Here is a 121,896-nt window from a genome sequence, read left to right as displayed (position 1 = left end):
TTACGCCCCGCCTTTTGACAGCGGGGCATAAAAAAAATGACCGTCTGAACAGAACATCGTAAGACCCATTCAAATGAATGGACAGATGTTTGCCGACGCTATTGAGGCGCATTTTCGGACGTAATTCGGGGCTAAAACGGCCGAATTACGTCCGTAAATAGTGTGTGTGAACATACCCTTAGGCATCATTTACACAAGCGTAATATACGTGCGTGCGACGCGCGTGGTTTTCACGCGTGTCGTACGCACCTATATTAGGCTATGGGGCCGTGCAGACAGTGCGTGAGTTTTGCGCAGCGCGAGTGCGTTGTGTAAAACTCACGACATGCCATTTCTTTGTGCGCATCACGCACCCATTTTTGCAACAGCGGTCAAACTCTGAATGTAAACAGAAAAGCACCACGTGCTTTTCTGTTTACAAACATTCAAACGAAGTGTCATAATGATGGCGGCTGCGCATCATATACTGATGACACACACAGCTGTTAAGTGCCTTTTGCGCACGCAAAACGCCGCATTTTTTGCGTGCGCAAAACGCACACGCTTGTGTAAATCAGGCCTAAAGCTGTATTCACATGATGCTTGGGCACACTACCAGGGCTTGTCTGCGCGTGAGAATACACCGTAAGGCCTTATTCAGACGAACGGGTCCGTTTTGCATCCGCAAAAAACGGACACGTTTGTCATGCGTTGCAGATCCGTGTGGCATCAGTTGTTGTTGTCAGTGTTTGTGCACATTTCTTAAAAATTGTCTTATGAATCACGTACAGCACACGGATGTGTGTCTGTGTTCTGTCCGTGATTTTCACGCACCCATGGACTTCAATGAGTGCGTGATGCGCAAAAAACCCACAACAGGACATGCAGTTTCACGCAACAGACACACGATACGTGAAAAACATTACATGTCTGAATGGCCCCATTGAATTGCATAGGTCCTTGTGACGGCCGTTGTTTTAACGGCCGTCACACGGACTAGGCCTTATGCACTTGAACTTTGAATACGTCCGTGTGAAGGCCGTTAAAACAACGGTCGTCACCAGGGGTGTTGCTAGCACCGGAGCCCAAGCCCCAGATCTTTGGCCCGGATCCCCAGGCAACTGCTGCTACAGGGGCCTGAGCCACGGCCCCCTGCACCGCGTCTATAAAAATGTACTATAGTAACTGGGGCCCATGTCATAAAATACACGGGCCCCTGTTACTCTAGTAATACCACTATACTTACCCTCCTTCCCGAGCACAGCGGAAGTCCTGACGTCTTTTCACGTCATGACGTCATGGTTGTGCGCTATGCATAACATCACAACGCTGGGTAGTGTCGGGACATCCACTGCACCCCTGATCCGAAGAGGAGGGTAAGTGTAACATTACTGTCTGCTGGGGCCCTGTATCTAAGCCTAATATGTGGTAGGCTTAGGTACAGGGTCCAACAGACTGTATCACACATGGGCCCTGTATCTAAGCCTAAGGGCGGATTCAGACGAACATGAGCGTTTAGCGTGCGCACAAAACGCTGCGTTTTGCGCGCGTGGCAGCAGCGTGTCCGCTCCGTGTGTCCTGTTCATATGGATGCGCGGCTGCGTGCTTTTCGCGCAGCCGACATCATTATGACACTCCGTTTGGATGTTTGTAAACAGAAAAGCAAGTGGTGCTTTTCTGTTTACATTCATTCTTTTACTGCTGTTGCGCGAATAACGCTTGTCCCACGGAAGTGCTTGCGCGGGGCATGCGTGATTTTCACGCACCCATTGAATTCAATGGGTGCGTGATGCGCGAAAAATGCCGACATATAGAACATGTCGTGAGTTTTACTCAGCGGACTCGCTGCGCAAAACTCACTGACAGTCTGCACTGCCCCATAGACTTGCATAGGTCCGTGCGACCCGCGTGAAAACGACGTGGGCTGCACGGATGCAAATCACGTTCATGTGAATCCCACCTAACACATTGTAGGCTTGGATACAGAGGCCCAGCAGACAGTGATCATATACAGTATAACATGTGGTAGGCTTAGATACAGGGCCCATGTGTGATCCTGTCTGATGGGCGTTGTAGCGAAGCCTACCACATAATAGGCTTAGATACAGGGCCCCAGCAGACAGTAATCTAATACAGTATAAGATTACGGTCTGCTGGGGCCCTGTATCTAAGCCTACCTTGTGGTAGACTTAGATACATGGTCTATCAGACAGTATCACACGTGGGCCTACCACATGTATTACTAATGAGTTTTTTTGTGTTTGTGCTTTTTACAGGTTTGGTTGTTGGACTAAGTCGGATTAGAGGACTACTTCGATGACGACTTTTTTTTATTTTCCATAAAATGGTTAACTATAGTGGCGTGGGATTTTTTGATTTCAATAAAATATGTCTTCTATGTCTTTGTATTTTCTTTTAAACTTCATTACTACCGCCTTAGGCCCCATGCACAGGAACGTAAAAAAAACGCCCGTAATTACAGGCCGTAATTACGGCACGTTTTTACGGGCCCATGGACTTCTAGTGGCCACGGGTACCTCCCCGTATGCTTACGGGAAGGTGCCCGTGCCGTTGAAAAATATAGAACATGTCATATTTCAGCCCGTAATTACGGCACGGGCAGGCCCATAGAAGTCTATGGGGCTCCCGTAATTACGGGTGACTACGTGTGTGCACCCGTAATTACGGGAGCGTTGCTAGGCGACATCAGTAAATAGTCACTGTCCAGGGTGCTGAAAGAGTTAAACGATCGGCAGTAACTCTTCCAGCACCCTGGACAGAAACTACCGATCACAATATAGATCAACCTGTAAAAAAATAAAAATAAAAAGACGTTCATACTTACCCAGAACTACGCTTCTTCCTCCAGTCCGGCCTCCTGGGATGACGTTTCAGCCCATGTGACCGCTGCAGCCAATCACAGGCTGCAGCGGTCACATGGACTGCCGCGTCATCCAGGGAGGTCGGGCTGGATGTAGAGAGGGACGCGTCACCAAGACTACGGCCGGGTAAGTATAAATTTCTTTTACTTTTTCTGCGGAAAGGGCTATCCCTTCTCTCTATCCTGCACTGATAGAGAGAAGGGCTGCAGTGCAATTTTGCAGCGAAAACGTGCCCGTAAATACTGGTGCAATACGGGTCGAATACGTGTGACCAAGGACCCGAATTTACGGGAGGACAAAAATACGTTCGCGTGCATGAGGCCTTAGTAATGGCTGCTGGCTGATTGACTTCTGGAATTCACTGAAGTGATATATGAGTAAAATGTATACATTTTATTTCATAACTCTCTAAAAACAGGGGTATAGTCACCACTGTGAAAAGCCCCACCGTGTGTATTAAAAACGTATTAAACACATACTCCAATTCCTGGTTCGTTTGTGAACCCTCTCTGACTGGGTATACTTGAAAGATGCAAATATGGGATCAACGTTTCAACATTGGTGTAACAGTGGATTAGACCCTAAAACACACAAGAGCCTGCAGTTACCGCTCCTAAATCTCCTGGTGCTAAGGTACACAACAGTGCCACTGTCCCCTACGCTATGATCCCTCACTAACCTGACCCTACACGTTTCTATACATATCATCAGGGGTCTGTAACTTGGTTATTCTGGCTAGGATGCCAGCGATATTGATTCATTAGCAGATATTCTGCTGTACAACACGGAAGCGTGCACGCATAGATGTCAGCGGCACGCTTCACTCGGGACTCAGAGTTGATATAACTAATACTCCTCCCCCGGGCCTCGGCAGCGCACTTCGAAACAGCCAATCACACTAGCCCACCTCATTCGTGACGCCTGACCATGTGACTCCCGGCCGTCAGCTGACGTACCCGGAAGTAACATCGACAACATCAGACAAACGCGCAGGCGCAGTGGGAGGCTGAAAGCGCATCTCCTTACTGCACATAAGCCCATTCTCATCGAGGATGGAGTGTAATAATAGCAAAATAGGGTAGATATTGCGGATCAGCTCAAAACCGCAACTCAGCTGCCATAGATAAAGCACCTTCTCTGTAAATACACTTGGTATGGATAAATAAGCGATATTTATTTTTGCCACACTTTAGAATTTAAAACACTTCTCTTGAAAGGAAAGACTATACCTGTTAGCAATAAATGGTGTACTACAAGTAACTGTATTGTAACCAGGAATGACAGCCACACACATACTTTAACAACCATAAATAGTAACATTGAGATGTGTATTTAAATGAAACAGGTATAGTTTGTTTGCTCATTTAGACCTTCAGGCTGTACACAAACCAGTCTATAAATCCACTGGGCCTCTTTACGCAGAATAAGATTGTCCCAGTCCCCTCCCCGTTTTGGAGGACGTACCAGTTCAATCGCCTGGAATTTTAAGCATTCTGCTCTGCCTTGATGTTTTGCATGTACATGTTTGGATATGGGAGTATCTCTTTCATTTGTAACATCTCCAACATGTTCTCTAATCCGGCACCGAAACTGCCGCACCGTTTTGACCACATAATTCAGTGGGCATGGACATGTTATCAAATAAACCACCCCTGCTGTTTTGCAATTGACAAAGTCTCGAATATCATACTCGACCTTGGTGGTAACACTTTTGAATTTTCTCCCATTCTGGATAAAGTCACAAGCCTTACAACTGCCACATCTATGTGTGCCTGGTATCTGCCTATCCAGCCAGGTTCCTTTTTGTGTTATAGGGTCAAAGCAGCTGTGCATCACCCTATCTCTGATGTTATTGCCTCTACGGAACGTGACTGAAGGCCATTGTGTAATCTGATCCACCAAGTCCACATCTGCACTAAGGATACGCCAGTATCTTTTTAATATTTGCATGATCTCAGATTGTTTGGAGTCATAAGTACCTATAAGTCTCGTAACCCTTTCCTCTTTACGTTGTCTAGGGACTAAAAGACTCTGCCTGTCTGCATCCCTCGCTCCCTCATAGGCCTTTCTAATTACCCCCTTCGGGAAGCCTCTATCCTTCAATCTACTTGTGAGATACTGTGCCTGTATCTCAAAATCATCCATCGAGCTACAGTTCTGGCGTACTCTCATGAATTGGCCTCTGGGGATACCTTGTTTGAGGGGATAAGGGTGACAACTATTCCATTGTAAAAAGCTGTTAGTTGCTGTCTCCTTTCGGTGTACTTTAGTACGTATTGTGCCTTCCTTAGTTTTCATAATCTTTAGATCTAGAAAAGATAATTCCTCTATTCCACATGGACTTGGCTGTGAGGCAGTGGAATATTTTTTAAAATCTCGAGGCACTCAATATGTGGCTCACAACCAGCTTGTGTTGCAATTATTACATTTTGTGTTAGAAAGGAATGTATTCATCTTTGAGGACCGCATTTTTCATCAGCAACGTGGCACAGCAATGGGGAGTCCTACTGCTCCCACCTATGCAAATTTATATCTTGGCTGGTGGGAAGAGACAGTAGTGTTTGGGGATAAATTTGCAAAGTGGACTTTATCAATAGGCATCTGGATTAGATACATTGATGACGTGTTGTTGCTTTGGAATTCCACAGTGGAGGAATTCAATGCTTTTGTGGCAGCCCTTAATGAAAATAATCTAGGGCTGATGTTTACATATGAAATCAGTGATCAGGAATTATCTTTTCTAGATCTAAAGATTATGAAATCTAAGGAAGGCACAATATGGACTAAAGTACACCGGAAAAACTTTTTTAAATTGACCTGCCGGTCGGTTTTTTTAGTCCGCAGTATGACAATTCTTTCTTTTTTGTTGTGGGTTTTCCCCATTGAATACAATGTGGAGGTAAAATTCGCAACAAAATAGCAAATATTAAAATTTTTACAGTGGAAAAGCTGCGATTCCGCTGCAAAAATCGCAACAAAACCTTATACTTACCCAGATCTCTATACTTCTCTGTCCAGGCCGGCCTCCTGCAGCCAATCACAGGCTGCAGCAAACGAATTACCATGACAAGGGAGACCGGGGTAAGTATAGGCTTGTTTTTTTCCTTAAAGGTATGTGCACACGATAGCAGGCATTTACGTCTGAAAAGACAGACTGTTTTCAGGAGAAAACAGCTGCCTCGTTTCAGTCGTAAATGCTCCTCCTCGCATTTTGCGAGGCTTCTCTGACAGCCGTAAATTTTGAGCTGCTCTTCGAGTTCAATGAAGAACGCCTCAAATTACGTCTGAAAAAAGTGTCCTGCACTTCTTTTGACGAGACTGTATTTTTACGCGTCGTCGTTTGACAGCTGTCAAACGATGACGCGTAAATGACAGGTTGTCTGCACAGTACGTCGGCAAACCCATTCAAATGAATGGAAAGATGTTTGCCGACGTATTGTAGCCCTATTTTCAGACGTAAAACGAGGCATAATACGCCTCGTTTACGTCTGAAAATAGGTTGTGTGAACCCAGCCTTACTGATGTCTTCCGCAGTGGACATTCAGCCCGAAAAACGACACCACAATTTGGTGCGGTTTTTCAGACAGAATTCCATACGGGCTCCAGGGCGGATACACTGTGTAGTTTTACACAGCGTATCCGCCCTGTGTGAACCTGGCCTAACACTTCTATAAACAACAATTTTATTAATCTAAGTAATACATTTCTTGGTTATATCTATTTATAGTCATGTTGCTTAGCCAAATTGCTATTAGGAGCAGTTTAAGTATATTTATAACATACAAGCTTATTTTATTGTAATATAAGATATATCACAAGCATAAGCTAGCTGCAAAATGTTGCCACTTGCTATACAATCAAAATTGAAAATATGGTCTGCAAATTCATTAAATTTCACTAGACAAGATTTTTTAAATAAAGAAGCCGCCTTCTCTAACTCCTGGTGATCACTTGTTCCTGCTGGGGGCAGTGTCAGACTATACATTTCTCTGCAGTGCCTACTGAAGGGGAAATGTAGAATTACATGCCGTTCATTCAAATCTAAAGCAGTCTATAAAATGCATTAATGCACTGGGTCTGCAAAACCGGGTACTGCTCTTAAAGAGCAGCTGTATGTTCTGGTTCATAGAGGGGGGTCCCATATAGGGGTCCCTCCTCTATGACATCCAAATATGGACAGCACTACCCCTTTAAGTATATGTGAGTATGATGCCTGTAAATACACTGCAAGGTAATCCCTTAGAATCCCATCTGGGGGCGTGGCCTAGCAGCAGATGTAAGCAGACGTGTGTGGCTGGAGCTCCCGCTGTGCCCATCCTGAAAATCACGTTTATCCCTAACTTACCCGGGTAATACTTACCGATTTGAGGGCTGTGAAGCTGGAGGAGACGGTACCGATCGGCTCGGCTGTAATGACCCGCTCAAAGAAGCAAAAAACACCGCCGGCGAGTCCGGGGCCGGGAATCCAAGATGGCGCTGGGGAGAAAGACTGCCGGAGCAGACACATGCGCTCTGAAGCAGCAGACAGGCTGGAGAGATTTGCACGAACACCCCGTGCGAGCAGTTCGGCAGCAGGCAGGACGCCTGGGGCTAGAAGTGGAAAGACAGGCAGCCCGGCTTATGGCTCACGATACTCTGTGCTGGGGGAGGACACGGTGAGTGAAGAGGAGGAAGAGCTGGGTGGTCAGCGGCAGGAAAGACATAATGATGGTGGCAGAACGCATCACAGGAAAGAAAAGGTGCAGGAGCCGTCCCTCATGGACATACTTGCAGAAGTGAAGCAGAACTCCTCAATTCTATCCATGCTGACTGGGCAGGTGGGAGGCCTGAAGGAGGACATTTTACTTTTGAGAAATGATTTACAGAAAGTGGCCGAACGTACAACAGTTATTGAGGGGAGAGTGTCTGAGGTCGAAGATGTTATTCCAGAGCTCCGACGTGATGTACAGTCACATTCATTGGCGGTGGTGGCCCTGCAGGCTAAGGCGGATGATTTAGAGAATTGGCTACGCAAAAATAACGTGCGCCTGGTTGGAGTGCCAGAAGAAGTGGAAGGCACTAACTCTGATGAGTTCTTTGAAAAATGGCTGCTGGAACAGTTTGGCCTGGTGGAATTGTCTCCTTTATATGCTGTCGAGAGGGCACACAGAGTACCCACCAGACCGGGACCGCCGGGGAGACCCCCGAGACCGGTACTAGTGAAGCTGCTGCATTATAAGGATAGAGATCGGATATTGCAGAAGGCAAGGGAGCGGCAAGATATCTCCATTATAGTGTCCTTTTTTCCGGATTTCTCTGCGGAAGTGTAGAAAAAGCGGTTGCAATACTGGGATGTTAAAAAAACGTCTGAGAGACCTGAACATTCAATATTCTATGATGTATCCGGCTAAATTGCGAGTAGTTGCGTTTGGGACTGCTTCATTCTTTGAGACCCCTAGGGAGGCTGCCAGATGGTTGGACTGCAACGAGAGTCGACTGCGGAGACCGGCTGGAGAGGAGGATGCGTGAAAGCCCGCGTAGGCGGTGAAGTTCGGAGCCATGCTGTCTTTTGCGGGACTGTAGTATCCTACATTATGTTCTGCTGTTTTCATGTGTGCGAGCACCCTTAAAGAGGCTCTGTCACCAGATTTTGCAACCCCTATCTGCTATTGCAGCAGATAGGCGCTGCAATGTAGATTACAGTAACGTTTTTATTTTTAAAAAACGAGCATTTTTGGCCAAGTTATGACCATTTTCGTATTTATGCAAATGAGGCTTGCAAAAGTACAACTGGGCGTGTTGAAAAGTAAAAGTACAACTGGGCGTGTATTATGTGCGTACATCGGGGCGTGTTTACTACTTTTACTAGCTGGGCGTTGTGTATAGAAGTATCATCCACTTCTCTTCACAACGCCCAGCTTCTGGCAGTGCAGACACAGCCGTGTTCTCAAGAGATCACGCTGTGACGTCACTCACAGGTCCTGCATCGTGTCGGACGAGCGAGGACACATCGGCACCAGAGGCTACAGATGATTCTGCAGCAGCATCGGCGTTTGCAGGTAAGTCGATGTAGCTACTTACCTGCAAACGCTGATGCTGCTGCAGAATCAACTGTAGCCTCTGGTGCCGACACGATGCAGGACCTGTGAGTGACGTCACAGATCTGCACTGCCAGAAGCTGGGCGTTCTGAAGAGAAGTGGATGATACTTCTCATCAGAATGCCCAGCTAGTAAAAGAAGTAAACACGCCCAGATGTAAGACACATAATACACGCCCAGTTGTACTTTTACTTTTCAACACGCCCAGTTGTACTTTTGCAAGCCTCATTTGCATAAATACGAAAATGGTCATAACTTGGCCAAAAATGCTCGTTTTTAAAAAATAAAAACGTTACTGTAATCTACATTGCAGCGCCTATCTGCTGCAATAGCAGATAGGGGTTGCAAAATCTGGTGACAGAGCCTCTTTAACTCGTGCTCAGCAGGGTGATATCCTTTAAAAAGCTGCCGTACTTGATGGAAATGGTATTATGGGATAACTTCTGGGTGACTAATGTTTCTGTAATAGATGCTGATTGTTTGGGATTGTTTATCACTTATACATAGCAGTGGGAGTCACCACTTATTGAAAGTGGTGAGAAAGTTACATGGTCAGGTTGCAGGTGCCTTTAAGGCATGTCACACGTTCACACTCAGGTGTGCTTCTGTTGGATAGGAAGGACAGTACATGTCGCTCTGACCCTTTTCGGAGGGGAGGTTTTGTTTGGGGGGAAGGGGTAGGGGGTGCACAGCTCAGTATCTCGGTTGAAGTAGTCTGGCTTAGTGGCAGATTTCTCTATGCTATGATGCCCGATGGGGTCGGTTAAATGTTTATCCTGGAATGTCCGGGGAATACGGGAACCTAGGAAACGCCAGGCGATTTTCGACTGTGTTAAACAACAAAGTGCCCTGATTGTGGGGTTGCAAGAAACGCATTTGACTAAAGATTCGGTGTCCTTGCTACATAGAGTGTGGATCGCACATGGGTTTCACTCCTTCCATACGACTTATTCTAGGGGGGGTGGGTCTGCTGATACATAGGAGTCTTCCCTTTGTTTGTCACTCTTCTTTCTCTGATGGGGAGGAGGGGAGGTATGTGGGAGTGCATTGCACCATATATCATTGGGAATGCATTTTAGTGGTACTGTACATCCCTCCTCCTTATTCTAGCACTGTACATAAAAAAGTTACGGAAAAACTTTCCATGTGGCCTGAGGTACCGTTACTCCTGATGGGGGACTTTAATGAGGTGATATCTGAGGGGCTGGATAGATTTCATAGGGGAGGGGGGGACGACAAGGAGTGGAGATGACAGCATTTGGGAGGTTAATTGTGGAAATGGGATTACAGGATGTTTGGAGGGATAAACACCCAGGGGTGCGCCAGTACTCATGTGCCTCGTCCACGTTTCAGTCTCTTTCTCGTATCGATTTGATTGTATGCTCAGCTTCAGCAGTGCCGTATGTTGCGCAAATAGAATATTTACAGAGGGCGCTGTCGGACCACTCTCCTGTGGGTGTGACGTTGGAAGTGGGTGAGCGGCCTGTCAGGAGTTTTGGAAATTGGAAGCTGAATGCGTTTTGGTTGAAATTGCTGGATGGCAAGGAGATACGAGACCTGATAAGGGAATATTTCAATTTTAATGCTGAGTCGATATCGCAAGGGGTTTTATGGGACGCCATGAAGGCATGGCTGAGAGGAGTCTTCATTCAGTATATTAAACGGATAAAAACTAAGTCTCAGCAATTGGGGGACAGTCTGAGGGAACGGGTGGCAGAAACAGAAGGGAGACACATGGAAGTGGAAGTAGTCACTGGGTTGAGGCTCAGACGCTGTTGAAAAGTCACCAATTAGTGACGGCTGATAATAAACGACTATTTCTTAAGCAGAAATACTGTGAAGAAGGGGAGAATGCTGGGAGGTTACTTGCTAGGATGGCACAGCCACAAAGGGGTAATAACTTCATTCATGGCCTGAGGGGGGAGGGTGGAGACAGATACGGGGCAAATTTTGCAAGTGTTTAAACAGTTCTATACTGACCTTTATACCTCAAGAGCGCATTACACTATACAGCAACTGGAGGATTATCTGGGACACATTCGTATGCCTACCTTGGGCCCTGAGGCCAGAGAAAGCTTGGAGACACCTATTTCCCTGGAGGAGTTGGAAAGCGCGATAGGGGATATGGCGAATGAGAAAGCTCCGGGTCCAGATGGTCTGCCTGGGGAAATTTATAAGGAGTATGGGATGAAATTAGCTCCACAATTTCTAACCACTTTGCTGGACAGCTTTGAAAGAGGCAAATTACCGGACTCCCTATACGAAGCAACGATAGTGGTACTACCTAAGGAGGGGAAAGATAGCCAATTGCCGGAATCCTACAGACCGATCTATCTGCTGACGTCGGATGTTAAGATTTTGTCTAAGGTTTTAGCGCTACGGTTAAATAAGGTGGTACAGCAGGTTGTGCATGAAGACCAATCGGGGTTCATGCCATCCAAATCAACAGCTGTGAATCTTAGGAGGTTATTCCTTAATCTTCAGGCAGTACCGGACGTCCCTGGGGGGAGAGCTGTGCTAACGTTAGATGCCGCGAAAGCGTTCGACTGTGTAGAATGGGGGTATTTATGGAAGGTTCTGGGGAAGATGAGTTTTGGCCCTAACTTTGTGAAATGGGTGAAGTTGCTGTACGTGGCCCCTACGGCCCGCATACGGGTGAATGGAGCACTGTCTGGAAAGTTTTCGTTGGCTAGGGGAACGCGCCAGGTGTGCCCACTATCACCTTTGCTGTTTGCTCCGGCGGTGGAGCCATTAGCGTGTCTCATACGACAGGAGGAGCGCATACAAGGCTTGCAATATGGGGAATTGGAGGAAAAAATCTCTCTATATGCGGATGATATTTTGATATATCTGACAGACACTGAAAACACTCTGGCGGTAGTACTGGACACAAATCAAAAGTTTTGGCATATTTTCGGGATTAAATATTAACTGGAACAAGTCCGCTCTTATGCCACTTAACCCGGTCAATATTGTGGACACTGGAGTGGGACCCCAGGTTCCAGTAGTAACAGAGTTTACATACTTCGGGTTTAAGGTGACGTCTCGGGTTCACGACTATATGACCTTAAATGTTTTGCCACTACTGCCCAAGGTTAAAAATAAGGTGGAGACCTGGAATAGACTCACTCTCTCTGCTCTGGGGAGGACCAACCTAATCAAGATGATTTTTATGCCCCAAATACTGTAAATTCTCCATAATTCCCCAGTATGGATACCCAAACACTGGTTTAGACGAATGCATAATCTCTTTAGGGATCTGGTCTGGAAAAAAGGGGTTCCAAGAATAAAATTGGAGAAATTGCAATTGCCAAAAGATGAAGGGGGTGTTGCTTTGTCGAATGCTTGGATATATTATTTGGCTGCTCAGAGCCAATATTTTAAAGGATGGGAGGATGCAGAGAAATGGGGATCTATTGCACGCTTATTGTCATACATGGGGGGGGGAGGTCTTAACCCGCTGGAGGGGCTGGAAGCGCATACCTACAAGAGATTGGCGAGTACTAAACCAACATTGCTCCTGATACACAAAGTCTGGTGGCAATGCAAACAGATCTTAGGTATAGGAATGTGTACTAAATATACTCCCATATGGCATTATCCGGTTCTGTGGGAATTGTATCAATTGGAGGGCATGCAAAAACGGGAAACGGCAGGGGTTGGGCGACTACATCACCTGTATAATGATACCATACTACGGTCCTTTCAACAGTTGAAAGACCAATTCCAACTGGAACACAGCATGTTCTATCAATACTTACAAATACGTCATGCCCTACAGGCGCAGGCGCCTGTGGTGGATCTGACGGTATGTGCTCTAGGGGTCTTAGACTATGTGGTTAGGGCGGACACGTCTAAAGGTCTGATCTCGATGGCATACAAGAGCTTGTTATAAAAAAAACACCTGGGAGATCCGATGGAGCTGGTGAGGGTGAAATGGGAACGGGATATTGGTCCCTTGCCCAAAGAGGAGTGGGAGGAGATATTCGCGTCATCGTGCCATCTTTCTCGCAGTCTGGCGCAGAGGAGATCCCAACTTTTCTTGATACATCGAGTGTACCGCACCCCGTGGGTGTTAAAACAGATGGGTCTCAGACCAGATGCTAAATGTCCTAGGTGTACGGAGGAGAAGGCGGACATATATCATATGTTCTGGACATGTGGGGCCTTGCGGACCTTATGGGGGGAGATATTGGAACTGATAAAACAGGTATATGGTCTGGCATTGGCGGCAGACCCCAAGGTCTTGCTGCTGGGGTGGGTGGGAGAATTGGAGTGTGCAGGATGGAAGGTCTGGCAATTGCAAAAATTTTATATCAGACTAGGAAGTGTATTGCTAAACATTGGCTGGACGCGGAACCACCCATGCAGAGGGAAATTGTGGGAATGCTAAATCATAACATTCTGATATAATAATATTTGCGAAAAAGGGGCAATGAGAAGAAATTTGATAAGCAGTGGGGCAGATGGTAGGCCTGTCCTGGGGTGGTGTCCTCTGAACTGAGCAAAATATGGATGCAAGTCCTCGAAGGGAACAGCAATGGTCACTTTCAGAGCAGATGGGGGGTGAGGAGGGAAATTGCTAATGGAACGGTTTTCTTTTATGTATCAAGTGTTACTGTTAGAGATACTGTTGGGGGCTGTGCTGGGGTTGGGGGGGGAGGAGATGTTGGGTTTTTTCTTTCTGTCATGCTGGAATTATTGTATATGATGTTGATACAAATGATGTATGACGGTCAATGTCTTATTGTTCGTGTTAATAAAATTGGATTGATTTAAAAAAAAAAAAAAAAAGAATCCCATCTGGGGTGTACAAAGGCAACACAAAAAATTGTGTGGACCCATTGTTCTCCAGCCCGACAGGACATCTTCCTCATGGCCTTCCTATCAGCGAAGCAAAATTTGTGACTGTAGGAGACAAGGGGCCCTTTGAGCAGCATCTTTACCTAGCTGTAACTTTAAGAAAAATAATATCATGCAGTACTAATGGGCATATACTTTTCATCATTTAGGAGTAGAGGGGGTGCAGTTAGGTGGTGTTCGCTCTGTACAGGCCTCTTAAACATTCCCATACATAGCCTAAGAAAATGTCCCTCTATATTTACATTTGCATTGGAGGCTCATGCGCATGCAGCTCTAATCCTCCAGTCTAAACAATAGAAATCACAATGGAACCAATTATAAGTCAGTTGGGCACCGGGAGTATCCATTGTACAACAAAACCAGCACTGCATTGTGGCCTCCGTTATAAACTGAAGCCACGACGCAGATGTGACAGATATCAGAAAGGAGATGGGCCCTTTTGCCCTAAGGGGGCCCCTGTGCAGCTAAGCATGGTACACAGGCAAAATGTCCACACCTGAGATCCCTATAATAGACCATCGGGCATATTAATCAACCCTTGTTTTCTACAAAGTTGAAAATAAAACCAGCAAACGAGAAGAACAAATATGTGAAGTTTAATAGAAAAATAGCGGACAATTTATAGTTATAAAATATTACTCTGTACAGACATACCATATTTTTCGACCTATAAGTCGCAGTTTTTAGCAGGAATAAATCTTTCTAAAAAGTCCCTATGTCTTATAGTCGGCAGTCATGGGGACCCACACTGACCGCTTCTTACTTTACCCCTTACCGACCCATAATGTGCTGGCACATCATGGAGCGGGGAGGGGATGATGTTTGGAGCAGGCTCACGCGCTGAGCCCGCTCCATATACTGCAGGTGTCAGCTGTGTTTTACAGCTGACACGCTGCTCTAACAGCCAGGAACAGCAATGGCACTGTTCTTGGCCGTTTAACTAGTTAAATGCTGCGGTCAATAGTGACCACGGCATTCTTCCCATGGAGGGCATTTATGATATATCCACAGGATATGTCATAAATGTTAGATTAATTCGGGTCACACCTCTGGGACCTGTACCTATCTCTAGAACGGGGCCCCCTAAACCCCGTTCTAGCTTACTCTGCTCCGCTGTCTCTCGGCCACTTCCTGGTAAGGTGGTCGGGAATTACGGAAACAGCCGAGTGTTCGATGAGCTACGCTATTTCCGTAACTCCCATAAAAAAGTGAATGGGAGTTACAAAAACAGCGTAGCACCGCGAGCTACGCTGTTCCGGAACTTGGTAGCTACGAAAACCGCATACATGGTCGAGTTACGGAAACTCGCCGAGCTACACTGTTTCAGTAACTCCCATAGAACTGAATAGTACTTACGGAAACAGTAGCTCGCATGCTACGCTGCTTCTGTAACGGCCATTCACTACTATGGGAGTTACGGAAACAGCGTAGCTCAGCGAGTTACACGGTTTCCGTAACTCATCCACGTATTGAAGTGTATTGTACCTAATGATCGCTGGTTTAAGTCCCCTAGGGGAACTAATAAAATGTGTAAAAAAAGAAGTTAGATGAATTTTCAGGAGTGTAAAAAAATATTAAAAGTTTTAAAAAAAACAAAAAACCTTTTCCCATTTTTCCCCAAGCACAATGTAAAAAAAATAAATAAAATTGGTATCACTGCGTCCGTAAAAGTCCGAACTATTACAAGATAGCACGGTGAACGGCGTAAAAACAAAAAATTGAAAGCCCCAGAATCGCTGTTTTGTGGTCACCATAATGCTAAAAAGAATTTAAAAAAATTTGTACGTACCAAAAAATTGTGCAAATAAAAACTACAGCTTGTCCCGCAAAAAATAAGCCCCCACACCGTCCAAATGATGATATAAAAATTACAGCTCTCAGAATGTGGTGAAACCGAACAAATTATTTTTTTAAACCAATCGTTTTTTCTCTCTCTAAAAGTAGCAAAATATGATCTTTTTTCCCTATTTTCTGTTGTCTAAAACCTGGGTGCGTCTTATAGTCCGAAAAATTTGGTAATTAGTGAAAACTTCTAGCAGCACTGATCATAGGAATGTTAATGCATAACTTCAGGAGGTCTTATGTTTGAACAGCAGGTTTCTGGAAATCAGCTTGAGGTTCTGTTTGATCTCCCAGTGTTCCAAAGAAGGAGGAAGGTATGGTGAAATTTTCTTTTTGTTAAAATCCTATAGGAGGCAAAAAATACCATCAAATATATTACTATACCAGAAGAGAGGGTTATTTGTTAACTACTGCTCAATTCAGGTGATTTTGACAGTATCAGGTGACCTTTTTCATGACTAAGTGAGATGAGACTATCCCCAGCAACTCTACACTGGTGATCTGAAAGTTAGGCCTAATTCACACATCCGTAATGCAGCTACATTTTAGCTTCTGTATTCAAGACACGGCTTTACCACAGATGGAATGACCCAAACTAACCGCAGCATAGATACCTAGTTCAGGTCATTAGACACGTGATCGGGCTAGGACTTGCAGCCACATTATGGCAGTTTCAATGAGACTTAAAGCGGCTCTGTCACCAGATTTTGCAACCCCTATTTCCTATTGCAGCAGATCGGCGCTGCAATGTAGATTACAGTAACGTTTTTTTTTTTTTTTTAAACGAGCATTTTTGGCCAAGTTATCACCATTTTTATATTTATGCAAATGAGGCTTTCTAAAGTACAACTGTGCGTGTTTAAAGTTAAAGTACAACTGGGCGTGTATTGTGTATGTACATCTGGGCGTTTTTACTTCTTTTACTAGCTGGGCATTGTGAATAGAAGTGTATGATGCTGACGAATCAGCATCATCCACTTCTCTTCACAACGCCCAGCTTCTGGCAGTGCACAGACACACAGCGTGTCCTCGAGAGATCACGCTGTGACGTCACTTCCTGCCCCAGGTCCTGCATCGTGTCGGACGAGCGACGACACATCGGCACCAGAGGCTACAGTTGATTCTGCAGCAGCATCAGCATTTGCAGGTAAGTAGCTACATCGACTTACCTGCAAACGCCGATGCTGCTGCAGAATCAAATGTAGCCTCTGGTGCCGATGTGTCCTCGCTCGTCCGACATGATGCAGGACCTGGGGCAGGAAGTGAGTGACGACACAGCGTGATCTCTCGAGAACACGCTGTGTGTCTGTGCACTGCCAGAAGCTGGGTGTTAACGAAGAGAAGTGGATGATGATGATTCGTCAGCATCATACACTTCCATTCACAACGCCCAGCTAGTAAAACAAGTAAAAACGCCCAGATGTACACACACAATACACGCCCAGTTGTACTTTAACCACGCCCAGTTGTACTTTAGAAAGCCTCATTTGCATAAATATAAAAATGGTCATAACTTGGCCAAAAATGCTCGTTTAAAAAAAAACTTTACTGTAATCTACATTGCAGCGCCGATCTGCTGCAATAGGAGATAGGGGTTGCAAAATCTGGTGACAGAGCCTCTTTAATATAGTGAGACATTAAAAACTAACAACAGACCCTGACAATAGTGTAAGAGCCCTTTTACACTGGTCAATTATCGGGCAAACAAGCGTTCTTAATATTTGCCCTGTGTACACAGGGCAACGATCAGCCAATGAAAGAGCCAATGAAAAAACAATAATGTGTACCACGCCTCATATTTAGTCATATGTGACTGTACAATTCATAATAATTGTGTATATATTATTATTTTATGGGCGTCTCACCTCTTTCATGCTCTTTTGTCTGGTCCTCAGAATTTCTAATTGCAGCTCATCAAAATTGGACTTTAACCAACTGTGGGCTTCCTGAAGACTAACTGTGATCTGTGAGTGAATAAAGGTAGGTGGTCTTAGACTGGGTTCACAAATCATGATCAAAATGCTGCAAGAAGAAAAAAAAAGAAAAAAAAAACGCATCTTGACCACGATGTGGGAACCCAGCCTAAGGCTAGATAGGTCTGGGGGTCATCAAAATGTTCTCACAGTAGCAATATTAAAAAGGGAAAACATTTCCTACTGTAATTGTTCAGTAGGGAATCTTTTCAGCACTGCTTAGAAACAAAAAGCATGAGTTGCTGGTGGCCATGGCAGTCATTGCTGCTCTCGCAGAGATTGTGTTGTCACTCTGAATAGAACGTGTTTAAATGTGTTACCAGCACTTCCATGCCCGGTTGGCAGGGAGGGAAAACGGTCAGGTAGATTTCTTTTAATAATATGGTTGTGGAGAGGCCAGCAGAGGAACTTTTTGATAACACCCCCCCCCCCCCCCCCACTGGAGTTTTGTAAATTAAATATGAAGACGCATTATATATTTAATAGAAAAAAAAATAGATTTTTGTACTCTATATAAAATCTGCTTCCTGTTGTATTCATTGGGGGACACTGCACCATGGGTAAAGGCCCTTGCCACTAGGAGGTTGACACTAGCTAGGAAGTGGTCCAGGGAAGCCATAACCTTCCCACAGACACGGGCTTAATTAGTTTCTACAGAAGCAGCAGGAGAAAACCAAAAACAAACAACATATCCCAGAAGAAAACCAACCAAACAATAAAAGCGGAAACTCATAGCGGAGAATTGGATTCAGCCTTCTCCCCCAAAGGTTCAGGAGTTTGAGGATAGAGTGAACCAGTTGATCATTAATGATATTTCTTGAGAGGAGCATCTGCCAGGTTTGACAAACTGTGGTTGCCATCGTTAAATACTGATGGGTTGGCAAGTGCCGGATTGCTAGGGGGTGGGGCTGTTGGCATTCGGAGGTAAATCAATTCTTGAATATTTGATTTGGGTTTGTGTCTATGGGATAATACTTACTTGGGTGGAGAGTGGGTTATGACATCCTCTGCTACGGATGTGTGTATGGCGTGTAGATTATATCTGCTAGCGGAAGTAAAACATATGTTCGTGCCCTGCTTGGAAAATGTTCTATATAACAAATGTATAGGTTAATTTCCCTTTATGGTGTATGGTCGACCGTTCGTGGGTGGAGGGGGGGGGGGGGTTGTGTCTGTCGGGGTAGAGTGTCCTATTTCTGGTTTGTTGCTGTAATTGTTGAAAATGTGCAATAAAAAGTATTTGATTAAAAAAAACAAAAAACAATAAAGTGGGATCTGTGTCCCCCAATGACTACAAGCTGAAAAAGACTTTACAGTGACTAAACAAAATCCATTTTTCTTTTTTATATCACTAAGGGAGAAAGCACAATGGGACATTCTAAAGCAGTCCCAGAGGTTGGGAATAAAACGAAGGAAAAAAGCACAGCTGCCTGCAGGACCTTGCGACCGACTGGCATCAGAGGAAACCCAAAAAATTAATCTGGGAAAATGTTGGTTAAGGTGTGCACCGAAGCCCAGGCAGCCGGCCCGAGCTTGATGCCTGGAGGCACCAACAGCTCTAGCAGAATGGGCAGTGAACAGAAGGTATGAAACTTTACTCTTGGATCAATAGGCTTTCTAAATCAATGCGTAATAGTAGCCGTGGATGCTGCCAGTTCCTTGCGTGGCTCTACAGGAATGGCAAAACAGAATCGGAGCGCCAAAATGCCTCAGTCGCAGCCAAATAGATAGATATAGATACAGATTGCTCTCATCACGCAAAGGCAATGCAAAACCCGTTCACATTTGGTATGCCCCCTTCACCCAGATGTATTCCATCCACTTTACCACTCAAATTTTCCAACTTAGTAAGACTACAGCCCAGTTGTCCACTCCTGATATGTGGACCGCTGGTACATGGCACACTGCCTATAGAAGAATCCGAGAGGGCTCCCATGGAGCCGCTTGACTCCTGGTGCTAACCTGGTGGTTCACATAGGCAACCGCCGTGGAGTTTTCGGTCTGGATCCTTGCCGGGTGACCCTGGAGAAGGAGCATCTAATGGGAGGGAACCAGAAAGATTGTGCTAAATTCCAGTAGGGTGATCTGCCCTGAACCGTGTGCATGCCAATGAACAAACCCAACCCAGACAGGCTAGCATCCGTAGAGATTACAAACCACTTAAGGGGGAAGAAAAGACCGCCCCAGCGTGATGGACGGTAAGGTCTCCCACCAGCACAACTCCTGACGTATCCAAGAGGGCAGGAGATTCAACTTGTCTAGAGAGGTCTGAGACTTGTCCCATAGTGAAAGGATTGCCCCCTGGAGGGGCCTGTAGTTGAATTGCACATATAGGAGTACCTCAAAGCTCAACGTGCCAAGCACCCGCATACAGAAGCGGGTGAAAGAGGGAGTGTACCAGCAAAGGAGGGCTCATTCTGCCTGAAGAGTCTTGATTTTGTCTTCCGGGAGTTGGACCATTACAGACCTGGTGTAAAAGCTCATTCCAAGACACTCCATATTCTGAGATGGAACCAGGGAACATTATTCCTCGTTGATGATCCAACTGGACATGTGAACAAGCTTCTATGTAATGTGGAGACTAAATATGGTCATGTTTTGAAGGGAGCCTTCACCAGAAGTCGACAGAAAGAACCTTCCTGGGGAAAAGGTTGAGAAATCGGTCTTGAAACCTGTGAGAACAAAGAGAAGGCTGTGCACGGTGTGGGCGGTTCTGAGGTAGCAGAGTCCTTGTACTGTTAACAGCCTCAAAAATAATCTCATCCAGACGTGTTCTAAAATGTCTGCCACCTTCAAAAGTAAGGCCAACGAGGGCTTTTTAGGAAGCCTGGTCTGCCACCCAAGTTTTCAGCCAAATAGAACGCTGGATCGCAATCAAATTAGCCAATCCATGGGCATTAAAATCTGGCTGATTCGAGGGGAGCCTCAAACAGGAACTTTGAAGCATGAATTACCTTTGAAGCATACCTTGCTGCGTCATCCCCTAAGATGTTAGCCCCTTCTCACACATACAGATGCAAAGGCTGGGCGCAGGGCAGAACCTGCAGCCACAAATGTAGACTTGGCCTAGGAATCTAACTTCTTGTCAAGAGGGTCACTGAGTGATGCCACATGTGACTGTGGAATGGTGATGTACTTAAACAGCCGTATCCACAGGAAAAATCGACTATTGAGAAATCAAGCCCAAATCAAAGGAAATATAGAATTAATGTGTTGATAGCATAGCCTTTGACGCAGTGAGAGCTGTAAGGGTGCCTCTTCCTGACAAGAGGTGATGGGATCATCCTTTACATGAAAGGTGTCCCTGGCAGCAAGTATAAACACCTGCATGCCAGCTGTCATTTGTGAGTCCTGCTCCGATTCTGAATCAGGGAATTCATTAGAGAAAGGCGACTAATCCTGGTTGGAAGTAACGTCACCATGGACTCTAATAGGGGATTCGTGAAGGGAACCTGAAGAGGAAAGGGACTCGTCCCTAGTATGTCTGTGGATCTAACACAAGAGGTAGATGGTGTGTTATCCTTGGGAGAGGAAGGAGGGGCATTGAAACACTTGCCTCTCAAGGCAGCAACTGAACTCAAAGACTCAACCAAGGTATGGGACATTCTAGATCAAAGAACCCTGTGGGCAGAAAGGGGCAAGCTGGCCGTAAGTAAACTTTTTATTACATCCGCCACATTTATAGTGGGTAAAACTACGGCCCCTATGCCGGCTGCATGGTGGAATCCTCCTAAGACAAAGACATGTGACAAGGGAGAGGAGAAAAACAGACAACTAACCGAGGTCAGAATGATGTCCCTCGGGGAAGCTGTACCTTAAAAAAAAAAAAAACAAAACAAAAAAAACCCCGGAAAATCAGCCCTAAGGCTGGCTTACAAGACCCCAGGTGATGTGTCCACTGACAGAAGCCTGAAAAGGCTGAAGATGACTGAAGAAAACAATGGAGTAGTAAAGATCCTGGAGTAGCAGCTAAAGGTGATCACGGCGTTGGAAATTGTGCCAGTACCTGGTGTCTAGTTGAAGGAATGACGCACTCGTTCCATAACCGCTAAAGAAGGTGATGCCTATCATGTACAAAAACGCTGCAATGCTAATATAGACACAATTGTCCCCAGAGCGGTGGAGGTTATAGGTGCAGCGTTATTTCCCCAACCCAAACTACCATTCCGGGACTGCAGTGTCCCAATAAAGATATATCCATCTAGATAGGGGTACCCCCATCTATCCTGTATGTACCAGGTAGGGAAAATCCAGGGGGATGGGGGGGCATGGGATTGGGGGCAGATTTTCATACTCACGCCTGGTGTGGTCTTCTTGATGGCACAGGGTCACCTCTTCAGGAACCTCGCACGTTCAACAGGAGTTTTTCAGTACTCATCGTAAAATCCTTTGCTCATCCAGTTCATTGGGGGACACAGACCGTGGGTATATGCTGTTGCCACTGGGAAGCTTGACGATAAGAAATAAAGTGGCTACTCCTACAGGATTTAACCTTGCCTACAGACACTGCTTCTACTGCTTGCAGATAGACTGAATAGTTCAGATACAAGGTACGAGAGGTATGTCAAACACAGGAGGAGAATCCCTCAAACTCAAAACCAGGAACAAAAAAACCTTGAAAACACAATGGATGAGAGATGTGTCTCCCAATGAACTGGACTAAAAAAATATTTTACGGTGAGTACTCAAAAAATCCTGTTTTCTTGTTCGTTACATTGGGGGACACAGACCGTGGGATGTCCTAGAGCAGTCCCCAGGGGTGGGAACAAAACACAGGACATGGTCAGCTATTTCACAGAAGCCTGCAAGACCTTGCAACCTAGGGAAGTGTCTGCAGATGCAAAGGTGTGCACTTGGTAGAATTTGACAAAAACATGCAAAGAGGACCACGTGGCCGCCTAGCACAACTTAAGGGCAGAGGCCTGATGATGCACAGCCCAGGAAGATCCAAATCACTCTAGTAGAATGGGCCATAACCTGGAGAGGGAAACCTTAACCCGAACCCAATTATCCTCGAGAACAATCGAATCCAGCGAGCAATGGTGGCCTTGGAGGCTGCCAAACCTTCCTGGGACCCTCTGGGAGAATGAACAGGGAATCTGACCTCGGGAAGGAAGCAGTAACAGAAAGGTAAATCCGCAAGGCGCAGACAACATCCATGTTGTGTAGGGAACGATCCCTTGGATGACTGGGAAATGAACAAAAAGACGGCAAAACAATATCCTTATTCATGTGAAAAGCCGAAATAACCTTAGGCAAAAAAGAAGGCCTGTGCGGTGCACCATCTTGTCTTGATGAAGAGTCAGAAATGGAGAACGGCAAGAGAGCTGCCAACTCAGAAACCCTCCCAATGGAGGTCACCGCAATAAAAAAACAACAATTCCCAGAACAGAAAACGGAGAGAAATGTCTCGCAAGGGTTCAAAGGGAGCTGTCTGTAAGACATCTAAAAACAAGTTGAGATCCCAAGAGGGAATCGGAGGACCGCATGAGCCACACCCTGCAGAATATAGTCTTGACATCAGCTTTAGATGCCAACAGGCGACCGAACAAGATGCAAAGTACAAACACCTGTCTCTTTAGGTAGCAGAGTGGCAAACTTTGATCCAATAAAAAGAAAAAGAGAGGCAGCACTTCCAAATTAAATGTAAGCTTTATTCACCCAATGCGACGTTTCAGTCCAACAGGACTTTTCACAGGCAAAGGTCCTGTTGGACTGAAACGTCGCATTGGGTGTATAAAGCTCACATTTATTTTGGAAGTGCTGCCTCTCTTTTTCTTTTTTGTGCTTATACTTGGCGACTTTGGACCTGGTCCTAGCTTGAGGTGTGCACCCATATTGCTTCCATCCAGTGCGGTGATTCCTTGTGATTTTGTAAACCTTGATCCAGACCAAACTGCAAAAAAGAAAAATAATTCTGGACAGAAAAAATGCAAGGGGGGGGAAGCCTGCCATCCTCACATTAACTAAGGTAGGCCTTAAAAGGTACGATGGGAAATGCGGGCTGAAGAAGGTTTCCTAGCCTTAATCATAGTGAGAATAACACTCTTCGAAAGACCACGGGCCTATATATCAGCAGCCTCGACAACCACGCTGTTAAACGTAGCCACCTTGGTGGAAGAGAGGTCCCTGAGAGGGGTGGTCAGGACCGTGAGGCAAGGGCCACAGGACGTCAGCAAACAGGGAAACGACGGTCTGCATACCAACAACGGCGCAGCCGATATGGGGCTACCAGAATAGCCACAATTCCTTTTGCCTTGAGAGCCGTCAGGGGAGCAACGGCAGGAGAGACAGAGGAGGATAGACGTACAGGAGACTGAAGTCGTACCACTGCGCAACGGGAGCTTCCACGGCGTAGGCCTCCTGATCTCGTGCTCGGGAACTGAAGCAGGGGACCTGGCGATCGAATCTGGAGGCCATCAGGTCCATGTCCAGGGACCCCACTTGAGACATTTGGTTGAAAACCTCCTGGTGAAGAGACCACTCCTAGGGATCCACCTTTTTGTGTCGGAGAAAGTCTGCGGCCCAGTTGTCGATCCCAGGAATGTGTACTGCCGTCAGAGCCGGAACGTGAGCTTCCGAGCAGGCCAGAGTGTTCACGGCCTCGGCCATCACTGCCACGCTGCGAGTGCCGCTCTGGTGATTTAGATAAGCCGCGGCATTGTCCATTTGAATCTGGACCGGGTGCCCTGACAGTGACTATGTCCAGTGCAGCGGGCACAGGAAAATGGCTCTCAATTCCAAAAGGTTGATTGCAAGGGAAGATACCGGAGCCATGAGGTTCCGAAAAGTGCCTCTTCATCCTTTGAGACTGGCATCCGTGGAGAGGGTCAGCCAGTTCAGTGGAAAGAAGTCCCCGGGGAATGGCCGGAGAGGTGATCCACCACGAAGCAAGTGACAGACTGTGGGGAGAATGAACTTAAGATCCAGAGAATCCAAGGATCAGATCCACCAGGAGAGTATTGTCCGTTGAAGAGGGCACGTGTGGAACTGTGCAAAGGGAAGTGTCTCGATCGAGGCCACCATGGTCCCGAGAACCCGCATGCAGAGGCTGAGTGAAGTCGTAACCGCTGTCTGCAAGGAACGAGTCCCATCCTGACTTATCGATATATGCTCTGAAAGAAGGTAAACCTTTGCAGAGTGTCGAAGGCGACCCCCAAGTATACAATCTGCTGGGACGGAGACAGGCAAGATTTGGAGCGGTTGACAATCCGAAGAGCAGTCTTGTTATCCTCCCTGGAGGGGAACTTGATCAGAATGTAGCCCAGGTACAGGGAGACAGACACACCGCCTGGTGCAAAGGATTTTCTATCACAATGGAGAGAACCTTCGTAAAGACTTTCGGGGCCGTGGCCAGACCGAAGCGAAAGGCCAAGAATTGTTACTGAAGGGACAGTACTGCAAAGCGCTGGTGAGTTTGACAAATAGGAATGTGCAGATACGCGTACTTTATGTTCACTGAGAAAAGAAATTCCCCCTGTTTCATGAAAACAAAGACAGAGTTCGTAATTTCGAATGGACTCTGTCCGAACGTGTGGTCCTTGAGGTCCTGGATGGGCTGCACCGAGCCGTCCTTTTTGGGGGCAATAAAAAGGTTGGAATAGAACCCCTGGAACCTTTGGTTCGAGGGTACCGAAATGATAGCTCCTTGAAGTAGCACAGTCGATTGCGCGAAAAAAAGTTGTCACCCTTGGGGGGGGGGGACGACTGTGGAACAGCAGACTGAAAGATATTGCTCTGGAGGGAGGTTGGCAAATTTGATTTTGTATCCTGAGGATACCATCTCCTAAACCTAGGCGTCCAAAATGTGAGCGAGCCAGACGTCCTTGAAGTGCAGAAGCCTGCCCCCCACCCAAGATAAATCTAGTGGGGGCGCACCTTCAGGTGGAAGAGGCCCTTCCAGGCTCCAACCTAAGCATGTAGGGGCTGGGATTGCCAGGAGGGGCGAGCCTTGAAGGAAGGTTTGGCCTTCTGATCCGGGTGAGATTGTGGCCTGGAGTAACAATCATTATCCTCTCAGCGCTTTTTCTCTATCTCCCAGATGAGTGACCAGCAGGAGCAACCACTCCGTGTTAAAGCCTTTACTAAAGGACACTTGTGGTGAAGTGTTAGAGGTGCTCTTTGTGCTGGTTGGTGACAGAGCAGCTGAGCCTCTTGTCCTCACATGCAGGTTGGGCATCGGTGTATTTCCAATATGACACCATGCGCCCACCAAGGAGAGGACACAGGTGTCAAACCTGTGTCCCATCTTCTTGCTTGATGAAAAAAATAAAAAAATCTTTGGTAGGGTCTGCCTCCTTCGACACTAAAAGCATGTTCAGATCCGCACCTTATACATGTCGCACATCTCGCTTTATTACAGTAACACACACATTGCATGAAATACAATTTAAGGCCCTGTTCACACAGAGTTTTTTGCCGCGGTCTTTGATGCGGAAACCGCGGCAAAAAAACAGCTGAAAACAACTCCCATTGATTTCAATGGAAGGCGGAGGCGTTTTTTTCCTGGGATTAAAAATAAAAAACCGCGTCGCTCAATGGCCACTGCCGAAAAACGCAGCGAAAGGAGCGGCAAACGGCGTGCAGGCAGGTCAAAATCTGCTTAAAAATTAGAGACAGAATTTTGAGGCAGATTTTTCTGCCTGCGAAAAACTCAGTGTGAACAGGGCCTAACAATTCTCTATCCAAATAGGTTATCTCATCTGTTTTTACTTACCCTATAAAGCATGAAGACATTTTGGTGGTAGGAAATAACGAAATTTGCATAAGACAAACGATATCACAAATGTATGCAGCATTCATTACATCCTATGAAGACTTCAGAAATCAAGAGACATAAATAGACATATACATCGTGCAAGATCTAATCAAGTCAAGAAAGTCTTACTTGTTCAGACTCTTCACTAGCATCTCTTAGAATGAGCTCTGTGCCGGACTTCACTTCTTGTAGCTTATGAACTCTGTATTCCAGTTCCTAATAAGAAGACAGAAGGTCATGTAAACCATGGGGTAGATCGCATGCCTTAGATTTCATACAAGCATAAGGTTGTTTTAAGGTGATTTGGGTCGCACACTCCTTACAGCCCAAAAATTCTGATCCATAATTTACCTTACACCTCTGCTCCAGACTCTGTCTAGATGTCCAAATTTACTGCCTGAAGTAGAACGATTAAAATATTGTTTAATTGATAAATCTTTAAAAATGAGCTATCCTAGCCCTCATTACAATAGAACAGGCTTCAGATAAGGTGGTCAGTAATTAGGAGAGGAATACTAGTGTGATGATGTTATTCCAACCACCAAGCAAAACCTCTCCTCTTATAGTATATTGCACTGACACACCTCACTGAAATAGGGGATAATCCAACGCGTTTCCGTGCCACTAATACAGGTGACACATCATCAGGGATTATCAAATCAGTTTATTTATCGTTTCATCTATTACTGCCGTTGAGCACAGTTGTGTGCTAAGATGAACCTCACGGCGCGTGTACGACTCTAATGCATTGGCGGCCACGGAAACGCGTTGGATTATCCCCTATTTCAGTGAGGTGTGTCAGTGCAATATACTATAAGAGGAGAGGTTTTGCTTGGTGGTTGGAATAACATCATCACACTAGTATTCCTCTCCTAATTACTGACCACCTTATCTGAAGCCTGTTCTATTGTAATGAGGGCTAGGATAGCTCATTTTTAAAGATTTATCAATTAAACAATATTTTAATCGTTCTACTTCAGGCAGTAAATTTGAATAATTAACGGAACGTAACAACCTTATCATTGTGCACATTCTGTCTAGATGTCACCTCTTCCTCCAACTGGCTCTGTAGGGTGGATTCTTTTGGATCTTGTGATGTGGCTGCATTAATCTTTTTGCGCACGCTGTCGGCTTCATTCATACACGCTGGAATGTGCTTGCACTAAAGAAGAAACAGAAACTTGCCGTTGGTCCACTGTATCTAGTTACACATTTGGACAAGATGTCTGTTTAACCCTTTATTAACTCAAACATTGCACCCACTTTTACCTGTTTGTTATTGTTCTTCTCATAAGATTCCTTAATGTTGTTATTCATGTGTTCCAGCTCAGCCTCTAAATCCTGAAAAGTCATCACATACACAAGGATTTTAAGTTCACCACTAAACACATTATCAATACTTGAAAGTCCAAAATGTTCAAATATAAAAGTTTTCAAATCTCAGGCCAACCGACATTTAAAAAGGAAAGGAAAGATTCAACTAGAAAAAAATCTAACATTTTGTGGCTATAACTGTGGCGACATATGGTAACAGACTACAAATAAACTCTGTATTCTGATCCCGCATTCATATTGCCATGTATCTGTCCCCTACTTTTTGCTAAGCCATTAAAGGCTTTGTACAAATTGAACAAATTTTTTATTTTTTTAATAGAACAAGGTTTAAGGTGATTTTGAGCATCTTTTAAACCCTTGGCTACGCAGCCATTTTTCACTTCACCGTCTTCCAAGAGCTGTAACTTTTATATTTTTCTGTCAATGGAGTGGTAGTTTCTATTGGCACTATTTAAAGTACCATATAATCTACTGGGAAACTGAAAATAAATTCTTTGTGGGGTGGAGTTGGGAAAAAACGTCAATTCCTCCATTTTATTATTTTTTGGTTTCGTTTTTACTTTTTCACTTTGCGCTAAACATGACAACTTACCTTTATTCTGCTGGTCAATACGATCATGATAAACGCATCCCAGAGAATGACCAGAGCGTTCCCTGCACAAGCCAGAGGTTGGAGAAACCACTTGCATGGCTCTCATACCACAATAGGAGCTTGGTTGACTTCGAGAACACTGCTGAACTGTAGGTCCCCTTGATAGGTCAGGCATGCTACCACAGTAGCATTGTCAGACTGGATAGGATTGGACAGAGCGGCCATGGGAAATGGTTGGAGAAGAGAGACCACATTGGAATGCATGACATACCACCAAAGTGAGAATGGGATTTTCCAGCAAGGCTGGATAACAATCCCAGAAGGACAGAATCACCAGAAAAAAATGGGGGAGTGTGGCTTCGAGTGGGAGATGCTGTAGTGAATCCGCAGATCAAGAGGTATCTGTCTGTATGTAGAGAGCAGCGAGTGTCTAAAATGATTTGAAGGCTGTCCCAGATTGTGGAAAAGGGGTGTGGTCCCTGTCTGGTATGACCGAGGTCCTCCTGTACTGAAGAACTGCCATGACCGTGGCGGGCACCTTCAGCTCGATCATTATTCTCAGTGGCTCCATCCAAAATCGTCAAACCCTTACAAAAAACGATTTGAGGCTTTTTAGATCCAGGTAGGGGCAGCCAGACCAGTTGTTCTTGGGGACCACAAAATACTGGAGTACAGTACCCCGAAAACTTGTCTCCTGAAGAACAGAGGCGACTAGAAATGGCAAGGAGGAACGGACTGAAAGAGGCAGTCTGGGGGAATGTAAACGAGGTGGTCTGGTGCATGGAAACAAATGCCATTTTGTAGCCCAAAGGGACCTCGTTATAGACCCATAAATCTGAGAGAAGGAGCCAGCCCACCACTAGAACAAGTCTGAATGAGGGCTAACCTTCATGCAGAGATGTTTCCTGTAAAATCTGTTTTAGAGGGTCGAGGCCATGGGTACCAGGAATGGCGTAGCTAGAAGCCTGGTTTTCGCTTTATGTTTTAATTAGCCGGTATTCCCCATAGAATTTTGTCTGGAAAAATGCCCATAGCAGTAGTACCGAGAATAATACTTTTATTTGGTTTTTTTGGGATAAAAGGAGTGTTACCATTTATTCTGGGCCAAGTGAGAGCTCTGATGCCTGATGCAGTCTGGGCCAAAGAAATAGGAGTCAGCCAAGAGGAGACCCGTAAAAAAGAGCTTGAAAACTGGATCAACTGCCCAAACATTGCACCGGCTGCGCTCTGTGGTGTAGTGTAACACTAAAAAAGTGTGCCCATGGTCAGAAAAGCCTCACTGGGGAGCTTTCCTGCAAAGGAAAAAAAAACTGATTTCTCCAATTTACGCTGGGGGCTTCAGACAAGATGCCCTTGCGATTCCCATGAGGAAGCATCTGCCATAGGAATAGTGGACAGGCTAGAGAGAACTTCGCGAAAGACCAAATGGGTAGGAAAAACGTATGATTCTCCGAAGATCGCCACTCTACTAGAGTTTGATGCCCAGGGCCCTGATCTGGAGTGTCTCCAGAAGTACAGTGATAAAGCTATCCACCATTGCACACATTGTGGAACTCTGTTGCACATCTAAGTCTAGCAGGGTCTAGCAATAGCACATTACTTTGCCCATAGAAGGGGGTAATGTGTCTGCCTGATGCATAGCCATATCTGTTAAAGGGTCTATCAATAGCACAATTACTCCACTTATAGAAGGGAGTAATGTGGCTGCCCAGAGCTCACAATGAATGCATAGCCATGTCAGTTATAGGGCCTAGTAATAGCAAAGTTAGTCTGCCTATAGAAGGGGGTAATGTGTCTGAATGTCTCTGATGCATAGTTAAATCAGTTACAGGGTCTAACGTTAGGAGAAATTAAGCATTACGTTGTGCACATTGAATTCAGTGGGCTGTCTGTGCTAGGTTCTCCGAAGCAAGAGAAGCTCTAATTGATAGCGGTCAATCTATAAACCCTGAATTCCCTTGCAAATGGGTTTTCTAGACAACCACTTAATAGCTTTCAGCGCTTTCAGCTTTTACTTTAACAGCTAGTGGGGAACTTAAGGGTTTAGTTTAGGCTAAGACATCTGCAATGCTGGGCGTGACTTCTGTAAAGCATAGTAGACCAGAAGAGTCTAATAATAACATGATAAATAGCATATGAGAGCCAAGAACGAGCATCAAGACAAGAGAATGTATTGGAGTGGATCTTTTCATTTTGCAGCTATTCTGCTGGCTACATTTATGGTTCTATTTTTCCATGCATTTTCATAGACAGTCCATATTAAATAAAAATATAACTCACTTGTATTCTTTCACTTTGCCTTCTGACTCCTTTGCTCTCTATGTAAGACTGATGCTGTGTTTTCAGGCTGCGAATAAGGTCTTGTTGGTGTAAAGTCTCTTTCTCAACCATAGACTCTCTGTTTCTCAATTCTCTGTTTCTTCGTGAAAGTTCTGTTAATTTTGAGGTAACAGAGTCTAATGCTTCCCTCAGCTGTAAGGTATATCACAGAATAAAGGCAAAGATTAGATCACCTCTCAATGATAATGATTTGTTTGGAACGAGAATACATCTGCCAGCATGCTCTGATGTTTTGCAGCATCATGGATACTCTGGTCTCTACATTGATCACTCATAATCAGACTTTAATCTGCCAAATACGGACTACACAAATACATTATTTCCTTACATGGATCAAAATCAGTGTGCAAAAAAAAAAAAAAAAAGGATCTTTTGGTACTTGCCATAAAATATCTCTCTCGCAGTAGTTTATTGGGGGACACAGGAACCATGGGGTATATTGCCCTGCCACTTGGAGGCTGACACGAAGAAAAAAGTTAGCTCCTCTTCCGCAGGATATATCCCACCTACTGGCACTGAACAAATCCGTTTTGAACTTCGTGTCAGTAGGAGGCGGAAACAGAGCCAGCTCTTTTTCTACCTCATTTTTTTCTTTCACTTTTGTTCGCTGATGAATGGCCAAAAAAAGGAACAGGTCAGTTCAGCTGTCCTGTTACCTAAGGCGGAGATATCCCCACGAGATTGTCCCCTGCCCGCCCAGATTGGGTATAACCTGCGTAGGAGGAGATAACTTTTTTCTTATTGTCAGCCTCCTAGTAGCAGGACAATATACCCCATGGTTCCTGTGTTCCCCAATGATACGAACAAGAGACCATTTTAAACTTTGAGTCCAGAATAGTAAGAGAAAACCCGTTCCCATCAGGACGCAGACGGGTCAAAGAATGCTGCAGAAGGAGTGTGCATTAAATAGTGATAGCCCCTCCCACTAGTCTTGAGGGGAGTGGCGGACTAAGTGCTCAAAGGTGTGCGATAAATGTGTGTCAGTGTAGTGCTAGGGTGTGAATGGATGGTAAAAAATAAATATGTATGTATGAAAGTGTCAGAACTGTGTAATAATGTAATAAAAATAAATAAATAAAATAAATGTGATGAATAGGGGTCAGTGCTGTGAATAGTACATGGGGTGTCAGTACTATGTGTAGTACGTGGAGGGATAATGTGCTGGTCGTCAGGCATGGCATATCATGCCGAATAACAGCCTATTTGTAACGCCGCCAGTGTTAGCTAAAGCGGGCTGCTCTGCATTCCAAACCAAACGCCAGCACATCATGCCCTCCCAGCATATAAGACCCGGCTGCGTCCTGAAAAAAAGTGTAGTATACGTAGTAAGAAATATCCATGAAACATGGGGTATTAGTTGTTATTTTGGCCAAAATACGCAAAGCTCGCAACCCAACGTCAAGGGTCCCCAGTGCCTTGCGAGTCCCTAACCAGAACTTTTCGTTCCTAATTTAAAAACACAAACAGAAAAAATGGGACATAAATATCAAAACAACAACATCCCTCCACGTACTACACATAGTACTGACACCCCATGTACTATTCACAGCACTGACCCCTATTCATCACATTTATTTTATTTATTTATTTTTATTACATTATTACACAGTTCTGACACTTTCATACATACATATTTATTTTTTACCATCCATTCACACCCTAGCACTACACTGACACACATTTATCGCACACCTTTGAGCACTTAGTCCGCCACTCCCCTCAAGACTAGTGGGAGGGGCTATCACTATTTAATGCACACTCCTTCTGCAGCATTCTTTGACCCGTCTGCGTCCTGATGGGAACGGGTTTTCACCCACCCACCTACCTAGTGAGTATGGCCTTTTTTGTGGTTTTGATATTTATGTCCCATTTTTTCTGTTTCAGAATAGTAAGAGGACCTGGACTTATCCTACTTAGTCTTAGAAGTACAATTATAACAATGGCCTTAGCGTGTCTTTTAGAGAAGTATATCTGAATCATTATGCGAGCATGTTCTATTTGCTGACCTGCAATTACTTGTTGTATGAGCCATGCTTTGAATAACTGAAAAGAATCTAAAAAAATGGATTTAAGAAGGAGAAGAAAATACTATCTGACATGGGAGTCCTAGCTATTCTGAAATAAACAGGATACCTCTGTAACCTCCTTTGTGGTTGCTTTCTTTGCTTCCTTTTTCTCCACCTGGTGCTGCTTCTTTAGGGATACAAGTTGCTCCTCAAATAACTGTTCTTTTATTCTGTAATCTTCCTTAGCTTGTGTCCTGAAGACAAAACATGACATTCTTAGTGAACTCTTTGTATATATATATATATATATATATATATATATATAGATCATGAATATTTTTCTGTAGGATTACAGTGATATTACTGGTTCAGAAGCAATTGCTTTTCTTGTAATTCTTTGTTTTGTAGCTCTTCTTTTAGTTCATGGACATGATTCTGTAAAGTAGAGTTTCTTTGCAAAGTCTGGTCTAATGCACGTGCAAGCTTTCGGTTATCCTCTCGAGCAACTTCAATGAATTTCTGCAGTGGTTCTATCTGTTTATAAAAATAAAACAGAGGATATAGCAATCTCCCATGATAAAGAATTCATTAAAAAGACCTTGAATTCATGTTACCTCTCCACGTTGTTGGCACTCTGCAGTATGTAGCCTAGTGTTGCATTCTAAAAGCTCAGCCTTTAGTTTCTCAATGTGCTTCTGGCTCCGAACCCTAAGAGGAGGCATAGAGCCCAACATACATAAATAAGATATAGAGAAAAACAAGGACAATAGAAAGTTGAGAAAAAAAAACAAAAAAGATTACATTTTTTTTTTAATGGATAAAGTTACTCTGAGAAAGGAATAAAACAAGGCTATAAATCTGCATCATTCTATAATTTAGATACGGAATTGTTTGTTATTTAATACTTAGGTCAAGCAATATAGACCAATTTAATTTGATTCATATGTATAAGACACATATGAAGAGAAGCGGTTCTGTGTAAGGAACAATGTGACCTTGTAGTAGGTGTATTTTTCACTGTTGGTAATCAGTGATGACGTGGCATTTCTACTTTGTTGCTTTGGTACTAGGCTTCTCAGGAAAAAAAAAAGTTATAGTATTATACAAAGTTAATTAATAAGGAAACTTATATATGATACACAAGGTTTACAATATGTAATTATATACAATCCTGGAAAAACAGCAAGCGGAGAACAAATTTCCTTGTTTTAATCCGTTGGGTAAAAATAAAATTCAATATATGGGACCTTTCATAATATGATTTATTATGCTGGAATGCAACCTTTGTCCACGGCTGCACATATTGCTATTTGCAAAGTTCCAATACAATAAAATGACTGGGCCCAACAGTGACAAGTCCAATATGATTCCAGTAGCATGCTGACTAGTCTATAGCGGACGGTGGAGTGGATTATTCCGGTCAGATCACATGATTGGCCCTAAAGGCACTGCATTCCAAGATTTAAGCCTCCATCAAACCACCTGGGATTGCAGAAGAGTATTAGGATTTTATGACAGACCTTTATTTTAAAGGGCACCTGTCATCAGGACAGGACCCACCTGACTACAGTTATCTTTTGGATGCCTGTAAAAAAACACAGTAGCATGTAAATAAATACTAACTGCACTAACTCTCAATACGCGTCTTTACCTGTCTTTTTGTAATGTTAACAAGTCATTATCTCTTCGTCCCAATTCTGTCTGCAGTGTTTCTAGGTCTTTCTGGAACTTGGCATGAGAGGACAAGACATTTTGTAAAGTGTTAGACATCCTGGTCCTCTCCTCACATACCTCAGACAGTTGCTGTTGAAGTGCTGCTTTCTACAGTAGAAGTCAAAATAAAACAGAAGAAATGTTATAGGAAAACACTGGCCATAATTAGTTAGCTATACAGCTATTGTTCATCTAAAACTCCATTGTCACTCACAGTATTCCCCCCCGTCTCCTCTAAAGTGTAAATCTGCTGCTTGAGTCTTTTCTCTTCTTTGACAGCTTCATCTCTTGCCTGAACCGTTAATGCAAGCGCTTCCTCTTTACAACGTAATAAGTGTTCAGTCTGTTAATAATATAACACAATGTTAAAGTAAATAATTACATATATGCTTTTAATAGTAGTAACTGGTTGAAAAGGTCATGAGATATGTTCTGTCCTTAAAAGAACATTGTATAAATTAAGGTAAGAGCCACAAACAAGAGTTTCTTCTTCGTATTACCGTGTTTCCCCGATAGTAAGACACCCCCGATTGTAAGACGTATCGGGGGTTTCAGGGGGGTCGGCTAATATAAGCCGTACCCCGAAAGTAAGACATATGTCTTACTTTCGGGGAAACACGGGGGTATTGCCGCCTCCTGCCCACTTCCGCGCCGCCCCCCTCTCCATACGTCACCGCGCCGAAATACGGTAATGCAGGATAAAAGTTAAAGAAATTCATACTTACCCGGCCGTTGTCTTGGTGACGCGTCCCTCTCTTCACATCCAGCCCGACATCCCTGGATGACGCGGCAGTCCATGTGACCGCTGCAGCCTGTGATTGACCTGTGATTGGCTGCAGCGGTCACATGGCCTGAAACGTCATCCAGGGATGTCAGGCCGGATGTCGAGAGGGACGCGTCACCAAGGCAACGGCCGGCAGACCGGACTGGAGGAAGCAGGAAGTTCTTGGTAAGTATGAACGTCTTTTCTTTTTTTTCCAATATAAGACATACCCCGAAAGTAAGACATAGTGGGGCTTTTGGGGATAAAAAGAAAGTAAGACACTGTCTTACTTTCGGGGAAACACGGTATTAGGGGACACAGGTACACTCCTCCTATACAGGACGTAAGCAGCCTACAGCCATTGCCCTGTTGGTGAGTATGAACCCCTCTTTTCTTTCTATCACTGACAGTCAGCCCTCACCGAAAAAAAATCACTAAAACCACCCTACTTTTGACTCTAGCAACCAGAAAAGACAATCGCTGCTGCAGCTCTTCTTCCTGTACCACAAGGATAGTTTTTCTTCTCCAAATACTGGTCGGTTCTCTCCATTCTCTGAGGGCTGGCACTAACTCACTTTCCCCTTGGGTATATTTTTCCATCGATTCTCATTATGTCAGAAACCAGAAAGGAGGGCTCCCACATACAGGGTCACCCTCCTTGGTCACCCATTTTGCCTGCAAGCACAACATTTTCCACTGGTCAGGTTGAGCCCACTTGCGCGACCATCGCACCACCCGCAGGCTGCACAGAAACCTCCCACCGCCCAGGGTTTTACTGTTCCACCACCGGAATTGGCCCTCTCCCTGTCCAAGTTTGTTGCAGAGCTTACCAGGATTTTTGAATCTATGGTTACAAGTATGGGGCACCTCTCTATTAATCTGGTTACCTCTGGTCCTTCGACCACCACTCTAAACCTGCCCCTTTCCTATCTGAGAGCGTGGTCCCTTAATGTGATGCAGGCTGTCCGCATGTATCTTTCCGTTACGTCTTCCTACCGGCAATCGGACTTCCTCTTTGCCATCTTGGACAGTTGATGTAAGGGGCTGTTCGCCTTCAAGCCAACCATAGCTAGTTTGATCTGCTGAGCCATTTATAAAGCATAATCATCAAAAAAGCGGGAAGTACACCCTTACAACTCACTCTACCTGGGAGGTTGGAGCTTACTGGGTAGTGCGTCATCAGGCTTTGGCGCAGCAAATTTGCAAACCTGCAACCTTGTCTTCCATTTACACAATCTCTAGATTTTACATCGGCAGATGCTAGTCTTGGTTGCACGGTGCCGTAGGCGGCGATGGCTCAACCGTTCCCTTACTTCAATTTTTTTTTCTCTTTGTATTTTTAACCACCCCAGCTTTCTCCACTTGTTTTTTTCTGAGGTTTAGGTTGCCCATTTGGCGGTTCTACGGTTTCAGATTTTTTTTTTTACATTTGTTCCTTTTTGTTTTTCCTACTGCTAGGTACAAACTGATTAGCTCAGTGTCTGTAATCTTGGTATAGCCTGCAGAGGACGACACAGTTTTTGTTGGTGTCAGCCTGGTAGTGGCAGGGTCTATACCCATGGTTTTTGTGTAACCCAATGAAAAAAAACAAAAAAAAATAAATAAATAGAAGATTCTGAAAAAAAAAAAAGATTTTATGGGGAGTCAAAAAAAACAAAAAACATACATATCATTTATATCATTGGGGGCACTTCAAGGGTATAGGCCCTTGCCACTAGGTATAAAAAAGTCTTGGCTTTGCCCAGGAAGGCAATAGCTGCAGCCTAGGCAACCCCCTGCAAGTGTCAGGAAACCCGGCAGTTCTCTGCACTGAAATTTCCCTCACCGCCGGTCAAACTAACTTCTATTTCTGCATCTGCACTGCCAGTAACCCCACTATATATGTGCAAGGTTACTGAAGAGATGACCTTGCCCGCACCCAGAGATTACAAAGGGTGTGTATGAAAATGTCCCCCAAACACCACCTGGATTCACCCCCACCTCTACTACTCTATAGGGTTTTTTTTTACCCTCTGATACTCTATAGAGAGTATTCTCTGAATGGGAAATTACTCCCTATCTAGGGGGACATGAAGTCCCTATCTTAAGGAGAAGGGGACTATGAAGCGATCCTTCTGCAGCATTCTTTGACCCGTCTGCGTCCTGATGGGAACGGGTTTTCACCCATCCACCTACCTAGTAAGTATGGCCTTTTTGGTGGTTTTGATGATATCTATGTCCCATTTTTTCTGTTTGTGTTTTTAAATTAGGAACGTAAAGTTCTGGTTAGGGACTCGCAAGGCACTGGGGACCCTTGACGTTGGGTTGCGAGCTTTGCGTATTTTGGCCAAAATAACAACTAATACCCCATGTTTCATGGATATTTCTTACTACGTATACTACACATTTTTTCAGGACGCAGCCGGGTCTTATATGCTGGGAGGGCATGATGTGCTGGCGTTTGGTTTGGAATGCAGAGCAGCCCGCTTTAGCTAACACTAGCGGCGTTACAAATAGGCTGTTATTCGGCAAGTTACGCCATGCCTGACGACCAGCACATTATCCCTCCACGTATTACACATAGTACTGACACCCCATGTACTATTCACAGCACTGACCCCTATTCATCACATTTATTTATTTATTTTTATTACATTATTACACAGTTCTGACACTTTCATACATACATATTTATTTTTTACCATCCATTCACACCCTAGCACTACACTGACACTCATTTATCGCACACCTTTGAGCACTTAGTTCGCCACTCCCCTCAAGACTAGTGGGAGGGGCTATCACTATTTAATGCACCCTCCTTCTGCAGCATTCTTTGACCCGTCTGCGTCCTGATGGGAACGGGTTTTCACCCACCCACCTACCTAGTAAGTATGGCCTTTTTGGTGGTTTTATATATGTGCAAGGTTACTGAAGAGATGACCTTGCCCGCACCCAGAGATTACAAAGGGTGTGTATGAAAATGTCCCCCAAACACCACCTGGATTCACCCCCACCTCTACTACTCTATACGGTTTTTTTTTACCCTCTGATACTCTATAGAGAGTATTCTCTGAATGGGAAATTACTCCCTATCTAGGGGGACATGTTTTATTGGGATATGAAGTCCCTATCTTAAGGAGAAGGAGACTATGAAGCGATCCTTCATACCTGGGGAATGTTGCATGTTATACACATCTCCACCGCTTATGGTGCCATTTTTCTGTTACTCATAGCGGTGAAGGAACGAGTACTGCACCATTTCATGCCATACTCATTGCTTGTCCCATCAGTGCTGCAGGCCAGATCTGCTACTCCAGTCCCCGGCTTGCATTAGCGATATGCTTCAATCCTCGGCCACTCACGCAACGCCCTCTAGTGTCTCTCCTCATCTGCCAAGCTTATCTCGCTTCTCAGGTTATATGCGCTAAATCTTTTGAGGCTTCTCTCAAGCATCAATGCACATGAGTCAGCTAATTTAATTGCCATTTGACATTCTAATTGGCTGTAGTCCTGGGCAGTCGATCAGGCTTCCAAAGAAAGCTTCCTTTGTTGGCCTAACTTATGTTAGTAGCAGGCTTTTTGGTAAACGTCTGGATGAGATTTCTGAAGGTTTCCTCCAAACAGGACAATCTTTACAATATCCACATGACTCTGGACACGTTGAAAAGGTTCGGCGGAAACTTTAAGAGGAAGAATCCTCTCTGGTCCCATCTCAATACATGGAGTTTCTGGGAATGCCATTCAAAACCAGATCTACAGGGGTCCATCTCGTGGGAGACTAGATCAAGACTTTTTGGACAGAAGTGGCCCTCCTTCATCGGAACATTCCCTCCATCTGCTGCTGCATGCTGGTGCTGGAAATTTAGGTACGATTTAAGGGTCAGTTCTCTACTCTGTCCATATTTTTTCCAGCAGGTTTGGCCCTTTGCTCCTAAGTGAAGACTTTAATTCAAGGGGTGGCTCATGCGGTCCCTGCATTCAGACATCCCGCTGAGTCTTGGATCTCAATTTGGTCCTGGGGGCTCTTCAGGATGCTCCGTTTAAATCATTAAGGAATGTTTCGCTTATTCTCTTTTCTTAGAAATTGCCTTCCTGTTGATGGTCACTTCCATTAGATGGGTTTTGGGACCGGCTGACCTCTTCTGCAAGTCATCTATGGGGATAAGGCTGATTCTAAGTCCCCAAAGAAATGAGGAGGATAAAGATTCTGAGAAGAATCAGCTAGATAGATAGATGATTGCGAAATACATCCGAGGGTAAAATTATTTCCTGATTTTGATGAAACTCTGATACTACCGTGGGAAAGAATTCTAGTAAGGTTTTCATAACCACTCTATCATCCAAAATTGTAAAAAGGTAATCTTGAGAGTGAGGATCTTTAAAGAGATTGCATCTAAAGGCTTTAAGAGAGGACTAGTCAAAGCAGTGAGAATGACATTTAGACCCCAGGGAGGAACTGAGGACTGAACCTAAGGTTGGAGTCTGGAAGAGGCTACAAGAAATTTCTTGATCCAAGGATGTTTTGCTACCCTCAAATCAAAGAAGGAACTTAAACCAAACACCTTGAAGGTACAAGTTTCTGCTTTTAAGATTTTTCTCTAAGGAAATCTAAGATTACAGAAATATTTGGTTTATCCAGGAGGTTTTCAATTTGGCCCTACAAAATTAATGAACGCTTTCCAGACCTTCTAATAAATATTACTTATAGTCTTATCTCTGACATGCATCTCAAAATGGAAAATGCAGATTGAGAGACCTAGCAGTGCAAGTGGCGACTATGCTGGGTTTATAGCTGCGGCAGAAGGTTTCCATGTCTTTAGGTAATAATCTGCTTTTCTATCCATTGGGTCAGAAAGAGATCCAAGGTCTTCAACCGGCAGGGAATTTTTCTTGACATTTTAGCTACTGGGGCATCTAACCTAGGAGCCCTATACCAATTTCTAGATTCTTCTTTTCGGCACAAAGAATTTAGGGTGTGGGTTTTTCCCATTCCCTCCTTAACAGACTGGCCACATTTTTAGGAATGGGGAATGTTCGCTGTTTTCTAGGTACTCAAACATAATGTCCGGAACCGACTTCAGTTCCCTAGTGTCTTCAAAATTTACGGTTGCACAGATTGTTCAAAGTATAAAATCCATATAATCCGTGGAAAAGAGGTTTTTACCCCCATATCATCATCAGAAGCAACAACACTGGAATACAATTCACCTTCTTCACCTATATCATTATTACGGAGTCCGAACCGCCAGTGCGACCAGAGGAGGTACTGGGCATGTCTCTTTTCTTTCGAAGATTGTTCAGAGATGACTTTACCTAGACAGGGCTGACACAATGCTTTAGAATTGCTTCTTTTTACAGACAGCACATTCTCTGTTGCAAGTCTTTTCCAGCTTTTTCATAGGCCCTCAAATACATACAATATAAAAGCATAGTTGTACCGAACTAGAAAATCTGGTCGCATCAGAGTGGTCAGCGCACCTGAATGCATCTTCTCCTGATTTAGACATTTTTAGATGATTGCAGGTGAAGCAGCCATCATGGATTCCAGCCTAAATAGGCTGAGGGCTCGCTGGGACAGGCCTCCGGATGTGGTGTGCTGTAAGCCCCTTCTCCCCACACAGGGCCGACAGGGACACCGCTTCCTGGGACCTACAGCATCACGTCCCGTCAGACATGGTGCTGCACGCCAATTTGAAGTGCCTCTAAAAAAAGGATTTTGGCGGCTAAACATCACCTCAAATTTTTTGGTTACACCCGATACTGCTCTCCAAACCAGTAGAAAGGAGTAGTGACAGTGAAGAAACTCCCTCCAGAGGGGATCCGACACAGTAGGATCAAAGCCACCTCAATGGAGGAAAGAGGTGCCCAGGAGAGGATGGGGGGACAACTGCCCCAGGCTTATGGCTGCTTTCAAGAGAGCCTTAACGTCATCACACGAACCCATAGTAAGAAGGTATGTGTGTTAGGGGAACTGCAGCCCTGGAGAGTGTCCTGGTCTGGTGGAACTCAGCAGAGTTCCATAGGCTGTCCTATCCGGAGGACAAGAAACTTGAACTTGAAGTATGTACAGTTTTATATCTTCAGGTTTCCTGTCCTGCGGAGGGGAGGTCTCTCCAGCGGTGCGGTCATTGGTGAGAGGGTAAAAGATTGTAATCCAGTCTGTACCATTCTTCCTCCAGAAGGTTGCCTTGGCCTTCCATAGAAACATAGATTTGTTATTACTTCCTTTTGCCCCTCCCCATATCAACTGAAGAAAGGGACTAGCAGCGTCCAAGGCCACCATTGCACGTTAGATATGTTCTGTGATTTCAGAGGCCTAACAGTCCAAGGGTAGAGTTCTTTCTCTTTGGGTTAGTGCCCATTCTGCTAGGACTGTTGATGCCTTCTGGGTGGCCAAGTATCAAGCTTCACTTGCTCATGTATGCAAGGCTGCCACCTGAGCTTTGGTGGACACCTTTACCAAATTTTACCAGATTCATTCTTTGACCTCCTCTGATGACAATATGGGTCGCAAGATACTACAGGGCGGCTGTGCGTTAGATGGGTCACATGGCTCTATTTTTTACCACCCTCTGGGACTGCTTTAGGACATCCCATCGTGCTGTGTTCCCAAATGTTATAAACTAGAAAATAGGATTTTTGTACTCACCATAAAATATTTTTCTCTTTGTATTCATTGTTCCAGGCTTGTTGGTTTTTCTCCTAGGACCGTGGATAAATTGTTTGTTTTTTGTCTCCTTATACTGCTTCTGTGCAAACTGATTATACCAGAGTCTGTGGGAAGGGTAAGGCCTGCCTGGGCAGAACCAAGACTTTTCCTACCTAGTGTTAGCCTCCTAATTGCAAGGGCCTAATTTATGGTGCTGTGTTCCCCAATAAATACAACGAGAATTTTTTTTACGACGAGTACAAAATCCTTATTTATTTTTTTTTTTTTAAACTTGCTTCCAAGAAAAGCAAGGGATTCAAATTTCCCATTCTGCACTTGTAACTAACCTGTAGCAATTTTGCTTCCAATCTCTGCAGCCGTATTTTGCTTGAGTCAAGCTCTGAATTTACCTAGATTAACAAAAGAAATAAAAAAAATCTTACCGCAAGTCTGCAGCATTACAGCTCTGTGTTGTATGGAGCCATAATAGGTCACCAATGGAGGTTTCAAAGTGCCTGCATATGCCTCCAATTTTGTGAATGCAGCGGCAATGTTCTGTATATTAGGGAAATTTCTCCTTTCTCCCACATACAGCATCCAACAAAGCATCATACTCAGTGTGCCGCCATACTGTCACATGAAAACTGTAAATGTTTATGTGTAACTGCTTACCTGTGTGTGCCTAGATTGTAAGGCTGCATTCAATTTAAAGAGTTTGGAATTCTCAGAGTGAACATTACCAAAAGAATGCAAATCAGACTGCAACTGCTCTACCGTGCTCTATATGGAGACATAAAAAAACAAATCCGCAAGCATAAAACTAAGATATGCATTACAAATATACTAAGCAAACTGGTGAAAACTATAGTGTTCTTATAGAGAACCTCTAATAACATTAAGTTTTTGGACATCATGTAAAACTAGGTTAAACTACATCTATGATCTGTAGCTACAAGAAACTGTTAAAGGAGTTTTCTCATCTTGGACATTTATAGCATATCTACAGGATATGAAATAAAATGTCCAATAGATGCGGATCCCACCTCTGGGAGCTGCACCAATCTCTAGAACGGGGCCTCCTGACTCACATCCTACCTTGTCTTGCTCCTGCTGCTCTCCAGTCTGACGAGGTGAATGGGAACTCGGGAGCTACGGAAACAGTGTAGCTGTATCCATAACTACCATTCACTTCTATGGGAGTAATGGAAACAGCGTAGCTCAGCGAGCTTGGCTATTTCTGCACTCCCAGCCACCTCATCAAACAGTGGTCAGAAAACAGCAGGAGCAAGACGAGGTAGGACGGGGGTCAGGGGGCCCTGTTTTGGAGATCGGCAAAAACCTATCTACTGGACATTTATAGCATATCCTGTAGATATGCCATAAATATCAAAGACTGGGAAAACCCTGTTAATGTGCTGACCATTTTAGAAAAAATTATATTAAATATTACATTTATATATCTGTGAGGTCTCACCTGCAGCTTCCCATTTTTATATGCCAGTTTGTTCTTACTATCTGTCAGTTCATTCAACAATAACTCCACCTGCCTCTTTGCATGCTAAAAAGAGAAGGAAAAAAATCTTACCAAGCAAGGCAATTACGCTGACAGGAATACAGATGAAACAATCTAACATTTAAAGTAAGCATGAGGCAGGGCAGCTCAGAGTGCTTAGGGGTACTCCAGCTTCTTAAAATGCACAAATGTATTTATCAGGAAAAAGAAGGAACACTAGAGCAGACTATCATCTGAATGATGTGCACAAAGCAAGGATAAATCAGACAGGAATGAGACTGCACAGTGTAGAATTAACTTCTTGAAGGGGATGTCTCATTTGCTGATCACGGCAAACTCGACTTCCGGCACCCTAGCCAGACAATTCCTCTGCAGCGGTTGCTACAGGGGAAATGTAGTATTACACGGTGGGCATTCAGATGAATGTAATACATGGATGGCTCAAGTCTGCCGAAGTGGGAGCCGCTCTTACAGAGGTCCATATGACATGATGTCCCTATTCCTAATAGGGCACATGGATATGGATTGTCTTTATCAGACAACCTCTAACGATCAGAAGCATTTTACAAATTTCAGCCTTTTCACTTTGTTTTTTTGTTTATTTTCTTGTCCATAAATAAGGGATTTTCTTTAGCATTTTTAAGAGAATTATTATTTATACATTTGTAATATTGTTGGATTAAATTGGGATTATTTTATAAATTAATCAATTCATGTTTATTTAAATACATATTGTCAGTCATTGAGGGGTTAAGCTACTTTATTTAACATATTTGTACCTGCTCTTGCTCTAGCACTGCCACACGTTCTACAAGACGTTTGTTTTCCTGCTCTTGTACCCACAGAGAACTACGGAGCGACTCCTGTTCCAGCTAAAACATGGATAAGAGTTAAATGGACAGATTCAAAGAAAACATGCTGAAAAGATGTCGCACTACATATTTTCCACCAGCCCTGTGTTATAACAATGCTTCCATGCATGAGTAGAGAATTACTACACACACAAAAGCACTCACTGCACATATATATATATATATATTACACATATATACACTACGTATACAACAGCACCCACTACACATATATACATTACACTTTATTGGGACACCCACAGAATCTTTTATGACATTCCGTTCAACTCCATATTAATGCCTATGGATTTAGATCTCCCCCTTGCAACTAAAACATCTTCCACTCTTCTGGGAAGGTTTTCTACAACATTTTGGAGTGTCTGTTAGAATTTTTGCCCATTCATCTAGAAGAACATTTGGGAGGTCAGAAACCGATGTTGAATAAGAGAGTCTGGCTCACAATCTCCGTTCTAGTTCATCCCAAAGGTGTTCGATGGGGTTGAGGTCAGGGCTTTGTGCGGGCCAGTCAAGTCCATCCACACCAAACCCTCACCCAACCATGCCTTTATAGACTTTACTTTGGGCACTGTCATGCTGGAACAGAAAAGCACCTTCCCAAAACTGTCCCCACAAAGTTGGTAGAATACAATTGTCCAAAATGTTTTGGTATGCTGAAGCTTTAAGATTCCGTTCACTGGAACTAAGGGGGCTAGACCAGCACCTGAAAAACAACCCCATAGCATTATTCCTCCTCCACCACCAAACTTTACAATTGTCACAATGCAGTCAGGCAGGTAACGTTCTCCAAACCCAGACACGTCCATCAGACTGTCAGATAGAGAAGTGTGATTCATTAGTCCCCAAAACACGTTTTCTCTGCTCCAAAGTCCAGTAGCAGCGTGCTTTACTACACTCCATCCAACGCTTGGCATTGTGATGTAAAGGCCTGCAAGAAGCTACTCGGCCTTGGAAACCCATGCCATGAAGCTCCCGGGGTACAGCGTTTGTGTGGATGTTAATGGCAGAGAAGGGTTGGAACTCTAGTTATGGAGTCAGCAGAGCGTTTGCGACTCTTACGCACTAAACACCTCAGTGCTAGGCGACCCAGAACTGTAACTTTACGTGGTCTACTTAGTGGCAGAGTTGCTGTGGTTCCTAAATGCTTCCACTTTGCAATAATATCACTCACAGTTGATCGTGAAATATCTAGGAGGGAAGAAAGTACATGAAATGTCTGACACTGCTGATATCCTGTTACAGTACCATGCTCATATTCAATCATCTCTTTTAACCCCTTAAGGACACGGCCAATTTTAGCCTTGAGGACAGAGCAATTTTTTTTACATTTCCCTCTTTGCATCCCGACGCTCATAACGCTTTTATTTTTTGTACGACGTAGTTGTATGAGACTTTGTTTTTTTGCGGGACGAGTTGTACTTTATGTACGTACCATTTTTTGGTACAAATACATTATCGTTTAATTTCTATACATTTTTAATTAGATTACAATGCAGAAAAAAAAGCAGTTGTGCAGCAGTTTTAATATTTTTTTTTTTACACCATGCACCGATCATCATAAATAATGTTATACATTTGTTGTACAGGTTGTTACGGTCGTGGCGATACCAAATATGTCTATATTATTTCATGTTTTGGGACTTATATTTTAAAAAGTTGATTTATTATAAAAAATGTGTGTTTCTGTGTATTTTATTTACTTTTTATTTATTTATTTACCATTATTTTTTTTTTACATTCATTTAACTTTTTTTTTTTTTATCCCATAAAGGGATTTATCATTTTGATTTTTATTTTGTAACTGTAATGTACTGGCATAGATCTCTATGCCAGTACATTAGCCTGTTACTGATCGTACACAGGCAGTTGTTAGGGCATACCTCAGTATGCCCTAACAGGAAATATGTTCAGACAGCCCTGGGGTCCTTCACTGGACCCTGGGCTGTCTGGCCATACGAGTTATGGGCTTTGATCACGTCACAGTTATTTTCTGTGACGCGATCAATGTGCAGTCCCCTCTCCTTGAACGCCGCGATCAGCTGTCATCGCGGCGTTCAAAGGGTTAACAGCAGAGAGAAGATGTTTCTCTCCTCTCCGCTGTCAGAGCGGGGCCGTGACTGTGTATTACAGCCGTTGCCCCGCTCTCGATCGCGCGCACAGACGCGCGCAGGGACGGCTGTCACACAGGACGAGTATGCTCGTCCTAATGCGCGAAGTGCTCGCCGCTCAGGATGAGCATACTCGTCCTGTGTCGGCAACCAGTTAAACAACCCATTCCTTCTCAAATGTTTATAAAGGCAGACTGCATGGCTAGTTGATGGATTTTATACACCCGTGGAAAAGGGACTGAACGAAAACCCTGAATTCAATGATTAAGATGTGCATCCCATATATATTCCAGTGACTATATCTCAGTATAGGAGATATCATTTTTACCTTTCTCCTGTCAAGCATCTTTAACAAGCACAAGAATAGGTCCCTGCACACGAATATGAAGTCTCATATAAAAAGTTAAAGAATTTTTACCTTCAACCCAGGGATTAAGCACTATTTTTTGGTAATGACTAATAGAGAGATTGAAATCAATGGGGGAGTATTTGGGGCATTTTTTTTGCTCCGATTCCGACGCGATTTCTGCATAACAATCTTCGCCAAAAGACTCAGTGTGAACTGGACCTAAAAGGGCTGCTCTACTGAACTTGTCGAAGTTCTATAAAGTAACACAATTCTATAAATATTATAGTTCATTAGTATAAAAGAAACAAAGGTTCTATTAATAATGAAATGTTAACTGACATTTATCTTGAGCTGCAGTCACTTTATTGTTATTTTACAGGTCATTTTTCGCTTTGTTATGTGGATAAGTTAACAAACCTAATAAAGGCAAAGATGTAAGTGTATACAGTATAATTACCTTGTTTTCAGTCAACTGAACTTCCAGGTTTTGCTTTTTTTCCAGGAAATCATTAAGGGTCGTATAAAGCTGCATAAAGCACACATTATTATTTCTAACAGTTGTGTATCTAACAAATCTAGCAGATGTCAACACATACAGTAGTACTAGGGGTATCACACTTCCATATAATACGATCTATAGACGCGCAGTCACACTGACAATCTCCAACTGGATGAAACCAAGTGCACAGTGGCCCTGTGATTATTAATTCTGCCTTGTTGTAATAGGTTCTATTCACAAGGTGCGGTCAAATCTCTGTTAATTGCCACGACTCCTGCAAAATCGCAGCAAAACGACATGGTTTTGCAGAGATTTTACAAAAACAGTTGCATTTTGCAGTAATCGTGGCAATAAACAGAGATTTAACTGCACCAAATAAATAGATTCAAAGCAAATAAGGCCGAAAAATACCAGAACAACATATATGCATGTTTTTAGGTGCTCTCCTTGTTTTTTGTGTGGGTTCTTCTACCTCATATACATATTAAAGGGGTTGTATGAGATTAGAAAACCATTGCGGCCTCCTTCCATAAACAGCACCACGCTTGTCCTTAGGCTTTGTGGAAGAATGCAACTCAGCCCTCTTTACTTGAATGGGCCGGAGCTGAAACACCATGGAGCCATGTTTTCTAGTCTCATACAACCCCTCTAACCACTCCCTGACCAGAAGCTTTACCCCCCTTCCTGACCAGGCCCATTTTTAAGTTCTACCCATGTGTAAATTTAATAGCAAATTGTTCTTCTATGACTCTTCCAACTTACATGTATTTTGTCTAGTTTTTTTCTCAGAACATATTGGGTTTCCATATTGTGTCAAAAAATAAGTGATACATTTTTTAAAAATATAGAAGACAAAGAAAACAAATGTGAATGTGTGAATACAGCTGACGTTTTCTCAGATTTCTTAAAAATTACATATGTATTGTACACTGCTAACTGTAACAGGTCCAGGGACACTTTTTTGAATCAGCGTTTAGATTTTCGCAAGGCCATATGTGGCCTGAGCATCTGGTCTTACAAGTCAACTTCCCTCATATATTTGTTATAGTCCGCTTACTACAACTGGCGCTGTTCAATCCATGTGAATGGTGCTGATCAGGAAGACGTTTCTCTCGTCCCTCTACGTTACACCCAGCAGTTCTGAACGGAGATCACATGAGGACTCTCCCCTTTTTAGTTTTGTGTTGACTAGAGACCCTTTAACTGGGCTCGAATTGTTCCACAATTGTTCCTTCCCCGTAGAGATGCTTAAAAAGTGGGATACTTGTGCAATAATTGTCCACGTATATAAATGGCAGACCTGATGTAAAAGCGGGCTAATTGGATCTTACATAATCTTTCTATTGATGCCCATGAAATATATATGTACATATTTTTCTCCATCTGGTTGCTGAATATTGGTTTACTGTTTGGAAATAATTACAACATATTGAAATCTATTGTCACCAGAGTTTATATGTTTCTTCATTGAAGATGGTGAAGACCACATAATTGTTATTTAGATCCTGATAAATAAAGATATAGGATTAAAGGAGGGGGTATTTTCATGACTGTATATGTATACATAGAGAAAAAGAGTAGCAAGCCAATACACTTTACATACTCACTATTACAACTGACATTTAGAAAGCTTCTACACAGAGCAGGAGGAGTAACTGAGGATTTACACAGAATGTCCCAGCCTTCAGCAGAACACATCACATTATTATATCAATAAACTCTTTACCCTCTTCCTGGCACCTATAAAAACATTGGTCTTACAATTTCATAAGTCAAAAATCATTAAACAGCATGATAATTTGTGATGTAATTGAGATTTTCATTAAAGATACCCATATACATTAGATACCAGTCAGGGAGATCCACTGCCAAGCTGAAGTGGGGAGGTGAGGGAAGAAAGCTTTTCACCAGATATCTTATGTATATGGCCAGCTTTTTATCAAAAACAGCATCACACCTGCCCATACTTTGCGTGTGGTATTGTAGCGCAGTCCCCTTCACTTCTATGTAGCTGAACTTAAACACCAGATGCAACCCAAGGACAGGTGTGGCCCTGTTTTTGGAAGAGAGCAGTCTGTTTTTCTAACCCTATACCACCACTTTAACACCTTAACGACTACCCACCGTCTTTAGACGGCATGCGGTGCAGGTGCTTTGTCTACAGCGACTTCTTTTGGCGTCGCTGTAGAAGAGGCAGATGAACGCTACTGTGAGCGCTCATCCTCTAAGCAGGAGTTGTAACTAACAGCTCCTGATCTTAGAACAGCCTGCTAAATACAGCTGGGGTCGGAAAACATTCAGACCCCAGCTGTTTAACCCTTTGATCACTGTGGTCCGTGACCGCGGCATGATCAAAGGGAAATTCTGTCTTTGATCGCCTCACTGGAAACCCGGTGACGTGGTGATCAAAGAGCAAGGAATCTTTTTGCAGTCAGCCCAAAAAGGATCCCGGCTGTCTGTTCAGTTTACCAGATGTTGGTGCACACTATGTGCTGCCCTAACAGCAGCCTGTGTCATAGTGACACAGCATAATGTATTAGCATACAGGAGTATGCTAATACATTATAAGTAAAAAATAAAGTTATAAATAAAGTTATCCCTTAATGGCGTTAATTACATCAATGTGTCTCAAAATTTGAATCCATTTCCTGGCCGTGTGACCAATTTTAACCAGCATTTGCCATCCGTTTTTCATAGACATTAAAAAAAATGGATTGATTTTATTCATTAGGGTTTTTTGTCGCAACCCCCTGAAAACACCACAGTGCCCATGAAGATAGTGACGCAATACCACTGTAGTTTCCACATTGCCCACATAGATAGTACCACAGTACCCACATAGTGCCACAGTTCTCCCTGTAGATAATGCCCACATAGTGCCATAGACCGTGCCAATGTAGATAGCGCCAGTGTCCCCTGTAGATAGTGCCAATATAATGTCGCAGTACCCATGTAGATAGTGCCACACCCCCTGCAAATAGCTCCATCCCCGCTGTAGATCGTGCCAATATAATGCCACAGTACCCATGTAGATAGCGACACCATCCCCCCTCCCGTAAATGGCAGCCCCTTCTTGTAAATAGCACCACTGTAGCTTCCTGTAGGAGCGGAATCCCTCTGGCCGAAGATTCCGCTCCTACTGGAAGCCCCTGATGTCTCTGTCCATATATGGACAGTGACGTCAGGGGTTAACTCTAAAAGCGGAAATCCCCTGCCAGACCTGGGATTCCGCTCCAGGAGTAACCCCCGACGTCATTGTCCATATACGGATAGTGAGACCAGGGGCTTCTCAGAGTGTCGGCCAATGGCCAGTGCGATCTGACATCAGGTATTCCGCTCCTAGAGTCAGTTCAAGTGGCGCTATCTACAGTGGGGGGTGTGATGCTATCTACAGCAGGGGGGTTGCTATCTGCAGTGGGGGGGGGGTAGCACTATCTGCAGCGGGGATGGAGAGACGGCTGGGGCTCCTTCTAGGAAGGGAATCCTCGGCCAGAGCGCTAGCCGGGGATTCCGATGCTGGAGGGAGCTTAGGTGGCGCTATCTACAGAGGGTTTTGCACTGCCTACAGTGGGTTGTGGGTGGCACTATCTAGAGTGGGAGGTGTATTCTGTGCCTCTCAAAGCCCCGGCAGACATGAGAGTGCAGCGCTGCTCACACTGAAGCAGCACTGCACTCATTAACCCCTTAAGGACACAGCCTGTTTTGGCCTTCAGGACACAGCCGATTTTTGCAAATCTGACATGTGTCACTTTATGTGGTAATAACTCCGGAATGCTTTTGCCTATCCAAGCGATTCTGAGATTGTTTTCTCGTGACATGTTGTACTTTATGATACTGAAAAAATTTCGTTGTTAAATTCAATATTTATTTGTAAAAAAACACCAAAATTTTGAGAAAATTTGCAAAAATCGGCATTTTTCTAAATTGTAATGTATCTGCTTGTAAAACAGGCAGTAATACCACACAAAATAGTTACTAGTTAACATCCCCATATGTCTACTTTATGTTTGCATTGTTTTTTGAACATCCTTTTATTTTTCTAGGATGTTACGAGGCTTAGAACTTTAGCAGCAATTTCTCACATTTTCAAGAAAATTTCAAAAGGCTATTTTTTCAGGGAGCAGTTCTGAAGTGGCTTTGAGGGCCTTATATATTAGAAACCCCCTATAAAACACCCCATTTTAAAAACTGCACCCCTCAAAGTATTCAAAACCACATTCAGATTTTTTTTTAACCCTTTTGGCATTTCACAGGAAATAAAGCAAAGTAGAGGTGAAATTTACAAATTTAAATTTTTTTTTACTAAATTCATTTGTAATACAGTTTTTTTCTGTAACACAGAAGGTTTTACCCGAGAAATGCAACTCAATATTTATTGCCTAGATTCTGCAATTTTTAGAAATATCCCACATGTGGCCCTTGTGTGGTAATGGACTGAAATACCGGCCTCAGAAGCAAAGGAGCACCTGGTGGATTTTGGGGCCTCTATTTTATTAGAATATATTTTAGGTACCATGTCAGGTTTGAAAAGGTCTTGTGGTGCCAAAACAGTGGAAACCCCCCAAAAGTGACCCCATTTTGGAAACTACACCCCTCAAGGAATTTTTCAAGAGGTATAGTTAGCATTTTTAGCCCACAGGTTTTTTTGCTAAATTTATTGGAACTGGTCTGTGAAAATGAAAATCTACTTTTTTTCTGAAAAAACATACGATGTTTTAGATTTTACAAGGAATAAAGGAGAAAAAGCCCCCCAACATTTGTAAAGCAATGTCTCCCGATTACGGCAATACCCCATATGTGGTAATAAACTGCTGTTTGGACCCATGGCAGGGCTCAGAAGGAAACGAGGGCCATTTGGATTTTGGAGCGCAGATTTTGCTGCATTGGTTTTCGGTGCCATGTCGTGTTTGCAAAGCCCTGGAGGGACCAAATCAGTGGAAACGCCCCAAAAGTGACCCCATTTTGGAAACTACACCCCCTCAAGGAATTTTTCTAGGGGTATAGTTAGCATTTTGACCCTACACGGTTTTTGCGGAACTTATGGGAATTATACAGTGAAATTGAAAATCTAAATTTTTTTCTAATAAAATCTGAGCTAAAACGACATTTTCTCATTTTTACAATGGATAAAGGAAAAAAAACACCCCAATATTTGTAAAGCAAACTCTTCTGAGCACAGCAATACCCCATATGTGGTAATAAACTGCTGTTTGGACACATGGCGGAAGTTAGGACGGAGCGCCATTTGACTTTTGGAGCTCGAGTTTTGCTGGAATGGTTTGCGGCCCCATGTCACATTTGCAAAGCCACTCAGGGGCCAAAATAGTGCAAACCGGCAAAAGTGACCCCATTAGGGAAACTATACCCCTCGTGGAATTTATCTAGCGGTATAGTGAGCATTTTGACCCCACAGTTTTTTTGCTGAATTATTGGAATTATGCAGTGAAAATGAAAATCTACATTCTTTCCACTAAAATGTTGAATTTTTTTCATTTTCACAAGGAATAAAGGAGAAAAAGCGCTCCAACAATTGTAAAGCAATTTCTCCCGAGTACGGTAATACCCCACATGTGGTCATAAACTGCTGCTTGGATACACCACAGGGCTCAGAATGGCAGGAGTGCTACTTGGCATGTAGATTTTGGTTGATTGTTTTTTGGGCGCCATGTCGCATTTGCAGAGCCCCTGAGGTACCCGTACAGTAGAAACCCCTGAGATGTGACTCCATTTTGGAAACTATACCCCTCAGGGTAATCATCTAGGGGTGTACTGAGCATTTTGATCCCACAAGTGTTTCATAGATTGTATTAGAATGAGGCAGTGAAAATGAAAAATAATTTTTTTTTCCCCAAAAATATGTAGTTTTGCACCCAATTTTTTTTCCACAAGGGGTAATATTAGAAAAAACCACACATAATTTGTTACCCAATTTCTCCCGAGTACGGCAATACCCCATGTGTGGCCCTAAACTGCTGTTTGGGCACATGGCAGAGCTCAAAATGGAAGGAGCGCCATGTGGCTTTTAGAGCACCGATTTTGCTGGACTGGTGTATGGGCGCCATGTCGCATTCGCAGAGCTCCCTTAGGTACCAGAGTAGAGTGTAAAACCCTGAGAAATGACCCCATTTTGTAAACTACACCCCTAAAGGCGTTTATCATTTGCCTGGACATATGACAGAGCTTAGGCGTGAAAGGCGCATGTGAGACCTATTTTGGTGATTTTCGCAGCATTAGCCCACAACGGCAGGGCTCTGAGGTCAAATAGTAAAACAAACCCCCAAGTAGTGACCCCCATTTTGGAAACTGCACCCCTCAAGGCATTTTATTAACGGGTGTAGTGAGCATTTTGACCACACAGGGTTTTTTTTTCCTATAATAAATGAATGCTCAGTGGATGGTGCAAAGTGAAAATTGCAAATTTCCACAGGTATATGCCATTTTAGTGCACAATATTTTGTGCCCAGTTCAAGCCACTGAAGACAAATACCTCAAACTGTTAAGCGGGTTCTCCCGGGTATGGCGATGCCATATATGTGGACGTAAACTGCCCGTTGGGCACGCTGTGGGGCTCAGTAGGGAGAGGCGCCATTTGGCTTTTGGAGCGTGGATTTTGCTTAGTGGCAGTTTTGTTTGGGGTTTTGCTGGCATTTCAGTTTATAATGTGGGGGTACATGTAATCTGTGCGGAGAACATCAGGGGCATAATAAGAGGGTGTAATAATGGGGTAAATAAATAATAATCCGCAGATATGTGGCCGGTGTCGCACTGATAAATAGCGCCCAATCTTATCCGCTTTTGGACACTCTGCACATTTTGAATCGCCATATTCTGAGAGCCAGAACTTTTTTTTTTCTCCACCGGAGCTGGGTGAGGGCTTATTTGTTGCGGGACATTCTGTAGTTTTCATTGGTACCATTTTGGGGTACATGCGATTTTTTTGATCACTTTGTATTTCATTTTTTTGGCAAGCAAGGTGACCAAAAACCTGCAATTCTGATGTTTTTTATAAAAAAAAATTTTTCGGCGTTCGCCATGCGCTATGAATGACAATTTTACTTTATTTTGCGGGTCGGCACGATTACGGCGATACCAGATTTATATAGTTTCTCTTATGCTTTGCAGCGTCTGCACGATAAAATCACTTGTTTCAAATTTCTTTTTTGTGTCACCAGATTCTGAGAGCCATAACTTTTTTATTTTTCCGTCAAAAAAGCTACGGGAGGGCTTGTTTTTTGCGGGACGGGCTTCAGATTTTAATGGTATCATTTTGGGGTACATGCAACTTTTAGATCCCTTTTTTTATTCTGTTTTGCGAGGGGTAGTGGACTAACAAACAGCGATTCTGGAATCGTTTTTTATTTAAAAAATTTACGGTGTTCACCGTACGGGTAAAATAGCGTGATATTTTTATAGTTTGGGTCGTTACGGACGCGGTGATAACACATATGTGTACTTTTTTTTATGTTTTTCCTATAATAAAAAACTTATTATAGGAAAAAAGGCTGTTAGTGTTTTTTGCAACTTATTTTTTTCATGAAACTTATTTTTTTTTTACTTTTTTACAACATTTTTATTAACTTGTTTTACCTTTTTTTTGTGTCCCACTAGGGAACTTGAAGGCATGAAGCCCTGATCGCTATTCTAATACACTGCACTACCTACATAGTGCGGTATTAGAGCTGTCAGCTATTCACTGACAGCAAGCCTATTAGGCTTCGCCTCCCGGCGGGGCCTAATAGGCTTCCGTACTAGGAAGCGATTGTTAGGCTATGGTTGCCATAGCAACCATCGGAACACCCGCGTGTGCCGATGGTTGTCATTAGCAACCATAGCGTGCTGTCTAATCACTTAGATGCAGCGATAGCTGCATCTAAGGGGTTAATCGGCCGGATCGGAGCCTAGCTCCGGTCCTGGCCGTTAGAGCACGATGTCAGCTGTGACAAACAGCTGACACCCGCGCCCGTGGCAACCATCGTGGTTGCCGACAGGCTACAAGACACTTCGATGCATCGATCGCGTTGATCGATGCATCGAAGGGGTTAGGCCTCATGCACACGACCGTAAAAACACCCGTTATTGCGGGTCGTTATTACGACCCGCAATAACGGGCTCATAGGCTTCTGTTAGCCACGGGTACCTTACCGTTTGCTCACGGGAAGGTACCCGTGCCGTTAAAAAAGATAGAACATGCCCTATTTCATGCCGTAATAACGGCACGGGCATCCCATAGAAGTCTATGGGGCTCCCGTAATCATGGGTGGCTGCGTGTGTTCACCCGTGATTACGGGAGCGTTGCGAGGTGAGGCGAGGTCAGGGGACTACCCGGTCTGCAGGCCACAGCCCAGTGGCGTAACTACCGCCGGGACTACAATGAAAACTATGGCAGAGCGGGGAGGTATCTCCCCGCTCTGCCATAAACAAAAGACATGTATCCCCTATCCTGTAAAAAATAAAAATAAAAGACGTTCATACTTACCGACAACTTCCTGCTTCCTCCAGTCCGGTCTCCCGCCCGTTGCCTTGGTGACGCGTCCCTCTCGACATCCGGGCCGACGTCCTGGACGACGTTTCAGGCCATGTGACCGCTGCAGCCAATCACAGGTCAATCACAGGCTGCAGCGGTCACATGGACTGCCGCGTCATCCAGGGATGTCGGGCTGGATGTGAAGAGAGGGACGCGTCACCAAGACAACGGCCGGGTAAGTATGAATTTCTTTAACTTTTATTACAGAAAAGGCTGTCCCTTCTCTCTATCCTGCACTGATAGAGAGAAGGGGCTGCCGATTAGTGCAGTGCTATTTTGCTGCCAAAAACGTGCTCGTAAATACGGGTGGAATACGTGTGACACCGGACCCATATTTACGAGCACGGGTTCGTAAATACTGGTGCAAAACGGGTGGAATACGTGTGACACCGGACCCGTATTTACGCCAGTATTTACGGGTGTGAAAAAATACGGTCGTGTGCATGAGGCCTTAATCTGTCCAGATCGGAGCCTAGCTCCGGTCCTGGCCGTTACAGAGGGGTGCCGGACATCCGATTACCGGCGGTGATAGCGCTGGCTTAAGCTGAGCCAGCGCCATCACATACACTACGTCATGGAGCTGTGATTGGTCAGTCTGCTTTGACTGACCAATCACAGCGATCGCCGGCAGGAGACCGCTGTGAATGGTCCCCTGCCGTCTTACTGTGCCGGTCAACTGTCAGAACTGTGCCGTCAACTGTTTATGTCACCTTGTCATTTGACAGGGTGACAGTTTTTAGCCAGGACGCATCGGTACGTCCCTGTGCCTTCAAGCACTTCAATGCAGGACGTACCAGTGCGCCCTGGTGCGTTAAGGGGTTAAACCCGTTCCAGGCTTTCAACGTTTATACATGTGCTAACTGCACGGCGCATTGGCAGTTAGAATGTATATAGCCGTATGGCAGTCGTGAAGGGGCCTTTCCAGGCCGGTCATTAAGGGGTTAAATGTAACTGGCTACTTTCTTCATGGTCAAAAAGGTAGAGATTGTGAGCCGCAAAATTGAACAGGTACAAAAGTGAGCTGCGGAATATGTCATCATTCAGAAACAAGATGCAATTGTCATACAAGTTATATTATAAAAGATCTGCTTAGAAGTGCATTAGCTAAGGTGCAAGGTAAAAGGTCTGCTAAAAAAAAAAAAATCAATCTGATCAATATATGTAAAGATAGATTGTGATACCTCTTCTTGTAACAATATCTTCTCATTTTCTATGGCTGCTTTTTCCTGCAGGGCAGAGTCCAGATCAGATCTCAGACAAGCAATGGTGTTTCCTTGCATTGCTATTTGCACAGTGCTTTTCTGGTCTCGGTGCAGGGCTTTTTTCTTACACTTACTATGCTCATTATGGAGTAATTCTCTGTAAATTATACAACAAAGGTTACGGACTGATTAGGTATTTTGCAAGCAATTTGGAAGAAATTCTGCAGTTCAAAATCAAACTTCAAACTCCTCTGCTTCTCTCAGCTGTTGCTCCCAGACCCCGAGTAACCTGTAAATACTCTCTAGAAGCATTTTGAATCCCCCCCCCCCCACCCCGAGGAAGCCGGCAAGGCAAAACTGGTTGGATACCATTCGGATCCTATGTTATGATTACGATGTGATGTATTTTATATAGAAGTTTATATCTTGTATGTTTGATATTAAAAGGGAGATGTTTTAAAATCTGGTTTCACGCAGTCCTGTGTGCTATGTGTCCCAATATTCTCTGTTTAGAGCTGCCGTGGTGATTCTACGGCAGGAGCAGTGTGCTCTAGCGCTTCACCTTTAGTGCGCCGGCTGGGAGCAACAGCTCAGATAGAAGCAAAGGAGTTTGAAATTTGATTCTCGCAGACCCGAAGTAACAGCAACAAAGACGAGAGACGTGTAACGAATGTAAACGTGAGTAACTCACAGTTCTCTCTCCAGCTGTGTTCGCTCGCTCAGCATCTCCTGCATTTCCCCACCCAGGCTTGATTGGACAGCACTCAGCAAGGCTTTCTGTTCCTGCAGTTTTTGCGCCATAGCTTCTTTGCCTACCTAGTAGACATTTAAAATATTGTTAAAAATTATCATTTAAGAAACCCCTAGTAATGTGTCAGCAAAAAAATTAAATAATGCTTTCAAAAGACAAGTGATCCAATTTTGGAGGTACCTTGAGTTCCTGCTGGTGTTGCGTCATAAGTTGTAGGTTTTGGTTGGTAAGTTTCTGCACAGTCCCAGTAAGTTCCGAGCACTGATTCTCCAACTGCTGATTTAAACACTGCAGAATACAGAGTAAATACATTAGTATCTATCATGATCACTATTCTTGATGAGATTTCTTTAACCCCTTAATGACCGGGCCATTTTGCACGTTAATGACCAAGGATTATTTTTTGTATTTTCACGGTCGCATTCCAAGAGTCGTAACTTTTTTTTTATTCCGTCGTCATAGCCGTATAAGGGCTTGTTTTTTGCGGGACGAGTTGTATTTTGTAATTGTAACATTTTTAGATGCTTATAACATATTGATTAACTTTATTTTAGGAGAGAATTGAAAATAAGCAGCTATTCCAGCATTAATTTTCACGTTATAAATTTACGCCGTTTACTATGCAGCGTAAATAACATGTTCACTTTATTCTATGGGTCGGCACGATTACGGGGATACCAAATATGTAAAGGTTTTATATGTTTTCCTACGTTTGCATAATAAAAAGCCTTTTAGAAAAAAATTACTTGTTTTTGCATCGCCGCATTCCAAGAGACGTAACGTTTTTGTTTTTCCGTCGATGTGGCCGTATGTGGGCTTGATTTTTGCGGGACAATGTGTAGTTTTTATTAGTACTATTTTGGGGTACATAGGACTTATAGATTAACTTTTATTTTATTTTTATGGGGGGAATGGGAGAAAAGAGAGAATTTTGCCGTTGTTGTTTGCGTTTTCTTTGGACGCCATTCATCCGGCGGTTTAATTAATGTGTTCATTTTATTGGTCAAGTTGTTACGATCACGGGGATACCATATATGTGTATGTGTTATTTGTTTTGACAGTTTTACTAAATAAAACCACTTTCTGGGCCAAAAAAGTAGTTTTATTTGACTTTGACTGTAATTTTTTTTTCCACAAACTTTATTTAACGGATTGTCATTTTTTTTTTAAGTCTCATCAGGACACTTCACTATGCGATGTGCCGATCGCATATATAATGCTTTGGTATACTTCGTATACCAAAGCATTATTGCCTGTCAGTGTAAAACGGACAGGCAACCTATTAGGTCATGCCTCTGGCATCGCCTAACAGGCAGATGCTGAAGACAGACCTGGGGGTCTTTGTTAGACCCCCGGCTGTCATGGAAACCCGACGGCGACCCGCGATTTGTTTGCGGGGGCGCCGATCGGGTGACAGAGGGAGCTCCCTCCCTCTGTCAAACACATTAAATGCTGCTGTCACTATTGGCATATATTGATATATCCGTCCTCCTGCGCGAACTAGCAGCTGCTGAGGACGGATATATCCGTCCTTCGGCGTTAAGGAGTTAAATCTATTTTTATAGCACAATATCAATACAAAATAATTATAAACACTCAGTATGGCATGTAACTTCAAGTGATATTACAAATCATTGGAGAACTCTGGCACCTTTAGATCTGTCAGCATGAAAACAAGTACTCAGATAAAACCCCATTAATCTAAAGTGCCCTAATTCCATATAGGTTATGGAACATATATGTTATGAAACATATAAGTGCCAACTCACCTCTAGTTCTAGTCTACAAAATATATTAGATTTTTTTTCTTTGTTTTTTTAACGTTGTTCACAGTGTGGGATAAACATCATATTGTAAAAGATTGGACATTTATAGACGTGGCGATACCAATTATGTTCATTTTTTTTACTGTTTGTTATTTTACGGGGGGAAAAAAAATGAGAAACAAGTTTTTTTTGTATAGTGTTCAAAGCTTTATTACATTTATTTTCAAAATTTTTTAGTCCCACTAGCGCTCTTAAATATAAGGCCACTTGATTTTTTTTTTTAACCATTATTTAAAAACACAGCATCATACATAGGCATCAACTACAATATTTTTTATTTTTGTAGACTTTTTTTTATTTTTTTTTAAAGCATTTAAAAGAGATGTGTAAATGAGAATAAAAATACTACTTGTATGCAGCTTTTGGTACCGTTTTGTGAACGAGAACCTTGTTGATATCAATTAAGGGCTCATGTACAAGGCAGGGCATAATAAACGGAGGCCAAACAGCTCCTTAGTACATGCATTGCTGAGTGTAGAGATGAAAATGTTAGGGGAAATAAAGAAGCAAAACTTAAAAACAACAGATCTTATATAGAAGCACAGTGAGGACAAGTTTACACATGGCATATGATCACTAATCATGGTAAAGAAAATCGAAGAAAAAAAAAAGTACACGTGTATATATAAATACATGTATTAACAAAATTACAAATTGAAGGTAAATTTGTTAAAACAGCCATAAAGGGTTAATTTTAGAGTAAAATCCACAAGTGCTTTAAGGATATCCCTTTTTTTATTAGGTGGTACATTATAAATATAAAGAGTATATAAAAGAGCAGGGTGGTGAGTTTTTTCAGACTTTGGCACGTGACTCTAGTACATTTGCCATCACTATGAAAGAGATATATATATATATATATATATATATATATATATATATATAGATATATAAAAACATACGATACAAAAATCAGGCAGCACTCCGTACAAATCAAGGTGAAACAAGAGGGTACTTTATTGTCCCATAGACAGCAACGTTTCAGCTCCTTCCACTATTTTTTGTTGGATAGGTTTTGAGGAGGATATTTACTACAACGTGACAATGTAACATCTGACCAAAACCGGTATGTGCGAATTTAGCCTTAGGAAGTAGTATATAACAGGATTAATCTTAATTTTTTAGAGAAAACTGATTAATATTGCCTGAGATGGAGAATTATAGGACTAGACAGTTGTTAAGCCGTTGAGCTCCTCCTTAGCTAGTGAAACAGAGTTAATCTATCTTGGAGCTAGAGTTAAAATGAACATGGGGTCTGTTACAGGGCAGGAAGCAAGTATATATTTATAACGTATTCATGGAGTCCAATGGGTGGTCTTACTCAATGATTGATAGCCTTCTCTGTGTGAGCATGTATACAGATAACGGTCAAGCACCGAGTAGGACCGCCCACTGGACTCATTGAGCCCAAAGGAAGCAAGGATTTAAGATAAAGGTGTTGTGTCATCAATAGAAATGGCAATATATAAACTCAATAAACATTTTAGAGTAACTGTGTAAAGTATGGTTATTAAAAAATATATATTTCCTTGCCAAAATATGGCAATTATCTGCTTGTAATAGCACCCCCTGGTGTTCAAATGTATAGGTCTCTGCATGTCATTCTAGTAAAGCTCTGTTATATGTGCAGCTTCTGCTCTCATCAGTGAAACAAACAGAGAAAAAAAGCCCAGCATAGGCAGTAAGAGGCATACAGACTGCAAGCAGTGAGGAAAAAAGGCATCAGATAATCACTTCACTGTTTGTGCTGAAGTTCTTATCTCTGTCCCTGATAAGGAGAACAGCACAGACTTGTGAGGAGGTTATCTAATGGCTTTAAAGGGGATGTCCACGTCCGGACAATAGGATAGGTCTTCAGTATACGATGGGTGCAGGTCCGACAAGCGGACCCCGCACCCATCAGATGTTCTGGCTGTCTCCGGGCGCCGGAAGTTTGAACGCTATGCAGCAGTTGGAGCCGGAAGCAGATGGCTCCAACAACTGCATAGCGGCTGTTCTGCAGAATGGCCGCTATGCAGTGGTCGGAGCCATTTGCTTCTGGCTCCAACTACTGCATACCGTTCAAAACATATGGTACCCGGAGGCAGCCATAACTGCTTGCCTGTCCACCGGATAGGTCATCAGTATATGATCGGTGCGGGTCCGATACTCGGACCCCACACCGTTCAGCAGTTCCAGCTGCCTCCTGGCACCGGATCTTTTGAACCCCATACCGATCAGATATTCCGGCTATCTCCGGGCGCCGGAAGTTTTGAACGGTATGCAGTAGTTGGAGCCGGAAGCAGATGGCTCCAACAACTGTATAGTGGGCATTCTGCAGAACAGCCGCTATGCAGTGGTCGGAGCCATCTGCTTCTGGCTCCAACTACTGCATATCATTCAAAACATCCAATGCCCAGAGGCAGCCGGTACTGCTGATCAGTGTGGGGTCCGAGAATGGGACCCGCGCTGATCATATACTGATGACCTATCCGGTGGACAGGTCATCAGTTGTCCAGTTGTGGACAAACCCTTTAACCCTTGCTGCTTGAAGTCTGAGTACTCTGAGATGTAGAAGTGAGGCATATGTCTAGCTTTAAAGATATGCCTGTTTCTTTAACTGTATTGTACTGTGCATGCACATCTGACTTTCTCTAGAATGACATGCAGAAACCTATACAGTTGAACACCAGGGGGTGCTATTAAAAGCAGTTAATTACCATATTTCTGCGAGGAAACTTTTTTTTAATAACAAAACTTTACAAAGTTACTCTAAAAAGTATATTGAGTTTATATATTGCCATTTCTATTGATGGCACAACACCTTTAATAAAATACAGGTTATGCCACATATCAGCTCCTCCTGCTCTGTACCATGCTGCTGGCAGAACAGACAGCCGGTACAATATGATAAATTCAGTCTAGTTGCTAGGGTCACTAAGGACATGCTGTCTGACAACAGTAAAAAGACTAGCAATCAGTTTCTCTCAGATTAAAAGCAGAATTGCTACTGAACTAAGCACAAAAAAAAGTAGGTTCGGAAAGACAAATATAATTTTCATCCATCTCTTACTGCTGTATTACCACTTAAAAAAAAAATAAAATAAGTTCAGGTAGCGGACCTATACCAATAGCAGAAACAATTTTAATAAAGAAATAAATCATTAAAAGCCTGGGTATAGACATGAATTAAAGGGAAAAAAAGCGAAGCAATCTTGGAGGCCCATGTATATGCTATGTCATGGTAGGGTGGCTTCTCCACTTGGAGCCTCCTCAATTAGCCTGAGTGGATAGCTCCTGGAAAGAGCTGTCACCACAGTGGTGGACATGGTGCAACTGCATATTATATGGCTGCCCACTCATTTGAATGGGTCCATGTAATAAATTTCCCCACAAATTACCCCATTTCCCAAAATTTTACCCTATTATAATGGAGTTAAAGAGGCTCAGTAACCAGATTATAAATGCCCCATCTCCTACATAATCTGATCGGTGCTGTAATGTAGAGAACAGTGGTTTTTATCTTGAAAAACGATAATTTTTGACCAAGTTATAAACAATTTGAGATTTATGCTAATTCGTTTCTTAATAGACAACTGGGTGTGTTTTTACTTTTTACCAACTGGGCGTTGTGAAGAGAAAAGTGTATGACGCTGACCAATCAGTGACCAATCAGCGTCATACACTTCTCATTGTTCCAGCCCAGCTTCTTTCACTGATCAATCACACTGTTGTCTTAATCACGTTTCCATAATCAATAGTAAAAGCCTGGATATTTTTAAAATATCTTCTAACAGAAAAATGCCTCTCTTTCTCCACTTATTAGCCACCTCTTCCCCCCTCCCTGCCTTATACACAGCTAACGGACTGTCATTTTGCTGTAAAATCCGTGGACAGTGAGATGGGTAAACAGTCTGACTGAGGGATCAGGTTACAGCTGCATCTCACAGATGTCTATAAAGAGGGGAGGAGGAGGGAGCTACCGCAGAGAGACAGTGGCAGAGAAAGCCACACAGACGCTGCTGCTGCTTCTTCTAGTAAGTGTTCTATTATCTCACCCCAGTGCTGGATCAGGGTCGGACAAACTGCCTGTGCAACCGGTTCAACAACTCGGGTCCCAGAAGGCAGAGAGGCCCAGCAGAAGGTAGATACTCGAGCTTAGGCTTCATTCATGCTAGGGACTTGTGGAGGACCAGCAGACGAAGGCCTAATTCACACGAGCTTGTTTGGTCCGTGATATACGGTCCGTGTGTCGGACGCATTTCCCGGACCGAACACACTGCAGGGAGCCGGGCTCCTAGCATCACAGTTATCTATGACGCTACGTGTCCCTGCCTCTCCGTGGAACTACTGTCCCGTACTGAAAACATGATTACAGTACTGGACAGTTGTCCCATAGCGAGGCAGTGACACCTAGCGTCATAGATAAATATGATGCTCGGAGCCCGGCTCCCTGCCGACACACGGACCGTATATCACGGACCGAACACACTGGTGTAAATTAGGCCTAAGAGTGGGTAGACGGTATGTGATGGATTGACTCTGACAGTTACTTTTAATAAAACGAGTTTAAAAAAAAAAAGAGTGGGTAGACGACTCAGAAGGATCCAGGCTGAGACACCACACACAACTCCATGAAACACAGGAACCCTGAGATCTTCTCCTTCTGTAATATATTCAAAAATTCCCGCAAACTAAAAATGGCACCTTCCCTTTTAAGATGCCTCTACCATTGATACGCGCATAGCAACGAAAGGATGTTCTGGACACCGCAAGCTGCACAGGGAGTCTCCGCATCAAAGGGGACTCCCTTGCCCCAGTAGAATTCCTGAGACAAACAACTGTTACTGCTCAGATGGTACCTGATCCTGGCGGATCAGAAACCTGGGGCTGCCTGTGCCTGCAGGGCTTATGCCAAACACATGGGGGGAGGCTGTTGCTTCGATCTCGGTCTCTGCATCAGTTCTGAATGGTGCATCAGCGGGGCTGGGGGGAGAGGAAGACCAGTGTGGTAAAAAAAATATATATAATACCTGCACTAACAGGATCCATTTCCACACGTCCTGAGGGACAGAGAACAACTGGTTAAGAGGAGGGGGCATTTGAACACTTTTACATTGTTTCCTGTCCCTGAAGAGGTGGGGAGACTGTCCTGGTAGTACTGTTGTGGAGGTGTAGCAAAGATCTATATTCAGCAATATTTGACCTCAATACCGCATGACTATGAATTATTGTTGACATATTTCCTGTCAAGTGCCTATACTTTAGATAAAGTTGCCAACAAATAAGTGTTATTATAATAGCTCGGTTACCTGAACTTTTTCTGCTGCTTCCCGCAGAGCAATATGGTCCGCTTGTACCTGCGTAAGTTCAGCCTGTTCTACTTCACACTTCTGCTTGATAGTCTAACAGTGAGGAAAAATCACAATAAGACTACTGATATTACAGAGAGGACTATGGAAAACAATATTATGTAGTAGCCCAATTTCACTCAAAACCTTCTGGAATGATCTTGAAATAGAAGAAACAATTATCGGAGCTGTACGAGTTTAAAATAAAGGGAATTTCTTTTATTTTTCCCAGAAACAGCAATAATAGTGGCGTTTTTTATTATTGAATTAGCTTCTCGGCAACTAATGGTAAAATCAGAGTCATTTTGTGAGAATGTTCAGTCAATAACAAAAACTAACTATGGAAGTGCATGACGCTGATTGGTCACGGATTGGTCAGCGTCATACACTTCTCTCCACAACGCCCACTTGGCCAAAAAGTAAAGCACGCCCAATTGTCCATTGAGAAACTCATTAGCATAAAGCTAATATAGGTCATAACTCTGTCAAAAATGATTGTTTTTCTAAATAAAAAACACGTGTTTCTACATTACAGCGCCGATCACATCATGTACAAGATAGGCCACTTATAATGTGGTGCCAGAGCCTCTTGAAATACTCCGGCCAAGGCAAAGTGGCTTGTGCTTTCCCCTCTTGCACCCAGCACCAAGGCAGATTGCCTGCCTTCCTATATAGCCCTTGCTTAACATCTCCATTGGTTGATGCAATCATGTGACAAAGTAATGTCACATATATGTAAACAATACATCAGCAGGTTCCTCGGAATGGTAACATTATTGTTTTTCAATCACCTAAAATCCTTACCTTGACTTCCTCCTGCAGCTGGCTTACATGTGAATCTTTTGCCTCTAAAACACCACAAATTACAAGACATTAGTAAAAACTTTCTGTTTTGGTGCAAATTGTTTGGAACTATGTTCAAGAAACTGAAGTTTACAATATTTAGTAAGGATTGACCTGGTCTCTTAGATAAATAAATGGCCAACAGCACTTTCAGTATCAATGTTGCACCGTACTAACCAATCTGTCCCCTACCTCATGCTAACACATTTGGTAGGTTAGCAAAAATTAGGGACATTATGGAAGGGAATATGACTGCAGGATCAGACTACATAGGGTTTGTTTGCAGTCTAACCATGGAGACGCATAGGTCTGCATTGGCATTGTATACACAAAAGTGTAGCAGATTTTTAATGAAGACCATTTGCCAAGTTGCTTCATTTTTTATTTTAAATGCATGAAATGTAGGCCCACTGTAACGTGACAGATTATCTATAAAGATAAAATATGGAAGGTGACGTAATCTAGAACAATCTAGTTTTCCATATCAATACCCATTTCACTCTGTAACCGAAGGTTGTCCTTTTTAGCTTCCTGACACCTTGATTCGGCATGCTCTAATTTGTCTTTCATTTCTTTGCCTTCTCTGTTCATTTTCTGGCAGTGCTGCTGCAGCTCCTGAATCTGAAATTCATACAGAAAGCATGTCAGTATTATATATGCTATATATTATATATGCTTCATGTCTGTATAGCTGAAATGCATGGGATTCCCACCTGTGTCCGCTCCTTTTCTACAACATTCTTCATGTCCTGCACTGTAAGAAGCAGCACAGCCTGCTCCTCCTCCAGCAATGCCCGGAGAGCAGCTTCCCGTGATAACTTTTCTTGGAACTGGCAGGAAAAGACATACGTTTATCTAAGTAACATAACCAACAAGCATGACAGCCATGTAATCCTATCAATTCCAGCATGCCACATGTGCTCCTAAACACTACCAACAAAATCTCAATTTCTCCATACTTCCTGTAGCCCTATTCCTAATAAGAATAAATACCCCACTGTGTCTAGAAGTTTAAGGGGTTTTCTGGATATAAACATTGAAATCCTATTCGTACGATATATAAGCAGAATGAAGGTCTCTATTGTGTACACACGTCCAGCGGCATACATACAATTGTGGCTTTGATTGGTAACGCAGCTCAGCCCCATTCAAGTGACTGAGCTGCAGTACCAGGTACAGCCGCCCATGCAAACCGGCTGTTCTGCCTGTGCAGTTAATGAAGAGACCACTTTAGCAGGAGCCCTGCAGGTCAGACCCCCACTAATCAAAAACTGAAGGTTTATCCTATAAATCGGTCATCATTGTTTAAGTCCTGAAAAATAAACAACTTTCAACTTTCTATAATTTCTTGCAAAAACAACATTTAGAATTGAGAATAATACCAAAACTGGACATTTAGAACGTTTTATAAGTGATCACAATTACTAATCTGAACATAATCACAGCCAAAGGCTCAATCCATAAAAAGAGAGAGTACGGTCCTGGGAAGAATATCAGCCCTCATCATAGGTATGTTCAACACTGGGCCCTATTAGGGCATAATAAACTTCATAGCGGGGGGGGGGGGGGTCCCTTGCTTGGTTACTCCAATGTTCCAGAAGGGAGAGCTGCTCTGGTGGACGTGGAGCTTCCATGCAATACATGGACAGCGATAGATTTGAATGGGCGGCATGTATGCTACATTTCCCTTGCAGCGACCGCAACCAAAATGTTTGGTGACAGAGGCTTCTTTTTAAAAAAAATGGGTTATTTTCATGAGGCTACCCCTTTAATTCCCCAACAGTTTTACTCCATTAATTAGGAGACGCCAGTACCTTTGTTAGCCTTTGACTCATACAAGCTTTTGTAGCTTTCAGCTCCTCAGCTGCGATTGCTACGTCAGTCTATGGAGAAAAAAAAAAAATGGACATATTGTGGGACGGTGAAGACAACCATGTACAACACCACAAAATGCAATGTATCGTTGTTTTTAATAGAAGAATAAATATTTGCTACGATAAATAACACACTAATAAAATGAATTTGCAGCAACCAATCAAATGGAGATTGTTACAATACCAACAATTAGCTCTGTGAGGATTTATTAATAACCCCTTCCAAATCTATAGCATGGAAGAAGAATGGCAGCAGCTGCAGGCTGGTTCTCTTGATTTACTTCTGTATGGTGATGCTGGGTGATTTATAGGTGAATCTCTTACTCTGACCACTGTGGACTTTATGTCCTGCTCAGTTCGTACTCTCTAGACTAATTACGTGTTGAGGTCCTTCCAGCCATTGGCTTTCCTACTATTCTATTTGTTGGATTTTATTTCTGCCAGACTTCATTGTACCAGTACCTACTGGGTTTTGATTATAAACCCTAACCCATGGATACTCAACTGGCAGACCACAGTCCAAATCCAGACACCAGCTGTCCGGACCCCTCTACTCAATTATATCCACATGCTTAGGAAGCAGATACAATTAAACTGCCCCACTTTGCGCTGGTAGGTGCATGGAAACTGCCCTGGCATTCGGCGCTTTTCCTGTGATGTAGCAGATCTGGCCAGGAGAGGCCAGGCCTGCATCATTGGAAAACAGTGTGGGAACGGCGACAAGCGATTTTGTGGCTGTTTGCCACTTTCTAAATGGGGCACTATATACAGGGGGCACTGTGTGGCGCTATCTACCCGTGGCACAATATTCAAGTGTAACACCATACAGAAGAGTCTCAGATTTCCTACGGCAGATTCGGCCGTCTGAATACGGTTGGTGTTCCGCTCAGACCTTGACTCTAAGTAGTTGAGTACCCCCTGCCCTAGACTGCCTATTTATCGGTCATATTTGTAATACTTGTACAATGGATGAACAGTTGCAAGGCATCTCCAATGCATTTCATCCCAAAAGAGAGCAAAAGATTTTCCGTTAAATACATAACAGAGCTCCCCTCCTCCCCACTGCAATAATAAGAGTCCACCTGGGTCTGCTAACGCCTGCACACATTATATTGCTAACCCATTGGATAATAACAGGATATTATTAACAACTTCATACCTGATGGCAATAGAATCTATTACAGTAGGAAGTAAACAACCTCACATATAGTCCAATGAGCGACATGGCTCTTCGGCGGGGGTCCTGGACCTAACACACTTTGTTAATCCCCTTCAGACTTTCCGAACAGCACTAAAGACAGGGCATTTACTATACGTTATGGAAATCTATGGCAAGTCTTCACCTCTACAATGTGAAACTGAGAGAAGTGGACGGTAGCTGGAGGTGTATGTTGCTCTGCAATGCACCACAGTCCTTTTATACTAGCTTTAGTGTGGGTCAAAATGCACGGACCCCCATCAAAGAACGTCTCATATGTCTATAACTGGAGGAACAATTTAATTATGAACCGATACATTAATTACACCATAGATATGAATTATTTATGGACTGGTTTAAGATATAATTAAATTGTTTGTAAGCAAGCTTTATTAGGTCCGATTCACCCACAACATTTTTCTTATTTCCTTAGAAACCTTAGTAGTTGTGGCAATTTCCAGAGCTGCGCTCAGCCTCTCTTTGGCTTCCATTTCTCGTTTGCGCTCCTCAATCGCACAGTTCAACCTTTGGCGCAACCTCATTACTTCCAGCTGTGCTTCTTTCAGTTCTTGTGCATGCTCTTCTTGCATTTGGAGCAAACGATGCTCAAGTTCACCTGTTGATATGTTCGTACTAAGAATTTGTAGATGCAAAAAGTTTTCTTCTTCACTTCCTACCTTTTGGCAGCTTATTATTTACTATAAATGGTCTACTTTTTACATACCTGAGTTTTTTGTGCTCAATTCCCAATCTGTGTGCATTCGGAAAACATTAAGTTTCAAAGTGTGAAGCATGCTTTCCATATGACACATGCGGGTGACAAGATTTTCACAGTTTCTCCACAACGTATCTCCATCTCCAGTGAACGCTGGCCTGGCCCTCACTGGGCTGATTGGACGAATATGTTCTGAAGACTTTGATATTTTAAATTTTGCGCTTGTTAATCTAATGGAAATAAACACAGTATAATAACTAAAGGTCCAAGGGGAAGAGTTCAATAGAAGTTCCCTCTCAATCTTAAGAAGTTCTCTATAAATCGGGTTAAATAGCCTTAGTATGTGTAGCACTCACATTTTATAAGCAACTCCCTCTTAACAAAACAATCAAGTCGATATTAGTCGATAGTGCAACTCTGATGGGCGGTGGTTCTTTGGGTGTTATATCACTTTTTGGTGTCCATAGTCAGCGCAGCCGTCTACCAGGAAATTTTCGCGCACTCCATGCTTCCCTCTGCTGACAAGCTTTATGGAGAGGCTGATTTCATTTTCCAGCAGGACTTGGCACCTGCCCACACTGCCAAAAGTACCGATACCTGGTTTAATAACCACAGTATCACTGCGCTTGATTGGACAGCAAACTCGCCTGACGTAAACCCCATAGAGAATCTATAGGGTAATGTCAAGAAGAAGATAAGACCCCAGACCCAACAATACAGACCAGCTGAAGGCCCCTATCAAAGCAACCTGGGCTTCCATAACACCTCAGCAGTGCCACAGGCTGATCACCTCCATGCCACGCCGCATTGATGCAGTAATTCATGCAAAAGGAGCCCGACCAAGTATTGAGTGCATATACTGTATATACTTTTTAGTAGGCCAACATTTCGGTAATAAAATCATTTTTGAGATTGGGCTTATATAATATTCTAATTTTCTAAGAGACTAAATTTTGGGTTTTCATTAACTGTTAGTCATAATCATCAACATTAAAATAAAAAAAATGCTGGAAATAGATCACTCTGTGTGTAATGAATCTATATAATATATGAGTTTCACTTTTTTAATTGAATTACTGAAATAAATAAACTTTTTGATGATATTCTAATTCATTGAGAAGGACTAGTATATATATAATCTTTCCTTCATATAGAACTTTCTTTAGAATCCACTCCTGCAAACTTTTGCCTAAAATAAACGTGTCAAAGTACTACCTAAATATCAAACTTTTCTCAATCCAAATATGTGCAACTGTGTGTATTATTCCACATAAGCCAAGAAACAATGGCAAACACAGTACAGCCTTAACACATCTCTTATGTCATGGAATATCTAGATCCTATTTTCAGCATGGAAATGTTATGAAGTATATACACAAATATATTCACCTATGGCTGGTTACACCCAGTGCCTGCAGATCACTGATCAGGGATTCCGCTTGTTCCTCTGCTACCCGCATCCGCTGCTCTAGCACAGAGAAGGTTTCCGGAGCGGTGGGAAGAATAGTGAGTGGAGGGATCACTGGTCGATCCATCCTCTGTTAAAAGAAGGAATATATGAATATATGACAAATGCAGATATCTGGTAAAGCCAAAGCTGTTCCACTGTTCACAATGGTAATAGAAAAATAGAAACAATTTTGCTAAATATTTTTGTCATCATTCTCAGGTTGGGCTGAATAAGAAATGTTATCATGATATGAAATTGAACACTAGTCTCATTTTTGAGAAAATACAGAAAAAAAACCACAACATTTTATATAGTGTATATATGTTATGGTATAGTATATAAAATCAATGTACCGTTGCCTATATACTACTAGTAGTATGTAGACACTGGTGCACGGATTCTATATATAACATGGTAGCAATCTGTATTTAGACTATCGACTTCTGCAATCTTACGGTATAGTATACAGCATCAGCGCAGGAATGACTATAGACACCTTTTTATTTTATAAACGTATTCTTGAAAAGATCAGAATTGTCTGTAGTTATTGCTCTTCACAGTATGTCTGCAAAGGGTTAATAGAGCAGCGCACAGAAACCACCTCGATGTTCGGTTGGCATTTTAGAAGGGGGGTCCTATCAGTCAACAAGACGAGCGGTAAAATACAGTGATGTTGGAAATTTGTGATATCTATATTCCAATATGGCGGCAATACTAAGATACCGGCATAATTCCCAGACCTGCTTTATTCTCCATTTCACTGGACTGTTGTGCCAGAATATGGCGGGCTATGGGCAAGAATATGGCAGGCTATGGGCAAGAATATGGCAGGCTATGGGCAAGAATATGGACCTGAAGAGCAGGAGGATATTCAGACCTGTCAGATATTGCTCATTAACCCTTTGTAGCACAATATTAACTATTTCATTTCTTGCCATCAGATTTCTTACACTTATATCTTCACAAGGAGTTTCCTTTATAAGGGGAGCTGTTATTGATGCAATTCTGTAATGTGTGTGTTGGTAAACTAGTGACAAGTAGGTGGCACCTCAGAAGGCCAGCGCAGGCAGTGGTGCCAAGCACTCTCATGGGGGTTCTGTGCCCTGCTGTATTAACCCTTTGAAGAACTACCTAAGAAACTTGTAATGTGAGAAACATTTAATACACAGACAATTCCGTCCTTTCCAAGGATACATTTACAAGCAGTTTACATGTGTACATAATACCCAGACTACCAATATAGGATTACAAAAAAGTCCAGTCACAAAAAACACTTAAGAGGCATTATTATCCAAACAAAGAAAAAGAGTTATAGCCACTAGTACATAACCAAAAACCGCTAATTTCTGGAGACCATTTACACAGAGACCGATAATCGTATGAATAGTACATTACTTGCACCAGGCCAAGAGACAGAGAGGACACCAGAAGGTTCTATGTATTGTCGTCTCGAGTGTGAACATTGGTAACGCTTCTCCCTTCACTGCATAAGCGGCTTCTGACGTCTGTCGTCTTAATTCCCGTGTAGTCTGTTACTGTTACCTTGGAGATGCACCCGCTTCTTCCTTCAAACTGTCCCGCTGTACAGGCAGTCCACACTGCGCATGCGCAAACACGGGTCAGACTGTCCAATGGCAGAGGCAGGAAGTTGTTGCGTTGAGCTGCGCGACCTCTGCCTTCAGGCTTCATAAATATGGAAGCTGCACGCTCGGTTGTGGGGGGGTTCTCTTGTGCTAATGACTGTGCTTCACGAACTGGCCCCATGTCATGTAATGAATATTTCATACCTCCCAACCGTCCCGGATTCATCGGGACAGTCCAGGATTCCGGGCGGCCAGGGGTATGTCCCGCTGTCAACTGTATCTGCGTCCTCAGGAGGCAGATACAGTTGAACCTAATTCTGAAGCAGGGAACCATCAGCTCCCTCCTTCAGAATTTGTTCGGAGCAGAGGGAGCTCCTCCGCTCGCCGACGAGGACTAACCGGGCACGGCTCTACTTTAAGCGCTGTGCTCGGGGAAGCCCTTGACGTTACTGTCCATATATGGACAGTACCGTCAATGGCTTCCCCGAGCACAGCGCTTAAAATAGCAGTGCCCAGGGAGTCCTCGGCGAGCGGAGGAGCGCCCTCTGCTCCTCCGCTCTGAACTAATTCTGAAGCAGGGAGCTGATGGTTCCCTGCTTCAGAATTAGTGGCTACGCCTTGAGCGGAATCCCGTTGCCGATGTTCTGGCCGGGGATTCCACTCCCAAAGGAAACCCCTGAGGTCACTGTCCATATATGGACAGTGATGTCAGGGGCTCCTTCTGGAGCGGAATTCCTGGACAGAGTCGGCAACGGGGATTCCACTCATGGAGTAGCCACTGATGTCACTGTCCATATATGGACAGTGACATCAGAGCTTTCCTCTAGGAGCAGAATCCCCGGTCTATGCTTTGGCTGGGGATTCCGCTCCTAGAGGGAGTCCCAATGGCGCTATCTGCAGGGATTGGCGCACTATCTACATGAACACTGTGGCACTATATAGGGGCACTATCTACAGGTTACACTCTGGTGCTATGTACATGGGCACTATCTACGTGGGCACTGGCAATAGGGGCAGCTAAGGGGGCATTATTCTGTATGGGGGAATTTGGGCATTATACTGCATGGGGGCATCTGTATGGGAATTATACTGCATGAGAATCTTTGTGGGCATTATACTGTATGGAGGCATCTCTAGGCTTTATACTGTATGGGGGCATCTGTGTTGGCTTTATACTACAGGGTGGGCCATTTATATGGATACACCTAAATAAAATGGGAATGGTTGGTGATATTAGCTTCCTGTTTGTGGCACATTAGTATATGGGAGGGGGGAAACTTTTCAAGCTGGGTGTTGACCATGGTGGCCATTTTGAAGTTGGCCATTTTGTATCCAACTTTAGTTTTTTCAATGGGAAGAGGGTCATGTGACACATCAAACTTATCGAGAATTTCACAAGAAAAACAATGGTGTGCTTGGTTTTAAAGGGAATGTGTTGCAAATTAAACCTTTTTTTTAAAGTGTCGTTACTTATTTCTATTATATTTTTTACCTTTTTTGCTGTATTTTTTTTTTTTTTCCGTATAGTCGAAAGTATTAAAAATTAAATAATAATTTGACATGTTTTCCAATGTTGGCCACCAGGGGGAGCACTTCCCAGAATTACAGCAAGGTGAATAAGGCAAAGCAACCTGACTCACAGCTGCTGTAAATGTGGGAGGGAACCTCACCCCCCCCCCCTCTCACAAGCCAGGAAAAGGTGTCTTCAAATTGCTAAGCAGTGTCCGGCAGCCATTTTGGGTGTGTTATAGGACACACCAAAAGGCTAAGTGTATATTCACACGCTTACTAAACAAAGGGAAAACAGCTCCTGATTTTCAGCCATTTTTTAATCAAACTCGCGTTTTTTAACGGCTGTTTTTGGAGCTGTTTTTCTATAAAGTCAATGAAAAACGGCTCCAAAAACGGCCCAAGAAGTGATGTGCACTTAATTTTGGTCAGGCGTCTTTTTACGTGCCGTTTTTGGAAAACTACCACGTAAAAAACGCCCTGTCGGAACAGAACGCCGTATTTCCCATTGAAACCAATGGGCAGATGCTTGTAGACGTTCTGCTTCCGATTTTTCCGCTGAAAACATTGTGTGTGAACATACCCTTAGGCTATGTTCACACGGGGTCTTTTGCTGAGTTTTTTGACACGGAAACCGTGTCGCAAAACTCGGCAGAAACGGCCAGAGAACGCCTCCCATTGATTTCAATGGGAGGTGTCGGCGTCTTTTTCCCGCGAGCAGTAAAACTGCCTCGCGGGAAAAAGAAGCGACATGCCCTATCTTCGGGCGCTTCCGCCTCCGACCTCCCATTGACTTCAATGGGAGGCAGGAGAAAGCGTATATCTCGCTGTTTTATGCCCGCGGCGCTCAATGGCCGCGGGCGAAAAACGGCGCGATAATTGCTGTTCACACGGAGTATTTTGGGGGAGGAATATCTGCCTCAAAATTCCGTTTGGAACTTTGAGGCAGATATTCCTCCCCCAAAATACTCCGTGTGAACATAGCCTTAGGGTATGTGCACACGCTAACTGCATTTACGTCAGGAAATGACGGAGCTGTTTTCAGGAGAAAACAGCTCCGTCATTTCAGACGTAATTGCTCGTACTCGCGTCAATTACGGACGTAATTTAGAGCTGTTCTTCATTGAATTCAATGAAAAACGGCTCAAATTACGTCCCAAGAAGTGTCCTGCACTTCTTTGCCGAGGCTGTTATTTTACGCGCCGTCTTTTGACAGCGACGCGTAAAATTACAGGTCGTCGGCACAGTACGTCGGCAAACCCAGTGAAATGAATGGGCAGATGTTTGCCGACGTATTGGAGCCGTCTTTTCAGGCGTAAAACGCTTCGTTTACGCCTGAAAATAGGTCATGTGAACCCAGCCTTAGAATGATGAAAGTGAAGTGAATGACTTTTCAGTTGACCGGTTCACACGCCGTGTATTTGACATGTTTTTTTTTTGCACATTTTACGTGCAAAAAAACACATAAAAAAACGTTTGATTACACTTGATTTTGCGTGTTTGGAGGATTTGTGTGTATGTGGGGGTGCTCGCCGCTGATTCTTCAAAACAGCTGGTAAGCGGTCATGAAGTATCAGCGGCGCCCGTGCACACTCCGCTCTGCCACACACACACACGGGAAGAGTCTTAAAGGGGTCGTCCAGGAAAACATGGCGCCGCACCTGTCCTCAGGTCGTGTGTGGTATTACAGCTCTGTCCTATTCACTTCAATGGAGGTGAACTGCAATACCAGACACAACCTGAGGACAGGTGCGGCGCTGTGTCTACAATCCGGACACCCCTTCTGTCCTGAGATGACCCGACGGGGGAGGCGGGTGTCAGAGCCACCCACCACCATCACTGCAGACAGAACCACACAACTACGGCATGAGGGCAGGGCTTGTCCTGAGTGCACTGTCTCTTGTTATGGACAGATTTATAGTCACATGAACCCCGTCTGATGAATCGGTAACCTAGGTCCGATCACATGACAGAGGGGGATCACCAAAAACCCTGTGCACCCTCAGCCCGTCCATCCAGCCCTTTCCTGGTTATATCTGCGTCTGGGAAAGCTGGGTGACCACCATTACCCCTCCTACTGGAGTATGTTTAGGGATGTGACTAATGAACCTCTCACACTCCAGTAGGAGGGGTAATGGTGGTCACCCAGCTTTCCCAGACCCCTGAACGGTAAGGCTGGGTTCACACGACCTATTTTCAGACGTAAACGAGGCGTATTATGCCTTGTTTTACGTCTGAAAATACGGCTCCAATACGTCGGCAAACATCTGCCCATTCATTTGAATAGGTTTGCCGACGTACTGTGCAGACGACCTGTCATTTACGCGTCGTCGTTTGACAGCTGTCAAAAGACGACGCGTAAAATTACAGCCTCGTCAAAAGAAGTGCAGGACACTTCTTGGGACGTTTTTGGAGCCGTTTTCTCATAGCCGTTTTCACATATTGAAAACAGCTCCAAAAACGGCGGAAAAAACGGCACGAAAACGCCGCGAAAAACGTGAGTTGCTCAAAAACCGTCGGGGGTCACGAGGGTGGCGGTCTGTGAGATAGGGAGTGGGACATGCAGAGACACACATCTTACCTGCAGTGCAGCTGGTCTTCAAGATGGCGCCTGCTCTCTCCCTGCAAACAGCTGCTCTGCTGTGTGACTCTGACCTGCGTCTGCGCAGTACAGAGCCAGAGAGCAAAGTCAATGGAACGGCTCCCGTACATTGACTCCTATGCACTGTAGTTGCCGTATTCCATGTCTGTATGTGTCGTTAATCGACACATACAGAGATGAAAAACAAAATGGCAGCCCCCATAGTGAAGTAAAAGTTAGAAAAAAGAAAAAAGTAAAACACAAACACACACATAAATAAAAGATTTTATAATAAAACACTAAATGCAAATTGATATCAAATTATTTTTTTTCGTGACACTCGTCCTTTAACGTTACTTTATTCTTTCATGAGTTATTTACAAGTTTCTGACAACTTATAAAATGTGTTCAAAGTGCTGCCCATTGTGTTGGATTGTCGATGCAACCCTCTTCTCCCACTCTTCACACACGGATAGCAACACCGCAGAAGAAATGCTAGCACAGGCTTCCAGTATCCGTAGTTTCAGTTGCTGCACATCTCGTATCTTCACAGCATAGACAATTGCCTTCAGATGACCCCAAAGATAAAAGTCTAAGGGGGTCAGATCGGGAGACCTAGGGGGCCATTCAACTGGCCCACGACGACCAATCCACTTTCCAGGAAACTTCATCTAGGAATGCTCGGGCAGCACTTTGAACACATTTTATAAGTGGTCAGAAACTTGTAAATAACTCATGAAAGAATAAAGTAACGTTAAAACCAAGCACACCATTTTTTTTCTTGTGAAATTCTCGATAAGTTTGATGTGTCACATGACCCTCTTCCCATTGAAAAAACGAAAGTTGGATACAAAATGGCCAACTTCAAAATGGCCGCCATGGTCAACACCCAGCTTGAAAAGTTTCCCCCTCCCATATACTAATGTGCCACAAACAGGAAGTTAATATCACCAACCATTCCCATTTTATTTAGGTGTTTCCATATAAATGGCCCACCCTGTATATGGGTGCATTTATGGGGCAGTATACTGTATGGTGGCAGCTATGGGGGCATTATACTGTGTGGGGGCAGCTATTTGGTATTATACTGTGTGGGCACAAATATGATTACAAACATCAAAGCAAATGCATCGAATCTTCACTGGAATCAAAGAGGAGCTGTGAAGTCAATGTAATGATAAGATTAGGCTGTGGCTACACCTAGACATTTTATCACTCACTATAATAAGGCTATGTTCACACACTGTGTTTTCTGCTGGTTTTCGGGGTGTAAATGCCTCGAAAAACGCCTGAAAAAATGGAAGCTGAACACCTCAAAACATCTGCTCATTGATTTAATTGGGAAAATGGCATTTTCATTCGGACAAAAACGCCCATAAAAAGAAGTGCATGTCAGTCTTGAGCCATTTTTCATTGTGTCAATAAAAAAATAGCAAAAAAAACGGCTCCAAAAAATGCATAAAAAAACGTTTGATGCTTTAAAAACGGCTGAAAATCAGAGTCTGTTTTCCCTTGAAAACAGTACCGTATTTTACAGCTGTTCTTAGTTGAGCGTATAAACATGCCCTAAATCTCTCAGAAATCGCTGACCATAAAAATGGATCCGGAAAATCTCTTCAGAGTTTTTAGTGATAACTTTTTTCAGGCTAGGGCTGTACTCAGACTTTTTTTTTATAGAGTAGTGAGAGATTTCCAAGCGATTTTCACATTACTGTATGGAGGAAAAAATTCCATCACTTAGTGATTAACCCCTTAATACCGCTTGTGTTTTGCATGCACGAGAGTGCAGTACCAGTGACATCGCAATAGCGTGGCGCCGCCAATCATGTGCAAGAAGAGTAGGGCAAGGTTAGATACCCAGACCAGGAGCCCTTTCCGGGATTCGGACCGCACTACCATTGAAATAAGAACTAAATTTTTCTTACCTGAAAATTTATTTTCCCCAAAGGAAGATCTGATGGGGTTAAATGGAGCGCTAAACACAAAATAATTCAGTTGGCACTAAGAGCTGCAGCAAACTTTGTAAAAAAACAAAATGTGTGTCAGTCTCATAACTTTTGGCCAGGTCTGTAAAACTAGGGACAGGTATAAATTTGCTCACAGCCGTAAAAGACAACCAGGGGTACGCATAAACTTGCTCATACTAAGGGGAGATTCACACGAACGTTGCGTTTTTGCGCGCGCAAACAACGCAGCGTTTTGCGAGCGCAAAAACCATTTGACAGCTGCGTGTGTCATGCGTGTCTGATGCGCGGCTGCGTGATTTTCGCGCAGCCGGCATCATAGAGATGAGGCTTGTCAACGCCTGTCACTGTCCAAGGTGCTGAAAGAGCTAAATCTTTCAGCACCCTCGACAGTGAATGCCGAACACAACAGCGAAAAACCTGTAAAAAAAAAAGATAAAGTTCCTACTTACCGAGAACTTCCCGGCCGTTGCCTTGGTGACGCGTCCTTGGTGACGCGTCCTTGGTGACGCGCCTCTCTTGACATCGGGCCCCACCTCCCTGGATGACGCAGCAGTCCAAGTGACCGCTGCAGCCTGTGATTGGCTGCAGCCTGTGCTTGGCCTGTGATTGGCTGGAGCTGTCACTTGAACTGAAGTGTCATCCCGGGAGGTCGGACTGCAGGAAGGAGACAGGAGTAATCGGTAAGTTAGAACTTCGTTTTTTTTTTACAGGTTCATGTATTTTGGGATCGCAAGTCACTGTCCATGGTGCTGAAACAGTTTAACTCTTTCAGCACCATGGACAGTGACTATCTCCTGACGTCGCGTACCGATAATTTTTTTGCCGGGATCGGCCAAAACGAGTTTGGCCGAACCCGGTGAAGTTCGGTACGCTTGTCCGGCTTCGCTCATCGCAAAGACACTCCGTTTGGATGTTCGGAAACAGAAAAGCACGTGGTGCTTTTCTGTTTTCATTCATCCTTTTCACTGCTGTTGCGCGAATCACGCTCGTCCCACGGAAGTGCTTCCGTGTGGTGCGCGTGATTTTCACGCACCCATTGACTTCAATGGGTGCGTGATGCGCGAAATACGCAGAGTTATTGAACCTGTCGCGCTTTTTGCGCAGCAGACAAACGCTGCGCAAAAAGCACGGACTGTCTGTACTGCCCCATAGACTTGTATTGGTCCATGCGTGCCGCGTGAAAACCACGCGGCCCGCACGGACTGAATACACGCTCGTGTGAATCCCCCCTAAGGTCCAGATGTATGATTGCTTATACTAAAACATTAAGCCAGTGACAGGATCAGGATCAGGATCAGTAAAAGATAAGTAATGCAATGTCTTAAAGAGGCTCTGTCACCAGATTAGAAGTGCCCTATCTCCTACATAATCTGATCGGTGCTGTAATGTAGATAACAGCAGTGGTTTTTATTTTGAAAAACTATAAATTTTGAGCAAGTTATGAGCAATTTTAGATTTATGCTAATTCGTTTCTTAATAGACAACTGGGCATGTTTTTACTTTTTACCAACTGGGCGTTGTACAGAGGAGTGTATGACGCTGACCAATCAGTGACCAATCAGCGTCATACACTTCTCATAGTTCCAGCCCAGCTTCTTTCACTGGACAATCATGCTGTGGAACAATGAGGAGTGTATAACGCTGATTGGTCGCTGATTGGTCAGCTTCATAAACTTCTCTCCACAACGCCCACTTGGTCAAAAAGTAAAACACGCCCAGTTGTCCATTGAGAAACTAATTAGCATAAAGCTAAAATAGGTCATAACTCCGTCAAAAATGATCGTTTTTCTAAATAAAAAACACTGCTTTAATCTACATTACAGCGCCGATCAAATTATGTAGGAGATAGGGAACTTGTAATGTGGTGACAGAGCCTCTTTAAGGCCCTTTTACACTGGGCGATTATCGTGCAGCCGAGCGTTCATATAACGCTCGTTGCCGATAATTGCCCTGTGTAAACAGGACAGCGATCAGTAGATGAACGAGCAAACGCTCGATCATCTGCTGATCATATCGCTTTAAAAGAGTAAAATATTATCGTTGGCAGTACATCTCCCTGTGTAAACAGGGAGACACGCTGCCGACATGATAATAATGTATGGGGATGAGCGATCGGAGTAATGGTCGCTCGTCCTTATCCATAGCTCCGTGTGACAGGAGCAAACGAGCGCCGATCAACGATGTCTCGATCGGCGCTCACTGCATCGGCTGATTGTCGGGCGGTGTAAAAGGCCCTTTAAACGTATACAGACAATCAGAGCTAGTGGTATGCTAGCTCATACTCATAAAAAAAAAGTATTGACCAGGCATGTGATTGCTTAAAATCATACAGGCAGCCAGGGCCAGATGCACATTTGTTCAGACTCATACAGACAGACAGGGCCAAACGTGTGCTCAAAAAAATCAGACATACAGAGTCAGCCATTTATTGTTTTGCCTAGACAAACAGGGCTAAACATATGCCCTCTTCAATCGTCAGCACTGTGCACAGGCTGCTGGTAGTTGAGGGAGTTTTATGAAAGTATAGTCAGATTAAGGTTTTGTCATAGACCTTTTGTTATTTTGCAAGAATTTTCACGATAAATAATGGCTAAAAGGTAATCTATGAACAGAGTCTTAGAAGTACAAGGTGTCACAGTGCGGAGTGTAGACCCACTGGGCCGTACCGCGTAGCGGATAGGCAGCTGGCCAACCAGGTACAATACAATGTCTATAGTACAGAAAGGGTACCTGTGGTAATGTAGACAGTAACGGTGATTCAGGCTTAAGATAAGGCTCGGGCAGGAGACAGACACCCGGTGTGTGTAACACAGCAGATGCAGCGGAAGACACAGCTCGACTTCAACTCTTGAAGGCACAGAGGCACGGTAGAACAGGATACAGGGTCCAGGCAGCAGGAACGGGTAACACTGGGAACTGGAAAACACTAGGAGACCATTTGCAAGACAAACTTTAGGTATACAACAACGCTCAGGCAATGATTAAGAGGGCAGAGCCCTTTTTATAGTCCAGCAGCATTCTGGACTGATTGCAGATCACCTGCAATTGTGTGCGCACTGGCCCTTTAAGGCCGTGCACGCTCGGGCGAGCGCGCCCTGCGCGAGACAGTCTCAGAAGCAGGATGTGATTGCCAGCGTCTCCCAGAAGGGAGATGCTGCCGAGAATTCACATGGCCGCGGCCGTCAGAGGGTAAGTCAGAACGACGGGCCACGGCCATAGACGTTACAGTATCCCCCCTCTTACGCCCACTCTTCTTGGGGCCAGAGCGGGGGAGAAACTTCATGAGGATAGGAGCATCGATGTTCTCCTCTGGCTCCCAAGATCTCTCTTCTGGACCAAATCCCCTTCAATCCACCAGATAAAACGTCCTTCCTCCCACTTTCTTGGTGGCCAGGATCTCCCTTACTTCGAAAAGTCCCTGATGAGCCGCCAGGAGCCACTGCGAAACTAGGAGTCCTGGAGTAGCGGTTCAGAACCACGGGCTTCAGCAGGGAGAAATGGAAGGAGTTAGGGATCTTGAGGATAGGAGGCAGCTGAAGTTTGTAAGACACAGGCTTAATTTGTAGCAGAATCTCGAAGGGTCCAAGGAACCTGGGAGCAAATTTGCAAGACGGCACCCTCAGCCGTATATTCCTGGAAGACAGCCAGACCTTCGTACCTGGAAGAAACTGAGGAGACTCTCGTCTTCTAGTGTCTGCCTTTCTCTTCATGCGGTCCACCGCCAGCAGAATAGAAGATCGGGTCTGTTGCCATATCTGCAGAATATCCCAGAAGGTAGAGTCGGCTGCAGGCACCTGGGACATAGTAGAGACAGGAAGAGTTATTCGAGGATGTTGGCCGTAGACGATGAAGAATGGACTGAAGGTGGGGGACTCACTAGTATGGTTATAATAGGAGAACTCAGCCCACGGGAGCAGCTGCACCCAGTCATCATGCCGCCTGGGGACAAAGTGCCGCAGATAGTTATCATAATCTGGTTAACCCTCTCGACTTGACCATTGGACTGGGGATGGTAGGCCGAGGAAAAGTCCAACTTTAGACAGGAGACCGCAGAGTGCTGTCCAGAACTTCGAGGTGAACTGGACCCCTCGATCCGAGACAATATACAGAGGCAAGCCGTGCAGACGGAAGATGTGTTGAACGAAGAGATCGGCCAGTCGAGCAGCAGAAGGCAGGCCAGTCAGGGGAAAAAAATGAGCCATTTTGGAAAATCGATCAACCACCACCCAGATCACACTGCATCCAGCAGAGGGAGGCAGATCAGTGACGAAGTCCATTGCAATATCTTGCCAGGGGGCATTGGGCACAGGCAGTGGTTGGAGCAGACCAGCTGGTCTGGAGTGGGCAACTTTATTTGCTGCGCATACCGTACAGGAGGAGACAAAGTCCATGACGTCTTTGGACAGCGTGGGCCACCAGAACTAACAGGTAATTAGATCTCGGGTCTTACGGGCACCCGCGTGACCTGCCAGCTTGGAACTGTGACCCCAGCGAAGGATTCTTCCTCTGTCTGCCAGATGTACAAAAGTCCTACCCGGAGGAATGTCTCTAACTTGCAGAGGATTGACAAAGAAGATGCAGGAAGGATCAATAATATTCTGTGGGGACTCCGCAGTGACCTCTGTTTCAAACGACCTAGACAAGGCATCAGCCCTCACATTGTTGTCAGCAGGTCGGTAGTGGAGTTCAAACTGGAACCGAGCAAAGAACAACGACCACCTGGCTTGACGAGGATTCAGCCGCTGAGCCGTCTGAAGATAGGTCAGGTTCTTGTGGTCTGTGAAGACCAGGATAGGATGAGCTGCGCCTTCTAGTAGGTGTCTCCACTCCTGCAGGGCCAGCCTGATGGGCAGTAACTCCCGATCCCCAATCGAGAAGTTGCGCTACTGGAGAAAACAGTTTAGAATAGTAGCCACATACCACAGTCTTGCTTTTCGAACCTCTCTGGAACAACAGTGCACCAGCACCAACAGAGGAAGCGTCCACCTCTAACGAAAACTGTAGGGAAACATTAGGGTGATGAAGAATAGAGGCTGACGTGTTAGGCCTTTTTCAAGGTTTTAAATGCGGCTTTTGCCTCTGGAGTCCACTCCTTGGCATTCATGCCCTTTTTGGTGAGGGTAGCCGTCAATGAAGAGAAGTTGAGAATGAACAGCCGGCAGAATTTGGCGAATCCCAGGAAGCGTTGTATGGCCCTTAAGGCTTGGGGGCGATTCCAGGACAGCCTTTACCTTCTCAGGGTCCATTTTGAGGCCCTGATCGGAGATGATATATCCCAGGAAGGGTAGATACTTTTTTTCAAACATGCACATCTCCAGCTTGGCATAAAGATGATTCTCCCTTAATCGAAGCAAAACCTGGCGGACATGACTCTGATGAGTTATAGGGTCTGGGGAAAAAATCTAAATGTCATTGAGATACACCACAACACAGACACAGAGGAGATCACGAAAAATGTCATTGACAAATTCTTGAAACACCGTGGGGGCGTTACACAGGCCGAAGGGCATGACCAGGTATTCGTAGTGCCCATCACGTGTATTAAATGCAGTTTTCCACTCGTCACCCTGACGAATCTGGATTAGATTGTAGGCCCCCAGCAGGTCTAGTTTAGAAAAAAAAATTGCCCCCCTTATGCGATCAAACAGTTCCGAAATCAATGGCAAAGGGTACCTGTTCTTCACCGTGATCTGGTTGAGGCCCCGGTAGTCAATGCAGGGTCTGAGGGATGAGGATTTACGTATGAAGCCCCTCTCCAGATTCTCCTTAATGTAGGCCGACATAGACTGGGTTTCAGGTAAGGAGAGAGGGTATACTCTACCGTGAGGAGGGGACGAATCAGGAACCAAGTCGATAGGACAATCATACGCTCGATGTGGTGGCAACGTCTCTGTGTCCTTGTGGAAGATGTCTGAGAACAGAGAGTAACAAGGAGGCAACCCTGCCAATGACAGATGCGGAGGAGACTGAGGCGGATGGATATGCCCCAGACAGCGGTTCAGACACTTGAGACCCCACTGGAGAACTTCACCGGAGTTCCAATCCAGGACAGGGGCGTGTAGACTGAGCCAAGGCAAACCCAGCAGCATGGGGTTGACGGCCTTGGGCAGGACAAACAGGGAAATAAGCTCAGAGTGAAGGGCTCCCACTTGAAGCCTCAACGGCTTGGTCACAGACAAAATTGGGTCAGGCAGCGGCAGTCCTTTTACCAAGGCAACAATCAACGACCTTTCCAGCAGAACAGTGGACAACTGAAGAAGATCCACAAGGTCTTGGCAGATGAAATTGGCTGCAGAGCCAGAGTCCAGGTAGGCAGAGACCAGATGGGGACTCTCGCCAGCGACAATGGTCACAGGAATGAACAGTTTAGAGGAGAGTTCTCTATTAAATGCTGTATCGCCCAGGGTTGTCTCTCCAGCCAATTCTAGGCGTCAGGGTTTTTTGGCTTCTGGGAACACAGGTATGACATGGCCAGCGAGGCCGCAATATAGGCAGAGTCCAGAGGTGCGCCTGCGCTGCTTCTCCTGGACTGACCGTTTAATCCGGTCCACCTGGATAGGAAACTCGGCTGGAGCAGTAGAACCAGGCAAGAGGGGTTGCTGGAAGTTGGGCGCCAGTCTAGGAAGCCGTCTCTCTTGTCTAACCTCTTGAGATCTTTCCTTGAGCCTTATATCCACTCGAGTGGCTAGTAGAATCAGGTTGTCCAAGGTAGATAGTAAATGCTGGGCAGCAGGTTCGTCCTTGATCTCGGGTGATAGTCCATGCCAGAAGGAAGCTACCAACGCCTCATTGTTCCAGGACTGTTCTCCTGCCAGGGTCCAGAACTGGATGTTGTACTCACCCACGGAGGCATCTCCCTGGCGAAGGTTCAGCATAGCAGTGGCTGCTGACGAGACTCGTCCAGGCTCCTCAAACACCGTACGAACAACTGGAAGTCTTGGGTCTCGGATCCCTGTCATTCCCAGATTGGGTTCGCCCACGTCAGGGCCTTGCCGGCAAATGAGATAATGAAGGCAATCCTGGCTCCGTCTGAAGGAAATGCTCTGGTGTGCAGGGTGAAGTGGATATGACACTGTTTAAGAAATCCCCTGCACGCGCTTGCGTCTCCATGGAAATGAGGTGGCAGCGAGAACCGAGGATCAGAACCGGAGCTGCCAGGAGGAGTAGCAAGAGGTTAAATTGCAGGAACTTGAACAGGAACAGAGAAGGAAGCAGCTAGTGCCCCAAGCTGCTGTGCCATAGTATCTACTTCCACAAGAAGTTGATCCTGTCGTGCTCGCAGATCCTGCAGGTCCGCCTGCATGGCTTGGGAGGGTGACAGACCTTTGAATTGACCAGCGGGATCCATGGCTTTAGCGTACTGTCACGGTGCAGGGTGTGGACCCACTGGGCTGTGCCACGTTTCGCATAGGCAGCTGGCCATCCAGGTACAATACAATGTCTATAGTCCAGAAAGGGTACCTGTGGCAATGTAGACAGTAGCGGTGATTCAGGCTTAAGATAAGGCTCTGGCAGCAGACAGACACCCGGTGGGTATAACACTGCAGATGCAGCGGAAGACACAGCTCAACTTCAACTCTAGACGGCACAGAGGCACGGTAGCACAGGATACAGGGTGCAGGCAGCAGGAACGGGTGACACTGGGAACTGGAAAACACTAGGAGACCATTTGCAAGACAAATTTTAGGTATACAACAACGCTCAGGCAATGATCAAGAGGGCAGAGCCATTTTTATAGTCCAGCAGCATTCTGGATTGATTGCAGATCACCTGCAATTGTGCGTGCACTGGCCCATTAAGGCTCGCGCGTCTCAGAAGCAGGAAGTGAGTGCAGGCGTCTCCTAGGAGGGAGATGCCGCCGAGAACTCACATGTCCATGGCCGCGGCTGTCAGAGTGTGTCAGAACGACGGGCCGCGGCACAAGGCAGCCACCAAATAACGAATATTGTCGCTGGTCAGATGGTGATCTCGACATAAGAATAAAAAAGTTATGACGCTTGGAAGGCAGGGAGGAAAAAACCGAAATATACCTGGTCCTTAAGGGGTTAATGCCCCTACCCTCATTAAGAAATTCCTCTTACGCTCTGGACCCAAGAAGAGGGGGCGTAAGGGGGGGTACTGTAACAGCCCGAGCCTGTCGTTCCCACTCACCCCTCGATGGCCGCGACCGCAGACTTCTCAGTGCTGGCCGGCATCTCCTTCCTAGAAGACACCAGCCCTCACTTCCTCTCCGTTCTGCGCGCGCTCATTCCCGGCCTTAAAGGGCCAAGGCGCACACATGAGAAATAATACAAATCACCCTGGACTATTAACCCCTTAATGACCGGGCCATTTTGCACGTTAATGACCAAGGGTTATTTTTTGTTTTTTCACGGTCGCATTCCAAGAGTTGTAACTTTTTTTTTATTCCGTCGACATAGCCGTATAAGGGCTTGTTTTTTGCGGGACGAGTTGTATTTTGTAATTGTACCATTTTTAGATGCTTATAATATATCGATTAACTTTTATTAACTTTATTTTAGGAGAGAATTGAAAATAAGCAGCTATTCCAGCATTAATTTTCACGTTATAAATTTACGCCGTTTACTATGCAGCGTAAATAACATGTTAACTTTATTCTATGGGTCGGCACGATTACGGGGATACCAAATATGTAAGGGTTTTATATGTTTTTCCTACGTTTGCATAATAAAAACCCTTTTAGAAAAAAATTACTTGTTTTTACATCGCCGCATTCCAAGAGCCGTAACGTTTTTATTTTTCCGTCGATGTGGCCGTACGTGGGCTTGATTTTTGCGGGACAATGTGTAGTTTTCATTAGTACTATTTTGGGGTACATAGGACTTATAGATTAACTTTTATTTTATTTTTTTATGGGGGGAATGGGAGAAAAGAGAGAATTTTGCCATTGTTTTTTGCGTTTTCTTTGGACGCCGTTCATCCGGCGGTTTAATTAATGTGTTCATTTTATTGTTCAAGTTGTTACGATCGCGGGGGTACCATATATGTGTATGTGTGATTTGTTTTGACAGTTTTACTAAATAAAACCACTTTTTGAGCCAAAAAAGTAGTTTTATTTGACTTTGACTGTAATTTATTTTATTTTTTTTTCACAAACTTTATTTAACTGATTGTCATTTTTTTTTTAAGTCCCATCAGGACACTTCACTATGCGATCTGTTGATCGCATATATAATGCTTTGGTATACTTAGTATACCGAAGCATTATTGCCTGTCAGTGTAAAACTGACAGGCAATCTGTTAGGTCATGCCTCCTGCATCGCCTAACAGGCAGATGCTGAAGACAGACCTGGGGGTCTTTGTTAGACCCCCGGCTGTCATGGAAACCCGACGGCGACCCGCGATTTGTTTGCGGGGGCGCCGATCGGGTGACAGAGGGAGCACCCTCCCTCTGTCAAACACATTAAATGCTGCTGTCACTATTGACAGCGGCATTTAATGGGTTAAACTGCCGGAATCGGCGCGCGCTTCGATTCCGGCAGTTGCAGCAGGAGACAGGCTGAGTATAACAGCCGGGCTCCTGCCGCTGATCGCATGGGTACGCTGTCAGTACCCGCGCGATCACAGGACGGATATATCCGTCCTCCTGCGCGAACTAGCAGCTGCAGAGGACGGATATATCCGTCCTTTGGCAGTAAGGAGTTAAAAGGACTCTGCCCTTTCAGTCATAGCCTGAGCGTTGTTATGTATTCCCATGTTAGTCTTGCAAATTGTCCCTTAGTCGTATCCTGTTCCCGTGCCCTGCTACCTGTATCCCATGCTGTGTTTGTGCCTGTGCCCTTTCTAGTGTTGGAGTATTGTTGAGCCATCTCATACACCTGCTGTCATACACCACGTCAGGTTTTATCTGCCATGCCTGGTATCATCCGCCACGTTTGGCGTCATCTACTGTCAAAGTTCCATCTGTGCCTAAGCCTCTGCTACCGTCTGGACTATTACAGGTACCCTTGACTTTGTATAGACTTGGTGTGTAAGGGCTTATTTTTTGCGGGACAATCTGTAGCTCTCATTTCTACCATTTTTGGGTACAATCAACATTTTGATACATTTTTATTTTATTTGATCAAAAAACAGCAATTCTGCTATTGTTTTCTTTTTTTTTAAATTATTTCTTTGGGACTTTTTCTACGATCACCTTGCGCTATCAATGACATATTTACTTTAGAACTCATGCACACGACCGTAGCTGTGTGCACGGACCGTGAGTGCGGCTGCAGAGTGTCATCCGCGGGCCCCCCGCAAATCACGGATCGTGCACATATTCATTTCAAAGAGCCACGGTCGTGTGCATGGGCCCACGGAAATGAAGGTGTCCACAATTCACCCGCAGATTTTCGGGTGAATTGCGGACGCAAAAACACGTTCGTGTGTATGAGGCCTTATTTTGCAGGTTAATATAATTACGGCGATACCAAATGTATATCTTTTTTATGTTTTACAGCGTTTGCACAATAAAATAAAAAATAAAAAAAAACATTTATTTTTTGTGTTGCCATATCCTAAGAGCCATTAAGTTTTTAATTTTTCCATCAAGAAAGCTATGTGAGGATTTGTGTTTTGCGGAACAAAGTGTAGTTTTTATTGGTACCATTTTGGGGCACATGGGACTTTTTGAACCCTTTTTATTCCATTTATTCTGGTATTGTTATTTTATTACTTTTTTACGGCGTTCACCGCGCGGGATAAGTAACATAATATTTTTATAGTTCAGGCCGTTACGGATGCGGTGATACCAATTACGTATAGTTCATTATTTTTCTTCTTTTTTTTTCTAATAATAAAGGAATTTATAAGTGAAAAAGGCAATTTTCAATTTTTTTAGTTGAAGCTTTTATCTTTGTACGACATTTTTTTTAAAACTTTTTTTAACTTGTTTTTTTAGTCCCACTAAGGGACTTGAAGGTCCAACTGTTCGATTGCTGTTATAATACACTGCAATACATATTATACTGGTCAGTTTCACACTGACTGGCAGACTATTAGGGTCAGTTCACACGTTGCATAAATACTTCAGATTTTTCGCAGCAAATATAGTAGCAGCAAAGTGGATGAGAACAAATCTTATCCACACGCTACGTAAATACTGTGCGTAAAAAACTCTCAGAAATTTACCTGCAGTGCGGAATTTTATTCCACAGCATGTTAATTGTATTTGCGTAAACGCTACTTATTTGTTGTGGGTGTTTCTCATTGAATTCAATGGGGAAGTAAAACCTGCATCAAATAGCAGTTGTTGCGTTTTTGTGCGGTAGGTCTTCAGCGATTCGTCCACAAAAAACGCAACTTATAAAAAAACATATCATACTTACCCAGGTGTCTGTGTTTCTTCCTCCAGGCCGGCCTCCTGGGATGATGTTTCATGCCATGTGACTGTTGCAGCCAATCACAGGCTGTAGCAGCGGTCAGATGGGATGAAACATCATCCCAGGAGGCCGGCCCGGATGACGTCAGAGGGCCTCCCTCCTGGGATGACATCCCTTGTGACCACCGCTGCAGCCAATCACAGGCTGCAGTGGTCTCCTGGCAGCTAAGTGCTGCAGTTTTCTGCAGCGGACATTCCGGGCGAAAAACTGCACCACAGTTTGGTGCGGTTTTTCGCCCGGAATTCCCTGTGGTGCACAGGGCGGATACGCTGCATTCTTTTACGCAGCGTATCCGCCCCGTGTGAACTCAGCCTTAGGGCGGATTTACACGAACGCGATATACGTACTTGCCACCCGCGTGTTTTTCACGTGTGTCGGACGGACCTATGCAAGTCTATGGGGCAGGGCAGACTGTCCGTGATTTTTGCGCAGCGTGAGTCCGCTGCATAAAACTCACGACAGGACCTATTTTTCTGCGTTTTTCACGCGTCATGCACAATTTTGAAGTCAATGGGTGCGTGAAAATCACGCGCACCACACGGAAGCACTTCCGTAGGACGCGCGTTATTCGCGCAACAGCAGTCAAAAGTATGTTTGGAAACAGAAAACCACCATGAGACATCCAAACGAAGTCTCATAATGATGGCGGCTGCGCGAAAATCACGCAGCCGCACATCCGATCTGATGCAGCAGAATCTCAAGAAAAACGCTGGTAAATCTGTCACAAAAATCCGCACTAAATAGTGGGTTTTTCCTGCTCACATAGCTGCGGAAATGCTGCGGTTTTTTTCCGCATCAGTTTTAACTGCGGATTTAGTGTTAAACATGGGTTATAGCAAAGTATATGTGCACCTGCGGATCTCCAGTGGTTTTTACAGCGTTTCCACATCGTAAGTGCTGTAAAAACCGCAACAAAACAAATTTGTTGCGGAATTTATGCTCGCCATTGAAGTCTATGGGCCAAACACGCAGCATCTTCGCACAGAACCTGCAGCATAAATTGAAATGCTGCGGAATTGAAAGTCGTACTGCAGAACATTTTCCGCACAACTTTTCTACGAATTCTGTTGTGGAAATTCTGCATCATTTACACTACGTGGGAACCCAGCCTTAGGTCTATTGACCGCAGTATCTAAGGGGTTAAACGGCAGATACCACCGCAAACAGTCCCTGGGGAACGAGCTGTGATAACTGCTGCACAAGACAGTGGCGCGGGTTTAAAGCTTGACATAATATTACTGGGGTTAGCGCGAACGATGCGCTCAGCTCAACATAATAGTACTGAGCTGAGCGTTAAGGGTATGTGCACACACACTAATTACGTCCGTAATTTACGGACGTATTTCGGCCGCAAGTACCGGACCGAACACAGTGCAGGGAGCCGGGCTCCTAGCATCATAGTGATGTACGATGCTAGGAGTCCCTGCCTCGCTGCAGGACAACTGTCACGTACTGAAAACATGATTACAGTACGGGACAGTTGTCCGGCAGCGAGGCAGGGACTCCTAGCGTCGTACATAACTATGATGCTAGGAGCCCGGCTCCCTGCACTGAGTTCAGTCCGGAACTTGCGGCCGAAATACGTCCGTAAATTACGGACGTAATTAGTGTGTGTGCACATACCCTAAGAGTACTTATGGGACAGCGCTGCCTTTTCACAGCGCTGTGTCATAATCCCGGTGTGGGTGGGGGTCCCAGCAGGTGGACTTTTTAAGGACCGTTCAACCTCTTAGATGCCGCGTTTAACAGCAACTGTGGCATCTTAGTGGTTTCAGAGGGAGGGGGCTCCTTCTATCACCACATTGGTACACCCACAACGCGATCAAGTGATGCTGATGGTTTCCATGGCACCCAGGGTCTAAACAAAGGTCTGCCATCAGTGTATGACTTTTAGGCCCTGTATTGTGGTGTATTATAAAAGCAATAAAACGCATTGTAAAGTTTTATAGTGGGACTAAAAAGAGAGTAAAAAATAGCTTAATAAAGTTAGTAATAAATAAATAAAAAATCCTAAGTAAAAAAAACACTTTATCCCCTTAAAAATTCCATTATTAAACAACAAAAACTGTAAAACAAAATACACATAATTGGTAACACCACGTCCGTAATGACCGGATCTATAAAAATATTATATTATTTAACCCCCAAGGTAAACGCTGTAAAAAGTAAGAAAAAAAACCAATGCCGGAATTGCTGTTTTCTGTTCATCCTGACTCTGAAAAAAATGCAATTAAAAGCCCTCATACAGCTACGTCGGCAGAAAAAAAAGTTCTGGCTCTTAGAATATGCCGACACAAAAACAAATACTTTTTATTTTTTTTAAATTAAGATGCAAAGAATAGTCAAATTTTTTTTTAATTTTTTTTTTAAATTACTACCAAAAAAGCTAATAAAAGATAATCAATAAATTATATGTACCACAAAAGGGGGGTAAATAATACATCTTGTCCTGCAAAAAACAAGACCTCACACGGCTATGGAAAAATAAAAAAAGTTATGGAAATGCAACGATCAAAATAACATAAAATAAAATAAAATAAAAATCGCTCTGTCATTAATGCCCAAAATAGACTAGTCACTAAAGGGTTAATTGGTCACCTGTTTAACATTTCTGATTTTTTTTCTTTTTGATTGGCACGTATTCAAAGATCCAGCTAATAAAATATAAGTAGAAATGATACTTGTGAGGATTCTTTATTAGAACCAGATTGCTATCTATAGTTCACCACTAGGGGTGGAGAAAACGTGACGTCATAGAAGGGAAAACGAAACTTAGAAAAACAACCAGGCAAAGCAGAATAACCACAGGATTGTATTCAGCTGAATCCAGAGCAGGAAACATTCCGAGAACTACACTGTCACATCCGAGAGAAATCAACAGAGTTAAGAAAGACAGGAATTGCTGTCAGAAGGATTAATATGTTATGTAGTAAATAGAAGAATAAGTCTAGACTTAAAGGGCAGTTGTCATGATTTTTTTTTGATTTTTTTTATCATATTGCTTTTAATGTAATATTTTCAAAAATTTTATTAAATTGTGTTTTCATGTTTTACTTTTTTATGTTTTCTGACTTTTACTTCTCTATGGGGGCTGCCATTTTTTTTCCATCTCTATATGTGTCGATTAACGACGCATACAGAGATGGAATATGGTACATACAACCCCATAGAGAATGCGACCCGGAGCCGTTCCATTCTCAGAAGCGTACGCCGTCTGTGTGGGAACGGCGCATACGCTGCTCCCACACAAACCAAAACAAAGCTCATTCGCAGAGCGAAATCCGGCGCCATTTTCATGTGGACCGGAAGTCGCTGCTGGACAGTAAGATGACAACTTCCGGACGCGGCTTCCGGCCATATGTTCAGGTGCAAGGAATAGGAGCGTAGACCAGCGGAGGCGGCAGCGGGTAATTTATGTTTGTGTATGTGATGTGTGTATTATGTTCTTGTATGTTCGTGTGATACTGCCTGCTGAGCCTTGTATCTAATCCTCCTACACTGTGCAGTCAGTCAGAAAATGGCGGCACACAGTGTAGGAGGTTTGAAGATTCAAACCCTTCCTTCTCCTGGCACTAGCCAGAAGAAGGGAGGGGGGATTGTGTGAGGACACTAGAGGAAAGTGTGTCCACCCCAAATTTGCAGCATAAATCAATGAGGTTGCTTTACCACATTGACCGTGCTGCAATTTTGGGAACTGCTCCCTCTAGTGCACAGCACATGGAAATGTTATAAATTAGAATCTGATTTCTAATATTTCCTGACTTGTGAAAATATTAAAAAAATTAAAACAATGTGTAATCACTCAAAAACAAATTGTTTAACTGAAAAAAAAATAATAATTCCTAGCGACACATTCCCTTTAAGGCCCTTTTACGCCAGTAAGCGGCCGGTGCAGCAAGCGCCGATCAATGAGACATCGTTGATCGGCGCTCGTTTACTGCTGTCACACGGAGCTATGGATGGGGACGAGCGGTCGTTAGTCCGATCGTTCGTCCCCATACATTATTAACATGTCGGCAGCGCGTCTCCCTGTTTACACAGGATGATGTGCTGCCGACAACGATAATATTTCACTTTTTTAAAACCAGCAGATGATCGTTTGCTCGTTCATCTGCTGATCGTTCCCTTGTTTATACAGGGCAATTAAACCCCCTTAACACTTTGTCCAGTGTAAAACCCCCTTAACACTTACAGATTTCACTACCAGACACATGAATGTCACAGTATTTTCAGGATGTTTTGTTAGGATGGGAAAGAAATTTAAAGAGAAAAAACATGTTCATTGTCACGGGCACTGTGGAATAAATCTGTCACAGGGTCAGCAGAGGGTAGTGTGAACCCACTTTGTCAACTAGGGATTTAGCGTAGGGCTAAAGCAGGGAACCCCTGGTATTCATCCTTTAACTCCTATACAGGGATCTGACTTTGCTGCAAGGGAACCCTTGGTTGCTACCCCCAGAATAGTTTCCCTTGGTGATGTCCAATGTAAACAGGCATAGTGCAAACTCAATAGACAATATGCAGAGTCAGGTATAGCAAAGGTCAAAGCTGACAGCAAAGGTTTGTCACGGGTCACTAGCAAGAGGTCAGGGCAGGCGGCAGTCACGGGTGGTCAAAAGGTATAGCCAGAGGTCAATCACAGAAAATCCAAAAATTATATAGCAAATACTATTACTAGACTAGCTAGGAAGAACCTAAATTCTAAGGCAAGGAACACAGGAAAGGGAGGACCCTTTATACCCAGGGAAAGCTTAGATAATTTGGCAATAAGCCCTAGATCAGAGCGTCAGCGGCATTGGAGGCCGCCAGACGCTGACATCAGAGGAGAGGAGCAACACCGGCCATGGGGTAGAAGACGCTGGGACCGGGTAAGTATGGAACGGTGGTAAGGAGCCACGGCCATTATATCCATAATAGCAAAACAAATCCCTAAATTTCACAATACTGGGTTTTTTATGCTACGATACTAAAAATAATGATGATTGGGTAAACATTTTTTTCTAAGCTAAATAATGATGGGATGTTATTGATTATTGATGCAATCCCAGCATAAACAGGGTTAGACCAGGTCCAGAATAGGGATAAGTATGTGGGGAAATAAAGCTCATGCTTATTGTAAAGGATCTGCCAGGCACTTCTGTGTATACGCCCATGGGTAATCAGTCTGCACCTGGTTCTATGTCTCTGAGACTGACTCCATCTTCCACCACTCAGGATGGCAGGCTTAGGAGTGGAAGAGCCTATCGCAGCCTGGCCAGACGGAGCTAGTTCCGCCCTCTGTCTATTTATACCTGCCTTTCCTGTTCCTCCTTTGCTTGTGATTCTTCTCGTGTGGTTTCCTGGCCTTGCTGCAGCTCCTAGCTATTTGACCTTGCTTCATACTGACCCCGGCTTTCTGACTACTCTCCTGCTCTGCGTTTGGTACCTCATACATTCCTGGTTTGACTCGGCTCGTTCACCTCTCTTGTTGCTCACAGTGTTGCCGTGGGCAACTGCCCCATTTCCCTTTGCTTGTGTCCCCTTGTCCGTTTGTCTGTCGTGCACCTACTGAGCGTAGGGACCGTCGCCCAGTTGTACCCCGTCGCCTAGGGCGGGTCGTTGCAAGTAGGCAGGGACTGAGTGGTGTGTAGATTAGGGCTCACTGTCTGTTTCCCTACCCCCCTGTCATTACATAATCACAAGCCCATATACCTAGGCTACCCTGGTCCCTCACTCTATTATGGACCCCCTTGAGACCCAGCAAATGCAGGGTCTCTCCCTACAGGTCCAGGCCCTGGCTCAGAGGGTCAACCAGCCTGACGCTGCCATGGTTGTACCTCTCACCTCACCTCTTGAACCCCACCTCAAGTTGCCTGACCGGTTCTCAGGGGACCGGAGGACTTTTCTCTCCTTTCGGGAGAGTTGTAAGCTCTACTTTCGCTTAAAGCCCCACTCCTCAGGTTCTGAGAGCCAGCGGGTGGGTATAATTATGTCCCGGCTCCAGGAAGGGCCCCAAGAATGGGCCTTCTCCCTGGCCCCTGACGCCCCTGAACTTTCCTCCATTGACCGTTTCTTTTCTGCTCTCGGACTCATTTATGACGAGACTGACAGGACTGCCTTTGCCGAGAGTCAGCTGGTGACCTTACGTCAGGGTAAGAGACCTGTGGAGGAGTATTGCTCTGACTTTAGGAAGTGGTGCGTAGCTTCTCGGTGGAATGACCCTGCCTTAAGGTGCCAGTTTAGGTTAGGTCTGTCGAACACCCTGAAAGACCTGCTAGTTAGCTATCCCTGTTCTGACTCCTCAGACCAGGTTATGGCTTTAGCGGTACGACTTGATCGACGTCTCAGGGAACGACAACTTGAACGGTTTTGTGTTTTCCCCTCTGACTCCCCCATGATGCCTCCCGAGGTCCCGTTGCTTCGCTCTTCCACGGAAGACTCGGAAATACCTATGCAACTCGGGGCCTCCGTGTCCCCCCGACAACGTAGAGAGTTCTGCAGGAAGAATGGTCTCTGCTTCTATTGTGGGGATGACAAACATCAAGTCAACACCTGTCCTAGGCGTAAGAATAAGCAGCCGGAAAACTTCCGCGCCTAAGTGATCATCGGGGAGGTCACTTGGGCGCACAGGTATTTCCCGTAAATATGAAACGTAATAAAATCTTGCTTCCCTTTCAGGTCTCTTTTGGTGGTAGGTCTGCTACCGGCAGTGCCTTCGTGGATTCAGGGTCTTCTGCTAATATCATGTCTGTGGAATTTGCTGTATCTCTAGCTATGCCTTTGATTGATTTGCTTAAACCTGTCCCGGTAGTGGGTATCGACTCCACTCCCCTTGCTAATGGTTATTTTACTCAGCATACCCCTGTTTTTGAACTCCTTGTTGGCTCCATGCATTTGAAGCAGTTCTCTGTACTGTTGATGCAGGGATTATCGTCCGATTTGGTTTTAGGCCTTCCCTGGTTGCAGTTGCATAATCCCACGTTTGAGTGGAATACTGGGGAGCTTACCAAATGGGGTAATGAATGCTTGACGTCATGTTTTTCTGTTAGTTCTATTTCTCCCCCTGAGGAGGTGTACACGCTACCTGAGTTTGTTCAGGACTTCGCCGATGTTTTCTCTAAGGACGCCTCCGAAGTGTTACCTCCTCATAGAGAATACGATTGCGCTATCGATTTGGTACCAGGAGGTGAGCTCCCTAAGGGTAGGATATTTAACCTTTCTTGTCCCGAACGTGAAGCCATGAGAGAGTATATCCAGGAATGCCTGGCCAAGGGTTACATTCGCCCCTCTACTTCTCTGGTAGGTGCTGGCTTCTTCTTCGTAGGGAAGAAGGATGGTGGTCTTAGGTCATGCATTGACTACCGTAACTTGAATAAGGTCACTGTAAGGAACCAGTATCCCCTTCCTTTCATTCCTGATCTCTTTAATCAAGTCCAGGGGGCCCAATGGTTCTCTAAGTTTGATCTACGGGGGGCGTATAACCTTATCTGCATCAAAGAGGGGGATGAGTGGAAGACTGCGTTTAACACGCCCGAAGGTCATTTCGAATACCTCGTCATGCCCTTTGGGTTGTGTAATGCCCCCGTGGTCTGCCAGAATTTCATAAATGAGATTTTAAGAGATTACCTGGGGGTATTTCTTGTAGTGTACCTTGATGACATACTTGTGTTTTCCAAGGACTGGTCCTCCCACATTGAGCATGTCAGGAAGGTGCTCCAGGTCCTTCGGGAAAACAAACTGTTTGCTAAGACCGAAAAATGTGTGTTTGGGGTGCAAGAGATACCATTTTTGGGTCAAATCCCCACTCCTCATGAATTCCGCATGGACCCCGCCAAGGTCCAGGCTGTGGCGGAATGGGTCCAACCTGCCTCCCTGAAGGCGTTACAGTGTTTCTTGGGGTTCGCTAATTATTACAGGAGATTTATTGCTAACTTCTCGGTCATCGCTAAGCCTCTTACGGACCTCACTCGCAAAGGTGCTGATCTCCTCCACTGGCCTCCTGAGGCTGTCCAGGCTTTTGAGGTCCTTAAGAAGTGCTTTATCTCGGCCCCGGTGCTGGTCCAGCCCAAACAAATGGAGCCATTTATCATGGAGGTTGACGCATCCGAGGTGGGAGTGGGGGCTGTCTTGTCCCAGGGTACCAGGTCCCTCACCCATCTCCGTCCCTGTGCCTACTTCTCCAGGAAGTTTTCGCCCACTGAGAGTAACTATGATATTGGCAACCGCGAACTCTTAGCCATTAAATGGGCATTTGAAGAGTGGCGCCACTTCCTGGAGGGGGCTAGGCACCAGGTAACGGTCCTTACCGACCACAAGAATCTGGTTTTCCTAGAAGCTGCCCGGAGGCTAAACCCGAGACAAGCTCGATGGGCGCTATTTTTTACCAGATTCAACTTTTTGGTTACCTATAGGGCTGGGTCTAAAAATATTAAGGCCGATGCACTGTCGCGTAGCTTCATGGCCAGCCCTCCTTCGGCGGAAGATCCTGCTTGTATTTTGCCTCCTGGTATAGTTGTTTCTTCTATTGATTCTGATTTAGTCTCTGAAATTGCGGCTGATCAAGGTTCAGCTCCCGGGAACCTTCCTGAGAACAAGCTGTTTGTTCCCCTGCAACTCCGGCTAAGGTTACTTAGGGAAAATCATGACTCCGCACTATCTGGTCATCCAGGCATCCTGGGTACTAAACACCTCATTGCCAGAAACTATTCGTGGCCTGGGTTGCCTAAAGACGTTAAGGCCTATGTCGCCGCTTGTGAGGTTTGTGCCAGGTCCAAGACTCCCAGGTCCCGACCAGCGGGCTTACTACGTTCTTTGCCAATTCCCCAGAGACCTTGGACCCATATCTCCATGGATTTTATCACCGATTTGCCTCCATCTCAAGGCAAGTCGGTGGTGTGGGTGGTAGTAGACCGCTTCAGTAAGATGTGCCACTTTGTGCCCCTCAAGAAACTACCCAATGCTAAGACATTAGCTACCTTGTTTGTCAAACACATCCTGCGTCTCCATGGGGTCCCTGTCAATATTGTTTCGGACAGAGGGGTACAATTTGTTTCATTGTTTTGGAGAGCCTTCTGTAAAAAGTTGGAGATTGATCTGTCCTTCTCCTCTGCTTTCCATCCTGAAACTAATGGCCAAACTGAGAGGACTAATCAGTCTCTAGAACAATATTTAAGGTGTTTTATCTCTGACTGTCAATATGATTGGGTCTCATTCATTCCCCTCGCCGAATTTTCCCTTAATAACCGGGTCAGTAACTCGTCAGGGGTCTCCCCCTTTTTCTGTAATTTTGGGTTTAATCCACGGTTCTCCTCCGTTTCACCTGGTAGTTCCAACAATCCCGAGGTAGAGGTCGTTCATCGGGAACTGTGCACAGTCTGGGCCCAGGTTCAGAAGAACCTAGAGGCGTCCCAGAGTATACAAAAAACTCAGGCTGATAGAAGACGTTCTGCTAACCCCTTGTTTATGGTCGGGGATCTGGTGTGGTTATCATCTAAGAACTTGCGCCTTAAGGTCCCGTCCAAGAAGTTTGCTCCCAGGTTTATAGGGCCGTATAAGGTCATCGAAATCCTCAATCCTGTCTCCTTCCGACTGGAGTTGCCCCCATCTTTTCGTATACACGACGTGTTTCATGCCTCCCTCCTTAAACGCTGCTCCCCGTCCTCGGCTCCCTCGAGGAAACCTCCTGTTCCCGTTCTCACCCCTGAGGGGGTGGAATTCGAGGTGGCCAAGATTGTGGACAGCAAGATGGTCCAAGGCTCCCTCCAGTACCTGGTCCATTGGAGAGGATACGGGCCTGAGGAGAGGACTTGGGTACCCGCCCGGGATGTTCACGCTGGGGTATTGGTCAGGAAGTTCCACCTTCGTTTCCCCAATAAACCAGGTCCACTTAGAAATGGTCCGGTGGCCCCTCATAAAAGGGGGGGTACTGTAAAGGATCTGCCAGGCACTTCTGTGTATACGCCCATGGGTAATCAGTCTGCACCTGGTTCTATGTCTCTGAGACTGACTCCATCTTCCACCACTCAGGATGGCAGGCTTAGGAGTGGGAGAGCCTATCGCAGCCTGGCCAGACGGAGCTAGTTCCGCCCTCTGTCTATTTATACCTGCCTTTCCTGTTCCTCCTTTGCTTGTGATTCTTCTTGTGTGGTTTCCTGGCCTTGCTGCAGCTCCTAGCTATTTGACCTTGCTTCATACTGACCCCGGCTTTCTGACTACTCTCCTGCTCTGCGTTTGGTACCTCGTACATTCCTGGTTTGACTCGGCTCGTTCACCTCTCTTGTTGCTCACAGTGTTGCCGTGGGCAACTGCCCCATTTCCCTTTGCTTGTGTCCCCTTGTCCGTTTGTCTGTCGTGCACCTACTGAGTGTAGGGACCGTCGCCCAGTTGTACCCCGTCGCCTAGGGCGGGTCGTTGCAAGTAGGCAGGGACTGAGTGGTGGGTAGATTAGGGCTCACTGTCTGTTTCCCTACCCCCCTGTCATTACACTTATAAAGTTGGTCATATAAATTAGATGAATGTCAGCCAAACCCCCTGATTTCAGTAGAATTGATCGATGATCTAATGCGTATGGGGTAGCCCGGAAGTCCCCTGATGTCTACCATCATGGGGAAAGAAGGATTGGGCATCTTGCCTGCTACCCTAAGGCCCTATTCAGATGACAGGGAAACTCAGCTGTTATTTAGTAACGGACGTCACACAGCTGCTTAAAATCAATGCATGTCTATGGGGCTATTCACACTGCCATTTTTTTTATAACGGACCGCGTGAACGGCCCGGAAAAAAATAGGACATGTCCTATTTTTGCCCGCTTTTCCGGATCTCTCGATAGACTGAAGTCTGTTAGGGATTTTTGAAAACGGGTCCCGAACGAGTGAAAATCGGCCATGAAAAACGTCCGTTCTTCACGGCCGATTTAACATTCGGTCGTGCAAATTAAGCCTAAGTGGTAAGCTTATCTCTCTCTTTACTAATATGAATAAACCTTTCCAGCTAATAAAATATAAGTAGAAATGATACTTGTGAGGATTCTTTGAATGTTTATTAGAACCAGATTGCTATCTATAGTACAGGGGTGGAGAAAATGTGACGTCATAAAAGGGAAAACGAAACTTAGAAAAGCAACCAGGTAAAGCAGAGTAACCACAGGATTGTATTCAGCTGAATTCAGAGCAGGAAACATTCAGAGAACTACACTGTCACATCCGAGAGAAATCAACAGAGGTAAGAAAGACAGGAATTGCTGTCAGAAGGATTAATATATTATGTAGTAAATAGAAGAATAAGGCTGAACTTTAATCCCTGTTATTTTAGTGAATACCCCTGATTAACATCATTAAGCTTGGATCATACTATCTCACTTAAAACGTACCAAACTTTTGAGGTGATATTTCAGAATTAGCTGTCATATGTGTGTACATGAGGAATAACACTATTTCTGCCCATTATATGACTTGTTTTCTGCATATTTTTTTTTAGTAGTTTTCCCCCCTGCAGGCTCTATTTCCAAATCTCAGTTCCCTTTGAACTAGTGGATAGAGCCTAACAGCTATCATGTCTTATATACACTGCAAACATAGAAAAGGATAATCCTGCCCATCTCTATCACATATATTTAGAAGCTGTAGCAACATGGAGGGGATTATACAGTAGTAATGAGCAGTGTAGCTGAGAATCCAGCACTGGGGTGACATACAACACTTACCAGGAAGCTGCAGCGGCTGTCTGTGTCTTTCTCACTCTGCTCCCCCCTCCATAGACTTGTATGGACAGTATTATCTGTGTCTGACTCACTCTGCTCTCTCCTCCTACTCCCCCCTCCCCACAGACATCTATGGGCAGTGTGTCTGTCTTTCTCTTCTGCTCCCTCATCCTTCTCCGTCCTTCCCTCTCCATAGACTTCTATTGTCAGACAGAGAAGAGACAGACCCCCCACTTTCTGTAGTCCTTTAATTCTGCTCTGAACTAGGGACAAATTTTGCTTGGCAACAGGGGTTGGACAGCAGATTACATGAAGGTAGACACCTAGTGGCAGAAACTTCACACAGAATTTGCATGGATTAAACAACAAAATTTTAAAAGTAAATTAAAAAGTTGATCTATATATCAGGTATACTATTAATATTAGCATAAATTGAAACATTAGTGTCCATTTAAAGACTAAAAATACCTACTACACATCAGAAAGAAACTCAACCTTGTCGACCAATGATGCCCCTCCAGTCTATTTAGACACTTGAATGTGTGTCCTAATAAACACACAATCTAAGACCCAAAACAGAAAGAAACATTATACTGCTCTGACGATTTAAAAATAGCAACCTAGTGTAACATCCTTAGCAGATATCCCATTTCCCAGCACATACACAAATAGGAAATAAATAAAGTCCAAAAAGGGTGCAAAAAGTGAACAACTTCTCCTGAGACCTATAGTTCTACGGAGGCTAATCCAGATTTTCCAAGGTTGGTTGCCACTACTCATAGATCCAACAGGTTACGGATTTCATATTTTTAGATGAAAAAGAAAAATATAGTGCAACACTGTTTGGAGATTTATCAAAATACTAATTTTATTTCCATACTCACAAGGATAAGGATATTTCAAACATATAATAAAATGTTTTAAAAGCGTGGCACGCCAAACAAATCCAGCCTGACCATGGGTTTCCCCTTCCGGCATCATCTAGAAATATAGAAATATAAAATCTGTAACCTGTTGGATCTATGTGTAGTGGCAACCAACTTTGGAAAATCTGGATTAGCCTCCGTAGAACTTTAGGTCTCAGTAGAAGTTGTCCACTTTTTGGATCCTTTTTAGACTTTATTTATTTCCTATTTGTGTATGTGCTGGAAAAGGAATATCTGCTAAGGATGTTACACTAGGTTGCTATTTTTAAATCGTCAGAGCGGTATATAATTTCTTTCTGTTTCATATTTACATTTGAGTGTTGTGGATTTGACACTTCTTTATACCTTCTCCGGTTTATGATTGCTGTAGTGTGAAACAGAAGCATTTTAAAAATCGTTACAATCTAAGAACCGTTTCTCAGAATAAACATGTCCCCCAGTATTGCCAATGCCCCTTGGCAGCAGCTTTATGCCCCTACTCCCTTACAGCTTTATTCAGTAACCATACCACCATTCCAAGTATGAGTAAGGTCCTATTACACCCATGGCCGGGGTCAGCACCCAGTGAACCCGAGCAAGTGCCGGGGCCCACTACCCTTGGAGGGGCCCACTCGGCCGCCGGGTGCTGTCACTGCCTTCGTCACGGCATCACTGTCCATATATGGACAGTGATGTCGGGAGGAGAGAAGGAGTCCCAGGCAGAGCGCTAGTGGCTCTGCTCCGGGACTCCGTCTCTTGGGAAGCCCCTGACATCAATGTCCATATACATAGTTACATAGTTACATAGTTAGTACGGCTGAAAAAAGACACATGTCCATCAAGTTCAACCAAGGGACGGGAAAAGGGAAGGGAAAAATTTCTACACATAGGAGCTAATACTTTTTTGTTCTAGGAAATTATATAACCCTTTTTTAAAGCCATCTACTGTCCCTGCTGTGACCAGCTCCTGCGGTAGACTATTCCATAGATTCACAGTTCTCACAGTAAAGAAGGCTTGTCGCCTCTGCAGGTTGAACCTTTTTTTCTCCAGACGGAGGGAGTGCCCCCTTGTTCTTTGAGGGGGTTTTATATGGAACAGGATTTCACCATATTTTTTGTATGTGCCATTAATATATTTATATAAATTAATCATGTCCCCCCTTAGTCGTATTTTTCAAGGCTAAATAGGTTTAATTCTTTTAATCTTTCCTCATAACTTAGATTCTCCATGCCCCGTATTATCTTCGTTGCTCTTCTTTGTATTTTTTCCAACTCCAGGGCATCCTTTCTATGAACTGGAGCCCAGAACTGAACTGCATATTCTAGATGAGGCCTCACTAATGCTTTGTAAAGTGGCAATATTACATCCCTGTCCCGCGAGTCCATGCCTCTTTTAATACACGACAATATCCTGCTGGCCTTTGAAGCAGCTGATTGACACTGCATGCTGTTATTTAGTTTATGATTTACAAGTACACCCAGATCCTTCTCAACAAGTGAATCCCCCAGTGTAGCTCCCCCTAGGACATATGATGCTTGCAGGTTGTTGGTACCCAGATGCATAACTTTACATTTATTTACATTAAACTTCATTTGCCAACTGGATGCCCAAACACTTAGTTTGTTTAAATCCGCTTGCAATTCACGAACATCTTCCATATACTGAACTATATTACATAGCTTGGTGTCATCTGCAAAAATAGAAATAGTGCTATTAATCCCATCCTCTATATCATTAATAAATAAGTTGAGTAATAGTGGTCCCAGCACTGAACCCTGGGGTACATCACTTATAACCGGTGACCATTCAGAGTAGGAATCATTGACCCCAGCGGCAACCCCAGAGCTTAAGTCCCGGGCAGAGCGGTACTAGCACTCTGCCTGGGACACTGCTCTTCTCCTGACAACATTGTCCATATATGGACAGTGATGTCAGGAGAAGAGAAGGCAGAGCGCTACAAGCGGCTCTGCTCCGGAACTCCATCTCTGGGGAAGCCCCTGACATTACTGTCCATATATGGACAATGTTGTCAGGAGAAGAGCAGTATCCCAGGCAGAGTGCTAGTACCGCTCTGCCCGGGACTTAAGCTCTGGGGTTGCCGCTGACATCACTAGCTGTATATGGACAGTGATGCCAGGTGCAGAGCTGGAGTACCAGAGCAGAGCCTTTACTAGCGCTCTGCCTGGGACTTCCGCTCTGCTCCTGACATCACTATCCATATATGGACAGTGATGTCAGGAGCAGAGCAGGAGTCCCTGGCAGAGTGCTAGTAGTGCTCTGCCCGGGACTATGGCTCTGCAGTTGCCCCTGGCAACACTGTCCATATATGTACAGTGACGTCAGGGGCTTCTCCTGAAGTGGAATCCCCAGCCAGAGCATCAGCAATGCTCTGGCTGGGGATTCCACTCCTAGAGGGAACCCCAAAGGGAGGGAGGCTGTGTGGTACTACCAGGGAGGGCAGCTGTGTAGCACCACCAGGGAGGGTGGCTAGGTGGCACTACCAGCGAGGGGGCCGTGTGGCACTACCTGGAAGGAGGGGGCTGTGTGGCACTATCTGGGAGGAGGGGGCTGTGTGGCACTACCTGGGAGGTCGGGGCTGTGTGGCGCTACCTGAGAGGTGGGGGCTTCGTGGTGCTACCTGGGAGGTTGGGGCTATGTGTCGCTACCTGGGAGGTGGGGGCTGTGTGGCACTACCTGGGAGGGGGGGCTGTGTGGCACTACCTGGGAGGGGGGCTGTGTGGCACTACCTGGGGGGGCTGTGTGGCACTATCTACAGAGGGCACTAAATTTATGGGGGTACAAACTGTGGGCCTAACTTCTATAAGGGGGCATAAACAGGGCCTAACGTCTATATGGGGGTACAAAGTGACATTTTCTGCTATTTTACTGCCGCCAAGAGTTCCCCCTAAGTCTGTGTTGCCCAAGGGTTCCACATAAACCTGGAGCCGGCCCTGATTACACGTCCAATTTTTGCAGGTGCAGCGATCGCCGATCAACGAGACAGCTCGTTGATTGGCACACATTTGCTCCTGTTACAAGAAGCTATGTATGGGGATGAACGGTTACTCCGATCGCTCGTCCCCATACATTATTATCATGTCGGCAGCACATCCACCTATTTACACAGAGATGTGCTGCCGACAACGATAATATTTAACTTTTTTAAAACTATGCAATCAGCTGATGAACGAGTGTTTGCTCGTTCATCTGCTGATTGCTGCCCTGTTTACACAAGGCAATTATGTTCAACAAGCGTTATATGAACGATTGTTTGCCCGATAATTGCCCAGTAGAATTCCCCCTTTAGTCATCAGTGAGTCCGTAATCACCAAGTTATTGCCTTTACCAGTAGCTGAATCAGCTCTGACCCACACAGGCCTCTGTACCCTGCCTGTTCTACTTAGTTTCACCGATAACCTAGGCAAAGTATACCAACATAGAGTCCCGTAACATACAGATTGCCACCACAAAAAGCTCCCCATCCTTCCAGTATCTTACCTCCACCCCCTTTGAATGAGCTAGGTCCCAAACTTCTGGTGATAATTGAGGTCAGAGATGGATTCACCCACAGCACAGAGCTCTGCAACGGGAGCAGGTTGCCGTGGCAACCAATACACGCAATGTTACAACGACTAGCTAATTTTTGTTTTTAAGTAATATATCCATTTAAAGTAACATTTAACAAACAGTTTGGGTAATGTTGTATATTAACATGTTTTCCAAATGTTTTATGAATCATATAAATTTAGAAATGACAACAATGCTTGTAACCCTTCACCTTTAACCTTACACCCTCTCTTTTCCCGTTTTTTTTCTCCTTTTAAAATGGAAGTGCTTTTACTGTTTCCTTATGTGCAATGCTTGAGGAGGAAGCCAGTACGGTTCCAAAATGCGGAACACTATTTTACACAATGAATTTAACTTTATAGTAATTCCATTAAGTTACAGTTATTCATTAGCAGGTCTCCCTTTTTCTGCTTTTTAATTTTGATTATTTTAAGGCTGGACTAACACATACATGCAGATTTCCCCTCCAGTCAGTTTAATTGAGGTCTGCACAACTCATGGGGATGTTTTGTTAGGCTAAGAATAATTCTTACTGAAAAAAATTATATCTATAATAACAAAACAATTTGTGACTTATTTATATTTCCCAATACACTATGATACTAACACTAGGCTAATGATGAGATCGGATTGATTATTGATACAATCTCAGCATAAACAGGGTTAGATCAGATGCTGTCTAGGGAAGAGTATGTGGGGAAATAAATTAAGGATCTTGCTTTTAATATGACCATGCACATTAGATGAATGCTAACTGACCCTGCAAATTTCAGCAGAATTGCCAATGATCTAATGTGTATAGGGCAGCCGGGAAGTCCCATGATGTCTACCATCGTGGGGAAAGAAGGATTGGGCATGTTGCCAGCTACTCTAAGAGGTAACCTTATGTCCCTCTCTCTACTGAAATGTACATGCACCCTTGGTTACAATATTTTCAACATATATTGGTCTTTCCTAAAGAAGGGCATAGCTAGGGGAAATGATGGGGCACTTGCACAGTTAGATAGGGATGTAGGCGCAGAACATGGATCTCTGGAGGTCCAACTTTCTCCCTTGCTCCCCAACATGTGCTGCTTTAATGAGGTCTCATAAGGGCAATATGGACATCACAGAGTGGGTTCCCTGTCAATTACTAGTTTTCCACAGAGTTATGGTCTTAAGTTACAATACTTTTAAGTAACAATGGTTGTTCGGAATACATTAATAATAATAATATTTGTAACTTGAGGGAGCATTGTACGGGAAGAAAGTTTAATCAGCAACATCTGTATTTACTTACTGCATAATGTAGCTTTGTCTAAGAATTAGCTTTTGTATATCTCTGCAAGTAATAATACTTCCATTCCACATCACAAAAATGTATGCTTATATAGTTTTATGTAACGTCTATCTATATATATATATATATATATATATATATATACACACACACACACACACACACACATATACATACGCTAGTCCTTCTCAATGAATTAGAATATCATGAAAAAGTTAATTTACTTCAGTAATTCAATTCAAAAAGTGAAACTCATATATTATATAGATTCATTACACACAGAGTGATCTATTTCCAGCATTTTTTTTCTCTTGATCTTGAAGATTATGGCTAACAGTTTATGAAAACCCAAAATTGTGTCTCAGAAAATTAGGATATTATATAAGCCCAATTTAAAAAAATATTTTTAATACTGAAATGTTGGCCTACGGAAAAGTATGTACAGTATATGCCCTCAATACTTGGTCGGGGCTCCTTTTGCATGAATTACTACATCAATGCGGCGTGGCATGGAGGCGATCATCCTGTGGCACTGCTGAGGTGTTATGGAAGCCCAGGTTGATTTGATAGCGGCCTTCAGCTTGTCTGCATTGTTGGGTCTGGTGTCTCTCATCTTAAATAAAAACCCAAAATTTAGATTCTCCGATAAATGATTTTTATTGAAAATTTTTCAAAGTTATACAAAAATAAACAAGACATTAACATTGGAAATATTGAATTTTACAAATTTATGAGATCGCAAAAAGCATAGAGATTTAAAGTTAATCTAAAAATCAGTATACACATACATGCATTAGAAACATACTGGGTACATAATGCGATAATTATAGTGTCAGTAATTAATAATGTAACCAGAGTTGAACTTCCATAAATGTAATTTTGCTATTTTACACCTATCCAATGTTGAAAAGAATAAGTAAACATAAAACATAGAATCCCTGCTCTATGATTTAGAATATACATATAGACCCTAATAACCTTCTATAAGATCTTTCTATAAAGGAAGCTGTGAGCCATTAATAACAAGCCATTTATACCATTTGTAAGCAAATTCCTGTGTCTTATGTAGTTTTGTGAAAATTAAATGTTCCATAATACAATTGTATTGTACTGAACCTTGTGCAAAATTTCTGCCATAGTCGGAATAGAAGAGCTTTTCCATCTCTGAGCAATACTTGTTCTCACTACAGTTAGTACATGAGCCATAACCGTGCCATTCTCAATGCCTATATCCTCTAATTTCAAGGAAAGCAGTGCTACTTCCGGTCCCCAAGGAACCGGAGAACCGATTATGCTGGTTAACATTTGTTGTATCTCTGCCCAAAACGGAGCGATGACATCACAACTCCACCAGACATGTAATAATGAGCCAACAGAAGCGTTACATCGCCAACAGATATAGTACACAGTAGGAAACATTTTGGATAGGCGGTATGGAGTCATGTACCATCTATAAAGCAATTTTCGAGAGGCTTCCAAATGATTTACACAGTGGGATGACTTAGGACAAATTTTAAACGCCGCTTCCCACTGTTCATTACTATATGTACCTCCAAACTCCAATTCCCATTTTTGTATGAAATTAAGGGTAGGCAGAGAAGATTCATCCTGATGAATTGCCTCATAGGCTTTAGATATACCTTTAGTTATTAACTTAGGGCTATAGAAGTATTTTTCATAATTAGAAGTGGGGGCATTGACTGTGAACTTAAAGAGGCTCTGTCACCAGATTTTGCAACCCCTATCTGCTATTGCAGCAGATCGGCGCTGCAATGTAGATAAGAGTAACGTTTTTATTTTTAAAAAACGAGCATTTTTGGCCAAGTTATGACCATTTTCGTATTTATGCAAATGAGGCTTGCAAAAGTACAACTGGGTGTGTTGAAAAGTAAAAGTACAACTGGGCGTGTATTATGTGTGTACATCGGGGCGTGTTTACTACTTTTACTAGCTGGGCGCTCTGATGAGAAGTATCATCCACTTCTCTTCACAACGCCCAGCTTCTGGCAGTGCAGATCTGTGACGTGTCGGCACCAGAGGCTACAGTTGATTCTGCAGCAGCATCAGCATTTGCAGGTAAGTAGCTACATCGACTTACCTGCAAACGCCGATGCTGCTGCAGAATCATCTGTAGCCTCTGGTGCCGATGTGTCCTCGCTCGTCTGACACGATGCAGGACCTGTGAGTGACGTCACAGCGTGATCTCTGGAGAACACGCTGTGTCTGCACTGCCAGAAGCTGGGCGTTGTGAAGAGAAGTGGATGATACTTCTCATCAGAACGGCCAGCTAGTAAAAGTAGTAAACACGCCCCGATGTACGCGCATAATACACGCCCAGTTGTACTTTTACTTTTCAACACGCCCAGTTGTACTTTTGCAAGCCTCATTTGCATAAATACGAAAATGGTCATAACTTGGCCAAAAATGCTCGTTTTTTAAAAATAAAAACGTTACTGTAATCTACATTGCAGCACCTATCTGCTGCAATAGCAGATAGGGGTTGCAAAATCTGGTGACAGAGCCTCTTTAACAGTGGAAAGAAAATGTCTCAACTGAAAATATTTATAAAAATCCCTAGTGCTTAGATCGTATTTAGAAGAGATTATAGAGTAGGGTAACAATAAATTGTTATCATATAATACTTCCAGTGACCTAATACCTTTAGTGGTCCATTCTGAAAAATGTGAATTGGGTATACAGCGTTGCACCATAGCTAAGGAAACCATACTACGTCTAAGAGGAAGAAGAGAGGCATTATTAGACACACCCTTCCAAATTTGAATAGATGCTTTAATTGTAGGGGATAGTTTACCCAATATGCGTTCCCCCCATCCTCACAGAACCCAACACATCCTTTAAGTCTGAACTGTGTAATATATGTGCTTCTAACTCCACCCACCGCTTATTTTTATCATATAACCACCAATGTTTTAATTGGTCCAGAATGGCCGCATTATAGTAAGCAACAATATTCGGATATCCCAGACCTCCTTTAGCTACAGACAAATGCAGTATTTTTGCTGCAACCCTTGCCTTCTTCCCATTCCAAATAAATCTTGTGAACACCATTTGAATACGTCTCAAAATAGATTTGGGAATTGGAATTGGGAGGTTTCGAAAGTAATACAACACTTTTGGGTAGCATTTTAGAGGCTGCAATACGGCCCATCCAGGATAAAGGAAATCTAGAATAAGATATAATGTCCTTATTCAAAGCCTGCAGTAAAGTGTTATAATTAACCGACATCAACTTACCAGATGGGTAGGTAAGAGAAATTCCTAAATAAGGAATTACTCCTTCAACCCATTTAAAGGGAAAATTCCTTTTGTAATTGCAACTGTGTATATTTTGGAATACCCATGTTTAAAATTAAAGATTTTGATGTATTAATTTTATAATAACTGATCTCCCCAAATTCCTGGATGAATCAGAGTACATGAGGCAAGGTGTCGCCAGGAGAGGACAAGCACAGTATAACGTCATCTGCAAAAAGACCTATACGATGTTCAGTATGACCTATGGAGGCTCCTCTAATACAAGGTGATATTTTTATTTTTACCGCCGTAGCAAAGTGCTCCATCACCAATGTAAATATCATAGGTGACAAAGGGCATAAAAAAGGGACTTGATAACGCGCCTGTGCTATAGATCTGAGCCGAGGGAGAGGTATACAAGGCCATAATGGCAGATAAAAAAGAATTCCGGATCCCAAACTTCCCCAAAACCTCCCTTAAATACGCCCAGTGAACACGGTCAAATGCCTTCTCCGCATCCAGGGTAAGGAGCAGAGAAGGCATCCGCCTAACCTCAACCTCTGAGATAATATTTAAAAACCGTCTGGTGCTATCCACTGTTTGTCTCCCTTTTACAAATCCCATCTGATCAGGACTAATCAGCTGGGGAGGAATATCTGCCAGTCTACAAGATAAAATCTTTGCAAACATTTTTAGATCTGTATTTAGCAAAGAAATAGGTCGAAAATTAGATTTTCCACTGAGTTATATCAAGACCAGAGTCAGCGCAGCCATCTACCAGGACATTTTAGAGCACTTCATGCTTCCCTCTGCTGACAAGCTTTATGGAGATTCTGATTTCATTTTCCACCAGGACTTGGCATCTGTCCACACTGCCAAAAGTACCAATACCTGGTTTAATAACCACAGTATCACTGCGCTTGATTGGCCAGCAAACTCGCCTGACCTAAACCCCATAGAGAATCTATAGGGGATTGTCAAGAGGAAGATGAGGGACATCAGACCCAACAATACAGACCAGCTGAAGGCCTCTATCAAAGCAACCTGGGCTTCTATAACACCTCAGCAGTGCCACAGGCTGATCGCCTCCATGCCGCGCCGCATTGATGCAGTAATTCATGCAAAAGGAGCACTGACCAAGTATTGAGTGCAAATACTGTACATACTTTTCAGTAGGCGCCAACATTTCATTATTAAAAATCATTTTTGAAATTGGGTTTATATAATATTAAAATTTTCTGAGACACTAAATTTTGGGGTTTTATTAAATGTTAGCCATAATCATCAACATTAAAAGAAAAAAAATGCTGGAAATAGATCACTGTGTGTAATGAATCTATATAATATATGACTTTCACTTTTTTAATTCAATTACTGAAATAAATTAACTTTTTGATGATATTCTAATTCATTTAGAAGGACTAGTGTGTATATATATATATATATATATATATATATATATATATATATATATATATATATATGCCAAAAGCAAGAGAGAGTTAAATAACCCCCCAGTCTTTTGGGTCTTCGTAAGTCTGTCTTATGCAAAAGTTTTTTCACATTTTTCAATTGATTTATTACATTACATAACCTTTGTTGATGTATTTTACATATATTTTTATTTATTATTGCTCCATTGCATTGAAAATAAAAAATTAAGCAGAGGTTATGTGTGTCCTACGGTTATGTGGCTGGAACTTCTATGCAGACCTATGTGTTTCCATGGTTACAGACTACAAACAAACCCTGTGTAGTGTGACACTGCAGTCATACTCCCTTTCCTTCTGTTCTCTACTTTTTGCTAACTTACATTTGGTTCATTGGCAATAAGTAGGGGACATATGGAAAGGAGTATGGTTGCAGGATCAAACTACTCAGGACTTATTTTTAGTTTTTTACCATGGATACATATAGTTGTGTATAGGAATTGTGTATTTTTTTTTAATCAAGACAATTTGCAAAGTTACTCCATTTTTTATTTTAGATCCATTGGAGTAAATGAAAACTTTGATTGCAAAGTATTTAAAGTATTTTTCTGGTTTAAAAATCCAGTGGCAGCCATTTCTAGGGGAGCTTACTGCGTACAGATTTATACAGCTCCCATTCAATAACACCAATGTGATAATAAACCTGTCTGCTGTACACTCCGAGGCTCCCCTTGTGATGGCTGCTGCAAGCAACCAGAATTCTATCATGTAAACTCTATGGGGAAACTTAAAGTGTCTAGGCCAGTTTTCTTGTATAGAATGAGTCACAAACAGCCCAAAAATCGGCATTTACTGTAAATGGGCAAGGCCGCCAGCAACCCCGCCGTAATTACTATAATTCACACCACAAACTGGTGATAATTATAGCGAAAGTCTACGCCAGGTCCTGCCTGCCGTAAATTTAAATCAATGGCGCACAGACAACTGAAGATGCAACAAAGTTATTAAGAGGCATGCGCCTCTATATATTTTTGTCGCATCTTATTGCAGTTTGTTTCTTAGAAAGACTGGCATATGAAACGCCAGTCCTAATAAATCTATCCCTATGACTGCATGGAAGAAAAACAGGTGATTTGTACCTCTAAAACATGTAATGGCTTTAGTAATATACAAATTGTAGGGGATCTTTGTAGTGTATATGGCAATATTGTTATACATTTGTATTGTTCATGAGCAAATTATATAAGAATATGATAAATATCTCTACTCTTGTTTCATTTTTAGGTCTGTTCTTCAACCTCTACCGAACTCTAGCGATTTATTATATACAGCTATCCGTTATCGGGCTCACATCATTGTTCTTATGCTGAATACATTAATCTCATTCTACTGAGCATGGATCATCCAGCACCTCTACTAGTTCCAATTTTAAATAAATTACGCCTTTTTATGCATTTACCAACAGACCCACAAAACCCAAATAGAAGGTTTCTACAATGTCCAGCAACAGGACATGTCTATTGCATGTCAACAGGCAGCTTATATTGGAAGATGCCTGCTAACATTTCATCTTTAAATCAAAGAAATAATTCAAGTTTACTTCCCAGCAGCCCCGCACTATGCACATCAAACACATTTCCTTTAAATACAAAGAACACAGATCAACTTGTACATGATAATGATGCTTCAACAACTCTAAGTATTGAGAACATCATAAATCACAAGGTCAAGGATGCTGATCAACTTATTCAAGGCAATAGTGCTTCGATAACTCAGAGCAACACATCTCTTAATGTAAAAAACGCTGACCAACATATGCAGGGTAATGATGCTTCAACAATTCCAAACACCCAGAGCAACAAAACTCATGTAGATCATCCTTCAACAGTGCCACAGACTGCTACCAAAGTCAAGCATGTGAGTCGACCTATTCAGGGTATTAGTGCTTCCATAATTTCCAATGTGCAGTGCAACAAAAATCCCGATGTCAAAAACGCAGATCAACCTATACCGGGTATCAGTGTTTCAAAAACTCTAAACGCTCGCAGGAATAAAGCTTGCAAGGCCAAGTCTGAAGCATTTACTCAAGCCAATTCACCTGTACAAGGTGCAAACAGTTCTATGTGCCTTCAAAGTAATTCTGTTCCAATCACGGAAAAAAAAGTGAGGAAACGTAGCAGAAAAACAAAAGATCAATCTGTTCCTTTACTGGAAAATCCTGGTGCAATTTCTAAGAAGAAACCTGCTTCAAGAAAAAAGAACAAATCTACTGTGCTCCCCCAGCCAAACTCTACCAGATCATTCATAAGCTACAAGAAGCCAGCTTCAATAACCCAGACCACAAGCCGAAGTAAAGCCATCATTCATGCCGATAACCATCTCTCTAAAAAAAATAAGAGGCAATCGTACACATACTACACATTCTACCTGACTGACATGATCAAAGTAATACAACCTATGCAAATACATTTTGAACACCTTTTATTTCCTCAGAATGTGTCTCCCCAAATAAATCTACCTAAATTTTCCAGAAAGCACGCAGAAGAAAATACTGAAAATATTCAGGTATGTTCTTTGTCTAATTCCAAAGATAAATGTTCCCAAAAATGTAGAGCAAAAAGATCTCTATATTTCAGCAGGGAAGATTATGATATGATGAATTGGGAAAATAATTTGAAAAAAAAAAAGACGAAAAAAAGGAAGAAGAAATATGGGCCAGTGTCAGATGGTTTCAAAAACATTTGGGAATGCCTTCGACCCTTCAACCGCAGACCACATGCTCTGGAAACCTATGATGACTTACCAGAAGAATAATCGAACTATATTGGTATGACTGTACTGACCAAGTGGTTTATAAAGAGGTGGTGGTCTCCAACAATATTTTTTGCCCCATATGCATGATTTGACAGTACAACAATCCATGCTGTGACCACTATTATGTAGGGCAAGCTACTTTTAAAGATAAGTTGTCAGAACTCCTGACATGTCTGTTTTATTAAATGTTTACATATCCTATAAAATAACAATGCTGAAGCAGTTTTTTGTTTTTTTAGAAATCTGCATTATGATTCTCCTCTGTTATTCCTCTTGGAAATGTATGAAGGAATTGACAACTGGCCGTTTACATTCGCTTTCTTAATGTGGCGTGTTCCTACACACTCTGACACTGTCCAATTATCGCTGACAGTATCAGACTGTGTGGGGACACCCCCTATTAACAAAGAAAATGGTAATGTCCCTTGTCCTAATGGTCAGTTTAATAATACATTTCCAGAAAGAATAACAGACTCCTGGCACAAATCAGATTAAACAGAAAAGTACCCCTTGAGAAAGCTGACGGCAAAACGCGTTGGGGTCCTGAGGTCGTGGTCATTGGTGTTGCAGTTTGGCACAAGATGAGTCATTTTATTATTGTGGCCTTATTTGTGTGATTTGTTAGCCTGGTATTGCTTTAAATTTGCTAATACACGGTTTCTAGTTAGTTCTAGTAAGCACTTGCTATGACACATATATATATTATTCTTTTGCCTTGTACTGGGGTTGTTTTTCAACATATATGAATTCCCACTTGGGAGTAATGGCATTGTATTGTGGATCTCTCCAATAATATACTGTATATATGTGATGTACTGATTGCACCTTATAACTATATATTGGATATTGTATGTCTGAACACCATCTCAGTTTGTTTTCTATGTGATTTTAATTGATTTTATGAGACAGCCTTGTTATCTACTTTTTGTATTATATGTTCTAATAAAGATATATTGTATATAAATTATGTGCAGGTTTACTACATAGTCTTGTGGTTTACATTTATAGGTATTGATTCTAGGTCTTGTGGTATATATTTAAAGGTTTTGTTTCTAGGTAGTATACCACGATTCATACTAAGAGGGATTTTTGATAAGTTTAATTACTCAGATTAGTTGTTCCTCGTCATTTCATGGAGAATGAAAGTATTTACTAAAACAGACATGGCAACAGAAGTCAGATTCTCTTTAACCCCTTCACGACCAAGCTCATTTTGGCCTTCAGGACCAGACCCATTTTTTCAAATCTGACGTGTCACTTTATGTGGTAATAACGTCGGAATGCTTTTACCTATCCAATCGATTATGAGATTGTTTTCTCGTGACATATTGTACTTTATGTTAGTGAAAAAATTTGGTCGATAAATTCATTGCTTATTTGTGAAAAACACCAACATTTTTAGAAAATTTTAAGAAATTATGATTTTTCTAATTCTAAATGTATCTGCTTGTAAAACAGATAGTAATACCACACAAAATAGTTACTAATGAACATTTCCCATATGTCTACTTTATGTTTTTCTTCGACGTTACAAGGCTTAGAACTTTAGCAGCAATTTCTCACATTTTTAAGAAAATGTCAAAAGGCTATTTTTTTTAGGGACGAGTTCAGTTCTGAAGTGGTTTTGAGGGCCCTATATATTAGAAACCCCCATAAAACACCCCATTTTGAAAACTGCACCCCTCAAAGTATTCAAAACAGCATTCAGAAAGTGTTTCAACCATTTAGACGTTTCACAGGAATTGAAGGAAAGAAGAGGTGAAATATTAAAATTTCATTTTTTTTGTCAAAATTAATTTATAATACATTTTTTCTGTAACACAGAAGGGTTTAACCAAGAAACGCATCTCAATATTTATTGCCCTGATTCTGCAGTTTTTATAAATATCCCACATGTGGCCCTAGTGTGCTACTGGACTGAAACACAGGCCTCAGAATCAAAGGAACTCTTAGTGGATTTTGGGGCCTCCTTTTTTTTAGAGTATATTTTAGGCACCATGTCAGGTTTGAAGAGGTCTTATGGTGGCAAAACAGTGGAAACACCCAAAAGTGACCCCATTTCTGAAACTACACCCCTTAGGGAATTTATCTTGGGGTATAGTTAGCATTTTGACCCCACAGGTTTTTTGCTAAATTTATTCGAATTAGTCTATGAAAATGCAAATCTACTTTTTTTTCTGGAAAAACTTAGAATTTTCGAATTTTTGCAAGGAATAAAGGTGAAAAAGCAAACCAACATTTGTAAAGCAATTTCTCCTGATTATGGAAATACCCCAAATGTCATAATAAACTGCTGTTTGGATCCACGGCAGTGCTCAGAAGGAAAGGAGCGCCATTTGGTTTTTGAAGCGCTGATTTTACTGGAATGGTTTTTGTGCTATGTTGAGTTTGCAACGCCCTGTAGGGACCTAAACAGTGGAAACCCCCAAAAGTGACCCCATTTTGGCAACTATACCCCTCAAGGAATTTTTCTAGTGCTATAGTTAGCATTTTGACCCCACAGGTTTTTTGCTGAATTTATTGGAATTAGTCTGTGAAGCAGAAAATATACTTTTTTTCTGAGAAAACATAGAATTTTCTAATTCTTATAAGGAATAAAGGAGAAAAAGCACCTCAACATTTGTAAAGCAATTTCTCCTGATTACGGCAATACTCCATATGTGGTAATAAACTGCTGTTTGGACCAACTGCAGGGCTCAGAAGGGACAGAGCACCATTTGGATTTTGCAGCTCAGATTTTGCTAAATTGGTTTCTGGGGGCCATGTCGCATTTACAGAGCCCTTGAAGTACCAGTATAGTAGAAATTCCCCAGGTGTGATCCCATTTTGGAGACTATACCCTCAAATAATTAAATTAGAGGTGTAGTGAGCATTTTGAGCCCTCAGGTGTTTTATAGATTTTATTAAAATTGGGCCGTGAAAATGAAAAAATATTTTTTTTCCAATAACCTGTAGATTTAGCTCATAATTTTTCATTTCCACAAGGAAGGCCCCATGCACACGAACATATTTTTCCCTGTCCTAAATACTGGGGTAAATACGGCTCCTTGGTCACACGTATTGCATCCGTATTCCACCAGTATTTACGAACCCGTGCCCGTAAATATGGGTACGGTGTCACCAGTATTTCACCCGTATTTACGGACCCGTTTTCTCTGCACTGATTGGCAGCCCATTCTCTCTATCAGTTCTGTATGGAGAGAATGGGCAGCCCTTTCGGGCAGAGTTTCCACAGCGATTGAAAGTAAAAGAAGTAAAGTAAAAGAAGTTCATACGCACCCCAGCCATTGTCTTGGTGACGCATCCCTCTTTTGACATCCAGTCCGACCTCCCTGGATGACGTGGCAGTCCATGTGACCGCTGCAGCCTGTGATTGGCCTGTGATTGGCTTTTAATACTATTAACTCCAGCGGTAGTCACTGTCCCGAGTGCTGAAAGAGTTACTGCCGATCAGTTAACTCTTTCAGCACCCTGGATAGTGACTATCCCCTGACATCGCCTAGCAACGCTCCCGTAATTACGGGTGCACACACGTAGCCACCCGTAATTACGGGAGCCCCATAGACATCTATGGCCCTGCCCGTGACGTAATTACGGCCTGAAATAGGACATGTTCCATATTTTTCAACGGCACGGGCACTTTCCCGTAAGCAAACGGGAAGGTACCCATGGGCAATATAAGTCTATGGGCCCGTAATTACAGGCCATAATTACGGCCCGTGATTATGGGCGTTTTTACGTTCGTGTGCATGAGGCCGAATACAGGAGAAAAGGCACCCTAAAATATGTTACACAATTTCTCCAGTGTAGGGAAGTACCCCATATGTGGATGTAAACTGCTATTGGAGCGCAGATTTTGCTTGGTAGTAGTTTTGTTTAATGTTTTACTGGTATTTCAGTTTATAACATGGGGGAATATTACAGCCGACACCCGCTGAAGATGAAGCGCGCACAGCTCCTGTGCCCGCTTCATCCTCAGGGCGTTACTGTACGCCCATTTGCGGGAACGACCCGCTAAATAGGACGTACAGTAACGCCCATTTGCGGGAAGGGGTTAAAGGGATTTGACAGAAATCCTATGTACTGTATGTTTGGGTTTTTTTCAAAGTGGATCTGTCACAAGAATATTCTTCTCTGAATATGCATCACATTACAGGGATAGGTTTACTTTCCTATTAGCCCAACCAGCAATAAAAAACATATTGTGCTGTTTGGCTAATCGGAGCGCCTCTTCATGTCGTACTTTGATTGTCAGATGCTGTGTATGTTACGAGCTGTGTGGACTTAGGAAATGTATACAACCAACGAATAGTGGACCCAGGTAGCTGGTGGGCAAAGATTCAGACACAAACACCAAATTTGCCTAAGGCAAATAAATTAGCCCTTGTTTCCCAGGTACCAAATGGATACTTCCTAATCTGTATAAAACATAACTTAATATTAAGTACACAGTTAATTAAAATACCCAATGTGATCTGAATGTCCCGATAGTATTCTACTGGTATCACTAAACCGTGTGTATCGTCTCAATACAGCGTCAGAACGCTGACTCTGAAACCACTCTGCCTGTGTGAGGTAAATGTAAACAGCGGCTGCAGTCTGCTTATGGAGGACTTCAAATAACAGACCACATTGTTTTTAAAAAGAGAATAGCCCCCCCCCCTGACATGTTTCACCAACGTAGTGGCGTCCTCAGGGGAAATGGGGCTTATAAGCCCCATTTCCCCTGAGGATGCCACTACGGTATGATTAAGGCAACATTCTTGAGCCAGGTAGAAGCTGAACCTACAATTTTCTTATTCATAGCCAGATTGCGTCACTGGCCCTCCCCAGCAGAATAAGTCCTTTAAAGTGCTCACAAAGTATAGTAATATTGAAGCCTGGTACAATAGCATGCCTGGACAATTTGGCAACAGCTATATACATTTTTGGAGGCGGACCCACTGCTTAAGTGTACGTCACCTACCTCGGTAACAGTGATCACAATATAGTTACATTTTACCTATACTGTAAAAAACAAACGCAGGCTTGGAGGGCAAAAACATTTAATTTTAAGAAAGCCAATTTCCCCAGGATGAGGGCTGCAATTCAGGATATAGACTGGGAAGAACTAATGTCAAATAATGGGACAAATGATAAATGGGAGATTTTCAAATCTAATTTGGGTTATTATAGTGCAAAATTTATTCCTATAAGTAACAAGTATAAACGACTAAAATTAAATCCCACATGGCTTACACCTTCTGTGAAAGGGGCAATACATGACAAAAAAAGGGCATTTAAAAAATACAAATCTGAGGGTACATCTGCAGCCTTTGTAAAATATAAAGAGCTTAATAAAATCTGTAAAAAGTTAATAAAATCAGCAAAAATACAAAATGAAAGGCAGGTGGCCAAGGATAGTAAAACAAATCCTAAAAAATTCTTCAAGTATATAAATGCTAAAAAGCCAAGGCCTGAACATGTAGGAGCCTTAGATAGTGGTAATGGGGAGTTGGTCACAGGGGATCAAGAGAAGGCAGAGTTACTAAATGGGTTCTTTAGCTCTGTATATACAACTGAAGAAAGAGCAGCTGATGTAGCCGGTGCCAGTGCTGTTAATATATCAGTTGATATACTGAATTGGATGAATGTAGATATGGTCCAAGCTAAATTAAATAAAATAAATGTGCACAAGGCCCCGGGACCAGATGGGTTACACCCTAGAATTCTTAAAGAGCTTAGTTCAGTTATTTCTGACCCCCTTTTCATAATATTCAGAGAATCTCTAGTGACTGGTATAGTGCCAAGGGACTGGCGCAGGGCAAATGTGGTGCCTATTTTCAAAAACGACTCTAGGTCTTCGCCGGGTAATTATAGACCAGTAAGCTTAACATCAATTGTGGGGAAAAGGTTTGAGGGGCTATTGAGGGACTATATACAGGATTATGTGACAAAAAATAGTATTAGAAGTGACAGCCAGCACGGTTTTACTAAGGACAGAAGTTGTCAAACTAACCTAATCTGTTTTTATGAAGAGGTGAGCAGAAGCCTAGACAGAGGCGCCGCTGTGGATTTAGTGTTTTTGGACTTTGCAAAGGCATTTGACACTGTCCCCCATAGACGCCTAATGGGTAAATTAAGGACTATAGGTTTAGAAAATATAGTTTGTAATTGGATTGAGAATTAGCTCAAGGACCGTATCCAGAGAGTTGTGGTCAATGATTCCTACTCTGAATGGTCCCGGGTAATAAGTGGTGTACCCCAGGGTTCAGTGCTGGGACCACTATTGTTCAACTTATTTATTAATGATATAGAGGATGGGATTAATAGCACTATTTCTATTTTTGCAGATGACACCAAGCTATGTAATATAGTTCAGTCTATGGAAGATGTTCATGAATTGCAAGCAGATTTCAACAAACTAAGTGTTTGGGCATCCAATTGGCAGATGAAGTTTAATGTAGATAAATGTAAAGTTATGCATCTGGGTACCAACCACCTGCATGCATCATATGTCCTAGGGGGAGCTACACTGGCGGATTCACTTGTTGAGAAGGATCTGGGTGTACTTGTAAATCATAAACTAAATAACAGCATGCAGTGTCAATCAGCTGCTTCAAAGGCCAGCAGGATATTGTCGTGTATTAAAAGAGGCATGGACTCGCGGGACAGGGATGTAATATTGCCACTTTACAAAGCATTAGTGAGGCCTCATCTAGAATATGCAGTTCAGTTCTTGGCTCAAGTTCATAGAAAGGATGCCCTGGAGTTGGAAAAAATACAAAGAAGAGCAACGAAGCTAATAAGGGGCATGGAGAATTTAAGTTATGAGGAAAGATTAAAAGAATTATACCTATTTAGCCTTGAAAAAAGACGACTAAGGGGGGACATGATTAATTTATATAAATATATTAATGGCACATACAAAAAATATGGTGAAATCCTGTTCCATGTAGAACCCCCTCAAAAAACAAGGGGGCACTCCCTCCGTCTGGAGAAAAAAAGGTTCAACCTGCAGAGGCAACAAGCCTTCTTTACTGTGAGAACTGTGAATCTATGGAATAGCCTACTGCAGGAGCTGGTCACAGCAGGGACAGTAGATGGTTTTAAAAAAGGGTTAGATAATTTCCTAGAACAAAAATGTATTAGCTCCTATGTG

The 121,896-nt window shown here is 43.6% G+C and overlaps 2 protein-coding genes across 4 annotated transcripts; one reads left to right on the top strand and one right to left on the bottom strand.

Moving 5' to 3' along the window:
* Positions 1-15,825: 15,825 nt before the first annotated feature.
* Positions 15,826-72,472, bottom strand: CCDC150 (coiled-coil domain containing 150). 3 transcript variants are annotated; one of them, XM_075861887.1, is made up of 29 exons: positions 72,346-72,472; positions 70,743-70,891; positions 69,363-69,583; positions 69,076-69,254; positions 67,381-67,449; positions 66,280-66,396; positions 66,058-66,187; positions 65,528-65,571; positions 64,685-64,777; positions 57,748-57,855; positions 57,508-57,632; positions 56,796-56,973; positions 47,049-47,117; positions 44,045-44,137; positions 43,227-43,310; positions 42,425-42,532; positions 42,100-42,162; positions 34,576-34,704; positions 34,300-34,469; positions 33,263-33,356; positions 33,013-33,182; positions 32,776-32,902; positions 30,583-30,774; positions 27,645-27,716; positions 27,422-27,537; positions 26,727-26,760; positions 26,505-26,591; positions 17,510-17,608; positions 15,826-15,988 (listed from the first exon to the last, which is right to left on the bottom strand). In XM_075861887.1, the coding sequence occupies exons 2-29, from the start codon at positions 70,886-70,888 to the stop codon at positions 15,872-15,874; spliced, it is 3,234 nt and encodes a 1,077-aa protein (XP_075718002.1). In that variant the 5' UTR covers positions 70,889-70,891; positions 72,346-72,472; the 3' UTR covers positions 15,826-15,871. The 3 variants fall into 3 exon arrangements, with proteins under 3 accessions (XP_075718002.1, XP_075718001.1, XP_075718004.1); XM_075861886.1 differs by lacking the exon at positions 72,346-72,472 and adding an exon at positions 72,199-72,335; XM_075861889.1 differs by lacking the exons at positions 17,510-17,608; positions 72,346-72,472 and adding an exon at positions 72,199-72,335.
* Positions 72,473-100,967: 28,495 nt separating this feature from the next.
* Positions 100,968-114,969, top strand: LOC142760944 (uncharacterized). The gene is made up of 2 exons (XM_075864119.1): positions 100,968-101,026; positions 113,226-114,969. The coding sequence occupies exon 2, from the start codon at positions 113,337-113,339 to the stop codon at positions 114,753-114,755; it is 1,419 nt and encodes a 472-aa protein (XP_075720234.1). The 5' UTR covers positions 100,968-101,026; positions 113,226-113,336; the 3' UTR covers positions 114,756-114,969.
* The last annotated feature ends 6,927 nt before the right edge of the window (positions 114,970-121,896 follow it).

This window comes from Rhinoderma darwinii, chromosome 4 (genome assembly GCF_050947455.1).
Source record: "Rhinoderma darwinii isolate aRhiDar2 chromosome 4, aRhiDar2.hap1, whole genome shotgun sequence".
NCBI lineage: Eukaryota > Metazoa > Chordata > Amphibia > Anura > Rhinodermatidae > Rhinoderma > Rhinoderma darwinii.
Note: the sequence above shows the minus strand (reverse complement) of the source record. Positions and strands in the feature narration are given on the sequence as shown.

Excerpts from the sequence above, each read along its gene's own strand:
- CCDC150 (XM_075861887.1), bottom strand. The coding sequence starts at position 70,888 with ATGGATCGACCAGTGATCCCTCCACTCACTATTCTTCCCACCGCTCCG. Across the intron at positions 57,633-57,747 it reads AACACCAGCAGGAACTCAAG|GTAGGCAAAGAAGCTATGGC; the intron begins GTACCTCCAAAA and ends AATGTCTACTAG. Across the intron at positions 27,538-27,644 it reads AGAAGAACAATAACAAACAG|TGCAAGCACATTCCAGCGTG; the intron begins GTAAAAGTGGGT and ends TTTCTTCTTTAG.
- LOC142760944 (XM_075864119.1), top strand. The coding sequence starts at position 113,337 with ATGGATCATCCAGCACCTCTACTAGTTCCAATTTTAAATAAATTACGC.